This window comes from Salvelinus namaycush, chromosome 12 (assembly GCF_016432855.1).
Source record: "Salvelinus namaycush isolate Seneca chromosome 12, SaNama_1.0, whole genome shotgun sequence".
In the NCBI taxonomy this organism is placed as follows: Eukaryota; Metazoa; Chordata; class Actinopteri; order Salmoniformes; family Salmonidae; genus Salvelinus; species Salvelinus namaycush.
The window spans coordinates 30,775,675-30,892,028 of NC_052318.1; the positions used below are offsets into that span (position 1 = coordinate 30,775,675).

Below are 116,354 nucleotides of genomic sequence, written 5' to 3' on the forward strand. Positions count from 1 at the left end.
TCGTGGCAAGGAAACAAAACACAAAGTGGATTTAACTTCATTAGGAAAACAGCCCTAATGTTGGACAAAAACATAATTATGTTGTCATCCAGTCACATTTATGTATTTATTTTCCAAGCTACAGTACACAATACTTTATATACAGCAGGTTTGCTAAAGGACCAAAGAGTTTGGTCTTCTTCGTGTTTTGTTTTTTTCCACGGAAAAAAATATTGCGATACTGCCAAGTCTCTCTATCTGACGGAGGGTCCTGCTTCATTGCATCAGATGAATTACAACGTGAACGTATTCACTCTGGAAAATAAACAGAAAAACAAGTGGCAGCCAGGAAGCATGCTCCACCCTCCTCCCACACAGTAGGTATTATTATTCAAAAACTCAGCCAGTAATACAAACCAAACATGTAAATGATAACAAAACCCTCAACAACAGGAAGTGTTCCAGGAAGTGTGGTTAATCCCAGACCCCATAAATGCGATACACAATCACTAGCGGCAACAGTGCAAAAATGATCTCTATATAAAACAGAGTAATAATAATGTCAATGTTTAACCACACACATAAAAGCACAACTGAATTGAGATCAAAGTAATTAAACAAAAAATGATTGTTTTTCACTGAAATTAATTATCACTAAATTCACAAAAGTAAAAATGTTTAACCAGCCATTTAGGCTGTTCAGAGAGCAGATAAAATCCCTTTCTGAGGTGGTTACTCACATACGCTCCTAGTGTAGACAAGTCAATCACAAGATAATTCTAAGGGTAACGTGAGTGCTTGGATGGGAGTAGCCTATAGATCCAATAAATATTCTGAGTATCAAGACAAGAATGTGTGTGATGCACGCTGAAATAAGATTAATGATGATTACATCATTATGTCCCTCAACAAATATTAATGGCCTTGTGAATGCACGCACGCACACACACAAAAACCCCTGGTAGGTTATTGTTTGAGGGCAGAGGGTAAAAGAACAGACCGACAGCTTGCATCTCCACCTCATATCAGTATTGGGTCTTATGACAACGGTCGCTGCAAGTCAGAGCCAGAGCAGTAGCTCATTGATTCTGAGACAGATGCCATCCACATCGGCTAGGGGATGGAACAGCGTGTCAGGTGTCACAGGACGTCTAGACGATCAGAACAATAGAATCATTGCCATGGAAACAGCTCTCTTATCAGCAGAGTGTGGCGGTAAACAATGGGAGAGAAGTCATTTAACAGATACATTCTGTCTGGCCCTTTGAAACCCAGACCAATTTTAAAGAAAGCGCCCAGAAGGGATTAAAAGGCAATAATTCACTGAATGGCGTGATGGATGCTTCCGTTAACCTAATAGAGTTTAAGCAAGGTTACCCTTTCAGGATTATTTATGTTTTAAGTTTAATTTGAGAAAAACAAAATGTGACTTTGTAAGCTTGACCCTACCTCATGGAGTTGTCATTACAGTAGCCTAGACCTCATTGTTGCCAAAATGTGCTTTTTGGTGTTCATTTAAGGTTAGGCATAAGGTTAGCAGTGTGGTTAATGTTAGGTTTAAAATCACATTTTAAGAAGAGACATTGTAGAAATAGGTGGACTTCACGACTTCGTAGCTGTGGCAACCCTAATTGTAAAACCTTAACATGGTTCAATAAATGTTTTACCTAATATAGATTAGCTTGAAAGGTAGGAAATCACATATTTTGTCCTTCCAAACTTCAAATATCAAAGCACTTCTACAAAAAAAGACATGACTTGAGAGATATGGCAGTGTAGCTTGCCCAGTGGCCACAATTACTAGGCCTAGCTAGCCAGGATATTGGTTACCTTGGTTAGCCTGGGCTTGGTTTCCTAAAAGCATCATAGCACTACGATCATCTTTAGTCCATTTAGTTAACGGAATTAAGATGATTTTAGTGCTACAATGCCTTTGAGAATCCCAGCCCTGGTATGTATCAGAGGTCTGTTTAGAAACACTTGAGATATGTAGCCTATTTCTTCCTCGAAATGTTGTTATGAGTCTAAACATTTTGCCACCAATTCAAACCAAGTCTCGAGTAAACTGCCCATAAAAAAAAGTATGTTGTGTGCAGCCACCGCTGTTTACCTTTCTCACGACTGTGCTCATGGTTTCAGCTCGTGCCATCTCATCTTCTCCACGTGTTACCTACCACACCTGCACACCAACAACTATTTTTCATACACGGGCCTTTTTTTAAATAGAAAATATTTTGAGTAGTCTCATAATTATTGTTTAAACTATTGTAGCGACCCGTACAGACAGCGGTGTGTTAATGTGGTAGGCTATTAGTGGGTTGTGTTGTACTTACCAGTGTTCGCGGGGTCCGACATGCCAATCAACCTGCTATCTGCCAATCACGGAGATGCCTGGAATGTTCTGATGCCGGGCATCCTGGTGGTTGGCGGAGTGGCGTGGAGGGGGATGGAGCATTGGATGATAAGACCAGGTTTAGCCGTTGTTGTCTCTCTTACGTCTGGGCTTCACAAGAGAAGGTCACAGTTGGCTTGTGGGGTATCTTTCGTTTATTTGGCCTGGGCTACGGTCAAACAGTAGCCTGTGTAAAGTTGGGTTAATAAACCCTCTGTCTGGACAATTGTTCCTTTATGATCTAGTTAGGTCATTACACTACAGTTAAAGCTGTCGACTTAATGCGAACTTACAGTGACCAATGGTCAGGAGAACATCACTGTTTTAGACTCGGCTGGTTGTAGCCATGAGGTGATCTGAAACCCCCGCCAAAGAAATCAGTATCATATACAGTACCATAGCTCTGGGACACACAATTGGGAGATACAGACTCCCAATGTTGTGTCCCAAAACTAACAGTACCACTGCTGCTAGCTGGACATTTCTAAAGTTTGAGTCACATTACCTCCGAATTCTTTGTCAGACAGGCAGTGCTTGACTTGGACTGAAATAGGTGTCGGTAGGCTACTCATTTTCTGCGGTTTACATTGAGGTGCAGAAGCTACACAATACTTATGAGCTTATATTCTATAAGACGAACAGGAGTTTAAGCAGTAGAACATTTAGGTGCTGGTACTCAGCTCTGGTGAGCTCCGGGCCAAGTCAATCACTGCAGATAGGTAGCTTAAGCAGACGATGTTCTTCATGATTAGCCCACAAACGAAGGATTTCTTTTCCCCATCACCCGGAAACTTGACTCAATTGCATCCTTTAAAAAAAGTTTTTTTTATCTAAAGCTCAACAAAGAGTGCGTTCGTAAAAAGAGAGCGGAATAACTGACGAATTGATGAACGCTCAACACCAGTTGAATATGGCCGGTGTCAGTAAACGTAGGCAAAAAAAGCGTAATTAAATTGTTGCCATCAGGACAGTCACCAACGCTCTAACATGGAAACAGCCTAACCAGCTCTGCTAGGTGGAGTAACATCGTCAGAGTGAGGTGTTATCTTATTTGTATCTGGAAGTAGCAAGCTAGGCAACATTAGCCACTTAGCTTGGGTGCTTGACTGCTATTGTGAGGTCAGAACACTCGAATCAACCCTACTCCTCGGCCAGAGCGTCGAGTGTGCGCTCTGAACGCTCCGAGAGCGAAACGAGTGTGCTCTGATATCGGAGTTACTAGCCAGAGCGAATTTACGAACGCACCCTTTATTACAACAAATTATGGAAACATTGAGGCACGTGATGTCACCGCAAAACTATAAAGCTCCACTTCACATTTAATTCTAAATGTCTGCTGCTTACAAAATATGTTTTAATCTATAATAATAATACTTTTTCTTTGTCGGACAAGGATTGTCCACACTTTCAAGAATGCCTGAATTGCTTCACCATGCTTTCTTTTCTGGCAAGTTTCACCATCCAATTATTTCAGATCTACAGGAGTGCAAGTTTCAACATGACATGAACCATGGCGATATATTGGCACATGAGAACGATTAGAATATGGCAAATAGGAGTAATTTTACCATGACATTGTTCAATGCTCGTTACTGACTGGCTTGACGGGCATTTTAGAGTGTGCATTATTTAAGCAATAAGGCCAAGGGGGTGTTGTATATGGTCAATATACCACGGCTAGGGGCTGTTCTTAGCACGATGGAACGCCCTTAGCAGTGGTATATTGGCTATATATCACAAACCCCTGAGGTGCCTTATTGCTATTATAAACTGGTTATACACGTAATTAGAGCAATACAAATGTTTGTCATACCGTGGTATATGTCTCATCTACCACGGCTTTCAGCCAATCAGCATTCAGAGTTTGAACCACCCAGTTTATAATCCACAAATTACCACCTGCTAAACCTGATGTTGAAATGCCTATTTACTCTGTTCCATTTCACTGCGCAATCCACTGTATCATCAGCCCAGCCAGGCAATTTATAAACTCGATCTCCACTATAAAAAGCATCTAGACATTATTTCCCATTTCTTTGACTAGCATTTGGTTTTCAACAGGGAGATTTGTATAAACCTTGCTGTCTGTCTCTCCAACATTTGCAACATTGAAATTCGATCTCCAGCTGTCCCATAGTAATAAAGCATCAGCAGGACCAGACACAGGCAGGCAGCTGTTCTGAGCCTGTCGAAATCATAATTTGTAAATATATCTACAACGAAATGTCAATAGAAAACAGTTTTCTTTTAAAAAAGTTAACAAAATGCAGATTTGCGGTCTTTCCAGCTTCAGTTTGAAGTGATTGTGTTAGCTGTGTTGTTGGCTAGCTCCTCTGAACAATAGTCAGGACGGACCAGAGAGCACTTTTAGTTTATGGATGTATCCAAATAAATGTCACTAGAAAACAGATTAAACAAACGCAAATGCAGTTACTTTGCTGTTATTCTGTCTGCACTGTTTGACGTGACTAAGTTAGCCATAGCTGGCTACCTAGCAAGCAAGGGATAAGAATGTTGCCAGCCAGTAAGGCAATGGAACATCATTATATCAATCATTATTAGAATTCAATGGCTTTAGTTCATTCTTAAATCTAACTAGCAAGTCTATTTGTTTGGTTACCAAGGCAACTACTGTAGCTATCTAGTCAACTTATTTGCTAGCTACTTCAGTGACTGTTGAACACAATCTAGTGGCAAATGACTTAAAATATAGCCATGGTATAATTAAGGCCTGAGGGGGTGTGGTATATGGCTAATATACCAAGGCTAAGGGCTGTTCTTATGTGCGGCGCCTGGACACAGCCCTTAGCCGTGGCATATTGGCCATATGTCAATAAGTGTTTTGTCATACCCATGGTATACGGTCTGATATACCATGGCTTTCAGCCAATCAGCATTCAGGGTTCGAAGCACCCAGTTTATAATTCCTAGCGCGTCGTGGGACACACCTTCCATGTCTTCATTATTTTCCATAGAACGCATAGCCCCTCGTTGATTATCCCTTACCTATTTATGCTGACTTTCACAGACTACCTGAGATATGAAACAGTTGGTGGGAGGGCATACAGGCTGTCGCTAATTTAATAATGCACAACTTGCCTAAATGGGTAATGTAAAACACTTCAACCAATGGAAACACCCTAGCAGGCAATTTCTCCAACTTTCTAAATGTCGAAAAGGAAAAGAAACCACCGGACAAGTTAATGGAAACATAACTATTGACAAGAAGCTACAATGTGGGGAATCGTAGGTGGCTCGTTTCAGCAAGTTTGAGCTTGTTCTTGATACCAGCTAGCTAACCAACAACTGTACCGATGTATTTGAAAAACAAGTCCTCGTTTTGCAAATGTATTTATGTTTTCAATAAACACTGAGACAAAATATTGTTTACATGTTGTCAACAATTTAAGCCAACCCTGTCTGTTTTGCCCCATTGTTCCCCACGCTTCGGTTTTGTTGCTAAATGAAAGACCCCCGTCTAAAGGCAGTTTCTGATGTGTGCAAGTCATGATCCGAGAAACCAAAACACAATAGCTGACAAAACATGAAGTGCATCCAAAAACAAACTCATAGAGATGCACATGATTGCATTATGGCACTTTAGGAATAATGGAGGACATTGTGGTGTTTAGTGTTAGTGCAGAAATAAAGACATTGGACATCAGACAAAGGAAATACGTATTTGGCCTAAAAGAGCCATAAATAAAATTGTATTCTCTCGATTTATTAACAAGCCACAGTGTGTCCATGGATGTCTACCACAGCACTCAAAACTTCTCATTTTGGTGCAGTCCCCAGACCCACTTGAGATACCTGAAGCCGCAGATAAATCTCATGGTTCTCATTTCGTCGCTTCCTTTAGAAAAAAAACCAATATGATAATACTGTACCAAACTGATGGCAGAGCAGCTGGGAGAAGGGGAAAAGGGATTTTTAAGAAAGGGGAGGGGACAAACCGAATGACAACAAAAAACAGCTACAAAAAAAACTAACTCAACCTCATTTAACAAAGCTTGGAGCAGCATGCGCTGGCTTTCAATCACTGCAGGATCGCCATTTTCACTACTTTTCCAGCTTCACTTTTTCCTTTTCAACTGTCCGTTCATTCATACATTTTTCTGTTGCGTTTTGCTTAAAAAATATAATTGAAATTATTATTGTTAAAACCTTTAGCAGCAAAAGAGAAACAGAGGAATAACAGCTAGCGACCCCTGGTTTATAAGGAAGGCATGGGTTAAAAGAGATCCATGAGTGAGTGCCCGTGGGGCCGTATAGGGCCGTGTGGCTGCTGCCCCCTCAGCTCATCTCCCGTCTGCAGGCACCCGGCTCAGGGAGGCCATGACACGTCCGTAGCGCTCAACCAGCTCTAGGGTGGAGTAGGTGGGCAGCTTGGGAGGGTCGTGGAAGCTTTTGATCTCTGTCGAGCAGTCGAGTAACTTGGGGAGGAAGTCCGTCAGCTTCTCCTGAAGGTTAGCTGCAGCAGGAGGGGGAGAACAATGACGGAGAAATGTCAGAGAAAAAGAAAGAATGATTATTTCAATGTCCTTGCTTGCGTCACTCTCCAGAGTCACATCCAGTTACCAAACAGAAATCATAGGCTAAATATTTTCACTGTGATAGCACAAGCTCTTGGTAAGCATGCTCCTCTAGGAAAACACAGACTGAGTAAATAAGATGAAAGAGGCCCTAGTTGGTTGTTGTTCAAAGAAGATGCTGCTGGGTCAGTTTTATGAATCCAATTAACTTTTTCCTGGAGTAGAGGCTAGGACTCCACTGAACCACTTTATCTCAAATAACAATTTGGGTAAAATTCTGCCAACACAAAGTGGGTATATCCCTGGTTCTTATGGCTTGGCTGGTCTGGCTGCTAATATCAACTCATTTGACCATGTCCCTGACCACGCTTCATGTGCCTTCCAAATTAAACTAGAGCAGAATAACAACCAAACAGTCAGTAGATCTCCAGTACCACAAATCTATACCCCCTGGCCTCTATGCTCTTGTACCCCTTTCACACGATTGTGCCAAACCATACTGTGCTGCCTCGGATATGTAATTTTCACATTGCAGCATGATTCAAGCAATTCCCAAGGCTGCCTAACCTGGACAGCACAGTACAGCTTGGCTCAGTAGTGTGAAAATGCTCTTAGTTCTTAGACTTTTATGGACTTGGAAGATTAGCCCCTTAAGCGTGTAATATGGGCTAAAAGAGATAAACAAACTAGGGCTGTTCCCAACAAAAAAAACCCATCTTGGTCAGTTCTTTTGACCAATCCATGAAATGTTAAAATGTGTGTTTTTCCATATAAACTCAACAAAAAAAGAAACGTCCTCTCACTGTCAACTGCGTTAATTTTCAGCAAACTTAATATGTGTAAATATTTGTATGAACATAAGATTCAACAACTGAGGCATAACCTGAACAAGTTCCACAGACATGTGACTAACAGAAATTGAATAATGTGTCCCTGAACAAAGGGGGGTTCAAAATCAAAAGTAACAGTCAGTATCTGGTGTGGCCACCAGCTGCATTAAGTATTGCAGTGCATCTCCTCCTCATGGACTGCACCAGATTTGCCAGTTCTTGCTGTGAGATGTTACCCCACTCGTCCACCAAGGCACCTGCAAGTTCCCAGACATTTCTGGGGGGAATGGCCCAAGCCCTCACCCTCCGATTCAACAGGTCCCAGACGTGCTCAATGGAATTGAGATCCGGGCTCTTCGCTGGCCATGGCAGAACACTGACATTCCTGTTTGCAAGAAATCACACACAGAACAAGCAGTATGGCTGGTGGCATTGTCATGCTGGAGGGTCATGTCAGGATGAGCCTGCAGGAAGGGTACCATATGAGGGAGGAGGATGTCCTTCTGTACCTGTCCCGCAGGTGTGATGTTCGGACGTACCGATCCTGTGCAGGTGTTGTTACATGTGGTCTTCCACTGCGAGGACGATCAGCTGTCTGTCCTGTCTCCCTGTAGCGCAGTCTTATGCGTCTCACAGTACGAACATTGCAATTTATTGCCCTGGCCACATCTGCAGTCCTCGCGCCTCCTTGCAGCATGCCTAAGGCACGTTCACGCAGATGAGCAGGGACCCTGGGCATCTTTCTTGTTCAGAGTCAGCAGAAAGGCCTATTTGGTGTCCTAAGTTTTCATAACTGTGACCTTAATTGCCAAACCACCTGTAAGTTGTTAGAGTCTTAACGACCATTTCACAGGTGCATGTTCATTAATTGTTTATAGTTCATTGAACAAGCATGGGAAAGTGTTTAAACCCTTTATAATGACCCTGTCTTCACAAATTATCTTTGAAAGACAGGGTCCTGAAAATAGGGACGTTACTTTTTTTGCTGAGATGTGGATGTATGTATGTATGTATGTACGTATGGATGCACGCACACACACACTTGAAGTCGGAAGTTTACATACACTTGGAGTCATTAAAACTCGTTTTTCAACCACTTGTTAACAAACTATTGTTTTGGCAAGTACGTAAGGACATCTACTTTGCATGACAAGTAATTTTTCCAACATTTGTTTACAGACAGATTATTTCACTTATACTTCACTGTATCACAATGCCAGTGGGTCAGAAGTTTACATACACTAAGTTGACTGTGCATTTAAACAGCTTGGAAAATTCCAGAAAATTACGGAATGGCTTTAGAAGCTTCTGATAGGCTAATTGACATCATTTGAATCAATTGGAGGTGTACCTGTGGATGTATTTAAAGGCCTACCTTCAAACTCAGTGCCTCTTTGCTTGACATCATGGGAAAATCAAAAGAAATCAGCCAAGACCTCAGAAAAAAAAATGTGGTTCATCATGGGAGCGATTTCCAAACGCCTGAAGGTACCACGTTATTCTGTACAAACAATAGTATGCAAGTATAAACACCATGGGACCACGCAGCCGTCATACCGCTCAGGAAGGAGACGCGGTCTGTCTCCTAGAGATGAATGTATTTTGGTGCGAAAAGTACAAATCAATCCCAGAACAGGACCTTGTGAAGATGCTGGAGGAAACGGGTCCAAAAGTATCTACAGTAAAATGAGTCCTATATTGACGTAACCTGAAAGGCCGCTCAGCAAGGAAGAAACCACTGCTCCAAACCTGCCATAAAAAAAGCCAGACTACGGTTTGCAACTGCACATGGGGACAAAGATCGTACTTTTTGGAGAAATTTTCTCTGGTCTGATGAAACAAAAATAGAACTGTTTGGCCATAATGACCATTGTTATGTTTGGAGGAAAAAGGGGGAGGCTTGCAAGCCAAAGAACACCATCCCAACTGTGAAGCACAGGGGTGGCAGCATCATGTTGTGGGGGTGCATTGCTGCAGGAGGGACTGGTGCACTTCACAAAATAGATGGCATCATGAGCAAGGACAATTATGTGGATATATTGAAGCAACATCTCAAGACATCAGTCAGGAAGTTAAAGCTTGGTCACAAATGGACAATGACCCAAAGCATACTTCCAAAGTTTCTATGGGAGGGCTTTGACCTCAATCCCATAAAGGCCTAAAAACCTGACTCAGTTACACCAGCTCTGTCAGGAGGAATGGGCCAAAATTCACCCAACTTATTGTGGGAAACTTGTGGAAGGCTACCCGAAACGTTTGACCCAAGTTAAACAATTTAAAGGCAATGCTACCAAATACTAATTGAGTGTATGTAAACTTCTGACCCACTGGGAATGTGATGAAAGAAATAAAAGCTGAAATAAATCATTCTCTCTATTATTCTGACATTTCACATTCTTAAAATAAAGTGGGGATCCAAACTGACCTAATTTTACTAGGATTAAATGTCAGGAATTGTGAAAAACAGAGTTTAAATGTATTTGGCTAAGGTGTACGTAAACTTCTGACTTCAACTGTACATACATACATACCCTATGTGTTTGAATAAAATCAACTATATGTAGGCTACTGAGCTTGTCTGATGCTTTAAGACACACAAATTACTTGAGTGAGCCAGAGATCCAGAAAGCCTAACCAGAAGCAAAAAAATCCTGTTCCTGACCCTCTTCCTCCCGCTAATGCTGGCCTTCGCAGATTCTGCTGTTACGCTCCTAATACTGTAGGTACACCAGGGGTCGGCAACCTTTTCCATTTGGAGTGCCAATTTATCTTAACATTTCTACCAATCTGCATGGCAGTTAAGATTTTTATATGCACATTTTCGTGGAATAGTTTCATAGAATTTATAATGAAGGCTTCGTCTGGATGTATAACAGACTTTATTTATTTGCCGTTTGAGGTGAAGAAAAAATTACTTTCAGAAGTTACCACAGTGGTGGTGAGTTAAGACAATCAGAAATATTATCAGATCCCCAAATGGGCACATTTATAGGCCTACTTCTATGTATAAATCAGGTGCGTATCCTTACTCAACATTGACAGGAACGCCACAAACAAACGACAATGAATAAATTGACTTTTACATTTGAGATTCTTCAAAGTAGCCACCCTTTGCCTTGATGGCAGCTTTGAGTCATTGTCCTGTTGAAAAACAAATGATTGCGTTTCGTGGGACTAACATTTGTTTTTCAACAGGACAATGACCCAACACACCTCCAGGCTGTGTAAGGGCTATTTGACCAAGGAGAGTGATGGAGTGCTGCATCAGATGACCTGGCCTCCACAATCACCCGACCTCAACCCAATTGAGATGTTTTGGGATGAATTGGTCCACAGAGTGAAGGAAAAGCAGCCAACAAGTGCTCAGCATATGTGGCAACTCCTTCAAGACTGTTGGGAAAGCATTCCAGGTGAAGCTGGTTGAGAGAATGACAAGAGTGTGCAAAACTGTCATCAAGGCAACGGGTGGCTACTTTGAAGAATCTTAAATATAAAATAGATTTAGATTTGTTTAACACTTTTTGGGTTACTACATGATTCCATGTGTTATTTCATAGTTTGTCTTTACTATTATTCTACAATGTAGAAAATAGTCAAATGAAAGAAAAACCCTTGAATGAGTAGGTGTGTCCAAACTTTTGACTGGTACTGCATATATTTTAGACTGCTCGACTAAAAAAATCTTGGTTGACCAACAGTCTATCAACCAGACAATCGACTAAATTGGGGGGGGGGGGGGGGGGTCAGCCCTAAAACAAACAAACTCACGCTCCATCTCTTGTCCCAGGTAGGAGCACCAGCGGTTCCTCATGTCCTCCACAGACAGCAGGTCCTTCTCTATGTCGTGGACCAGCAATAGGGGGATGCATGGCACCACCAGCTCATTCATGATGCTCAAGCCGTTGCTCACCTCCGGCTCCTCACCAGACTCAAACATCCCCGCTGCATTCTCGTTCAGTTTCTAATGGGCAAAGCACATAGTGGCAAGAAAAAGTATGTGAACCCTTTGGAATTGCCTGGATTTCTGCATAAATTGGTCATCAAATTTGATCTGATCTTCATCTAAGTCACAACAACAGACAAACAGTGTTCTTAAACTAATAACACACCAATTATTGTACTTTTCTTATCTATATTGAATACATAATTTAAACATTCACAGTGTAGGTTGGAAAAAGTATGTGAATCCCTAGGCTAATGACTTCTCCAAAAGCTAATTGGAGTCAGGAATCAGCTAACCTGGAGTCCAATCAATGAGACGAGATTGGAGATATTGGTTCGAGCTGTCCTATAAAAAACACTTCCAAAATTAAATTTGAGTTTGCTATTCATGTGAACCATGCCTCGAACAAAATATCTCAAAAGACATAAGAATTCTTGACTTGCATAAAGCTGGAAATGGTTTCAAAAGTATCTCTAAAAGCCTTGATGTTCATCAGTCCACAGTTAGACAAATTGTCTATAAATGGAGAAAGTTCAGCACTGTTGCTACTCTCCCTAGAAGTGGCCGTCCTGCAAAGATGACTGCAAGAGCATAGCGCAGAATGCTCAATGAGGTTAAGAAGAATCCTAGAGTGTCAGCTAATGACTTACAGACATCTCTGGAACATGCTAACATCTCTGTTGACGAGTCTACGATACGTAAAACACTAAACAAGAATGGGGTTCATGGGAGGACACCGCGGAATAAGTCACTGCTGTCCAAAAAAAACATTGCTGCACGTCTGAAGTTCACAAAAGAGCAACTGGATGTTCCACAGCACTACTGGCAAAATATTCAGTGGGCAGATTAAACTAAAGTTGAGTTGTTTGGAATGAACACACAACACTATGTCTTGAGATGAAAAGGCACAGCACACCAACATCAAAATCTCATCCCCACTATAAAGTATGGTGGAGGGAGCATCATGGTTTGGGGCTGCTTTGCTGCCTCAGAGCCTGGACAGCTTGCTATCATCGATGGAAAAATTAAGTTTATCAAGACATTTTGCAGGAGAATGTAAGGCTATCTGTCCGCCAATTGAAGCTCAACAGAAGTTGGGTGATGCAACAGGACAATGACCCAAAACACAGATGTAAATCAACAACAGAATGGCTTCAACAGAAGAAAATACGCCTTCTGGAGTGGCCCAGTCAGAGTCCTGACCTCAACCTGATTAAGATGCTGTGGCATGACCTCAAGAGAGCAGTTCACACCAGACATCCCAAGAATATTACTGAACTGAAACAGTTTTATAAAGAGGAATGGTCCAAAATTCCTGACCGTTGTGCAGGTCTGATCCGCAACTACAGAAAACGTTTGGTTGAGGTTATTGCTGTCAAAAGAAGGGTCAACCAGTTATTAAATCCAAGGGTTCACATACTTTTTCCATCCTGCAATGTGAATGTTTACACGGTGTGTTCAATAAAGACAAGAAAACGTATAATTCTTTGTGTGTTATTAGTTTAAGCAGACTGTGTTTGTCTATTGTTGTGACTTAGATTAAACTCAGATTTGATTACTAATTTATGTAGAACTCCAGGTAATTCCAAAGGGTTCACATACTTTTTCTTGCCACTGTACATATACATTGACGACTTCGGGATTAGTTTGAAGTGGTATGCTAACAAATTTACCAGTATTAGCTACTCTGTCAAAACAGACTTAAGAGGACAGGCAGGTATTGCTAATGTATATGTATTTACATTCGAGACCACCTCTGTATGAAAGGCTGCAGCCCAGGTAAGTCACAGACCATTTGCATTACCCCTATCTGGTAGTCATCTATCCACACTGTCAATATCAGAGGATGTCAAGGCCTGTGGTACTGACGTGGGCAGTGACGTACTAGATGATGCAGACACTTCGCTCTGTTCTCCTTAGCCAAGTCCTGCTCTGCTGCAGACACAAACTCCCTGACCTTATCTGTGGAAAAGACCTTACACAGAGGCAGGCGGTCACTCAGGAATTAGAGGGACTAGGTGGGGACTCACAAAAGATCCCAGTACATTAACTGTGTCAATGTTAGCAGTGTTTTCAATTAAAACAGGGCAGAAAGTAAACAGCAGGGCTTGAGAGAGCGGGCCCGAGCAGGGAGCCAGGGGATCGTTCTGGCCAGAGATCTGAGATGGCGGCTATAACTCTAACTGTAACAGAGCCCTGACGGAGAGAGCAGAGGTTCGCTCAGGACACAGCCGTGTCTCACGGTAATGTGTTTACACTCGCTGGGCCTCCTGCTTCCTATTCCCACTTGGATGATTACATTAAGAGCACAATGCCGGTGTAAGGTTACTGAGTGCAGGAGTAGCAACAGGGCCGACGAGGAGGAACAGGGTCTCTCCCTCTCTCGGTTCAGACAAGACCAGTCACAGCCTGATCCGACCGACCGGGGAATCAATCCATCTAAGCCCTAACAGATAGAACCAGAACACAGCTTGGAGATGGGACAGTAAATAAAATGAAACTGTAGTCTGATCAGAATATTGAACTGATTTTTCCTCCAAACAAATACAGGGCCTTCAGAAAGTATTCATACCACTTGACTTATTCCACATTCTGTTACAGCCTGAATTCAAAATGGATTAAATAGACATATTTTCTCACACAATACCCCATAATGACAAAGTGAAAAGATGTTTAGACATTTTTGCAAATTTATTGAAAATGAAATATCGAATTTACTTAAGTATTCACACATGTTAGAATCACCTTTGGCAGCGATTACAGCTGTGAGTCTTTCTGGGTAAGTATAAGAGCTTTGCACACCTGGAACGTACAATATTTGTACATTATCCTTTTAAAAACTTGTTAAAACTCTGATCATCGCTAGACAGACATTTTGAAATCTTGCAGAAACTGTAACTAAGCCACTGAGGAACATTCAATGTTGTTTTGGGAAGCAACACCAGTGTATATTTGGCCTTGTGTTTTAGGTTATTATTCTGAAAGGTGAATTTGTCTCCCAGTGTCTGTTGGAAAGCAGACAGAATCAGGTTTTCCTCTAGGATTTTGCCTGTTCTTAGCTCTATTCTGTTTCTTTATACCCTAAAAAGACCTCCCTAGTCCTTGCCAATGACAAGCATACCCATAACCACCATGCTTAAAAATATTAAGAGTGGTACTCATGACATGTGTGGGATTTCCCCCAAACATAACACTTTGTATTCAGGACATTAAGATAATTTCTTTGCCACATTTTTTGCAGTTTTACTTTAGTTGCAAAGAGGATGCATGTTTTGGAATATTTGAATTATGTACAGGCTTCCTTCTTTTCACTCTGTAGAACTAGTAACTTCACAACACTAACTTAAATTACAATGTTGATCCATCCTCCGTTTTCTCTTATCACAGCCATGTAACTATTTTAAAGTCACCAATGGCCTCATGGTGAAATCCCTGAGCAGTTTCCTTCCTCTCCGGCAACTGAGTTAGGAAGGACGCCTGTATCTTTATAGTGACTGGATGTATTGATACACCAGCCAAAGTGTAATTAATAACTTTACTTTACTATGCCCAAAGGGATATTCAATGTCTGCTTTTTTCTACCAATACTGTAGGTTCCCTTTGTGAGGAATTAGAAAAGGTGCCCTTTGTGGTTGAATCTGTGTTTGAAATTCTCTGCTCGACCTTACAGATAATTGTATGTGTGGGGTACAGAGAGTAGTAAGTAGTCATTCAAAAATCATGTTGAACACTATTATTGCACACAGAGTCTATGCAAATGATGTGACTTGTTAAGCACATTTTTACTCCTGAACGTATTTAGGTTTGCCATAACAAAGGGGTTGAATACTTTTTGACTCAAGACATTTCAGCTTTTAACCTGATGAGGACAGAGGGCTCTGTTTTCACTTTGGGGGAAAAACGTGCCCAATTTAAACGGCCTCGTACTCAATTCTTGCTCGTACAATATGCATATTATTATTACTATTGGATAGAAAGCTCTCTAGTTTCTAAAACCGTTTGAATTATATCTGTGAGTAAAACAGAACTCATTTGGCACAAACTTCCTGACCAGGAAGTGGAAAATCTGAAATCGATGCTCTCTTCTGGGTCCTGCCTATAAATGGGCATGATACCTATTAGTATACATGCACGTCATACACCTTCCCCTGGATGTCAAGATGCAGTGAGAGAAGAAATGGAGTGTTTATCTTGGTCTGAGATGGAATACGTCCTCTTGGAATGACGTGTCACCCATTTCCTGTTTTCAGGAAGGCGCGAGGTTGGACCTGGATTTGACTTCTGAATAGCTTTCGTTATAGGCGACTATTATCTCCGGCTTTGATTTTATTTGATACATGTGACAATATCATCGTAAAGTATGTTTTTTCAATATAGTTTTATTAGATTTTTGAAATTTATTCGGGACGTTAGGCGTGTTGCGTTGTGTGCCTTTGTTCAGAAAGGAGAGCTTCGCGCCACTTGGCTAGTGCGCTTGCTAATTCAAGAGGGAAAATGGACGTTCTAAATCCAAACAACGATTGTTCTTGACAAAGGACACCTTGTACAACATTCTGATGGAAGATCAGCAAAAGTAGGACCCATTTTATGATGTTATTTCATATATCTGTCGAACTGTGTACTATTAGTTTTGCGCCCAGGTTTTGGGCACTCGGTCGACATAACGTAAGCCTTATGTGGTAATGAAGTTATTTTTAGAATTCTAACACGGCGATTGCATTAAGAACTAGTGTATCTATCATTTCCTATACAACATGTATTTTTTAGTTATGTTTATGAATAGCTATTTGGTCAGAATATGTGTGTCAGAAAAAAATCCGGACGTTGTGGGAAAAAGTAGCTACGCTAGCACAATGTATAACCACTGATTTCAGCTCTAAATATGCACATTTTCAAACAAAACATAAGTGTATGTATAACCTGATGTTATAGGACTGTCATCTGATGAACCTTATCAAGGTTAGTCAAAAATTATATATCTTTTGCTGGTGTGTCACGATCGCTAACTTTTACTGCTGGGAAATGGCTTGTGTTTCTGGCTATTGTGGTAAGCTAATATAACGCTATATTGTGTTTTCGCTGTAAAACACTTAAGAAATCTGAAATATTTGCTGGATTCACAAGATGCTTGTCTTTCATTTGCTGTACACTATGTATTTTTCAGAAATGTTTTATGATGAGTATTTAGGTATTTGACGTTGGTGTCTGTAATTATTCTGGCTGCTTTCGGTGCAATTTCTGATTGTAGCTGCAATATAAACTATGATTTATACCTGAAATATGCACATTTTTCGAACAAAACATAGATTTATTGAATAACATGTTATAAGACTGTCATCTGATGAAGTTGTTTGTTGGTTAGTTTGGTTGGTTCTTGGTTAGTTAGGTTGGCTTTGTGCATGCTACCTGTGCTGTGAAAAATGTCTGTCCTTTTTTGTATTTGGTGGTGAGCTAACATAAATATACGTGCTGTTTTCGCTGTAAAACATTTTAAAAATCGGACATGTTGGCTGGATTCACAAGATGTGTACCTTTCATTTGCTGTATTGGACTTGTTAATGTGTGAAAGTTAAATATTTCTAAAAAATATATTTTGAATTTCACGCTCTGCCTTTTCAGTGGAATGTGGGAGGAGTTCCGCTGGCGGAACGCCTGAGCAGTAAAGGTTAATTTTTAAATAATTTGTTAACATTTCTAAAAAACATAATTCCATGTTGACATTATGTGTAGGCCAGTGACAAAATCTCAATTTTATCCATTTTAAATTCAGACTAAGACAACAACATTTTGAAAAAGTCAAGGGGAGTAAATACTTTCTGAAGGCACTGTAGCATCTGCTGAGAAAAGTTCTGTGGGAATCTTTATGGGAAATAAAAAAAGCCAATGTAATATCTCAGCTAGAACAGGAACAAGCCTGCATCAATTCTAGAGATTATGGGGTGGAGGGATAGTCTTGTTCGACATTAGTCACTGTGACCAGCGGGATGGCACAAATGAGTTAGGTGCTCAGAGACAGAGACTTGCTGATGATGAGACAGAGGATAGTGGTGTTCATTTTTCAAAGGGAATGACTTGAACTACTTCCACTGTGACCTATTGATTTGATTGGAAACGTGATGATCTTTAAAATACAATGGACTAATAACTTTGACCACTTTCCTCACATTTAGGGTGAAACTTTGACTCTTTAAAAATTGTATGTACCAAATGCTAAATCTACTGAAGCATAAGAAAATCATACCGCATCTTACGTGAACTAACTAAATAAGATCAACTGACAGACTTCCAATAGAACAGTGTCAGGGCGAGGGTTGTCTCACCAGCAGGCACTCTCTGCGGTAGAGCCCTATGAGCTCATCGTCGTGACCTCGGTACAACCCTTTGACCAACAGCTCTCTGTTGTACTGGTATGAGTAGATCAGGTACATCAATGCCTCCACAAAGCTACAGAGAAACAGACACAGTCAGATACATTATAGTAGAATCAGGGTGGAACAAATTTAACCACAAGGGCTGCTTTCACACAGGCGGCCCAATTCTGTTTTTCCACTAATTGGTCTTTTGACCGATCTTTTCACATCTTTTTCAGAGCTGATCTGATTGGTCAAAAAAGTTTAAAAAAAGGTCAGAATTGGGCTGGCTACCTGTGTAAATGCTGCAATAGAGGGGCAGAGGACATATAAAATCAGTTTTAGCTGTGTCTACAAGGGATAGTAGAGCTGGAACAGTCAGGCCTTTTTCATTAAGAAGATTTAAAACAGATGTATTGGAGGGAGAATTAACAGAAGAAACAGAGGAAATAACCAAGTACATGAACAACCATCTTGATCTATGCCAGACTGACTGAGCTCCAGATGTAAGGATGGGGGGTGTTAAGGAACCTGCTGCCCTCTACAGGTGACTTTAGGAAGTTCCCATGCTTAACAAAGCTGCACTATCAGGTGCTTCTACTAATAATGCAATAATCTAGAGAGCATTTTAATCTACATTTTAAATGTTTTCTATACTGAAATGGTTGGGCTATGTGAGTTCCCATTTGTTTGCAGTAAGATATGGAGGCTGGAAATAAAAGCTCTGGGTCGTGAAGAGAAGAACGTGACAACAGTCCAGCCAATTGGCAGTCTCACCTTTTCTTCTGGAACAGCTCCAAGCCAATCATCAGGAAGATTGTTGTCTCGCGGAAATTTCTGTAGTCCTGATGCCACATCTGTGAACATTGTAGGGAACAGAGTTGATGAGAAAGAGCTTGAAAGGATTTTAAGGATAGATCTATAACATTTGGATCTGTACATAAAAGCTTAACAATTGTTTTTTTTTCATTGGATTATCCATAGCAGAGTTTATATTGGGTCAGTTACAATTTAAAGACTGTAATGATTTAAACCTTATACTCAAATGTAAATGACTCTGATACTAGTTTATTCTGTTTCATTTCAACTGTCAAAACATCCTAATAAGATGTTCCAGACAAAACATTGTAAATCAGTCAAAACCAGAGTGTTTCAGAATGCTGACCTCATACTCCTCCATGTTGATCTCCTCTGGCTTAATGAGGTCTAGTTTGGCACGGGCCACCTTCATAATGCTCTTACACCTGAGAGGGGGGGAATGAGGAGAAAGGGAAAGCAAAAGAGAAAGTAAAAGGAAAGAGAAGAGAAAGGGAGAGAGAGTGCTGTTGGTATGATGAATCATACTGGTGAGGAACTAGCTACTCCAGGAGATGAAACAGTACACAGTGGTCCTGAGGCCACGACACACAGGCCCCATGAATGACTGCTTACTGCAGAGAAACACTACTACTGAACCACACACTCCTCTCCAGAGCTTCTGATTGAGGCCACATGCAACAAAGAAATCTTAATATAAACCGGGTAGTTTATATCCTGGATGCTGATTGGCTGAAAGTCGTGGTATATCAGACTGTATATCACGGGTATGACAAAACATTTATTTTTACTGTTACGATTACGTTGGTAACCAGTTTATAATAGCAATGAGGCACCTCAGGTTTGTGGTATATGGCCAATATACCACGGCTAAGTGATGTATCGTACATAAGAACAGCCCTAAGCATTGGTATATTGGACATATGCCACACCCCCCCTGGCTTTATTGCTTAATTATACCTGCTCAGAAGAGGAACATCTATTCACCGATGAAAGTGGATCATGGCTACCCTCTGCTGGTGAATTTGTGAAGTTCAGAGGTAATAAACTGGTGTTTTCTTTTTTGTTTTACCAAAGAAAGATAGGACAGACTCATAATTCAAAAATTAACCAAATAGGAGTTACAGGAAACAAGTTTTGGTGGTTTAACCCATAAATACCGTTCGTTAAAGCCCAGGTTTCGGTCAGCAAACTGCATGAGGAGGGTTCTCTCCAGGATCTTCTTGGGGGCCTGGTTCTGGATGAAGTAGACGATGACGTGCTGCAATCGATAGTCATTCCCCGGGGCTGTGTCCTCCTGGGCAAACCTCAGCAGACGGGTGTACTCCACCTTAATGGCCTGACACACATAGATCGAGCATGGGGTGAATGGACTTTGATAGGCCAAACTAACATTAGAACTTCAGAGTAGGCCTAGATTAGAACATAAATAAACATCTGCAGCAGCAGAAGACAAAACCATCGTCTCCATGTAAGAGTTGTCAAGATCATCATCATCCTCCTCATCCTTGTAAACAAAACTCAGAGTTGATTCAAGTTCTCTTTGTTCAAATGAACCTCATTGTCCAGGTGACACCAAGTCCAATTTCTGTAGGATGCTTTTGATGAGAACAACTGACTCAAAAAGACAGAACTAGTGAAATGCTAGGTAAAACGGGATGGGAGGATGGTTGTTGAGAGGCAGTAGAAGTACAGCATCACAGAAGGAGTGAATAAAGGTGTGAAAGAGAAATGAGATCGGAATGTACCTTGAAGAAGGCCGCTTCAGGCCCAAGCTTTTCAAACACAGTCCTTGCTTTGCCAATGGACATTATAATACCCTGCATGTTTGGAGTCATCATGGCCTGCAGTACCCAAGGAGTGGAAGCATGTTACAATAGTAGAAAGTAGATCCCCTTAGAATTGAACGAGCCCAGCAAACCCCCAAAATAATACACTTTTCTGGTACAGCACTATGTGAGCACTACCATACATCAGTCAGCAGACAATGCATACAGTCAAAAGTTTGGACACACCTACTCATTCTAGGGTTTTTCTAAAAATGTTACTGTTTTCTACATTGTAGAATAATAGTGAAGACACCAAAACAGTGAAATAACACATATGGAATCATGTAGTAACCAAAAAAAAAGTGTTATTTTATATTTGAGATTCCTCAAAGTAGCCACCCTTTGCCTTGATGACAGCTTTGCACACTCTGCATTCTCTCAACCAGCTTCATGAGGTAGTCACCTAAAATGCATTTCAAATCAGCAGGTGTGCCTTGTTAAAAGTTAATTTGTGGAATTTCTATCCTTCTTATATGGCCTCGACAACATTCCGCTGAAAAGGCAGAGCGCGAAATTCCAAAATATTTTTTAGAAATATGTAACTTTCATACATTTACAAGTGCAATACACCAAATTAAAGCTTAACTTCTTGTAAGGGAAGTCCCCCCTCAATTGTACAAAATAACATGGCAACTTATTGGCACCGAGCGGACCATATACACGATGGGATTGTGTGGGATTTCACATTACATCCGGCGCTGTTTCGTCCAAAGTTGATGGCAAATGCCATATTGTAAATGAGCTGTGTAACACCCCAAAAATCCTATAGTGGGCGAGTGTGTTCCATCTTAATTTTTCATAGGCTTACTGTAACGCAAGTCAAGACCCAAGAGTCAAATTTTGAAATTTTGAAAGTTTTGGCAAAAACTTATCACCCCCTTAAAAAAGTGCTTTCTGGACCGTTTTTTGAAATTCTTTCGATTTTTATGTCAATTACACATGTGTAAGAACTGTATGAAAATACTTTTGTCAAATTTTATTAACATAATTTTTTTTACATTTTTATTTGGACTTAAGGAATATGTTTTGTGCATTTGGAATGTGATTTCTTAGGAAGTCAAAAGTCAAAAATGTCAAATTTGGAAAAAACGTATCACCCCCTTTAAAAAAGTGCTTTCTGGACCGTTTTTCGAAATTCTTTCCATTTTTATGTCAATTACACATGTGTAAGAACTGTATGAAAATACTTTTGTCAAATTTTATTAACATAATTTTTGGGACATTTTTATTTGGACTTAAGGAATATGTTTTGTCCATTTGGAATGTGATTTCATAGGAAGTCAAAAGTTAAAAGTCAAAAATGTTAAAAATGTGGAAAAAACATATATTCCATTTAAAAAAGTGCTTTCTGGACCGTTTTTTGAAATTCTTTCGATTTTTACGTCAATTACACATGTAATAAGAACTGTATGAAAATACTTTAGTCACATTTTACTATCATCATTTTTTATAAATGTTTACTTGTACTTAAGGAATATGTTTTGTGCATTTGCAATCTGATTTAATACGAAGTCAAAAATGTGAATAAATTAGAAAAAACGTATCACCCCCCAAACCTCCATAAATCACTCAGGCCAGCACCCATTGATTTGGGGCCGTAGTATAGTGCTCCCATGGACGTCTGGATGACACCTAAAAGCATTTAAAACCGTTTTGAAAAATGACGCCTGGTAACCCAAAACATGAAACATAGAATATTTTTTGACTTTGTTTGGAAACCTCCATAAATCACTCAGGCCGTACCCCATTGACTCGAGAAGAAAAAACAAAATATTTTCCAGAAAAAAAACAGAATATTTTCTGAGTTTTTGTGAAAACCTCCATAAATCACTCAGGCCAGCCCCCACTGATTTTTGGCCGTAGAATAGTGCTCCCAGAGCGGGTATGGAGGTCTGGATGCCCCCTAAACGCAATTTCAACCATCTTGAAACATGGCACCTGGTAACCCCAAAAAAATACCAGGTGCACGAACAGTTTGGACTTGTGTGTGTGTGTGTGTGTGTGAGCTTTTCTTTGACATCTGTTTAGAGAAATGACTGATTTACAGTTCATGAAGGTTGCCTAATCACACACTTAAAGTTTTGGAAAGATCTGACTTTTTTAACCCTTTGAAACAGCACCTATGACCCCATTTTAAGGCACTTCCGGTTGGCACAGGAAGCTATAAGTAAATACCTATCCTGATCGGGGTATGCTTTTACAGAATCCTGAGTTTTAAGTCTATACGTTAAGAACTGACTGATTTACAAAGGGTTGAATGCACTATATATCACAAACTGCTGGTTGGGTATGGCAAAACACTTTTAGGGTGATTTTATCACTTCCGGTTGCTCCAGGAAGCTTAGAATCAACACAGGTAGACCTCATAGTGGCTTGATGGATTGTCATTGAAGACAGGTTCATAAGACATTCATAACCCACATAGGGTTTATTTAAAGAATGCACGTTACATTTGCATATGATTCAACAGTGAAAAACATCACATCATATTGCAAACATAACACACTGTTGAATCATATTGCAAACACACACTGTTACATTTGCAATATGATGTGTTGAATCATATTGCAAACATAACACACACTGTTACGTTTGCAATATGATGTGTTGGATCATATTGCAAACATAACACACACTGTTACATTTGCAATATGATGTGTTGAATCATATTGCAAATCTAACGTGCATTTGCAATATGATGTGATGTTGAATCATATTGCAAATGTAACGTACATTCTCTTAAATACTTTAGAAATGCAAAAGTCAACGTCCTGATGACCTCAGGATGGCCGGGCAGTGATAGTGGTTCCTCTCCATCGCTCGTTGTGTTAAATTTCATCATGTCGCTTTTTGTGATGGTACCCCCCCGTTGAAACATATTGCAAATGTACAAAAGTCAAGTAGCAAGTCGGTGTCCATCAGTCAATTAGATATATTCAGACACCAAACTGATACCATCTGACACCAAACTCACTTTTACCAACTCCTTTAGAAGCCAACTATCACATATTTCAGAGCAGGCCCAAAATTCACAGCGCCTTCTATTTAAACCATAATAAAACAAATAATACGTAGTTATGTTCTAGCTGCGGGTCCAATATTCACATTATGTTTAGCCCTATGTGAGGCGACCTGGAATCCCAAGTTTCGGCTCGATAGGTCATTCGGTGCCCGAGCAAAACCCTAATTGGTGGATTTTCAGCACTTTTTTCCATGCCTTGCTACGGGGTGCTTGAATGAGCAATCGGACAGAATCGTTGAGGTCCATCTCTATGGGCCGAGCCGGTTTCAATGCACCTAGTCTTGAGACTCTGGGACTTTTCTAAATGTCGTCAGTTTCGTTGAGCTGAAAATGAATTGAAAACATAGCAAATACACGAGGCTGTTTATCGGTCTGAGAACCTTCTAGAGCCACATAACTCACCGTGCACAATCGACCTGAGGTCTAGAACAGGTTTGTAAAGTTTCAGAACTCTAAGTCTGACGGTTCTTTAAAAGTTGGAACAAAAGTAACTACTACAGGCACTGTCTGCCTCTTAGCCCCTCAGTGTGTCCCTCCATTTCTGTTTGGGTGTGTAAATTTTTCTTTGAAATCTGATGGGACTAATGACTGATTTACAGTTCAGGAGGGTTGCCTAATCACAATTATGAAGTTTTGGAAATATTTGACATTTTTAACCCTTCAAAACAGCCCATTTGACACCAATTATGGCACTTCCGGTTGGCACAGGAAGCTGAAAGTAAAGACATATACTCACTGGAGTATGCTGTTACAGAATCCTGAGTTTTAAGTCTATATGTTAAAAATTGACTGATTTACATAGGGCTGAATGCACTATTTCTCTCAAATTGCAGGGTGCTTATTGCAAACACTTTTAGGTTGATTTTAACCACTTCCGGTTGCTCCAGGAAGCTTAGAATCGACACAGGTAGACCTCATGGTGGCCTAATGGACTGTCATCAAAGACAGGTTCATAAGACATTCATAACCCACATAGGCTTCAGGTTGAATTTAGAGGAGCAGTCAATGTATTCCTATGGGGCGAAATGTCATTGTAAAATGTTTGATGTAAACGCCTTCTTTTAACTGTGAAGGGTTAATGCCACAAGGTCAAGGTTAGGCTTGCACAGATCGGGAGGACCGTAGGATTGTTCCTGAGGTGAAATTGTGCTTCTAACCTTAACGGTTCTCTCTGTCTCCCAAAAGCAAATAAAATTGACATTGAGGTCAAAAGGTCATTTGTGTCCGTTCTCTTGTAACGGTCGCTGCGCTCAGACCGAGCGAGCTACGGTCAAGCGGGGCATCCCGTTGAACTCGGCACGGCCTGGAGAATATGGCGATGTCATTTTAGTGGTGATTTCAGAATGCTATTTTGGTGCATTCATGGAAGGCGCTGTGAATTTTGGGCCTGCTCTGAAATATGTGATAGTTGGCTTCTAAAGGAGTTGTAAAAAGTGAGTTTGGAGTCAGATGGTATCAGTTTGGTGTCTGAAAATATCCAATTGACTGATGGACACTTGCTAGTTGACTTTTGTTGACACTTGCTAGTTGACTTGCTAGTCGACTTTTGTACATTTGCAATATGTTTCAACGCGGGGGTACCATCACCAAAATCGACATGATGAAATTTCACGCAACGAGCGTTGGAGAGGAACCACTATCACTGCCCGGCCATCCTGAGGTCATCAGGACGTTGACTTTTGTATTTCTAAAGTATTTAAAGAATGCACGTTACATTTGCAATATGATTCAGCATCACATCATATTGCAAATGCACGTTAGATTTGCAATATGATGTGATGTTGATACATATTGCAAATGTAACGTACATTCTCTTAAATACTTTAGAAATGCAAAAGTCAACGGTCTGATGACCTCAGGATGGCCGGGCAGTGATAGTGGTTCCTCTCCATCGCTCGTTTCGTGAAATTTCATCATGTCGCTTTTTCCTCATGGTACCTCCCCGTTGAAACATATTGCAAATGTACAAAAGTCAACGAGCAAGTCAGTGTCCATCAGTCAAATAGATATTTTCAGACACCAAACTGATACCATCTGACTCCAAACTCACTTTTTCCAACTCCTTTAGATGCCAACTATAACATATTTCAGAGCAGGCCCAAAATTCACAGCGCCTTCTATTTAAACCATAATAAAACAAATAATACGTAGTTATGTTCTAGCTGCGGGTCCAGTTCACACATTATGTTTAGCCCTATGTGAAGCGACCTCGAATCCCAAGTTTCGCCTCGATAGGTCATTCGGTGCCCGAGCAAAACCCTAATTGGTGCTGAAATTCCACTTTTTTCATTGCCTTGCTACGGGGTCCTTGAATGAGCAATCAAACAGGCTCGTTGGGGTCTGTCTCTATGGGCCGAGCCGGTTTCAACGCACCTAGTCTTGAGACTCTGGGACTTTTCTAAAGGTCGTCCGTTTCGTTGAGGTCAAAATTAATTGAAAACATGGCAAATACACAAGGCTTTTTATCGATCCGAGAACCTTCTAGAGTCATATAATTCACCGTGCACAATCGACCTGAGGTCTAGAACAGGTTTGTAGATTTTCAGAACTCTAGGTCTGACGGTTCTTTAAAAGTTGGAACAAAAGTAACTACTGCAGGCACTGTCTGCCTCTTAGCCCCTCAGTGTGTCCCTCCATCATTTCTGTGTCGGTGTGTATTATTATTTTTTTTTTTAAATCTGATGGGATGAAGGACTGATTTACAGTTCATGAGGGTTGTCTATTCACATATATGAAGTTTTGGAAAGATTTGACATTTTTAACCCTTCGAAACAGCCCATTTGACACCAGTTATGGCACTTCCGGTTGTCACAGGAAGCTATAAATAAACACATATCATCACTGGAGTAGGCTGTTACAGAATCCTGAGTTTTAAGCCTGTATGTTAAAAATTGACTGATTTACATAGGGCTGAATGCACTATTTCTCTCAAACTGCAGGTTGGCTATGGCAAACACTTTGTGTGATTTAACCACTTCCGGTTGCTCCAGGAAGCTTAGAATCGACACAGGTAGACCTCATGGTGGCCTGATGGACTGACATCAAAGACAGGTTCATAAGACATTCATAACCCACATAGGCTTCAGGTTGAATTGAGAGGTGCAGTCAATGTATTCCTATGGGGCAACATGTCATTGTACATTGTTTGATGTAAACACCTTCTTTTAACTGGTAAGGGTTAATGCCACAAGGTCAAGGTTAGGCTTGCACAGATCGGGAGGACCTTAAGAACATTCCTGAGGTGAAATTGTGCTTCTAACCTTAACGGTTCTCTCTCTGTCTCCCAAAAGCAAATAAAATTGACATGAGGTCAAAAGGTCATTTGGGTCCATTTTCTTGTAACGGTCGCTGCGCTCAGACCGAGCGAGCTACGGTCAAGCGGGGCATCTCGTTGAACTCGGCACGGCCTGGAGATAATATTCATGCCATTGCAGGCTTTGTGTGTCTTTAAGCACCGTACTTTTTCACTCCATCCTTCCTTTTTGTGTGTGTGTGTGTTTGTGTGAGAGAGCTTTTCTTTGACATCTGTTGGGAAAAATGACTGATTACACTTCATGAGGGTTGTCTAATCACACAAGTGAAGTTTTGAAAAGATCTGACCTTTATTACCCTTCAAACCTGACCCTATGCACCATTTTAAGGTACTTCCAGTTGACATAGGAAGCTGAACGTGAACACATACCCTCCTTGGGGTAGGCTCTTATTTAATATTGAGTTTTAAGTCTTTATGTTAAGAACTGACTTATTAACAGAGGGTTAAATGAGTGTGTGTTACTTCATAAAATCACATAAAATCACAGAATTCTCGCAGAGCTTCGAGACCCACTTTAAAAATGTTCGTGTGAACAAACTGCAACTGGATCTGTGAATTTTTTGAAAAAAAAATTCCTCTTCGTGAACATCACCAAATGGACAATGTACGATTTCTCTTAAATTACGATAGATAAACGGCTGGTTCTTTTTTTCCTGAAACCGTATGCTTATGTACTTTGACGTGAAGCGGTCAAATTGCACCCTACTTTGCGTTTTTGACCTTTAATCCCAGAAAAATGGCCATAACTCAAAAAGCGCAGAGGCCTCGACGCCATCTTGTTCGGGGCCAACTTCCCTTTACTCCAAACCTACGCTCGCCGAGTTTCGGCTTCGAAATATTTTCCGTTTAGGAGAAAAGGCCGCGCTCGTTTGCCCCGTGTTCGTGCGCCTGCAATATGATTTATTTGCCCCCTGGTGGGAATTTTCGAGAATGCAGAGTCCAAGTCAAAAATTTGTTATTTTTATAAAACGGTGACCGAACGTCCGAGACGATTTCTTCGATGACTTCCTGAAAGAGCTCCCCCCCGCCCTCGGCCCGACGCCGTCCGCGATTTTCCGAGACGAAGTCGGACGTCTAGTAAGGGACCGTACATTCGCAATGGGAGAATCTTCACCGATCATATGGCTCCCGTCTCACACTTCCCTTAAGGTATGTTAATCTACCCATCATGTCCGATTTCAAAAAGGCTTTACAGCGAAATCACACCATATGATTATGTTAGGTCAGAGCCTAGTCACAAAAACACATACAGCCATTTTCCAGCCAAAGAGAGGAGTCACAAAAAGCAGAAATAGAGATAAAATGAATCACTAACCTTTGATGAACTTCATCAGATGGCACTCATAGGACTTCATGTTACACAATAAATGTATGTTTTGTTCGATAAAGTTCATATTATATCCAAAAATCTCAGTTTACATTGGCGCGTTATGGTCAGTAATGTTGTGCCTCGAAAACATCCGGCAAATTTTCATAAAGATATACTTCTCCTTAATGCAACCGATGTGTCAGATTACGGAAAAAACACACCATGCAATAATCTGAGTACGGCGCTCAGACACAAAAACAAGCCATACAGGTACCTGCCATGTTGTGGAGTCAATAGAAGTCAGAAATATCATTATAAATATTCACTTACCTTTGATGATCTTCATCAGAATGCACTCCCAGGAATCCCAGTTCCGCAATAAATGTTTGTTTTGTTCGATAAAGTCCATCATTTATGTCCAAATACCTCCATTTTGTTAGCGCGTTCAGTTCACAATCCAAACTCACGACATGTCAAACGATGTATAGAATCAATATTTAGGATGTTAACATAAATCTTCAATAATGTTTCAACCGGAGAATTCCTTTGTCTTTAGAAATGCAATGGAACGCAGGTCGCTCTCACGGCCATGCGCGTGACCAGCTCATGGCGTTCTGCCAGACACCTGGTTGAAACCGCTCTCATTCCCTCCTCCTTCACAGTAGAAGCCTGAAACAAGGTTATAAAGAATGTTGACATTAGTGGAAGCCGTAGGAAGTGCAATATGACCCCATAGACACTGTATATTAGAAAGGCAATGAGTTGAAAAACTACAAACCTCAGATCTCCCACTTCCTGGTTGAATTTTTCTCAGGTTTTCACCTGCCATATGAGTTCTGTTATACTCACAGACATCATTCAAACAGTTTTAGAAACTTCAGAGTGTTTTCTATCCAAATCTACTAATACTAATATGCATATATTAGCTTCTGGGCCTGAGTAGCAGGAAGTTTACTCTGGGCACACTTTTCATCTGAACGTGAAAATGCTGCCGACTATCCCAAACAGGTTAATTCATTTGAGCCAATTAGTTGTCTTGTGACAAGGTAGGACTGATATACAGAAGATAGCACTATTTGGTAAAAGACCAAGTCCATATTATGGCAAGAACAGCTCAAATATCAAATACAATTTTACTTGTCACATGCGCCGAATACAACAGGTGTAGAGTTTACGGGGGGGGGGGGGGGGGGGGGGCAATGTGAATAGTCTGGGGAACCATTTGATTATATGTTCAGAAGTCTTATGGCTTGGGGGTAGAAGCTGTTTAGAAGCCTCTTGGACCTAGACTTGGCGCTCTGGTACCGCACAGTAGAAGAGACAACAGTATATGACTACGATGTCTGGAGTCTGACAATTTTTAGGGCCTTCCTCTGACACAACCTGATATAGAGGTCCTGGATGGCAGGAAGCTTGGCCCTGGTGATGTACTGGGCCGTAAGCACTACCCTCTGTAGTGCCTTGTGGTCGGAGGCCGAGCAGTTGCCATACCAGACAGGGATGCAATCATTCAGGATGCTCTCGATGGTGCAGCTGTAAAATCTTTTGAGGATCTGAGGACCCATGCCAAATCTTTACAGTCTCCTGAGGGGGAATAGGTTTTGTCGTGCCCTCTTCACAACTGTCTTGGTGTGCTTGGACCATGTTATTTTGTTGATGATGTAGACACCAAGGAACTTGAATCTCTCAACCTGCTCCACTGCAGCCCTGTCGATGAGAATGGGGGCGTGCTCGGTCCTCCTTTTCCTGTAGTCCACAATCTTCTCCGTTGTCTTGATCACGTTGAGGGAGAAGTTGTTGTCCTTGCGCCACATGGTCAGTTCTCTGACCTCCTCCTTATCGGCTGTCTCATCATTGTCGGTGATCAAGCTTACCACTTGTGTCATCGGCAAACTAAATGGTGTTAGAGTCGTGCAAACAACGTTTCTCTTTGCCAAAGAAGCAAAGAGAAACTGTCCATCATTACTTTAAAACATGAAGGTCAGTCAATACGGAAAATTTCAAGAACTTTGAAAGTTTCAAGTGCAGTTACAAAAACCATTAAGTGTTATGAAACGATCTCATAAGGACCGCCACAGGAATGGAAGACCCAGAGTTACCTCTGCTGCAGAGGATAAGTTCAATAGAGTTAACTGCACCTCAGATTGCAGCCCAAATAAACGCTTCAGAGTTCAAGTAACAGACACATCAACATCAACTCTTCAGAGGAGACTGCTTGAATCAGGCCTTCATGGTCAAATTGCTGCAAAGAAACCACTACTAAAGGACACCAATAAGAAGAAGAGACTTGCTTGGGCCAAGAAATATGAGCAATGGACATTAGACCGGTGGAAATCTGTCCTTTGGTCTGATGAGTCCAAATTTGAGATTTTTGGTTCCAACCGCTGTGTCTTTGTGAGATGCAGAGTAGGTGAAGGGATGATCTCCGCATGTGTGGTTCCCACAGTGAAGCATGGAGGAGGAGATGTGATGGTTTGGGGGTGCTTTGCTGGTGACATTGTCTGTGATTTATTTTGAATTCAAGGCACACTTAACCCGCATGGCTACCACAGCATTCTGTAGCGATAAGCCATCTGATCTGGTTTGCACTTAGTGATACATTTGTTTTTCAACAGGACAATGACCCAACACACCTCAAGACTGTATAAGGGCTATTTGACCAAGGAGAGTGATGGAGTGCTGCATCAGATGACCTGGCCTCCACAATCACCCGACCTCAACCCAATTGAGATGTTTTGGGATGAGTTGGTCCGCAGAGTGAAGGAAAAGCAGCAAACAAGTACTCAGCATATGTGGGAACTCCTTCAAGATGGTTGGGAAAAGCATTCCAGGTGAAGCTGGTTGAGAGAATGCCAAGATTGTTCAAAGCCGTCATCAAGGCAAAGGGTGGCTACTTAGAAGAATCTAAAATATATTTTGATTTGTTTAACACTTTTTAGTTTACTACATGAATCCATGTCTGTTATTTCATAGTTTTGATGTCTCCACTATTATTCTACAATGTAGACCATAGTAAAAATAAAGAAAAACCCTTGAATGAGTAGGTGTGTCCAAACTTTTGACTGGTACTGTATGTTAGATTCACTCTACTAATGTGAGGTACACACACAGCTCGTCATGTGAAGGACACAATGGATGCTTTAAAATAAATTGCCATGTGAACGACAGTCTCTGTGAAAGGCAGCCCTGTGAAGGTCGAGGTCCTTATGGTAAAGACAGTCTCTACAGACAGCCCTATACAGTCCTAGTGTGGTACAGCAAGCAGACAGTCTTTGGTCTATTTAAGGGCATAGAAATTAAACATTGATTCTACTACAGCACTTTGACAACATTTTTCACCAGACTCTCTTGTAAATGACAAACCAAGCAAAACCAACTAATTTATTGATAGGAGCAGTGAGACGATGCAGTTACATTAAGCTTGTATTTTTCCATCCCAAAGGGTTTATATATGATACAAATACAGTATGTATGAATCAAAAAGGATGTTAGAAACAGTAAATCACATTTACATTTGTGATTTACATTACATTTAACATTTGCTCCTGAGATGCGGTTTATTTCTCAGCAGCAAAAATAAACACTAGGCAATTGAGTCGCTGTTTAGGTGAAGTTTCTGTCCAAATATCTCTGTTGTAGAGTAGAGTGCTTCTGTTGCAAGATGCAAGTAGGCTTGACAGGGATAGGCTTTTCTCACAATATATTATTATAGCTAGCCCAAGGCTAGTTTCATCGTCTAGGATAGTGCACTGGCTGTAGTCTAATATAGCACCCTATCTTGGTCTGCCAAGAGGTTTGGTTTGAAAATGTCAACAGTGACTTGCCCTGAGCTAACCATGACTCTGGTTTGAAAACTGCTCTGAATTAAGATTTACTCAGGTGTGAAAAGCCTGTAGGAGAACCAAGAGGAGAACATCTCCTCATCCTAATCACCAACAGGCAAGAGACTTTTTAGCACACCAAATAAGTCAGCTGGGTGAGCTGAGTGTCGAGCGCTACCTCATCACTTGTTACCCCCCCTCCCGACGACAAAGCTTCCCACCTGGGGGATGGCCACCTCTGCCATACGGTGGGCAGAGGGCTTATCCTTCACAGGGGGGTCAGAAGGAGGCGCGAGAGGGGTTTCAGGGTTCACCTTGATTTCAGGCTGGGGGGGAGGGCGTGGGGAGACACTCTCCCCACTGGACTGTGGAGAGAGCTAGAAAGAGAAAAGGGGAACGAAAAGGAAACGAGAAGGGAAAGAGAAGGGAAAGAAAAGGAAAGAAAGAAGCATGGAGGGCGAAGTTAAACAGAAAGAGAAAAAAGGATGAAAATAACTTTACTGGGGTTGAGTGGTAGGCCTACGTGGTTCTTTGAAGTGAGCGTAGAAGGAGCAGTTGTATAGCGTGTGTGTGTAAGAGGTGGAGTATGTGTGTGTGTGTTATCTGCTGTGCTATATGGTCTTACTGCAGTAAGCAGTCCCTCAGGGCTCCTCTCCTCCTGCTGCTCGGCTGCAGCCTTGGAGATGGCCCTCTCTGTGTCCTCCTGCAGGTGCCTGGAGAAGTCTGTGGGGGACGGCTGCTCCATGTACTCTGGGTCCTGCTGTGGAGCTGGAGGAACCACACACAAACCAACAACCAACATGAAATACACTACTACAGGCAAGCAAAATCTAGTCTGTCTAATATAATTTTTACACTGTTGTGTCGATCTGCACCACACCCAAACTATGCTGGTCTGGACATTATATTTTTACTCTTCCAGAAACTATGGTGGATGTGTAACCAGGCCAGCACTGGTGATGTGCAGTTCGCAAATGATAGGTTCTTATTGAACAACTCTTTTTACTGACTGGTCAGTCATGATTTGTATTTTTCAGGACTCGTTGATTTTAGTTGTTCATTTGACCTGCTGGCCCCCATGAATACAGTAGGATTAATATGTGTTCCTCAGGCTGAGCAGCTCCGGAGACATGCTCCGACCAACTGTCTATCATATGCGCGTGGAGGAAAATAGATCATGCTGCAGACAGCAGAGAGAAGAAAAAGACGTTTAGCACTGGCGTAGCACAACCTCCCGCAGCCCACACCACACAAAATGTTCTTCTTTGGGGGGGGTTGGGGTCCCCCTAAAGAAAAACCCTGGAATGAGTAGGTGTCCAAACTTTTGACTGATACTGTATAACTAAGCAATTTAGATAATTGATATATCGGTAGCTAGCTTACTGAAATGTTAAACAGAGAGAACAAAGAATATAGCCATTTAATAATGTCCATGTCCAAATATTAATGATGTCTGGAGTCCGACACGGTTCCCTGGAATTATCATAACGGCAAAAGTCAGACAAAAGTCAATCATCAACATGTCAATAGCTTGTATAGGCACGGTTTATTTATAATTTTTTATTTAAATAGGCAAGTTAGTTAAGAACAAATGCTTATTTACAATGACGGCCTACCAAGAGGCAAAAGGCTTCCTGCGGGGGCTGGGATTAAAAAATATATATATAGAACAAAACACAAATCACGACAAGAGAGACACCACAACACTACATAAAGAGAGGCCTAAGACAACAAAGCATGGTAGCAACACAACATGAGAACAACATGGTAGTAACAACGGCAGCAGCACAAAACATGGTACAAACATTATTGGACACAGACAACAGCACACAGAAGGTAGAGACAACAATACATCACGCGAAGCAGCCACAACTGTCAGTAAGAGTGTCCATGATTGAGTCTTTGAATGAAGAGATTGAGATAACTGTCCAGTTTGAGTGTTTGTTGCAGCTCGTTCCAGTCGCTAGCTGCAGCGAACTGAAAAGACAAGAGACCCAGGGATGTGTGTGCTGTGGGGACCTTTAACAGAATGTGACTGGCAGAGCGGGTGTTGTAAGTGGAGGATGAGGGAGGATGAGGGCTGCAGTAGATATCTCAGATAGGGGGGAGTGAGGCCTAAGAGGGTTTTATAAATAAGCATCAAGCAGTGGGTCTTGCAACGGGTATACAGAGATGACCAGTTTAGAGATGTGTGATGATGTGTCCTATAAGTGACATTGGTGGAAAATCTGACGGCCGAATGGTAAAGAACATCTAGCCGCTCGAGAGCACCCTTACCAGCCGATCTATAAATTACGTCTCCGTAATATAGCATGTGTAGGATGGTCATCTGAATCAGGGTTAGTTTGGCAGCTGGGGTGAAAGAGGAGATTACGATTTTTTATTTTACCTTTATTTAACCAGGTAGGCTAGTTGAGAACAAGTTCTCATTTACAACTGCGACCTGGCCAAGATAAAGCATAGCAGTGTGAACAGACAACAACACAGAGTTACACATGGAGTAAACAATAAACAAGTCAATAACATGGTAGAAAAAAGAGAATCTATATACAATGTGTGCAAAAGGCATGAGGAGGTAGGCAATAAATCAAATAATTACAATTTAGCAGATTAACACTGGAGTGATAAATCATCAGATGATCATGTGCAAGTAGAGATACTGGTGTGCAAAAGAGCAGAAAAGTAAATAAATAAAAGCAGTATGGGTGGTGAGGTAGGTAAATTGGGTGGGCTATATACCGATGGACTATGTACAGCTGCAGCGATCGGTTAGCTGCTCGGATAGCAGATGTTTAAAGTTGTTGAGGGAGATAAAAGTCTCCAACTTCAGAGATTTTTGCAATTCGTTCCAGTCGCAGGCAGCAGAGAACTGGAAGGAAAGGCGTCCAAATGAGGTTTTGGCTTTAGGGATGATCAGTGAGATACACCTGCTGGAGCGCGTGCTACGGGTGGGTGTAGCCATCGTGACCAGTGAACTGAGATAAGGCGGCACTTTACCTAGCATAGCCTTGTAGATGACCTGGAGCCAGTGGGTCTGACGACGAACATGTAGCGAGGGCCAGCCGACTAGGGCATACAGGTCGCAGTGGTGGGTCGTATAAGGTGCTTTAGTAACAAAACGGATGGCACTGTGATAAACTGCATCCAGTTTGCTGAGTAGAGTATTGGAAGCTATTTTGTAGATGACATCGCCGAAGTCGAGGATCGGTAGGATAGTCAGTTTTACTAGGGTAAGTTTGGCGGCGTGAGTGAAGGAGGCTTTGTTGCGAAATAGAAAGCCGACTCTAGATTTGATTTTGGATTGGAGATGTTTGATATGAGTCTGGAAGGAGAGTTTGCAGTCTAGCCAGACACCTAGGTACTTATAGATGTCCACATATTCTAGGTCGGAACCGTCCAGGGTGGTGATGCTAGTCGGGCGTGCGGGTGCAGGCAGCGAACGATTGAAAAGCATGCATTTGGTTTTACTAGCGTTTAAGAGCAGTTGGAGGCCACGGAAGGAGTGTTGTATGGCATTGAAGCTCGTTTGGAGGTTAGATAGCACAGTGTCCAAGGAAGGGCCAGAAGTATACAGAATGGTGTCGTCTGCGTAGAGGTAGATCAGGGAATCGCCCGCAGCAAGAGCAACATCATTGATATATACAGAGAAAAGAGTCGGCCCGAGAATTGAACCCTGAGGTACCCCCATAGAGACTGCCGGAGGACCGGACAACATGCCCTCCGATTTGACACACTGAACTCTATCTGAGAAGTAGTTGGTGAACCAGGCAAGGCAGTCATTAGAAAAACCGAGGCTACTGAGTCTGCCGATAAGAATATGGTGATTGACAGAGTCGAAAGCCTTGGCCAGGTCGATGAAGACGGCTGCACAGTACTGTCTTTTATCGATGGCGGTTATGATATCGTTTAGTACCTTGAGCGTGGCTGAGGTGCACCCGTGACCGGCTCGGAAACCGGATTGCACAGCGGAGAAGGTACGGTGGGATTCGAGATGGTCAGTGATCTGTTTGTTGACTTGGCTTTCGAAGACCTTAGATAGGCAGGGCAGGATGGATATAGGTCTGTAACAGTTTGGGTCCAGGGTGTCTCCCCCTTTGAAGAGGGGGATGACCGCGGCAGCTTTCCAATCCTTGGGGATCTCAGATGATACGAAGGAGAGGTTGAACAGGCTGGTAATAGGGGGTGCGACAATGGCGGCGGACAGTTTCAGAAATAGGGGGTCCAGATTGTCAAGCCCAGCTGATTTGTATGGGTCCAGGTTTTCCAGCTCTTTCAGAACATCTGCTATCTGGATTTGGGTAAAGGAGAAGCTGGGGAGGCTTGGGCGAGTAGCAGCGGGGCGGGGCGGGGCTGTTGGCCAAGGTTGGAGTCGCCAGGAGGAAGGCATGGCCAGCCGTTGAGAAATGCTTGTTGAAGTTTTCGATTATCACGGATTTATCGGTGGTGACCGTGTTACCTAGCCTCAGTGCAGTGGGCAGCTGGGAGGAGGTGCTCTTGTTCTCCATGGACTTTACAGTATCCCAGAACTTTTTGGAGTTAGAGCTACAGGATGCAAATTTCTGCTTGAAAAAGCTGGCCTTTGCTTTCCTGACTGACTGCGTGTATTGGTTCCTGACTTCCCTGAACAGTTGCATATCGCGGGGGCTCTTCGATGCTATTGCAGTTCGCCACAGGATGTTTTTGTGCTGGTCGAGGGCAGTCAGGTCTGGAGTGAACCAAGGGCTATATCTGTTCTTAGTTCTGCATTTTTTGAACGGAGCATGCTTGTCTAATATGGTGAGGAAGTAACTTTTAAAGAATGACCAGGCATCCTCAACTGACGGGATGAGGTCAATATCCTTCCAGGGTACCCGGGCCAGGTCGATTAGAAAGGCCTGCTCGCAGAAGTGTTTTAGGGAGCGTTTGACAGTGATGAGGGGTGGTCGTTTGACCGCGGACCCGTAGCGGATACAGGCAATGAGGCAGTGATCGCTGAGATCTTGATTGAAGACAGCAGAGGTGTATTTGGAGGGCAAGTTGGTCAGGATAATATCTATGAGGGTGCCCATGTTTACGGATTTAGGGTTGTACCTGGTGGTTTCCTTGATAATTTGTGTGAGATTAAGGGCATCTAGCTTAGATTGTAGGACTGCCGGGGTGTTAAGCATATCCCAGTTTAGGTCACCTAACAGAACAAACTCTGAAGCTAGATGGGGAGCGATCAATTCACAGATGGTGTCCAGGGCACAGCTGGGAGCTGAGGGGGGTCGGTAGCAGGCGGCAACAGTGAGAGACTTATTTCTGGAGAGATTCATTTTTAAAATTAGAAGTTCGAACTGTTTGGGCATAGACCTGGAAAGTATGACAGAACTTTGCAGGCTCTCTCTGCAGTAGATTGCAACTCCTCCCCCTTTGGCAGTTCTATCTTGACGGAAAGTGTTATAGTTGGGTATGGCAATCTCAGAATTTTTGGTGGCCTTCCTAAGCCAGGATTCAGACACGGCAAGGACATCAGGGTTGGCAGAGTGTGCTAAAGCGGTGAGTAAGACAAACTTAGGGAGGAGGCTTCTGATGTTGACATGCATGAGGCCAAGGCTTTTTCGATCACAGAAGTCAACAAATGAGGGTGCCTGGGGACATGCAGGGCCTGGGTTTACCTCCACATCACCCGAGGAACAGAGGAGTAGTAGGATGAGGGTGCGGCTAAAGGCTATCAAAACTGGTCGCCTAGAGCGTTGGGGACAAGGAATAAAAGGAGCAGATTTATGGGCGTGGTAGAATAGATTCTGGGCATAATGTGCAGACAGGGGTATGGTGGGGCACGGGTACAGCGGAGGCAAGCCCAGGCACTGGGTGATGATAAGAGAGGTTGTATCTCTGGACATGCTGGTCTCAATGGGTGAGGTCACCGCATGTGTGGGAGGTGGGACAAAGGAGGTATCAGAGGTACGGAGAGTGGAACTATGGGGTCCATTGCAAACCAAAACAATGATAACTAGCCTGAACAACAGTATACAAGGCATATTGATATTTGAGAGAGACATACAGTAAGGCATAAAGTGATTGCAGGTCTTGATTGGGAGAGCTAGCTAAAACAACAGGTGAGATAACAGCAGCTAGTCAGCTAACACAGCAACAGCAGGTAAAAATGGCGACGACTAGGCAGAGAGGGTCGGATTAACTACACACAGAGCCTGAGTTAAAACACAGAGCCGACAGATAAAACACAAATAAACAGAATGGAGTACCGTGAATTAATGGACAGTCCGGCAGGCATCAGCTATGTAGCCAAGTGATCATAGTGTCCAGGGGGCAGCCGTAGATGGAGCAGGGAAGCCGCCACTACGCTAGCACGCGGCGTTTAAAGTTAGTAGCCCGGGGGGTGGTCTGCTCAGACGGAGGGGGTCTGCTCAGACGGAGGCCGGTTGAGGGCACAGCGGATGGGGTATTCGTCTGCAGACCAGACGTGGTCGTGTCGACAGAGAATCCAAGCCGGATGGCGATGGCGAAAGAGGTATTGTAGAATTGTGTTTGCTAACTGGTGCTAGCTTCGTGGCAGCGGCGTTAGCTGCAAGCTAGCTGTGAGGATCAGAAGTAGTGGCTCAGGGATTACGGCAGGAATCCGGCGTTGTTGTGGAGAGACAGTCCGATGCTGGTAAATTGGTGAGTAATATCCAGGCTAACAACAGGGCTGGTGTCTGTGCAGAAGGTAAAAGCTGCTAGCAGTGGCTAAAAATGACTAAATAGCTTGTAGCTGATTAGCTGGTTAGCTACTGGGGGTTCTTGAATGTGTTCCAAAGTTAAAAAATAATAGCGATTCCGTATCACATTGGGTGAGGTAGGTTACCGGAAGGTATAATCGAATTAAAAATCGAAAAGAGATAGATTTTTTTTTTTTTATATATATACAAGAAATACGAAAAATACGAAAAATACAAACGTACACGAGAGGACGAAACAAAACACGTCTACACTGCTACGCCATCTTGGGGAAAAAAACAACAAAAAAAACAGAGAAACCAAGTCTAGATTTAACCTTAGCCTGCAGCTTTGATATGTGCTGAGAGAAGGACAGTGTACTGTCTAGCCATACTCCCAAGAACTTGTATGATGTGACTACCTCAAGCTCTAAACTCTCAGATGTAGTAATCACACCGGTGGGGAGAGGGGCATTCTTACCAAATCACATGATCATTGTTTTAGAGGTGTTCAGAACAAGGTTAAGGGCAGAGAAAGCTTGTTGGACACTAAGAAAGCTTTGTTGTAGAGCGTTTAACACACAATCCGGGGAGGGGCCAGCTGAGTATAAGACTATCATCTGCATATAAATGGATGAGAGAGCTTCCTACTGCCTGAGCTATGCTGTTGATGTAAATTGAGAAGAGCGTGGGGCCTAAGACCGAGCCTTGGGGTACTCCCTTGGTGACAGGCAGTGGCTGAGACAGCAGATGTTCTGACTTTATACACTGCACTCTTTGAGGTAGTTAGCAAACCAGGCCAATGACCCCTCAGAGACACCAACACTCCTTAGCTGGTCCACAAGAATGGAATGTTCTACTGTATCAAAAGCTTTGGCCAAGTCAATAAAAATAGCAGCACAACATTGCTTAGAATCAAGGGCAATTGTGACATAATTTAGGACCTTTAGGGTGGGTTGCACCAACATGGTTTAAATTAATCTAGGTTTTGTAAATCTAGGTTTATAATTAAGCAGAGATGTGCTGCACCACTTAATTTTAAATCATAGATTTACTGATCCAGATGAACGGTTTTAAACTATGATTAGTGACATGTTACACCAATATATGAGGTATTTCGTGAGTTGAAACAAAGTAGCTAGCCTACTTCACAAATGAGGCCAAAATTGCTGTCCCTTAATGAAATAATAACTATGTAGAACTACTGAAACTCCATCGTGAAAGTTGTCACGGTTGGCTGATTTGAAATAAAAATCCGTTATTTGCAAGTACTAAACAGAAAACTAATTAATTAGCTACTGTTAGCTACTGTAGCTAGCTAGTTTATAAACTAAGCTAGCAAGCATAAAATATAAGTTATTATAGACATTACAAAAACATTATTTATTATTTGTCCACTAGCCACCTGATCATGGCACAAAAAAACCTCCTGTCCGAGCTGATGAAGGAATTTAGTAACGTACAGGAGGGGAGGATAAAAAGACAAACACAATTGTCAAAAAGAAGGAAGACACCTGGGCCATATTATGCGACAGATTCAATGGATCGACACGGATTAAAGAGAAGAGGGACCCAAATCGGATGAAGGAGTGCTGGAAAAACTTAAAAGCCAAAGCCAAAAAGGATGTGGCAGAGGAGAGGGGCTATTTCAGACCGGAGGGGGGCCTCCATCCAGGGGAATTGATCCCATCACCCAGAAGATATGCGAGATAATTCCCCAGCAGTTTGCCCCTCTCCTTAACCCCTATGGTGATGACGAACAACTCGACCCACCAATATTTAGTAAGCATAAGTAACAGGTAAATATCAATGACTATAATGCACATTAAAACTAACGTTAACACAACTTCACTACAATGTTACCGTTATCAGCCCCGTCACAGCATGTTGCATAACATCATCATTCGTACCAAGGCTGGGCATATCATAAGCCCAGCCTTGTTGTACAAAATGGCACGTAAATAGCCTACTAATAATGAGTTAATTTTCTTTCTTTCCTTTAGTTGAGCTGACACCCTGTGTCGTAGAGAAACAGCAGTGCCTGGATCTTGCACCAGCAGCAAAAACACCAGACAAGCCAAGCAAACGCCCCAGAACTGACATGAACCAAGCTCATATTGATGTTTTGGAGCTGGAGAGAGAGAAAAATGTACTGCAAATTGACGTCCTGAATTTACCAAAAGAGCTACTGCAAATAGGAATGTGTGTAGTCTATTGTCCCTAGTACACCTGGGAATCTAGCTCTCCAGTAAAATCCAGCTGGTGTTTTCTCTGTAGGGTTGAACCTCATGTACTGATTCTTCAGACCGGCAATAGCACTGGACACTGACTAAAATCCTGCCGACGGTTGACTTGTGGAGTCCAAAGAGACCATCCACCATCTGGAAACATCTAGTTGCATAGAACCGTAGGGCCACCAGAAGCTGAAGTAGTGGGGGTACAGCCTCGTTCCTATCACTCCCAAGCTTAATTAATGGTTGGTCCAATCTTTCTTTCCAGTTGCATTACAGAGTCGTTGGAGAAGCAGTATCTCCTTGAAAACTCATCGTTATCATAAAACTCAACAGGATTCAACCTGTCTCAAATTATTCTCTGAGGAATTATGTTGTTCTGGTCTCTCCACAGTAGATATGCTGCCATTTTAATCAGTTAAACCATCTCAAGAGGCAGTTCAGAATTTCTTTTTAAAAAGGAGGAGCACTGGGGCTAGTTGCATTAGAAGGGGTGAGAGATGAGGAAATGTTGGACGGGCAAGGAGGCATGGCTGAGTCAAATAGGAATCCTGACTTAATGAAGTGGTGATAAAAGAGCTCAGTCATGTGCTCCTTGTCAGTAACAACCACATCATCAACATTAGGGGACATCGGCAGCTGTGGGGAGGAGGGTTATTCTCTAGGTCTTTAACCTTTTTCCAGAACTTCTTAGGGTTAGACCCACAGAGAAAGAACTGCTCTCCTTAAAGAAACTAACTTTGTTTGGCCTTCCGGATTGCCTGAGTGCACTTAATTCTAATTTATCTGAACGAGAGCCAGTCAGCCTGAGCATGCGTGTACCGAGCCTTTCGCCAAATGGAATTCTTGAGGTGGAGTAACTCTGCCAGATCACGGTCGAACCAGGGGCTGAACCTGTTTCTAATTCTAATTTTCTTTATTGGGGCATGTGTTAACAATATAAAAAAAGAAAGCCCAAGCGTATTCGACAGAGGGGATCATGCTGATTCTATACCAACTTAGAAAGGAAAGGTCATGAAGGAGGGCTTGTTCATTAAAGTGCAGTTAGTTTCCCGAAATATGCAGTCTACAAAAAAACAAGACAGTTGGCGCAGATCTATCATTCAGGCCATGTGCTTGCATTCATGATGAGATACGATTGTTAGCTTGATAGTTAGAACGTTTGTGACTAAAACCATTGAGGCAATTGTATTTTCCTGCATGAACATTTTCAGTCCCCAGCGCATGCCATTTGCAGTTGAAATATATAGCCAATACATTTTGTACTGCATAACAGTGTAATTTAGATTATGGGTTCAGTAACAAAACATTTTCATAATAAACAGCTAGCAAGTGCTTGCATAAGCATGCTTGCCATAAAGTGTTTTATGTGACTGTTGTAAAGCACAATATTGAATCTACTCAATACAAGTGCTGTCTTTGCGAACTGCATGCTACTGCATTTCCCTCCAGAGTTTGTGAACTTGTGAAACGTACAGTTTCATATTTACTGTGAGCTAAAGTTTAATTCATTCAGCCCTTCTGGTTTATTAGTGTGCTTGTGGTGTTTCAGCACAGACACTTCTGCATTTTTATCCACTGCCATATATAGACAAATCTTTAAAGCTGCAATATGTCACTTTTTGGGCGAACGACCAAATTCACATAGAAATGTGAGTTATAGATCTGTCACTAATTGAAAGCAACTCTAAGAAGTGGTAGATCTGCACTATTTCTATGCTTCCACTGCTGAAGTATTTTTGCATCTTTTACATTTGGTTTTGTACACCAACTACAAACAGCTGAAAACGCAATATTTTTGGTTATGGAAAATATATATCACAGCGGTTTAGATGGTACAATGATTCTCTACACTATACTTGCTTGGTCACACTGAAATTAGGCGAACTATTAGAATTTTAGCAACCAGGAAATGGCGGAGTAATTTCTGTATAGTGCATCGTTAAGTTGTACCTAAGAAGGTAAACTGAACAAGGGTTTTGTATATACTTTCTTATTTATAGCGGATAAAGTTGCTTTTTGGTGGTTATAATGTAAACTACCAATAAAATGTTAATTCATGTTGTATAAAATAATGATAATTTTAATATTTAGTTAACAGCTCAATTTGGAGCACAACACCTCTAAACAAAAACATATCGGTAATCGGTGACTGTTGCCTCCCTAAAATTGGTATCGGACTCAAAAATCCTATATCAGTCAGTTCCTACATAGAATCATGATTCTTTTGAGTTTTTAGTTAATTGTTTGCTTGTAGGGGGGGGGGGGGGTCCTGCGTGCTCATAGCATTATTGAATCAAATGAACAAAAGGAGTCGAAGGATTCGTTCTTTTGACTGAAAAAGTTGAAAAAATCTGAGTCAGTAAAAAGAGCCGACCTTCCCATCACTAGTCAGCACTGCTCAGCTCAGAAGTGTTTAAATGGAATAGGTGACCATGCCTTGGCCCTCACCTGAGTTGTCTGGTGTACTGGGCTCTGTACTCATAGGCTGAGGGGATGTTGTTGTTGCTGTTTCTGCCACTACAGCTGTTGCGGCGGCGGCCACAGCCAGGGCCATCTTCTCTTGCTGGGCCTTGCGTGCCTGCAGTGTGTTCCACTCCTCCATCTCCTTGTCAAACAGGCCGTTGTCCTCCTTCACGTAGGCCTTCAGGTCCGGGGGGAGCTTATCCAGACCACTCAGCATCTGGCCCGTCTCCTTATCAAACTCCTCTGCACACACAACCAGGCAAACAGATAGTCAATATGGGAATTTATAAACTGGGTGGTTCGAGCACTGAATGCTGATTGGCTGACAGGTATGACTAAATATTTATTTTTACTGCTCTAATTACATTGGTAACCAGTTTATAATAGTGGTTTGTGGTATATGAACATCCTGTCCAAGTTGCAGCACAAACAGAGCCTAACAATAACTAACTACCTTGCACATGGCATGTCCTCATCATATACTCTGAGGACAGTGGTCATAGTTAATGATGATCACAAGAAAGAAGAAAACAAAGCTGAAGTATACCACAAGAAAAGCAAGGTCAAAATAAAGATATGGGATAATGCTGATTGAGGAGCAGAAGAAGCAGTATCTACCTTCTATGAGGAAAGGCTTCTTGTCGTTGATGTACATGAGGCAGTAGGCGCTGGCGTTGCGGTAGCCTCCGAATGAGTCCCTGACCAGCTCCTCCCAGGAGGACTTGGTGACTGAGATGTCGTTGTACTTCATCCAGCACCGCTGGTGGGGGTCATAGATGTAGGCCCAGTAGTGTCCGGCATTGGCCTGGCCCTCATGCACCAACACCGCATGCAGCCGGTACGGAACCTGGGAGAGGGCAGGAGACAATGAGTGACCATCCGGAGTGAACACTGGTCATGGAAAAATGTGAGCGTTCTCAAATCAAGATAATAGTGCATCATTCATTAGGTATTTTTGTATTACAGCCAATGACAATGTATGGTATTTGTGTGAAGGTGTATTGTCAGGTTTAGGAAGGGAATCTTTTACCTGCATCATGGACTTGTCAGAGTACATAAGCTCAATGGTCCTGTGGATTCTGGATATACTGCCCTGAAGATCTGGAGAAGAAAAATCCACCCATCACTAGAATTCATACATTTTTGTGCATGAGATCATAAGAGACAGAGGTATAATACAGCATATTGGGTTTACAAGGCTGGATGAGGTCAGAGGTGATAAACAGTACCAGTCAAAAGTTTGGACACACCCCATTCAAAGGGTTTTCTTTATTTCTTTACTATTTTCAACATTGTAGAATAATAGTGAAGACATCAAAATTATGAAATAACACATATGGAATCATGTAGTATCTCAAAAGTTTTACATCAAAATATATTTTATATTTGAAATTCTTCAAAGTAGCCACCATTTGCCTTGATGACAGCTTTGCACACTTGGCATTCTCTGTTTTGGGTTATTTTCCTGTTGTAAAACAAATGATAGTCCCACGAGCGCAAACCAGATGGGATGGCGTATCGCTTATTTCATAGTTTTGATGTCTTCACTATTATTCTACAATGTAGAAAATAGTAAAAATAAAGAAAATCCTTGAATGAGTAGGTGTGTTTGACGTTTGACTGGTACTGTACGTACCGCGGGTGTCGTTCTCCACCTCACTCCTCCAGCGGTGCAGGCAGCCCTCCAGCACCCTGAGCTCTTCCTCAGTGATGTGGCGTGGCGCCGGGTGCATGGGCAGGTCAGGGGGCAGTCGGGACTGGGTGAAGGGCTTGTGGATAGGCACTCTCTGCTGGGTGGAGGGGGCTGGGGTGGGAGCCAGGGCGGGGGCCAAACCCTCTGGAGGGGTAGAGGGACCCTGTTCGGCTGTGCTGTAATGTCGGGCGAGTGTGAATAAGTCAAAACCACAACTCAATACTTCTGAACCACACTAATTCAACAGCTTAATCAGACTGATTTGCTGACAAAAGCAAAGTCAGAAACATGCACATGAACACTTAAATCCTGACACAGGGAGACATGACTTGCCTTGAAGCGAGCAGCAGCTGCCCTGTTGTGCCACCAGGGGGTGCTGATGTATCAAAGTCCCCCACAGGAGAGGTGCAGACTGGCTTACTGGATGTAAACTCCATGGCGTACTGCAGGACATCTGCCAGAGGAAACCTCTTGGGGCCGGAGCCATAGCTCAGATACCTTGGGGACACAGAGAGAGAGAGCAGAACAGAGAGAGGATGACAAACCGTACTGAGAATGAGGACGCATCTTTCAGTGAAAGAGTAAAAGCAAAGCAAGATACTTGGTTAGAAGCATAACAGATATGGTATCTATGAACACCATCCCTTTGATAGTTGATCAACCTACGATAGTAAATAGAGGTGTGTGTGTGTGTAGCAGACCAGCCCACCTTTCCAGACGCTGTTGGAGTAGAGTCAGGTGCTCTTTCAGTCTCCTGATCTCCTCCCGTTTAATCCTGGTGATCTCTCGGTTCCTGTCCATATACCTGACAAAACAACAGAAATCATATAAGTTCCTTGGAAAACTATGGGTCTGAATCCCAGATTAAAGTACCACAACCCATGCTCAATGTAAAATCTCAATAATGTTTATTTTCTTTTTTCAAGCCCTTTAATTTAGAAGGGGCCTAGGAAATCCCAAATAATATGTTATTTAGGCTATGTGATATGAATAACAGTTAATCTTAGCTGCTTACACCTGTTGAATTGAAACATTTTCCCTTAGGTACAGCTGGACTGGTAGGTGTGTTGGAGGTTTCCTTACCTGTCCATGTACAGCATGGAGGGGAACTCCAACTTGCTGTGGATCTTCTCAGGTCGACCCAAAGCTTGGTTGAACTCAAATCTTGACAGTTCAAAGGTCAAGACAGGAGGTAGTTCGGTAAACCAGTGCTGAAAGGAATTCCAAAATGTTTCTAATGGGTCATATGAGTCATGCGGTATCCATAAACACATTTTTAATTGGGCACTAAGGAATCAGTAGTCTTGAGCAGCGTGTTTTGAAAGCATGCCTACATGACTCATGCCTGTTCCACTAATATTGTTGTGCCTTTAGTAGTGCCGAGTGACAAACCGAAATGTTATTTTTTGTATTTTAAACAACTAATTGACCAATGTCGGTTCAATTATTTGAATTTCATTTCGTTCCGTTTCTTTCTGTGAGCTCAATGCACAAATTGCGCAATTTCCCTAGAGATAAATCAGATCAAGATCAGGGTTGGGTTATAAAAAAATATCAGAAACTTTGAACATCCCATGGAGCACCATTACAAAATTTAAAGAATATGGCACCACAACAAACCTGCCAAGAGAGGGCTGTCCACCAAAACTCACGGACCAGGAAAGGAGGGCATTAATCAGAGAGGCAACAAAGAGACCAAAGAAAACCCTGAAGGAGCTGCAAAGTTCCATAGCGGAGATTAGAGTATCTGTCCATAGGACCACCTCAGGCCGAACACTCCACAGAACTGGGCTTTATGGAAGAGTGGCCAGAAAAGGCCATTGCTTAAAGAAACAAATTGGTGTTCACCAAAAGGCATGTGTGAGACTATCCAAACATATGGAAGAAGGTACTCTGGTCAGAGGAGACTAAAATTGAGCTTTTTGGCCATCAAGGAAAAGGCTATGTCTGGCGCAAACCCAACACCTCCCATCACCCCGAGAATACCATCCCCACAGTGAAGCATGGTGGTGGCAGCATCATGCTGTGGGGATGTTTTTCCATCGCAGGGACTGGGAAACTGGTCAGAATTGAAGGAATGATGATGGCGCTAAATACAGGGAAATTCTTGAGGGAAACCTGTTTCAGCCTTCCAGAGATTTGAGACTGGGATGGAGGTTCACCTTCCAGCAGGACAATGACCCTAAGCATACTGCTAAAGCAACACTCGAGTGGTTTAAGGGAAACATTTAAATGTCGTGGAATGGCCTAGTCAAAGCCCTGACCTCAATCCAATTGAGAATCTGTGCTATGACTTAAAGATTTCTGTACACCAGCGGAACCCATCCAACTTGAAGAAGCTGGAGCAGTTTTGCCTTGAAGAATGGGCAAAAATCCCAGTGGCTAGATGTGCCAAGCTTATAGAGAAATACCCCAAGAGACTTGCAGCTGTAATTGCTGCAAAAGGTGGCTCTACAAAGTATTGACTTTGGGAGGGTGAATAGTTATGCACACTCAAGTTTTCTGTTTTTTTGTCTTATTTCTTATTTGTTTCACAATAAAAAACATTTTGCATCTTCAAAGTGGTAGTCATGTTGTGTAAATCAAATGATACAAACCCCCCCAAAAATCTATTTTAATTCCAGGTTGTAAGGCAACAAAATAGAAAAAATGCCAAAGGGGTGAATACTTTTGCAAGCCACTGTAGTAAGGAGCTGTACTTTCCAACAGGCCAACATTCAACATGTTTTCTGCGCTAAACTATGCTCATTAAGTATAATGACCATAATCCATTGCGAGCCTACTTGTCCGTTCTGTGTTTCTTTTACGCCTGCTATGTTAGGCTCCTGTGGGACAGACACCGAGAGGGAGAAAAGAAAACGCGATGGAGAGGGATAGAGAGCAGATGCTTCATGAAGTATCTCTACCTGAAAATACATGATCTGAGTGACAATAGTTGGTATTCAGCAGTCATAAATGTATGTGTTATTTACTTTGAAGTACTAGGCATGCTAAAATAGTGATTTTGTCACAGCAAAGGCAACAGCTCTATAGAGATGAGATGACTTGCAATGAAATAAAGTAATCAAATAAAACAATATCCGGCAGGGATATCCTTGTCTCATCGCGAACTAGCGACTCCTGTGTTTCCTCCGACATATTGGTGCGGCTGGGTTGGATGGGCATTGTGTCAAGAAGCAGTGAGGCTTGGTTGGGTTGTCTTTCGGAGGACGCATGGCTCTCGACCTTCACCTCTCCTGAGTCCGTACAGGAGTTGCAGCGATGAGACAAGACTAACTACTACCAATTGGATACCACAAAATTGGGGAGAAAAAAAGGTAAAAAAATTATAATTTAATTTTTTTTAAAGCACTAAATAGCTCAGCTGTAGCCTCTATTCTATATTATTTTTGTCATTATTCCAAGCAGGCATTGATGGTGTTTGTTAGACAGATAGGTTGGATGGGGAGATCTAACAGAGCTTGAGAGGATCTGCAGAGAATGGGAGAAACTCCCCAAATAAAGGTGTGCCAAGCTTATAGCGTCATACCCAAAAAGACTTGAAGCTGTAATCGCTGCCAAAATGCCTCAACAAAGTACTGAGTAAAGTGTCTGAATACTTATGTAAATGTGATATTTCAGTATTATTTTTCTTAAATTTGAAAAAAAATCTAAAAAGCAGTTTGTCATTATGGAGTACTGTGTGTAGACTGATGAGGGAAAAAACGATTTAATCAATTTTAGAATAAGTCTGTAACGTAACAAAAAGTGAAAAAAGTCAACTGGTCTGAATACTTTCTGAACGCACGCACACACAAAGAAGTATGTTTCCCTCTTCAAATTAGTGGATTTGGCCATTTCAGCCACACCAATTGCTGACAGGTGTATAAAATCCAGCACACAGCCATGCAATCTCCATAGACAAACATTGGCAGTAGAATGGCCTTACTGAAGAGCTCAGTGGCTTTCAATGTGGCGCAGTCATAGGATGCCACCTTTCCAACAAGTCAGTTCATCAAACTTCTGTCCAGCAATTTACAGTCAACTGTAAGTGCTGTTATTGTGCAGTGGAAACGTCTAGGAGCAACAACGGCTCAGCCACGAAGAGGTAGGCCACACAAGCTCACAGAATGGGACCATCGAGTACTTAAGAGCGTAAAAAAATTGTCTGCCCTTGTTTGCAACACTCACTACTGAGTTCCAAACTGCCTCTGGAAGCAACGTCAGCACAAAAACTGTTGGTTGGGAACTTCCATGGCCGAGCAGCCACACACAAGCCTAAGATCACCATGAGCAATGCCAAGCATCGGCTGGAGTAGTGTAAAGCCTGCCGGCATGGGACTCTGGAGCAGCGGAAATGCGAACTCCGGAGTGATGAATCACGCTTCTCAATCTGGCAGTCCGACAGACGAATCTGTGTTTGGCGGATTCCAGGAGAACACCATCTGCTCCAACGCATAGTGCCAACTGTAAAGTTTGGTGGAGGGGGAATAATGGTCTTGGGCTGGTTTTCATGGACACTGTTTTGACTTAGGCGACCCGAAAAAACACTTAAGGATTTCAATGGCTGAAAAATCCTTGAATACATTTTTTTTACCGATTCTTGAACCGACTCTTAAAATTGCTCACAAAATAAGTTAAGGATTATTTAGTAGCTAATGGCAGCCTGCAGCACCCTAGTCGGCCTTCATTTTGAAATACTCAGTGAGAGGGGACAGCAATGAGCTAGCCTTCAACGTCACTTCCTGGATTAGTTTAAACTGCGAATGTTGCTTCCATGAGATGCCATCTTAACCCAACTTCCTTGGCTTCAAATGCGCTTTTGCGTCTAAGCATACGAATGAATGGTGTCACGTTATCGATGCATTAATGAGGTCGGGCACTGATGAAGGGGGATTAGGCCTGGCTCACAGTCTGCGTTCCAATTCATCCCAAAGGTGTTCGATGGGGTTGAGGTCAGGGCTCTGTGCACGCCAGTCAAGTTCTTCCACACCGATCTCGACAAACCATTTTTGTATGGACCTCACTTTGTGCACGGGGGCAGTGTCATACTGACACAGGAAAGGGCCTTCCCCAAACTATTGTCACAAAGTTGGAAGCACATAATCATCTAGAATGTCATTGTAAGCTGTAGAGTTAAGATTTCCCTTCACTGGAACGAAGGGGCCTAGCCCGAAACATGAAAACCAGCCAAAGACCATTATTCCATGTCCACCAAACTTTACAGTTGGCACTATGCGTTGGGGCAGGTAGTCAGTCAGTCCCCCACATCTCCTGAATTATTCAAGCACCGTCTATTTTTAAATAGGCCTAGATGGGCTGTTTTAGTGGGTTACTGGTAACATTTGGTTGTCGAACAGAAATGTAATGGTACTTCCAGTATAATTTTGTTGCCTGTACATTTTGTGTGTGTCTAACTATAGGTTTGGAACATGTTTTGGAGTTTCATTATCCCTATTACACATGAATTACAGTTAAAACTCCAAACTCCAGTGTTAGTTGGTTTTTAATGAGCAGCAGCACTGACCTCTTGTCCAGACTTGGCAGAGTTCTCTGCTGATGAGTGCAGGGACTCGATCTCCCCCTCAATCATGGCCGCCTCCAGACACTCATGCAGGTCCTTAAAGCCGTTCACCTGCAGGGGGTACTGCCCAAACATCTCGGTGTTCTCAAACTTCTTTCCTGTGGGGAAAGGGAGCAGCAGCACAGAAACGTAAACAACATTTATGCACCAACACAAGCATTCCTCACACACCCACACATAACCACAGTTGGGGCCGCATTACCAACAACAACTAATTGAAGAAGCACTGGGATTTGGTAGAGGCAGTTGTGCCCTATTATGCAGTATAATTCCTCAGAGGTGCGGACCTAGCCTGTGTGTAACATATGGCGAGGAAGTGGGTCAAGTGTGTGTGAGAGAAGACCCATTTCACACTAATTTACAGCCAGATTGAGTTCAGCATCAGTCATCATAGCCAGGCCTGAGTTCAAATAGGATTTGTTTGATTGAGCCTATTCGGTATGCCAGATGGGCAGGGTTTATACTTTCTGGGACTTCACCATTGGTTCCATTGCACCAAGCAAGCTCAATTAAACTCAGAAAACAAATACTTGAACCCAGGGGAAGATCACATCCACTAACTGACTGTAAATACAGCACAGCTTGCTCCCCTGCAGAGCCTTAAGACTGCTGCATGCTTCAGTTTGGCTGGCGCCTAGCCAAACTCGGCTAGGCGAACCGAACGAGTGTGCTCGCATACCTTTGACCATACCTGCGGCAATAGTACTATTCGGCCATCTTGAGACATCTTAGCCAGTATACACCTTCTCAAAATAGTCAGAATTAATCTAAGATAACTCAAGAATTACATTTTTACGTTTTGGCCGAGGATATCTTAGTTTTACATCTAAGAGCATTTCTCAAGTAAAAAAATAAGCAAAAAAATTTGTCGTCTCATAGCTGAATGACGAATACTACATTGAAGATGTCCTACTGCTGACCAATCACCAATGAAGGGGCTTAGACTTCAGCTTCCGAACTTCAGCTAGCCTCGAGAAAAAAATGTTGTGTGCAAGAACAGCCGAAATGAACAAAAACGTCTCAAAATGTCATCATAATATACGCACAAACTGTTCCGGATGGGAAGCATGCGGATGCCTTTAGCCAACCCACTGCACTGACTACAGCAGCTGAGTACTGACTGACAACAACAAAAAACAGAACCCAGAGAGGGGAAGATAGCGGTCATGCAAATGTGTCATTAAGGTCATTTAAGGATGAGAGGAGCAAAAGCTGCCTTGCTGGCCCAGCTTTGTGTCTGGCGGGCCTGGACCAGTATTGTCATGCATAATAAGCAAAATTCCAATCAGACGTCAAGGTCCTCAAGGATCAATGCTCTGCAGCCCTGTGCTTTTACATGCGCCACATCTCATTAAAACAAGGTCACCTTTCATTATCGGGGGCAAGGACTCTCGCTCTCCTTGCTGCTGCTTCGAAGCAGGAAACTGACGGCTGAGCCTTAACTCTCACGTTACCTCTCCTCCTACCCAGGGACGTTCTAACATGCTTGCTTCCCTCTCTTACCTTCGAGAACACCAACAGCCAGGAACCGGCCATAGAACAGCTCCACCATCGGGTTTTTTGGCTTCTCACCCTCTCTGGGAACGGAGAGAGATCAGAGCCAAAACACACACACTCATTGGGGTGAGTCACAGTGTGCGACATACACAATGGGTGGAAGAGTACGCTTTGTCCTCTAAGCCATGTGAATAATGCTCCTAGCTTCTTTTTTACATGGACTTTCATAAAATGCTTACTAAATTCACTACGATGCATATTCTGTATGAAAACACAGAAGGCATGATGTGTCCAGTCTCCTAAGGGGATGAATTACACAGTATGTGTGTGTGTGTGTGTGTGTGTGTGTGTGTGTGTGTGTGTGTGTGTGTGTGTGTGTGTGTGTGTGTGTGTTGACGTTAGCAAGGTGTGTTGTCGTACCGGTCCTCCTCTGCCTTCATCTGGAAGGCATCCTCCAGCCAGTCCAGCAGCTTGTGTGTGAACTCACTCACATCCTGCTGTTCAGGCAACACACAGCGAAACAGACCAATTACAACAATACTTACAGGCAACACACAGAGACAGAGCAATTAGAACATTGCCTTCACTGTAGAACAGAAAGCCTAGATCTCAGATGTACAGAACATAACCTCCTTTCTATGTTTTAAACCTTGGTTAAGTGGGCTTATACTGAGGGACTTGGTAATTGTTGAGGTAGATTTGTATACACCAGAGTCAAGTCAAATGTAATTGTTATGCTTCAAAAGCAACCATCAGGACCAGAGGGTGCCTTACAGACGTCAGTTGTGCCCTCTAATTGGGGTCAACGCTTCTCTAACCTCAGACACACAAAGTGACCAGAGTAGAGTAGACTACGGACATGACTGATGAGTACAGTGGTCAGACGGCCAAACTCGCAGGACCTTAACAGAAATATAAGCTCAGCATTATAGGGTTTTTGGGGGGCGGACACCGAATGTTTTACAGCTTATTAGCGTACACCTAATATGTTCTCCCTGTTGATAATGTTCATTATATATTAAGCTTGAACCAAAAGATTACATGTAACAAAAATGAAATATGAAATTATTTGAAATAATAATGTATGTTGATGCTAATATGATGCACAATATTCCATTATGTTTCTATATGATAACAATAGAGTAATATATTTAATATGCCATATACAATGTTCTTAAGTTTCACATTAATTTTAATTAACTTACTCATTATGACACACCCCTCACTACTGTCATTGGTTACACTAATTGCACTGTTTGTCTACATAACCTGGTTCAAGTATTCATGACATTACCCCGAGGAAGGCAGTGATGCCGAAACGTTGGTAAATACCCATTACATTTCTTGAAGATTATACATGGTGTGTGCGACATTCTTTATTTTGATAGTTAATAGTTTATTTCGCCGTTAGTCAGCACCTCCACACAAACTATTATTCTGGGTGTGCGCCAGCTCATGTTTTTTTTATTTTTTTTATCTACTATTCGTCATATTAACATTACAGCATATTAGCATACAGGAACTGATCCCCATCCGACATCTACAGTGGCTTGCAAAACTATTCACCCCCCTTGGCATTTTTCCTATTTTGTTGCCTTACAACCTGGAATGAAAATAGATTTTTGGGGGGTTGGTATCATTTGATTTACACAATATGCCTACCACTTTGAAGATGCAAAATATTTTTTGAGGTGAAACAAACAAGAAATAAGACAAAAAAACAGAACTTGAGCATGCATAACTATTCACCCCCCAAAAGTCAATAATTTGTGGAGCCACCTTTTGCAGCAATTACAGCTGCAAGTCTCTTAGGGTATGTCTCTATAAGCTTGGCACATCTAGCCACTGGGATTTTTGCACATTCTTCAAGGCAAAACTGCTCCAGCTCCTTCAAGTTGGATGGGTTCCGCTGGTGTACAGAAATCTTTAAGTCATAGCACAGATTCTCAATTGGATTGAGGACGGCTTTGACCAGAGTACCTTCTTCCATATGTTTGGGGAGTCTCCCACATGCCTTCTGGCGAACACCAAACGTGTTTGCTTATTTTTTTCTTTAAGCAATGGCTTTTTTCTGGCCACTCTTCCGTAAAGCCCAGCTCTGTGGAGCGTACAGCTTAAAGTGGTGCTGTGGACAGATACTCCAATCTCCACTGTGGAGCTTTGCAGCTCCTTCAGGGTTATCTTTGGTATCTTTGTTGCCTCTCTGATTAATGCCCTCCTTGCCTGGTCCGTGAGTTTTGGTGGGCGGCCCTCTCTTGGCAGGTTTGTGGTGGTGCCATACTCTTTCCATTTTTTAAATAATGGATTTAAATGGTACTCCGTGGGATGTTCAAAGTTTGATATTTTTTATAACCAAACATTGATCTGTACTTCACAACTTTGTCCCTGACCTGTTTGGAGAGTTCCTTGGTCTTCATGGTGCCACTTGCTTGGTGGTGCCCCTTGCTTAGTGGTGTTGCAGACTCTGGGGCCTTTCAGAACAGATATATATATATATATATATATATATATATCACACACACACACACACACACACACACACATACATACACACACTAGGATCATGTGACATATCATGTAAAAAAAAAAAAGTAAAGTCCACCTGTGTGCCATCTAATTAATTATGTGACTTCTGAAGGTAATTGGTTGCACCAGATCTTATGTAGGGGCTTCATAGCAAAGGGGGTGAATACATATGCACGCACCACTTTTCCGTTTAAAAAAAAAGTTATTTTTTTCATTTCACTTCACCAATTTGGACTATTTTGTGCATGTCTATTACATGAAATCCAAATAAAAATCTATTTAAATTACAGGTTGTAATGCAACAAAATAGGAAAAACGCCAAGGGGGATGAATACTTTTGCAAGGCATTGTATATTTGTAGCAGAGTTCAGCGCAATAGCGCAAGAGGCGGAAGGGGGGGGGGGGGGGGGGGGCATGGCTGTTGCACAAGAGGGAGGAGCAGTGGACCAGCCACCTGGCTCAGGTTGGGACTGATCAACCCTTCAGAAGGTGTCATGAGAAGCACCAAAACACCTGATGAAGGGACTAAAATCCATCAGATGTAGGTAAATAAAACACTGAAGGACCCCTAATTACACTTCACATTTAGCAGATGCTGTTATTCAGAACAACTTAGATGCATTCATCTTCAGATATCTAGGTGGATCAACCACATACACAGATGTAGTCCAATTTCTCCTCAAAGAAATGATGAGCAAAGTCAGTGCTAGTAGGAAAAGTCACTGCTAAGTTTTGGGGGATAAGAAACTCTTCAGAGGTAGGGTGTCATATATTCAGTAGAAGGGCAGGAACTCTGCTGTCCTAGAATCAGGGGAAGCTGGTTCCACCATTGGGGTGCCAGGACAGAGAACAGCTTTGACTGACTTCCTGTATGGGTGGGACAGCCAAGAGACCAGAGGTGGCAGAACGGAGTGCTCTGGTTAGGATGTAGGGTTTGAGCATAGCCTGAAGGTAGGGAGGGACAGTTCCCCTTGCTGCTCCGTAGGCAAGCACCATGGTATTGTAGTGCAGGGTTTCCCAAACTTTAGAATTCATTTAGAATTTCTATTTCCACTTTACTGTTGGTTGCATTTTTTGGGGTCTAGGCCAGACTACTGTAAAGCCCTTTGTGACATCTGTTGATGTAAAAAGGGCTTTACAAATACATTTGAAGGAAAGGTTGATTGGTTTATCATAGCAGATTTTACAGAGTGATAGCTAGGATGTTTACCTGCTGAGACTCGCTGGACTTGAAGGCGTCCTTGAGGATCTCCACGGCACACGACGGGTCCACGTACTTCCTCTTAGAACCCACCATGAGGGAGAACAAGTTCCTAAGCTCCTGCATGAAGGGTAGGTTTCTGTGCTCCTACGGAACAACAACCGGGAACCACACCCAGACACAAACACACACAGGGACGTTAGTTAACATGATAACCTGCCTTCTAGAGGAAGGGAATACGGGTTCCCAAATCGCAGTCATATTTCAGGGTTTTAATGTCAACCATCTTTCAGACCATGGAGACCGAATTCAAATTCGGGGCTTTATGATGGTGATGGTGTGCCCATCAAAATATGAGAGAGTATTTCCCCAGTTTATGCAAGGGAATGTGCTTTTCTATTGGAGCCTAGTGATGCTGAGCTGACCCAGTAAATCTGTGAGCTGGAGCGAGATGTGACAACCAAAGGGAGTTCTCCACTGCTCTACATACAGCAGGACACTGACTGGCTGCACCACAACTACTACCACTGAATGAACGAGTTCTAATTACACTATGGTGCAGGTTGAGAGCACAGAGGACTCATTGCTCAAGCCCATATGTGTGACAAAAAAAGGGACACTTATGTGACACTGGCAAAGGAAAAGCCTTGCTTTGAAGACGAGCCTCGTTGACAAACAGAGCAATTAAAATAAACTCTTGGATTAGTGCTCTCACTTCGAGCGTAAGGGTCACGGCTATTGACGACAGATTAGAGCCTAAGCCCTAGAAGAGTCCCTCCTCCGTTGGTTCTGGATATTAGACAGTGGGACTAGAGACTAAAACCCCAAAATGACTGGCGCTATATGGCAACAGCAGCAGAGGCATAGCCCAGATTAGCGGATGTGCGCTAACCATTGACCCTTAGGAGGGCTCCATGGGAAGCGGTTGGGAGAAATGTGCTGTGCAGACAGCAAGATTTCAGTTGCAGCAACGGACGAGGAAGAGACTGCAGCTGCTGCAGAAAGACAGGGAGGAGAGGCTAAGCTGAGCTGGTGTGAGTCACGGGTCATGGTCACTGTCGGGTGTGTCAGAGAGGGAACCACTAGGGCTACAGTGTGCTTCATCACATCCTCTTCATCCACCCTCCTTGTGGCTAGGTGTAGAGGTAGTGAATCAACTGGGCAGTCAGGGGGCAGTGTGAACCAATGGAACCCGAGGCAAGAGCAGATCACACTGCAACCAAATAGAGCTGTTGCTTGGTGAGGGCACTGATTTACAACCCAGAATGTTGAGTCTCTCATCAGAGGGCCAGGACCTCAGGGCCAGGACCTCAGGGCCCAGCTCAGAGGCTAACAGGAAGGACAGCTGTCCAGCTGAGGAGCCATGGGCCTCAAAGGACACAAGTCAAATACTCAGGGGAGAGAGCTAATCGGACCTTTCCCTGGCTGTCGCCTATAAAAAGGTTTAACCTGTGTTCCAGTGCCACTATCTCTGGAACGTATTGGTCAGGGGGATTTGGGCCTAAGCCTCCTAGCTGAGTGTTGATATGTATTGTTTGGATGGGTGGTGGTGGTTCACCTTCTGGTTGCGAGGCAGGTCCTGGACTCTGGCAGGAGGAGAGTAGTGTAGCACCAGCCTCTGGAACTCCAGCAGGTTGAACAGAGACTGGAAACAAGGAGACAGAAAGAGAAACGAGTCCGTTTTACCGAGTGACATTCATTTAGCTTTCAACCAGCATTAAACATTTTTGCAATATCAAAAGAGATCATGGAAGTTCCTATATAGTGAGGTAGTCAACATCGGTTTTACTATGGCTGTTATCACCCTGTTACTGCTAGCTGTATTGATATGACGAATTACAAAAGAATGTTAGCAGAGTGATGTGACTAAGTTCGAAGTTACAAACCAAACTTCCATTCCTTTTGATAAAAGGATTAAATAATTACAAAAGAAGAAAGATTAGTGGAGTTGTCACTTGATTTCATCATCTGCTTTTAGTAAATCTCTAATTCTGGGATCAGAAGGAGCAGAAACGTGGGACTGTGCTGTCTCCTTAAGGAGGCCCAATACACACAGGGGCAGGGACCATGTGACAATGTATCCAGTGCTCATCCAGCTCACTTAACCCTCTACCAGGGAGTCTTTAGAGTAACAACAACGTAATCCCTACCTTATGACAGGCAGGGCTGGAGTCTCCAAGAGCTGTAGCACACTGTCATTATAAATACAGGGCCTATATATCTAATGAATTACATTGACATAGGATGCTTTGCGTTGTATGAGGGGTGTGTTTGTGTTGAGTCTCCACCTGGATGACGGCGCTGAACCAGCAGGTGTTGCCCACGTTCTTTAGACCCACAGGGCAGTTCTCCATCCTCTTCCTGTCGTGGGGATTGGGCGAGTCACTCCACACTTCCGTGTGTGTCCGCTTTAGGCTTGCCTTGTTCTCTGCAATGCTGGCCTCCAGAACTCTGCAAAGAGCACAACATAACACGTTTAAAAATACACACACTTTAATCAAAGGACATTTATTATGTGCAAAACCCCCAAAAACCATAATGTTGACATTTAGACATTTAAAACAAAGATTAGCAAGTCTGCACAGTGCCTTGTTCAACCTGATTCGAAAGTGCATTATGTTGACATGTCACCACTCAAACCTTCCAGCTCCCAGTATGCTCCTCCTCTCCCCTCAGCCCAGCCAATAACATTGTGGTGTTGAGCCCAGTCTACCTGCTGATGGCCTGCTCCTCATCAGTGATGCCCGTCTCCCTGAAGGCCCGGCTGGACTCCTCCAGGCTGAGAGCGATGGCCCTCTGGAGGTCATCCTTGTCATCGCCAGTCAGGTCAATCACGTCTGAAACAACACACACGTAGTCCTTTAATTCATTCATACATACCCGTTCAAAAGTTTGGGGTCACTTAGAAATGTTGTTGTTTTTGAAAGAAAAGCACATTTGTTGTCCATTAAAATAACATCAAATTGATCAGAAATACAGTGTAGACGTTGTTAATGTTGTAAATGACTATTGTAGCTGGTTACGGTGGGAGGCCCCGGTGCACTGGCAGCTTCATTAAATAGTACCCGCAAAACACCAGTCTCAACGTCAACAGTGAAAGGCGACTCCGGGATGCTGGCCTTCTAGGCAGAGTTGCAAAGAAAAAGCAATATCTGAGACTGGCCAATAAAAAGAAAAGATTAGATGGGCAAAAGAATGCAGACAATGGACAGAGGAACTCTGCCAAGGCCAGCATCCCGGAGTCACCTCTTCACTGTTGACGTTGAGACTGGTGTTTTGCGGATACTATTTAATTAAGCTGTCAGTGAGGTGTCTTTCTCAAACTAGACACTCTAATGTACTTGTCCTCTTGCTCAGTTGTGCACCCGGGCCTCCCACTCTTTCTATTCTAGTTAGAGACAGTTTGTGCTGTTCTGTGAAGGGAGTAGTACACAGCGTTGTACGAGATCTTCAGTCGCTTGGCAATTTCTCACATGGAATAGCCTTCATGTCTCAGAACAAGAATAGACTGATGAGTTTCAGAAGAAAGTCTTTGTTTCTGGCCATTTTGAGCCTGTAATCGAACCCACAAATGCTGATGCTCCAGATACTCAACTAGTCGAAAGAAGGCCAGTTTTATTTCTTCTTTAAATCAGAACAACAGTTTTCAGCTGTGCTAACATAATTGCAAAAGGGTTTTCTTATGATCAATTAGGCTTTTAAAATTATAAACTTGAATCAGCTAACAACGTGCCATTGGAACACAGGAGTGATGGTTGCTGATAATGGGCCTCTGTAGATATTCCATTAAAAAGAATCTGCCATTTCCAGCTACAAGTCATTTACAACATTAACAATGTCTACACTGTATTTCTGATCAATGTGATGTTATTTTAATGGTCAAAAATGTTTGACATTTCTAAGTGACCCCAAACTTTTGAATGTTAATGTACATACATACATACAAGTCCTAATTCTATGCTGAAATTGAGTTAAGTGCACACATTACAAGTTAAGATTCAGGCCTTACTGACTTAATAATCCCTCTCGCATAAGTGTCAGGGGAAAGGGCAAACCGACAATATCCTTTTCATCACCGCTTAAAAAGACACAAAGGGAAGAGGAGAGCCTAAGTGTACAGTAGCCTTTAATGTTAGAAAAGCCTATAAAAAGATGAAGGTTAGTCATCAGAGTAGTAAATGGAGCACCATGGTTTTCCCCTCCTCCCAGACTACTCTATACCCCTTAGACTGGGTTAACTAGGTTGTTTTCCTTATTTGACATGTATCCGAGGAAGCGTGTAAGTTCATTAAATCAGGCCACTCCCGCATTAAAGTCAAAGGGGCGTGTCAGGATATATGACCTTCTCTGGTGGTCCTGAACAGAGAAGGATATGCCTCTGCACGAATTATCGTGCCCATCTCAGAAAATTCCCCTGAAATGACACCATGTAATTTCAACAAAATAACCCCTTGTATTGCATGAGAGCCAGGAGGCATCCTGCTAACAGACATCCCACTCAGATCTTAATACTACGTTAACTGCTCACTTAGAGCTTCAATACCAAAATGAATGGGAACAACTGGAAAAATATGATAGAAATGGAATCAGTGGAGATGTTTTCTTATGCATACACATGAGATGAGGTAGGTAGCGGTACTCACTAGTATCTCCCTGGCTAGGGACTGCCCCGGGCAGCGCTGGGTGAGGTAGGTACTCACTGGTGTCTGCCTGGCTGCCCACGCTGATGTATCTGTCGTTGCCCACCTGGGTGGTCTGGTAGTAGGTGGCCTCATCCTGCTGGGGCACCTTGGCATTCTTCTCCGTCAGAAAGGCCACCGCCTCCGCCAGGTCTCCATGACTGACCTGCAGGGACAGCAGGGTCACAGCTAGACAGTCAGAGACGGGTTGACTGTCAACATACCTCTTCTGGGAGATCAATAAAGCTTATGGGCTGATGAATTGGTTGAATATAAATAAATGTGCAGAACTCCCACTGGAGATTATAGAACATAAACACTAAACAGTAACATTTTAAACCGTGTCAAACCATTTACAAATGCATCCCTGAAAATCAGTATCAGCTAGGGGAAAGATTGACTATTTTAAACAACCTTGTGTCGGACTAAATATCAACACGATCAGACATTGCAAATTGAGAGATTTTAAAAGAGGTGAATTAGACAGGGGAGATGTGTGAGTCACTAACATCACTGTATCCGCACCGCACTGTGTTTGTTACCTGCAGGGCCTGCTGAAGTAGCTGTACGTCTGTGGTGCCTGTGACCTCCCTCAGCTGGTTCAGCAGAGTCTGCTGATGCTGTCAGGAGACACACAGGTCATCAGTGAGACAGGCAGAGAGAGCGAGAGAGGCAGGCAGAGAGAGAGAGAGAGAGAGAGAGAGAGAGCGAGAGAGGCAGGCAGAGAGAGAGAGCGAGAGAGGCAGGCAGAGAGAGAGAGCGAGAGAGGCAGGCAGAGAGAGAGAGCGAGAGAGGCAGGCAGAGAGAGAGAGCGAGAGAGGCAGGCAGAGAGAGAGAGCGAGAGAGGCAGGCAGAGAGCGAGAGAGGCAGGCAGAGAGAGAGAGAGGCAGGCAGAGAGCGAGAGAGGCAGGCAGAGAGCGAGAGAGGCAGGCAGAGAGAGAGAGAGAGAGAGAGAGCGAGAGAGGCAGGCAGAGAGAGAGAGAGAGAGAGAGAGAGCGAGAGAGGCAGGCAGAGAGAGAGAGAGAGAGAGCGAGAGCGAGAGAGGCAGGCAGAGAGAGAGAGAGAGAGAGAGCGAGAGAGGCAGAGAGAGAGAGCGAGAGAGAGAGCGAGAGAGAGCGAGAGAGAGAGCGAGAGAGGCAGGCAGAGAGAGCGAGAGAGGCAGGCAGAGAGAGCGAGAGAGGCAGGCAGAGAGAGCGAGAGAGGCAGGCAGAGAGAGCGAGAGAGGCAGGCAGAGAGAGCGCGAGAGGCAGGCAGAGAGAGCGCGAGAGGCAGGCAGAGAGAGCGCGAGAGGCAGGCAGAGAGAGCGCGAGAGAGAGAGAGCGCGAGAGAGAGAGAGAGCGCGAGAGAGAGAGAGCGCGAGAGAGAGAGAGCGCGAGAGAGAGAGAGCGCGAGAGAGAGAGAGCGCGAGAGAGAGAGAGCGCGAGAGAGAGAGAGCGCGAGAGAGAGAGCGCGAGAGAGAGAGCGCGAGAGAGAGAGCGCGAGAGAGAGAGCGCGAGAGAGCGCGCGCGAGAGAGCGCGCGCGAGAGAGCGCGCGCGAGAGAGAGAGAGCGCGCGCGAGAGAGCGCGAGAGCGCGCGCGAGAGAGAGCGCGAGAGCGCGCGCGAGAGAGAGCGCGAGAGAGAGCGCGAGAGAGAGAGCGCGAGAGAGAGCGCGAGAGAGAGCGCGAGAGAGAGAGCGCGAGAGAGAGCGCGAGAGAGAGCGCGAGAGAGAAAGAGAGAGAGCGCGAGAGAGAGAGCGAGAGAGCGCGAGAGAGAGAGCGAGCGCGAGAGAGAGAGAGCGAGCGCGAGAGAGAGAGAGCGAGAGCGCGAGAGAGAGAGCGAGAGCGCGAGAGAGAGAGCGAGAGCGCGAGAGAGAGAGCGAGCGCGAGAGAGAGAGAGAGAGCGAGCGCGAGAGAGAGAGAGAGAGCGAGCGCGAGAGAGAGAGAGAGCGAGCGCGAGAGAGAGAGAGAGAGCGAGCGCGAGAGAGAGAGAGAGAGCGAGCGCGAGAGAGAGAGAGCGAGCGCGAGAGAGAGAGAGAGAGAGCGAGCGCGAGAGAGAGAGAGCGAGCGCGAGAGAGAGAGAGCGAGCGCGAGAGAGAGAGAGCGAGCGCGAGAGAGAGAGAGCGAGCGCGAGAGAGAGAGAGCGAGCGCGAGAGAGAGAGAGCGAGCGCGAGAGAGAGAGAGCGAGCGCGAGAGAGAGAGAGCGAGCGCGAGAGAGAGAGAGCGAGCGCGAGAGAGAGAGAGCGAGCGCGAGAGAGAGAGAGCGAGCGCGAGAGAGAGAGAGCGAGCGAGAGAGAGAGCGAGAGAGAGAGAGCGAGCGCGAGAGAGAGAGAGCGAGCGCGAGAGAGAGAGAGCGAGAGAGAGAGAGAGAGCGCGAGAGAGAGAGAGCGAGCGCGAGAGAGAGAGAGAGCGCGAGAGAGAGAGAGAGCGAGCGCGAGAGAGAGAGCGAGCGCGAGAGAGAGAGAGCGAGAGAGCGAGCGAGCGCGAGAGAGAGAGAGCGAGAGAGCGAGCGCGAGAGAGAGCGAGAGAGCGAGCGAGCGAGCGAGCGAGCGCGAGAGAGAGAGAGCGCGAGAGAGAGAGAGCGCGAGAGAGAGAGAGCGCGAGAGAGAGAGAGCGCGAGAGAGAGAGAGCGCGAGAGAGAGAGAGCGCGAGAGAGAGAGAGCGCGAGAGAGAGAGAGCGCGAGAGAGAGAGAGCGCGAGAGAGAGCGCGAGAGAGAGCGCGAGAGAGCGCGAGAGAGAGCGCGAGAGAGAGCGCGAGAGAGAGCGCGAGAGAGAGCGCGAGAGAGAGCGCGAGAGAGAGCGCGAGAGAGAGCGCGAGAGAGAGCGCGAGAGAGAGCGCGAGAGGGAGCGCGAGAGGGAGCGCGAGAGGGAGCGCGAGAGGGAGAGCGAGAGGGAGAGAGAGCGAGAGAGAGAGCGAGAGAGAGAGCGAGAGAGAGAGCGAGAGAGCGAGAGAGAGAGAGAGCGAGAGAGAGAGAGAGCGAGAGAGAGAGAGAAAGCGAGAGAGAAAGCGAGAGAGAAAGCGAGAGAGAAAGCGAGAGAGAAAGCGAGAGAGAAAGCGAGAGAGAAAGCGAGAGAGAAAGCGAGAGAGAAAGCGAGAGAGAAAGCGAGAGAGAAAGCGAGAGAGAAAGCGAGAGAGAAAGAGAGAGAAAGAGAGAGAAAGAGAGAGAGAGCACAGTACAACAGCAAGCAGCTGACACTAATTGAGGAGTCCATAAACACAAACTTTTGGCAAAATTGGAAAAAACTGAAAAAATCTAAACAAGAGGAATTTGCGATACAAAATGGTGACATATGGACAACCCATTTTAAAACACTCTACAACACCGTTCAAATTGACACAAACGCAGAACAACGCCAAATTCATGAGAAGTTGAATGGATTAGAAAAAGCTATAAAGGACAATAAAAATCCATTGGACTCCCCAATTACTGACTAGGAGCTCTATAAGAAACTTCAGGCTCTCAAATTTAAAAAGCATGCGGACCTGATGGCATCCTAAATGAGATGCTCAAAATCACTAGTGCAAAATTTCAAATTGGCTATATTAAAACTGTTTAATTTGATCCTGAGTGTAGGTTATTTCAGTGACATCTGGAATCAAGGACTCATAACCCCAATCTTTAAAAACGGAGACAAATTGACCCTAACAATTACAGAGGCATTTGTGTGAACAGTAACCTGGGGAAGGTTTTCTGTAGTATTATAAATGTAAGAGTTCTAAACTTCCTTAACAAGCACAATGTCTTGAGTAAAAGCCACATTGGATTTATACCAAAACATCGCACAACTGATCATATTTACAACCCTACACACCCTGATAGATAAACATGTCCACCAAAATAATACCAAAATATACGCCTGCTTTATCGACTTCCAAAAAGCATTTGATTCTATTTGGCATACAGGACTGTTCTACAAAGTTATTGAAAGTGGTGTAGGGGGTAAAACATATGACATAATTAAATCAATGTATACTGGAAATACGTGCAGCATTAAAATTGTCAAGAAAATAACAGAATTCTTTAACCAGGGGCGGGGCCTTCGTCAGGGTTGTAAACGGAGCACTGCACTCTTCAATATTTACATCAACGAATTGGCCACTATTCTAGAAAAATCCTCAGCCCCTGGTGTTAGTCTCCACAATTCAGAGGCTAAATGCCTACTCTTCGCAGATGACCTATGCCTGCTGTCACCCACAGCACATGGCCTACAGCAGAGCCCTGGCAGTAAATCCCAAAAATACTAAAATAATGATTTTCCAGAGAAGATCCAGATCTCAGGGAATTAGACCAAAGTTCTCAATTGGTACAAAATATATAGAGTACTGCACACACTACAATTACTTAGGTTTAAAAATAAGCTCAACTGGACACCTTAATGAGGCAGTGAATAAACTGAGAGAGAAAGCACGCAGGGCATTCTACGCCATTAAAAAGCTAATTCAAATTGAAATACCTATTAAAATTTGGCTAAAACTAATTGAATATGTCATTGAACCAACTACACTTTATGGCAGCGAGGTGTGGGGTCCACTTGCAAAACAAGATTTCCTCAAATGGGACAAACACCCCATTGAAACCCTGCATGCAGAGTTCTGTAAGATTATCCTACGTGTCCAGAGGAAAACTACAAACAATGCATGCAGGGCACAATTAGGCCAATATCCACTAATAATAAAAACTCAAAAAAGAGCAATTAAGTTTTGGAAACATCTAAAATACACTGACCCCCTCTCATATCACTACCAAGCCCTGCAATGCCAAGAGCTGAGCAAAAAAAAGAGTCCCCTCATCCAGCTGGTCCTGGGGCTGAGTTCACAAACCTGTTCTACTAACACACTGAAGCCTCAGGACCAGAACATCCAATCAATCAGGATAAACCAAATTACAACACAGTCAAAACAAAACTATATTGCTTACTGGGAAACACAAGCACAAACACAAAGCAAAATGCAGTGCTATCTGGCCCTAAATCGACAGTACACTGTGGCTAAATATTTGACCATGGTTACTGATCAAAACCTTAGAAAAACCTTGACAAAGTACAGGCTCAATGAGCACAGCATTGCCATCGAGAAGGGTAGACACAGGAAAACCTGGTTCCCTGTAGAGGAAAGGCTGTGCAACCACTGCACAACAGCAGAACCTGAGACGGAGCTGCATTTCCTGACAAAATGTCAAAAATATAAAACAATTAGAGAGTGTCATTTCCCTAAATTTGAAACCCTTATTCAATGTTTCAAAGACCTCTCTGATGAGAGTAGGCTACCAGTCCTGTTGGGGGAGGCAGAGAGAGCGAGAGAGGCAGGCAGAGAGAGCGAGAGAGGCAGGCAAAAGAGAGAGAGCGAGAGAGGCAGGCAAAAGAGAGAGAGCGAGAGAGGCAGGCAAAAGAGAGAGAGCGAGAGAGGCAGGCAAAAGAGAGAGAGCGAGAGAGGCAGGCAAAAGAGAGAGAGCGAGAGAGGCAGGCAAAAGAGAGAGAGCGAGAGAGGCAGGCAAAAGAGAGAGAGCGAGAGAGGCAGGCAAAAGAGAGAGAGCGAGAGAGGCAGGCAAAAGAGAGAGAGCGAGAGAGGCAGGCAAAAGAGAGAGAGCGAGAGAGGCAGGCAAAAGAGAGAGAGCGAGAGGCAGGCAAAGAGAGAGAGAGAGGCAGGCAAAGAGAGAGAGAGAGTTTTGAGTTTTTATAAAACCTTTATTTTATACTCAAGTGTTAACATAAATAATGACACACTGCCTTTTCAGAAATGAAACAACAAATGTAATTCCAAAAAAAAATTAAAAAAATAAAAATACAAAAGAACATGTACATTCAACTTATTTCATCAACAAAAAATAATTTCCCCTCCTCTACAAAACAAAGCGCTCCTTCGTAGGCCAACTTCTCCTCAAACAATGGGAGATCTTTTACAGCTGAGAAGAACTCAAAATCCACTTTTATTCTTGCTTTCACTAATCCTTTAAAAACACATCTTACATCCTGCCCATATCCCGTTTCTATCTTATGTTTCCTACTCAGAAAAATTGACATCTTAGCTTGTCCCAAAATAAAATTTAACAGTTGACATTTTCTTTTCTGTTGCTTACTATATTGAAACCCCAAAATAAAAAGTGTTATTGAAAATCTCCCCTACAGCTTTAAACAAAGATTCCAGCATTTCCAATAGAGGTTTTATCCTCTCACACTCCATAAAACAGTGAAAAATGGTTTCTCTTATATTACAAAAAGGACATCCATCTCTAACATCTGAGTTAATAACAGATACAAAAGCATTAACTGCAATGATGCCATGTAAAACCCTCCATTGCATATCACCAGTACCCTTTTGTAACGGTGGCTTGTACAGTGCTCTCCATGCTGGCTTTACCTTGTCATCAATGCCCAATTTTACCCTCCATGGAGTGTCTTTTCTATTTTTCAATTTATCTTTATTCAACACCTTGACACACCCCCTATACAAGTCCTTCCCATTCACCTCATCCAAACCCACCTCCTCCAACCCTCTCAAATCCAGCAATAACGCCTTTCTTTCTGACTCTGGGATATTTGGTGTAATCCCTAGTCTTGGAAATGAGACGTCTTCATCTTGTACCTTCTTCTTTTGGCTATTAAGCATGCCCCACTCTTCCGCTGACAGAGCCTTCCTGCAGCTTCCCAGCAGTTGTCCGACAATCCTTTCCGACCTCACCCCCAAATGTTCAGCCACCCGTCTTCCATCCATTAAGGCGGGCCCAGCCATGGCCATTAACTGTTTTAAGGTGATGATTTTGCCCTTCACCAGAATCTTGGAGAAATGTGGAACAGCTGCAGTTGTACAATCCAGTCTTGCCCCATACACCAGAGGTTCCTCCAACAGCCAATGCACTGACTCCGCTGAAGTTCGTCTGGACACCTTCATTATGCTCCACACTCTGATAAGGCCTCTGTAAAACGGAGGTACTCCCTCCCTAGAAATCTGGCTACTATCAACCAGAAATAAAGCCTTCTTTAAACCTAATCCTCCAACCCGCTGTAATACAAGACCTGCCACCCCTCTCCACACCACATTTTCCGGTCCATAAAGCAACCTTTGAATAAACTGAAACCGGAAAGCAGCAGCCCTACTAGCAAGATGTACAAGACCTTGTCCCCCCTCCTCTTTTGACAAATACAAAACACTTTGTGGAACCCAGTGATATTTATCCCAAAAGAAATCCACAATAATTGCCTGTATCTTAGCCAGAAGGCCAGATGGTGGTTCTAAAACTGACAACCGATGCCACAGTGCAGAGGCAATCACATTGTTAACTATAATAGTGCGCCCCCTATATGACATACGAGATAGCAACCAACGCCATCTCCTCATCCTCCCTTCCACCATTTCAACCACCCCAATCCAATTTTTTTTCCATAGTCCCCTCATCTCCTAGGTACACTCCAAGATACTTAAAACCTCCCTTACACCATTCCAGCCCCCCTGGCAAAGCCATGATCCCTCCAGACCATTCTCCAATCTGTAAAGCACAACTCTTTTCCCAATTTACCTTTGCAGAGGATATTCCCCTAAAACGATCAACCATTAGACTCAAACTATCCACCTCCGCTTGATTTTTCACGAAAACAACTACATCATCAGCATAGGCTGAGAGACGAATAGGAGGAATATCCTCTGAAAGGTACACCCCTTCAATGCGACTTCTAATGCTATTTAGTAGTGGCTCTATAGCAATGGCATATAACATTCCTGACAAAGAACATCCCTGCCTAATACCTCTACACACTTTAAAAGGAGCACTCAAACCACCGTTAACTTTCAATACACTTTCAATGTCACCATATATCACCTGTATCATGGCAATAAAACCAGAACTGAACCCAAACGCCTCAAACGTGTGCCATAAATATTGATGTTCAACTCGGTCAAATGCCTTTTCCTGATCAATTGAAATTAGACCAGCATCCAACCCAATAGCCCTAGAGACGTCCAAAAAATCACGAATCAGAGAAATATTATCCCCTATCTGCCTGCCAGGAACACAGTAGGACTGGTCCGTATGTATGATTTGCCCCATCACCTCCCTCAGCCTGTTGGACAAAGCCTTTGACAGGATCTTATAATCAGTGCACAATAAAGCCACCGGCCTCCAGTTCTTCACCTCCCTTGGGTCACCCTTTTTGGGCAGTAGGGTGAGGACAGCCCTTCTGCAGCTTATTGGTAGTAACCCTCCGGTTAAACTATCATTAACTACTGCTAGCCAATCCTCTCCCAACATAGCCCAAAAAGACTTAAAAAAGTCAACGGGAAGCCCATCAATGCCTGGTGCCCTTCCATTTTCCATGCCTTTTAATGCAGTGTATAACTCCTGTAAAGATAATGGTTGCTCAAGCTCAACCTGAGCTTCTGCAGCCACCTGTGGGAGCCCATCAAGGAACTGCTGTGTCACTGTTTTATCCTCTTTGTACTCACACTTGTAGAGCTCAGCATAGAACTCTACTGCCCTCTTTCTAATTTCACTAGGGCTAGTGAGCTCTTGTCCAACAGCTGATTTGAGACAATGAATAATTTTTCTTTGTCCATTCTTTTTCTCTAAACCAAAGAAAAATTTGGATGAGGCATCCATTTCAGAGATTCCCTGAAACTTACTTCTCACCAATGCCCCCTGTGCTCTGATACCCAGCAGGTCTGCCAATGCAGCTTTTTTCCTCTTGAGGGCCTGAGTATGGCCTCGATCTCCTGTAGTCTCAACCAACGTCATGAGTTCCACTATTTCAAACTCTAGGGCTTTCATTGATCTGGTGATATCCTTGGTGACATTCCTCGTGTATTGATTACAGAATTGTTGAATCTGGATTTTCCCTATATCCCACCACTGTTGAAGGGATACAAAACTGGCCTTTTGAGACCTCCACCTCTCCCAGAAAAAACTAAAACATTTCCTGAAGTGAGCATCACTCAATAAAGTTATATTAAAATGCCAGTATGCGCTTTTGGGTTTTACATCGTTAATGAACACCACCTCTGTTATTAAACAATGATCAGAAAATCCCACTGGGGTTATCACACTTGATTTACAGACCTGAGATTGATGCTCAAAACAATAAAACCTATCTAACCTGGCCATAGAGATGGTGTTCTCTCTCACATGCGCCCAGGTGTACTGCCTTGTGCCTCCATGTTGACTCCGCCAAATATCACACAGTTCATGTGTTACAATGAGGCGTTTTAAAAAAGTCCTTGAGGCTATATGAGGTTCTTGGTGATTTCTATCGAAATCGCTGACTGTGCAGTTAAAATCCCCAGCAATAAATAAATAATCTTCATTGTTACATTTCTCAATGGTATTTGATAATGTCTCTAAAAAACATACCCTCTCAACTGCCACCACTGGGGCATATACATTTATCAGACACATAGTGATGTTTTCATACCTTGCTCTAACTTTTAATAACCTCCCCTCAACTACCTCTTCAACCTCATATGACAAAGGCAAAAACCCTTTTGAGAACAAGATAGCCACACCCCCACTTTTTGAGTTTTTATGACTACACACCACTGTCCCCCCCCCCACTCCTGTTGCCACATAACTTCATTTTCCAAATTACTATGCGTTTCTTGTAGAAAATTTATGTCACTTCCCTTTCCCCTAATTAACTCATACACTATGGCTCTTTTTTTACCATCTCTTGCCCCATTTACGTTTAAAGAAGAAATCTTAAAACTGCTCATGGATGAAAAAAATATACAGAGGAAGATACAGACACCACATCTCTTTACAGAGTTAAAGCTGCAACTGAACTCTTTCATTTTCTTTAGAATTTACATCACTTATCACTCTCGTGACCACTTTCTTGAGTCTAGCAATTTCAGGGCTTGTCAAATCTCCCCCTGTAATTTTTGACATCAGAAACTTTGCTGATTCAATAAACAATTCACTTTCAGGGGAAAAATCAGTTACATTGTAATCCTGCATATATTTCTTCCCTTTTGTCAACTTCAGAAATTGACGTACCTTCTCAATCCCATACCTCCCTTCCACCCCATTTATCTCGCTATTTTGTTGTGACGCGTCAGATGACTCACTCTCGCTATCCTCTCCAGAAGAAAACTCCACCATCTCTACAACCTGTTCATCCTCAACTGATTTATCAATCTCTACCTTCCTCTTAGAATTAGACCCTTCACCACCCCTTAAATTCTTCCTCTTACTCCTCGGTACTTTGAAAACAGCTGCTTCCTTTTCCGTTATTTCAATCTCCTCTTGACCTCCAATTTCATTTTCCAGCACCACCTCAGCGACGGCAGTCGCAATCTCACCGACTGTTTCCCCTCCCTCTTTGTTCTGATCTACCACAATTGCCCCCGTATCCACAATGCCTTCCTCTCCTACTTTTCCAACCACATCTGCCCACCTTCTCCCTTCCCCTGCACCCTTAGCATGTTCATCCCTTCGCGGTGGTGCGTTAGCTGCACCAGCACTAGAGCTACTACCGGGCTCTGCGCGCTCATTCTCGGGACAACTACGCACCAAATGCCCCTCTCTTCCACAGCCAAAGCATTTCATTGATTCAGTAGAAGCGTAGAAGACATAATCAAATCCATCAATCTTAAAACTGAACGCTAAATTCAGTTCATCAACGTCCTTTTTTAAGATCATATGCACTTGTCTCCTATGAGACACGACATGTTTCAGCAACGGAGATTTGCATCCAAAAATAACCTTCTTTATTGTAGATACGATTTGACCATGACGAGATAACTCTCGCTCCAACACTTCATCTCTAACAAATGGTGGCACGTTAGAAAATATAACTTTCTTCGCCGGATTCATAAGCGGAAATACCGGCGTCTGTGTCTCCCGCAACACAACACCCCTCTCAACTATCTTATTCACCTTTTCAATGGAATCTAAGAATATCACTACAGCGCTATTCATCCTTGAGGCTGATTTGATGCTATCATACCCAATGATAGCACCCACAGCCAAACTACATTCTTCCACTGAACACCCGGCCGCAGCAGGAATCTTTACTCCATGCCGCCGACTAAGTTTTTCAAACTAAGTAAATTTCATATTTTTTTGTTTTTAGAATGAAACACTCTAATCGAAAAAGAATTCCAGACAAGAAGTGATGAACAACAACTCTATTCATTCAGAATAGGAGAAAAACTTTGCGCAGCAAGTTAAGAAGTTTTGAGTCTAGCTAGCTACACAACAAAGACCTAGCCAGCAGACTAACAAGGTAGCCAGAAGAAACGAGCTAGAACAAACCTAGCAAGTGTGAGGATCTGTGTTTATTGCGCTATAACCCAATACTATATCACATGTGATTGAATATTAGCAACTGTTGGCTTGAGTGCCTGTGTGTGTGCTGGAAGTAACATTTTGCCCCAGATAGTGTGCTGAGAAGCTGTGGTTAACCTTGAGCGGGAACAGTATGCTTTCTATGCAGGTGCAAATAGCTCAAACAGTGTTACAGAACTGTCTGACCTCAGTCTCTAGGGTGTGGGAGCGTAATCTACACAGCAACAGCAACAGCGCCGGACATCTGAAGCGCTGTGAGGCTGGGACCAGTCTGGGCGCCAACGCCAATGATAGGCCAGTAAGTCTAAAACCACACTGAGCCTCTACTGTGATAGGCCAACAGACGGGTTGGAACTACTTCTATCACAGTATAATAACTGTTCTTTGTACACATTTTAGCAGTTCCCTGCTTTACCCTGCGTGGTGATACAGTGAACCCGTATATACGAAAATTGCATTTACCATTTATCGCTTTAGTTTAATAAAAATACTTAAAGTATATTCGGTGACTCTGAATCACATTTTATCCTGATACCAGATTTGAATTGACGCAACCATTGACACAAGGGGAGTTAATACAACTACATCAAACGACCAAACTGAGTGAGTAAACCACAAAGGAGCACGGACTAACTTTAAACATATCTTCTGTTTTTTGTGTAATGATTTGTCACTCTTTTTTCTGGTTTTTGAACTAAATTAGAGCTAGCTAGCAACAGCAGCAGACAAACAAACCGGTTGCTATGGCAATGGGGCAGCAGAACAGAGCAGCAGCAGCAGTAGTAGCAGAGCCCACAGGCACCATGTTCCCACTCCCCCTCAGTGCTGAATCCATTCTCTACCCTCCAGAAGCCAAAAATGACACAACGAGGAAAGCTTTTAAACAGAAACTACTAAAGGGGAGGCCAGAAACCCTTTTCACAGACCTCTACAAAAACGGTGATGTGAGTAATCTCATCTTTCTCACTGACCAGCCAAATGCATGGCACTCAGCAGTCTGCTCTCACTACCCATCCATAAAGAAAGAGGGAATCTGTAATTGGTGGAACTGAAAGTCAAAGAGACAGACGACCCTGACAGCACCATGATAATAATCAACCTCTACAAGACTGGGACTGTCATGGTGCGTAAGGTAATATTAGGCTGTTTGAAACAGACTTTCAGACCATTGAGGAGAGAGCGGAGAGAGAGAAGGACACCACCAGTGACATGTCCTCCCACAAGACAAACTCCACCAGCACCACCCTCACCCCTACTATCCCCACCCAACAAGGCACATCCAGCACCTCTCTTCCCACCATAGTGGAGGACACGCCCCAGGAGGAGAGCGACCCCCTCAGTGCAGAGCAGGCTCAGGCCCTCCTCACCACCATGGCTGCCATGAGGGATGAGTTCACCAAACTGGAGGGGGAGGTGGTCCTGCTGAGGGAGAGCGTGAGCAAACAGCAACCAGACAACCACACCTTAGAGGAGCTCCTAACCAAGGTGAGGACAGAGCAGGACAACAGCCTTGCAAAACAGCTGAAAGAGGTTCAGCAAGAGAGAGACAGACTCAAGAGAGAGCTGGCTGATCTAACAAACAAGGTGAGAGAGCTCCAAAAAGACAGGCAGAGCAGTAATAACGATCTGACCACACTAAGAGAGGAGCTACAGGAGAGAAAGAGAACAGAGGACAGGCTGAAGGAGCAGCTCTATGACCTGCCCTCACACAGCAGAGGAGCCCACCTCAACCAGCCAGGCTTCCCCAGCCCTGCCTGCTGCACACCTCCTCCCCAGCCCACAGAACAGCCTCCCACTGACAGCGGCACCGGCACAGACCAGCACACCCCAGCTCCAACACCCACCAGCCCCCCCTCTGCCCCCTCCAGTCCAGAAGAAACACTGGCTGACATCGTCCTGTTGATGGACTCAAATGGGAAGTTTGTTCAGGCGAATACATTTTTCCCTAGACACAAAACGAGAAAGGTGTGGTGCCCAACAATGCAGAGTGCCATGGAGCTGCTTGATAAGGCCCATCTTGGGTCGCCAAGCCACATAACCATACACACGGGAAGCAACGACCTGCGTGCTCAGCAGGAGAGGGTGGCGACTTCACTACGGGGAGTGATTAAGAAGGCCTCCTAATCTTCCCCAACTCAAGAATCGTGGTATTAACCCTTCTACAGAGGACGTACTTCCACCCTGCCACAATCCAAAGGATAAACGCCAGCCTCTCCCGGGACTGTGCCCTGCGACCCAATGTACACCTGGCCCACCATCCCACCCTTTGATGGACTGTCTTTATGACCATGCTCACCTGTACAGGGAGACAGTCCCCATCCTTGCCAAGACTCTCAAGGACGTCGCTTTAAACCGCAGCCCGACCTCTCCACCCAGGAACAGCAGAGCAATCTCCACCCCGCCGAGATCACCGAGACAACACCCCGGACTAGCACCCTGGACCCCCCAGCCACGACCACAGCACCACCAACCTCAATGCCCACCATAGCCAGCACAGCACAGACCACCCCAGTCCAGCTTCAGACCCACCCAGACGAGGCCTACCACCCCCCTGCCCCCCACCGCAGACCCACACTTGGAGGAGCCACAGCCCAGCAGGCAGAGCTACGCACAGGCTGTGAGAGGAGCAACTGGCCCATCCCCCACCAACGAAATAAGTGACATTAACCTTTTTGGACTAGGGGCAGTATTCAGAATTTCAGATGACTTATGTGCCCAAAGTAAACATCCTGTTACTCAAGCCCAGAAGCTAGGATATGCATATAATTGGAAGCATTGGATAGAAAACACTCTGAAGTTTCTAAAACTGTTAGAATAATGTCTGTGAGTATAACAGAACTGATATGGCAGGCGAAAACCCGAGGAAAATCCATCCAGGAAATGGGATTTTATTTTTTTATGCGAGTGGTTTTCTATTGAAAGCCTATTGACTATATAAGGGTTTTGGGCACAGATTGTAGTTCCTATAGCTTCCACTAGATGTCAACAGTCTCTAAAGACTGTTGACATCGTGGAAACCATAGGCTTGTTTTCTGAAAAACGACGAAGAAAAATACCTTTTGGTAAGTGGTCTATGGAATCATGCAATACTGTTTTGCGCGCGTGACTGTGTGCTCGCTCTTCGTTCTTTTTCCTTTCTATTGAATACGCTATTGTCCGGTTGAAATATTATCGATTATTTAGATAATTGACAACCTGAGGATTAATAATAAACATCGTTTGACATGTTTCGACAAACTTTACCGGTACTATTAGGATGTATTCGTCTGCATGTTTTGACCGCCTTTGAGCCAGTGGATTACTGAACAAAATGCGCCAACAAAACTGAGTTTTTTGGGATATAAAGAGGGACTTTATCGAACAAAACGACCATTTATTGTGTAGCTGGGACACTTTGAAGATCTTCCTCTGTTGGCAATCCAAAGGTAAGTGATTTATTTTATCGCTATTTCTGACTTTCGTGATGCCTCTTCTTGGTTGGAAAATGTTTGTATGCCGTAAAGCCTTTTTGAAATCTGACAAAGCGGCTGGATTAACAAGAAGTTAATCTTTTAACCGATGTATAACACTTGTATTTTCATGAATGTTTATTATTACTATTTTTGTCATTTGAATTTGGCGCTCTGCAATTTCACCGGATGTTGTCGAGGTGGGACGCTAGTGTCCCAATGAGCCCAAAAAAGTTAAACAAATGCTGAGTCTACTATGCTCACATTTGATAGGCCGAGGGTCATGGTAAGATGAGCACAAGACCTCCACCATCCTCACACTACATCCACCCAAGTGGCATGACATAAATGTTATCTTAAATGATAAACAAATTACATTTGCATAATAAGAGTTTACGTTAATTGAAAAATCCTATTTTAATAGTTCTTGTTGGATTGTGAGTGTTTGTCTCATTTTGAAGGTAAAGGAAAGAAAAGTGATGAAATCTTTTTACGTTGCATGTTGGAATTTACAAGGATTGAAGTCCTCTGCTTTTGGGCTAAAGAGCAGAAACCCAGACTTCCTGAAAGAAATTGATGATGTTGATATTGTAGTACTACAGGAAACATGGTGCAGAGGTGATGTTTCCACTGGCTGTCCACTAGGTTATAGGGAGATAATCATACCATCCACTAAATTAAAAGGAATCAAACAGGGCAGAGACTCAGGGGGAATGCTAATATGGTATAAATCTGATCTAATTAATTCAATCGAATTGATCAAAACAGGAGAATTCTTTATCTGGTTAAAAATCAACAAGGAGGCTAACTTTACAGATAAAAACGTCTTCCTCTGTGCCACATACATTCCCCCGTCAGAGTCACCCTACTTCAATGAAGAGAGTTTCTCCATTCTAGTTGGGGAAATTAGTCACTTTCAGGCCCAAGGCAACATACTGGTCTGTGGAGACCTGAATGCTAGAACAGCAGAAGAACAAGACACTATTAACAGTCATGGGGATAAACACCAACCTTTCCCTCCCCACATACCCCCACAGAAATAACAATGACAAAGTGAAAAACAAAAATGGAGTACAGCTCGTGAAGCTCTGTCGAAAACTGGGTCTGTACATAGTCAATGGTAGGCTGAGAGGGGACTCTTTTGGTAGGTACACCTACAGCTCATCCCTTGGCAGCAGCACTGTAGACTACTTCCTCACCGACCTCAACCCAGAGTCTCTCAGAGCCTTCACAGTCAGCCCATTAACACCTCTCTCAGACCACAGTAAAATCACAGTGTATCTGAGAAGAGCAGAACCCAACCATGAAGCATCACAGCCCAACAATTTACATGGTACCAGACAGGCCTAAAGATGGAATGAAAACAGTACAGACATCTACCAAAAAGCAATTAGTAGCTGAAAAATACAATCTCTCCTGGACAACTTTTTAGCCTTAACATTCTCCTACAGCAATGAAGGTGTAATTTGGCCGTTTGGAACATAAACTTTATATTTGACAAATTAGCCTCCTTGGCTAATCTAAAGAAGCATATGAGCAAACTGAAAATAACAGATAGGGAAAAATGGTTTGATAATGATTGCAAAAATCTAAGAAAGTCAATGAGAAACATATCTAATCAAAAACAGAACCAGACAAAAATATACGCCTTCAATATGGGGAAACACTGAAGCAATACAAACACACCCTAAGAACAAAAAAGGAACAGCACATTAGAAATCAGCTGGATGGAATTGAGAAATCCATAGAATCAAACCACTTCTGGGAGAATTGGAATAAATTCAACAAACCTTATCAGGAGGAATTGGCTATCCAAAATGGGGATATGTGGAGAAACCCCTTTGCAAACCTCTACAGCAATATAACAAAGAGCCCAGAACAAAAGGATATAAAAGAAAAATTACAAATCCTTGAATCAGCAGTCAAAGACTATCAGAATCCTGTGGATACCCCAATTACAGAAGAAGAATTATTGGAAAAACTATGCACTCTCCAAACCAAAAAGGCCTGTGGTGCCGATGGTATTTTAAATGAAGTGATCAAATATACAGACCACAAATTCAAATTGGCTATACTCAAACTCTTCAACATTATCATCACTGCAGGTATTTTCCCCGATATTTGGAACCAGGGATTGATCACACCAATCTATAAAAATTGACAAATTTGACCCAAATAATTAGAGGAATTTGCGTTAACAGCAACTTGTGGAAAATTCTCTGCAGTATTATAAATAGCAGACTACATCATTTCCTTGATGAACACAACGTCCTGAGCAGTAGCCAGATTGGATTTCCAAAAAATTATCGTACAACAGACCACATTTACACCCTCCACAGTCTAATTGACAAACAAGTAAACCAAAACAAAGGCAAAACCTACTCGTGTTTTGTAGATTTCAAGAAAGCATTTGATTCAATTTGGCAAGAAGGTATTTTTTATAAACTAATAGAAAGTAGTATTGGAGGGAAAAAATATGATGTTATTAAATCAATGTACACTAAAAACAAATGTGCGGTTAAAATTGGCAACAAGCAAACAGACTTCTCTCAGGGAAGGGGAGTGAAACAGGGCTGCCCAATAAGTCCAACACTATTTAACATCTACATTAATGAATTAGCAAAAACATTAGAAGAATCAGCAGCACCTGGTATCACCCTACACAACACTGAAATCAAGTGTGTCTGCTGTACGCAGATGACCTGGTGCTGCTGTCTCCCACTAAAGAGGAGTTACAGCAGCACCTAGATTGTCTTCACAGGTTCTGTCAGACCTGGGCTCTGACTGTTAACCTAAAAAATATATAATGATATTCCAAAAAAAGCTCCAGAAATCAGGATGACACAAATAAACACAAATATAAATTATATTTGGACACCAAAAACTACACATATCTCGGACTAAATATCAGCAACACATGTAGCTTTCACATGGCTGTGAATGAGCTGAGAGACAAAGCAGGAAGAGCATTCTATGCCATTACAAGGATCAAAATCGAAATTCCAATTAGAATCTGGCTCAATTTTCCAATCAGTTATAGAACCAATTGCTCTATATGGCAGTGAAGTATGGGGTCCAATCTCTAAAAATGAATTTACCAAATGGGACAAAGATCCAATCAAAATACTGCATGCAGAGTTTTGCAAGTGCAAAGAAAAACTCCAAATAACGCATGTAGAGCAGAATTGGGCCAATACCCCCTCATTCGAATAGAAAAAAAGAGCCATCAAATTTTACAATCATCTAAAAACAAGTGACCCCAAAACATTCCATCACACAGCTCTACAATGTCAAGAGATGAAACAAGAGATGAGTCCCCTCAGCCAGCTGGTTCTGAGGCTCAGTTCACTAACCTAAACCAACCCCATAGAGCCTCAGGACAGCAATCAGAAAATCTGTCAACCAAATCATCACAAAACAAAAAGAAAATATATCAACCTATTGGAAAGACACCACAAAAAATCTAAGTAAACTTCAATGCTATTTGGCTCTAAACAGACAGTACATGGTGGCAGACTATCTGACCACTGTGACTGATAGAATGAGGAAAACACTGACTAGGTACAGACTCAGTGAGCACAGTCTGGCTATAGAGACCGGTCGTCAGAGACAAACCTGGCTGCCCAGAGGACAGGCTGTGCTCACTCTGCTCCAGGGGAGAGGTAGAGACAGGGATGCATTTCCTATTACACTGTGACAAATAGTCAGACCTAAGAGAATATTTCTTTCCCAAAATTATAATTCAATACAAAGAATTTGAAACTATAAAAGATGAAGAAAAAATCTAATATTTATTGGGTGAAAAGCCAAAATGTGCAGTTTTGGCAGCCAAATGTGTGTCCTCCTGGCACAACCTGAGGGACAGCCAGTGAAAAGTGCAATGTAATGTCGATAATATTTCCCGTTTTGTTTTGTCTTTCATGTCATGTTGACACTGGTCTACTACCATTTCTTTAATGTATTGTTGTTCTGATTAATATTGTTGTTGTAGTTGTTGTTAATGGTAATCCCATGTCCACTACTACCATTATTATTGCAGTTGGTCCCACCATTTGTTTGTTTATATATACAGTGGGGAGAACAAGTATTTGATACACTGACGATTTTGCAGGTTTTCCTACTTACAAAGCATGTAGAGGTCTAATTTTTATCATAGGTACACTTCAACTGTGAGAGACGGAATCTAAAACAAAAATCCAGAAAATCACATTGTATGATTTTTAAGTAATTAATTTGCATGACATAAATATTTGATCACCTACCAACCAGTAAGAATTCCGTCTCTCATAGACCTGTTAGTTTTTCTTTAAGAAGCCCTCGTGTTCTCCACTCATTACCTGTATTAACTGCACCTGTTTGAACTCGTTACCTGTATAAAAGACACCGGTCCACACACTCAATCAAAGACTCCAACCTCTCCACAATGGCCAAGACCAGAGAGCTGTGTAAGGACATCAGGGATACAATTGTAGACCTGCACACGGCTGGGATGGGCTACAGGACAATAGGCAAGCAGCTTGGTGAGAAGGCAGCAACTGTTGGTGCAATTGTTAGAAAATGGAAGAAGTTCAAGATGACGGTCAATCACCCTCAGTCTGGGGCTCCATGCAAGATCTCACCTCGTGGGGCATCAATGATCATGAGGAAGGTGAGGGATCAACCCAGAACTACACGGCAGGACCTGGTCAATGACCTAAACAGAGCTGGGACCACAGTCTCAAAGAAAGCCATTAGTAACACACTACGCCGTCATGGATTAAAATCTTGCAGCGCACGCAAGGTCCCCTTGCTCAAGCCAGCGCATGTCCAGGCCCGTCTGAAGTTTGCCAATGACCATCTGGATGATCCAGAGGAGGAATGGGAGAAGATCATGTGGTCTGATGAGACAAAAATAGAGCTTTTTGGTCTAAACTCCACTCGCCGTGTTTGGAGGAAGAAGAAGGATGAGTACAACCCCAAGAACACCATCCCAACCGTGAAGCATGGAGGTGGAAACATCATTCTTTGGGGATGCTTTTCTGCAAAGGGGACAGGATGACTGCACCGTATTGAGGGGAGGATGGATGGGGCCATGTATCGCGAGATCTTGGCCAACAACCTCCTTCCCTCAGTAAGAGCATTGAAGATGGGTCGTGGCTGGGTCTTCCAGCATGACAACGACCCGAAACACACAGCCAGGGCAACTAAGGAGTGGCTCCGTAAGAAGCATCTCAAGGTCCTGGAGAGGCCTAGCCAGTCTCCAGACCTGAACCCAATAGAACATCTTTGGAGGGAGCTGAAAGTCCGTATTGCCCAGCGACAGCCCAAACCTGAAGGATCTGGAGAAGGTCTGTATGGAGGAGTGGGCCAAAATCCCTGCTGCAGTGTGTGCAAACCTGGTCAAGAACTACAGGAAACGTATGATCTCTGTAATTGCAAACATAGGTTTCTGTACCAAATATTAAGTTCTGCTTTTCTGATGTATCAAATACTTATGTCATGCAATAAAATGCAAATTAATTACTTAAAAATCATAAAATGTGATTTTCTGGATTTTTGTTTTAGATTCCGTCTCTCACAGTTGAAGTGTACCAATGATAAAAATTAGACCTCTACATGCTTTGTAAGTAGGAAAACCTGCAAAATCGGCAGTGTATCAAATACTTGTTCTCCCCACTGTATATATATATATATATATATATATATATATATATATATATATATATAAAATCCCTATATGTATACTTTGACAATGTAAGTAATAATTAACTTGCCATGTCAATAAAGTCAATTGAATTGAGAGAGAGAGGGAGGCAGGGGGGTAGAGAGAGAGAGAGGGGGGGGGCAGAGAGAGAGAGAGAGGGAGGCAGAGAAAGAGAGAGAGGGAGGCAGAGAAAGAGAGAGAGGGAGGCAGAGAAAGAGAGAGGCAGATGAGGACATGACAGGACACAAGTCACTCTTCATCAATTCACTAGCAGAACACATAATCAGCAAGAGCACAAAATGTCTGACAATCTTAACTGAACCAAGCTAGCTAACCTGCGGAGGGTGATGTATTGCAAGAAGGCTACAATGTTTTACCGAATCCATGCAGGCCACCAGACAGACAGGCATTAGCTGGTGGAGAGGACGAGACTGCACTGTGCACTCATGTCTGCCCTGCTGGCGCATGTCAACCCCAGCTGTGGTGCAAGGGCTTACCACCCCACAATGGCTGTGTCCATTAAACAATGAGCCAGTGCATTACACGCCCTGGTCGAGTGCACTCCAACACTCCAAACAATGACGGAGAGCACTTACTGCCAGGACCTGAGGCTCAGGCCACTATACTAGGCCCTAGGATAGCAGCCATAGAGGCTAGAACATTAAGTACACTGCTACAAGTGGCTGTGTACTGCAAAGATACCATCATGGAAACCCCATGTTTGCCACAAAATAAACATGGGTGAATAAATATGGGTGCAGGGTGCTAACTACTGCTCCACAGCTCCTTGGCGACTACCTCCAGATATTTCACAGGGGGTTAAAAGTGAAAGTGTTTTGGCCCTGGCCCTGACTGGGGCACCTGTGTTTCACAAGGCCATTAGAGAGAGGGAAATCACAGTTCACTTCACACCCGTTATAGTAAGTGAACATAAATAATACACCAACCAAACAAGCTCGCTCTGTCTCTCTCCCTCTCTGTCACGGCTCCCATTCAGGCTAGGCGTAATACTAGGCAGTGCTCTTAGGACAGTGGTCAAACCCAGTGACAGCTGCTATGCCAAGTTCTCCCTGACTGAGCCAAACCAACACACTCCTCCACAGACTGGAATTCAAAACAACCTCACTATTATTGGGCGTCTCTTAATTCCAAACATGAATCTATCATTTATTGCTGTGTTCTATTAGCTAAGGTCATTTCCATCCAAAAGTCTCCATGAGCACCAACATGTGAAGGACCATGTAAAATTGGGTATAAAAATCAAAGCTAAAGAGTCTATATTTTGTTTAATTAAGGCATATATACACATTTTAACAATTTTCCATCCTAAAAGGGTGGAATAAGCCAAAGCTTTCATTTCTGGTCAAACAGGTGAAAAAGGGTCTTGGAAAACATCTACCAGAAAAAGTCTTAAACCGGAATTAGAAATTGTTATGTAATTTAGTAATTAATGTTCATAAATTGCAATTATCTTTTTAGGTCTGAATCCCAGAGGTTGTAAAGTTCTGGATTAAATGAAACAGAATTCCCATCTCACAATTAGTCAGATACAATTTTATTTGCGAGAGCTCTCCCGTGCATATACAAAAACGTTCCTTTTATACTTTTCTCTTAACCTACACACATACGTACACACTACTTTCTTGGATTTTCCCCTGAAGTCTCACCACAGTTTATTACCACTCAGCTGACAGTTTCAGTCCCCCCCAGATACGGGAAACCTGGAGGGGCTCTCCCTGTCTTACCTTATCTCTACAGAGTTATAGTTTGGTCGGTTCAAACATAGGTTAATGATCTACTTTGTTTTCTTTAGGCACACACATACATTCCCTTCTTCCACAATGGTTATCATTTTTAATTACCCCTTGTCCATGCTACATAACCTCTAATCCTAATGGTTAAGTTTCCGTGTAGAATTATTTAATCATTTATCTTAAACCTTTATAAAATATTTTAACAGAAATACATCGGCTTCACATAGAGGTGATCAGGCTGTTGATTGTGGCCTGTGAAATGGTGTCCCACTTCTCTTCAATGGCTGTGCGAAGTTGGATATTGGTGGGAACTGGAACACGTTGATCCAGAGCATCCCAAACAGGCTCGAAGGGTGACATGTCTGGTGAGTATGCAGGCCATGGAAGAACTGGGACATGTTCAGCATCCAGGAATTGTGTATAGACCCTTGTGACATGGGGTCGTGCATTATCATGCTGAAACATGTGATGGTGGCGGATGAATGGCACGACAATGGGTCTCAGGATCTTGTCACGGTATCCCTGTGCATTGAAATTGCCATTGATAAAATGCAATTGTGTTCATTGTTCGTAGCTTATGCCTGCCCATACCATAACCCCACCGCCACCATGGGGCACTCTGTTCACAACGTTGACATCAGCAAACCGCTCACAACATTTGAGAGAAATAAGCTTTTTGTGCATATGGAACATTTCTCTGAGCTTTTCTCAACTCTTGAAACATGGGACCAACAATTTACATATTGCGTTTATATTTTTGTTCAGCATAGCAAGGGCAATGACCACAAGTCAGTCATAACGTGGCTGATAGGCTAGCCTTTCTATTTATGTAGCAAGCTAAAAACACGGAGCCTAACGTTACAAAGTATGTGGACACCTGCTCGTCGAAGATCGTATTCAAAAATCATCGATATTAATATGGAGTTGGTCCCCCCTATGCTGCTATAACAGCCTCCACTTGTCTGGGAAGGATTCCACTAGATTTTTAAATATTGCTGCGGGGACTTGCTTCCATTCAGCCACAAGAGCATTAATGAGGTCGGGCACGGATGTTGGGCAATTAGGCCTTGCTCACAGTCGGCGTTCCAATTCATCCCAAAGGTGTTCCATGGGGTTGAGGTCAGGGCTCTGTGCAGGTCAGTCAAGTTCTTCACACCAATCTTGACAATCCATTTCTTTGTATGGACTTCGCTTTGTGCACGGGGGCATTGTCATGCTGAAACAGGAAAGGGCCTTCCCCAAACTGTTGCCAAAGTTGGAAGCACAGAATCGTCTACAATGTCATTGTATGCTGTAGCATTAAGATTTCTCTTCACTGGAACTAAGGGGCCTAGCCCGAACCATGAAAAACAGCCCCAGACCATTAATCCTCCACCAAACTTTACAGTTGGCACTATGCATTCAGGCAGGTAAAGTAGTCCTAGCATCCGTCAAACCCAGATTCGTCCGTCGGACTGCCAGATGGTGAAGCGTAATTCATCACTCCAGAGAACGCGTTTCCACTGCTCCAGAGTCCAATGGCAGCGAGCTTTACACCACTCCAGCCGACGCTTGGCATTGCGCATGGTGATCTTAGGTTTGTGCGCGGCTGCTTGACCATGGAAACCCATTTCAACAGTTCTTGTGTTGACGTTGCTTCCAGAGGCAGTTTGGTACTCGGTAGTGAGTGTTGCAGCCAAGGACAGACGATTTTTACACGCTTGAAACTCCGATACCAAAAACACAAATATCTTTAAGATATTTTTTTATTTCTCTCCATCATGAGGAAGATAATGAAAGTTCACATTAGTAACAAGGTAGACCTATCAATTAGTTAGTGTTTTTACTGTCTTTACCAAATCGGTAATGAAATTTCAGAAGAAAAACCTGTAACGGAATGTCTTGCAATTGAATTGGCTACAATGGGAAGTCATAGTAGTTACAACCACAGTTGGGTTCACCAGTTTGGACAGTACAGTTCAGTAAAGTACAGTATAGTTCAGTAAAGTACAGTAGAGTTCAGGACACAGTAGCGCACACTAGAGTAGTTGTGTACACTATAATGTACTGTATTGTACTCGTCTGTGCTGTACTATATGCTACTTTACTGTACTGAACTCTACTGTTCTATGATTGGTTGAGATTTGGTCCGGACCAACCAAATGTGTCTTGTTTGGGGCAGAACTGATTAAAATAATAGCCAGTGTGTAGAATAATACCCAAATACAAAAGAGGATATTGCATATTTATATCTTTGTGTACCTATTTAGGATACATTACCATGAAGAGAATGCCATTCATAACCATAATTATGCATTTCTGTGTAGTACAGATCAGGGACCCATGATGAAATTCCTTTACCGGGTGTAAATCCACTTCACTTACTGTAGTTCAATAACCAAAATAGATTTTGTCATGTCATAGATGTCATAGTCAATATGTCATGTCATAGATGACACCCCATTATTTCTGCAGACATCATTGAATCTTTATTCGGAGCGGATATTGAAGAGTTTTTTATTTTATGTGAAAACAAAAAACTGAGGGAAATCGCATACTTTCTTCCAGTTGATGTGTTTTTGTAACATTTTGTGTAAGTTGTTAAAAGTAGTCATTGTGCATAGAGTTGCATGGTTTGTTAAACTTAGAAATCAATGGTTTTTGTTTGGTATACATTTTAAGTGAAAAATCTGTGACTCAGCACAATTCCGGTACTGCGGAATTGCCCCGAATAAAGCTCAACTGATTGTTGTGTTGGGGTTTTCGTGATTCAAAATATTAGCCAACTACTTTAGCAGACTGAAGCACTTCACAGAGATTGTTGAGAAAGAACAACTGTCCTGTAGAAAGTGCATTTTAGTTTAGTCATGTTTATGAACATACTAGCTATATAGGCTAGCTCCAAGCAGGCAGAACCCAACAGAGGGTGAGAGGGGAGAGAGGGGTCAGGCCCCCTCTGCCCGGACAGTTGTTTGGAAGCTGACCCATACACACCTCAACTCATCCTCATGTGGCAAGTCTAGAGTGTCTGCCTGTCGCACAAAGTTTCCCCTTACAAGGAGGTCAGTGCCAGTGAATGACACCAGCACAACGGGCCTGGCTGCCTGCGAGAGTCCACTCTGAGGCTTTACGACATATTAAAGGAATGAGCATTCTGCATTCCAAAGTGTTACAACACAAAGGAGTTTACATATCCTGTATCCTATGTGTGAACTTAGGCCTACATGCAACCAGGCATGATAGCAGTCAAAACATTGGCATATTGTATCCTGTGTATTACTACCTAGGTTTATTGCAATTTCACAGGGCAGCCTTATTCTAAAATGGATATAACAAAAACAAATCTGCATTCTACACACAATAACTCATAATGACAAAGCAAAACAGGTTTTTAGAAATGTTAGCAAATTCATAAAAAATACCAAATGGAAATGTCACATTTACATAAGTATTCAGACCCTTAGTCTCCCAGTCCTTGCAGCTGAAAAACATCTCCACAGCATGATGCTTCACCGTAGGGATGGTGCCAGGTTTCCTCCATACGTGACACTTGGCATTCAGGCCAAACAGTTCAATCTTGGTTTCATCAGACCAGAGAATCTTGTTTCTTATGGTCCGAGAGTCCTTCAGGTTCTTTTGGCTAACTCCAAGCGGGCTGTCATGTACATTTTACTGAAGAGTAGTTTCTGTCTGGCCACTCTACCATAAAGGCCTGATTAGTGGAGTGCTGCAGATGGGAGAACCTTCCAGAAGGACAACCATCTCCACAGAGGAACTCTGGAGCTCTGTCAGAGTGACCATCAGGTTCTTGGTCAACTCCCTGACCAAAGCCATTTCCCCCGATTGCTCAGTTTGGCAGGGTCTTGGTAGTCTTGGTGGTTCCAAACTTCCATTTAAGTATGATGGAGGCAACTGTGTTCTTGGGGACCTTCAATGCTGCAGAAATGTTTTGGTACCCTTCCCCATATCTGTGCAGACACAATCCTGTCTCAGAGCTCTACGGACAATTCCTTCAACCTCATGGCTTGGTTTTTGCTCTGACAGGCGCTGTCATCTGTGGGACCTTATATAGACAGTTGTGTGCCTTTCCAAATCATGTCCAATCAATTGAATTTACCACAGGTGGACTCCAATCAAGTTGTAGAAACATCTCAAGGATGATCAATGGAAACAGGATGCAGCTGAGTTCAATTTCGAGTCTCATAGCAAAGGATCTGAATACTTACGCAAATCAGGTATTTTTTTGTATTTTTTAAATAAAATTTGCAGAGATTTCTAAAAACCTGTTTTTGCGTTGTCATTATGGGGGGGAAATTATTTAATAAATGTTAGAATAAGGCTGTAACGTAACTAAATGTGGAAAAGGGTCTCAATACTTTCAAACTGCACTGTATATGGCCTTATAACCCAATAACATAACTAGGGATGCACAATATATCAGTGAACTAATCGGGATCGGACAATATTAGCTAAAAATGCCAACATCAGTATTGGCCCGATGTCTAGTTTAACGCCAATGTGCAAAACCGGTGTCAAAGCTGACGTGCATACCTATATAACGTAATGACGCCACGTAGAATTTTGCGCTACACGTGCAACACAGCATTCCTAACCTAGCCCACAATGTCTGCTGTGTGGATAGTGCAGTCAACGAGTCGAGCAGTCATTTGAAAGAGTAAGAACATTTCAGCGAGACAACTCACAGGCGAAATCCTTTGAAGCCAAGATAATGGATAATGCCCTTGACAATCAACCAGTCTCTGTCATGGGTGATGTTGGCTTTCGCGACTGGTCGAGCACCGGTACACACTACCAAGTGAGCTATTTTTCAGATGTTTCCCTACCGGAGTTACACAGTAATAGCGTCACTGCTATTAGCTTCACGACATACTATGGAACGCCGTTTGGGTCTTTGCGTGTCAAAAAAGATACACGTCAAATTACACTATTGACAATAACACTATTTGACACGTTAAATAAGCTTTAAATTTGACAAGTCAAATAACAGTTCTACTATAGAGTGTGTTATTATTGTGTGTTCTGAATTTGCAAGTGCAAGCCAAGCGCCACCACTACTATCAGTAGCACTGTCAAAGCAGCAAAAAAAAAAAAGTCTGCAAACAAGCAAACACCGGCCACGAACGATGTGTTCACAATACCGCATTGGTAATAAAGCATTATTTGTTCGACCGCAACTTCTGGGGTAGCTAGCTTGGTACCTAGCTAGCACCAATACAACCAGCCTGAAAACAACGACCAGTAGAAACTGCAGTCATTTTCATTATTCTTAGCAATGATTTAGGAATCCTTGTGAGTAAGTATTAGCTAGGTAGCCACTTGTTGTTCGCCTAATGAAATTGAATTTCAGTTCATGAAAATAAGTAGCGAGTCAGCTACTTACCCCTGTTGCCCAAAGCTAACGTTATCAGCAGCCAGCTAGCTTCATCTGGCTAGTGGGGCTCAACCGGACCCGGTTGTGTTGTGAAGCTAGCCACAATAAGGATTCGGCACAATAGTGGAATTTGCAGTTTGTCTCTAAAATAAAAGTACATCTTTGAAAGTGACGCAGAAGGTTACAATTGGTGGAATCATGCCATATTTAGACTAGATAATGTTAAACAAGGTTGGATTGTGAAGCAATGAAATGGGGTATCAGTCTACTCGGTGACACCCACAGAACACAACTGTGAAGAGTTTACGCAAATATTAGCATTGTAGCTCTTATCGCAGGACTGTGTGAAATCGCCTCCCCAGTCAGCCTATTGTGTGTATTGACATTGATATTGCACTGTACAGCTTTACCTAAGGATTGGGCATCAATGAAATGGGGTATCAGTACTCAATAACCAAGATATATTTTTTTAACGTCCTCCTCAGTGTTATCAGACTCAAACATCCATGCAGTGTTAATCCTCGGGAAGTGTTCAATATACATAGGTTGACAATAAATGTGGTTCAATTCACAGTTGTTTCAGAGTCCCGCAATAAGAGCTACGACACTAATGTTCTCTCGGTGTCACTGAGTAGACTGATACTCAAAGCCATTGATCCACAATCCAAGGTTAAGGCTGTACAGTGAAATAAGTATGCCCCCAATTCAATTCAAAAGTATAATACATCCAGTGTGATTTCAGATTTGTCAAATTAACAAATTATTGTCTTTTGTTGATTTATATAACAACATTCCAACCTCGTTGAGCATGATCTATTCAATTACGGCATAATTCTACTATTTCTATTCATTTGCATCACTGTCAATTACATACTTTTATTTTGAAGGCTAACCACAAAGTCCACCATTGTGGCAAATCCTTATTGTGGCTAGCTTCACAGATGGATCCAACCAACATTAATCAAATAAGAACTGTCTTATAAATGAGGGTTATTTTAGATAATGACACCTAACTATATAGTTAGCTAGCTAGCTATAGTTACTGAAACAGATTGTCGTTTTGCTATGTTTATGTAGGGAGAACATCTATTGCATCCATGAGCTAGCTTGTTTTTTTAATGACCAGCACTGTAGGTGCGTTAGACAACTTTACCAGCATACGTATCGATGAATTGTTGTGACATATGAAATACGAGTGATAGTGTAATAACTACGTAAAAAACTTATGAACGCATTAAATTATGTGACGTGCAGTCATATTCAGGTCCTGATTGGTCAACAAGCTTATTTGACACAAATAGTGTTACTTGACGAGTATCTTTTTTTGACAAGCAAAGACCCAAACGGCGTTCCACAGAAATCCTGGTTGAGACTGAAACGACTGAACAACGAAACAGCACAGCAAGTAAGTGAAAGAAATAGGTTTTGATTATGTTTTACTGGTAATGGGGACATACAGTTGAAGTTGTAAATTTACATACACTTAGGTTGGAGTCATTAAAACTTGTTTTTCAACCACTCCACAAATTTGTTGTTAAGGCAAGTCGGAAAGGACATCTACTTTGTGCATGACAAGTAATTTTTCCAACAATTGTTTACAGACAGATTATTTCACTTATAATTCACAATTCCAGTGGGTCAGAAGTTTACATACACTAAGTTGACTGTGCCTTTAAACAGCTTGGAAAATTCCAGAAAATGCTGTCATGGCTTTAGAAGCTTCTGATAGGCTAATTTACATCATTTGAGTCAATTGGAGGTGTACCTGTGGATGTATTTAAAGGCCTACCTTCAAACTCAGTGCCTCTTTGCTTGACATCATGGGAAAATCAAAAGAAATCAGCCAAGAAAAAAAATTGTCTGGTTCATCCTTGGGAGCAATTTCCAAACACCTGAAGGTACCACGTTCATCTGTACAAACAATAGTACACAAGTATAAACACCATGGGACCACGCAGCCGTCATACCGCTGAGGAAGGAGACGCATTCTGTCTCCTAGAGATTAACATGCAAATCAATCCCAGAACAACAGCAAAGGACCTTGTGAAGATGCTGGAGGAAACAGGTACAAAAGTATCTATATCCACAGTAAAAACGAGTCCTATATCGACATAACCTGAAAGGCCGCTCACTAAGGAAGAAGCCACTGCTCCAAACCGCCATAAAAAAGCCAGACTATGGTTTGCAACTGCACATGGGGACAAAGATCGCACTTTTTGGAGAAATGTCCTCTGGTCTGATGAAACAAAAACTGTTTGGCCATAATGACCATTGTTATGTTTGGAGGAAAAAAGGGGAAGGCCTGCAAGCCTTAGAATACCATCACAACCGTGAAGCACGGGGGTGGCAGCATCATGTTGTGGGGGTGCTTTGCTGCAGGGAAGCTTGCGGAAGCTTGTGGAAGGCTACCCGAAACGTTTGACCCAAGTTAAACAATTTAAAGGCAATGCTGACAAATACTATTTGAGTGCATGTAAACTTTACCCACTGGGAATGTGATGAAAGAAATAAAATCTGAAATAAATCATTCTCTCTACTATTATTCTGACATTTCACATTCTTAAAATAAATTGGTGATCCTAACTGACCTAAGACAGGGAATTTTTCCTCTGATTAAATGTCAGGACTTGTGAAAAACTGAGTTTAAATGTATATTTGGCTAAGATGTATGTAAACTTCCGACTTCAACTGTACGTAAATGCCAACAAAATACATTTTTGGTCAGTGTGGTGTGTACGTGTAACCTATATTTAACTAGGCAAGTCAGTTAAGAACAAATTATTATTTACAATGACGGCCAGCCTGGCCAAACCCGGACGACGCTGGGCCAATTGTGCGCCACCCTATGGGACTCCCAATCACGGCCAGATGTGACACAGCCTGGATTCGAACCAGGGACTGTATTGATGCCTCTTGCACTGAGATGCATGCCTCTTGCACTGAGATGCAGTACCTTAGACCACTGCGTCCATGTGTGTGTGTTAACTATTTAACTGTAAAAGGCCGCTAAAATGTTAAATATCAGAAAGGAAAATGGCAAGGAAAATATTGAATATCGGACAAAAGTGTCATATCGGTGCATCACTAAACATGACCATAACATACCTCCTGCTGTTCTGAACTAAGACAATAGAGAGTACGGTCTCTAATGTTGCCAAATCATATCATCAACACTAATCAAAGGATGTGGTGCTGGATGGTAATCTGAGGGATAGTAACACCCTCAGACAAATCCCATGACTGTAATACAGCAGCTAGGTAGCCATCTTACCTAAAGAATTGAGTTAAGTAAACAGCTGCTATGGTATGAGGACTATACTGTCAGCAGCCAGCTCACTAAATCATTGTATCGTTTGCTTCATATAGCTAATGTTTGTGAACAACCGAACCTATGACTCAATCTGGACCTGTAACAACCTAATTAAAACGTTGAAGTAATGTTGGACTTCTTCCCCCAAATCAGATTGTGGTGTGGCTATGATGTGTATACCATTTTAAAATCACGAGAATGATTCATAGCTATCTGCATAGTTGTACTAGATACGTGTTTGACAAATATATATTAGTCAACGTAACCGGTCAAAATTAGCCAACCCACTGCCTCTCTCAGCAAGCTTACAGTAATGCAGTTGCATTCAGACTCATCGTTGCCACTCCTGCCTGGCAGTCACAGCACGTAAACAAACATATCACAACAGTAATTTTAGTAACATTAGCAAACCACCTCAGGCACACAGACAGATCATGTGCTGGGTCAAGTGTGGCTGACTTGTATGACGAAACCAACAGTGACTTGCTATCTTATAACCCATCAACAGTCAACTAACCCAATGATTTCTAACGTTCGCTAGCTACCCCACAAAACGAGAAGATCACATTGGCCTAAAACTGTCTGAACTTGACCTAGCTAACATTTAGGCACCCAGTAACGACATTGGTTATGTTAAATTGACGACATTAGCTAGCTACCCAGCAAGCTAACTGTTCCCCTCAAATAGGCGTGTCACTGTTTGTAAACTTACGTTAGTGGGGCTACCTGTAACTTTAGCACGCTAGCTAACTTGTTGGCAATGTACCAAGCTAGACAACGTTAGATACGTTAGCAATCTTCCCTCATGACTTGTTTGACAAGGGGAATATTTAACGATGCATGTTTGTAAATACTAAGAGATCGTGCACTCGATTGGGAAAAGATCCAACAATCTGACACCACACTTGGAAAACAACAATTCACTTTAATAATGTTTACATACTATTTTACCCACTTCATAAGTTATATACTATTCTAGTCGAGGCCTATCCTAGCAATATAACTATTGCTATACACACCTTTTCTATTAATATAACTACTGCCCCTAACGTGTCTACACACCAGCATGCACATAGTATATATTGTTGTTATATCCTTATATCCTAGACTTTGACATCGCTCGTTCTAATACTTGTATATTTCTTCATTCCTTTCGTTTTACTTTTGGGATTTGTTGGTATTGTTAGGTTGGCGCTAGGAACATAACATAACCATTTCGCTACACCCGCGATAACATCTCCAAAATATGTGTACGCGACCAATTACATTTGATTTGATAAGCTAGCTAGCCATCTTTCCCTGCCAGATTTGCTAGCAATCAGACGGAGAACGAAAACATTGCCACTATGTAGACATACCTTCTGAGAATGCTGTTGGAGGACATTCTGCTCCACGGTCATGGCCGGTTGAGAATGCAACGAAAATAAATTAAAACCTAAGCTAAAAAAACGAGTTATAGCCAAGTAAAATAACAGTTAAGATGTCCCCCAGTTATTCAGCGCGATAGCGGGCGCCATGGGAAATGCAGGCATGGAGGAAAACGTGACAAAACCTATGGAGTTGCTACCACACGATCGCTTTTCTGTTTTCGATTTGTACTGCCTTGTTGGACTGCATTTACGTCACGGATCTAGCTTTAGAATGACGCAATGAACAACTTTCAGTTCTGCAATGTTGAATACTTTCCATTTCCATTTCTTCCAATTCGAAAACAATCATTTTAAAACAGCTATTCTGATTTAGGCAACATGTCAGCTTCACTATTAAAGGTTTTAACATATTTGTGTCTTGTGTGATTACAAATTACTATAAATAGGGGTAATATTATGTGTGTTATTAATGAATAGAGCAGAATATAATAATTGTATTTTTCCCAGAGAGAGAAAGACAGCCTTGATAAGATTGATGTATTTGTTAGAATACATGTTAAATGCCCTAAATGTGTGGCTTAAGGTTAGGGACCAAACTCATAATCCGTTTCTATTATAATTTTTTTTAACAACTTAACAGAGCCCACATGTGATATATTTGCAGATCACAACAAATACAAGGACAAAATGTTGGTAACGAATTCACTGGTATGTAAATTATATAAATTTTCATGAAAAAAACAGTATCACTGTTCAATTGGTTGTGTCATACTTTTCTGGCTTTGAAGTAGGGAGGGGCTTTAAGGTGGCAGCTCCGAAAAGCACTTAGAGAGACCCACAATGGAATATATTATTTTTGTTTTGTTTCAATAGGTACAGTAGGTGGCGGCAATACACCAATAGGTGTCGTCTGCCATAAAACGTTAAAGAAGAAGAAGAAGAAGAGCCAGAGGAGCCACTGTGAGAGGTTTTCATTGGGCTGGAAATGGTGGCGAGTAGTGCGGACGAAATGGAGGAAATTGAGATAAAGTTGGTGAAGCAACAATTGTGCTGGAATTCGAACAATATGAGTGTCAGTTCTGATGGTATGAAGCGGGAGGACAAGGGTCAAGGACCGGAATGGCCGGTAGTGGAAAGACATAGGAAGTAGAGAGATCATGATACAGAAAGCAGTGGAGTGTCTAGTAAAGAAGCATAAAGAGGGCCAAGGTAGGAAGCAAGAGTAATATGTGTTGGAGTGGAAAGTGGTGATAGTGTTTGATGAGACCACAGGGCCTCACTTACACCCTATCTGACGATATAATGCAGTAAAGAAAGAGGTAAGGGAAGTGAAATTAGCTTGGTTCATTGGAAATGGTAAATTGTTAATATTTTGTGGTTGCCAGGCTCAGCAAGAGAAGATTCCGAAAATGGAAAAGCTTAATGGGAAGAAGATTAAAAGCCATGCCCCTGGTGCTTATGCTAGATTGAGGGGAGTCATCACTCGGGGTCCCAATATCTATGTCCACAGATGATATTAAAGAAAATGTGATCGGAGGAAGAGTGATTGAGGCCAAAAGGTCGATCAGTAGGAAAGAGGGTCAAAGAAGTGAAAGCCTATCAGTGCTGCTGAGGGTTGACAAGGTTATGCCTGGGAAAGTACAGATAGGATTCCTTAGTTTCAATGTCAGAGAATTTGCCCCATCCCCATTGCGGTGTTTTAAATGCCAAAGAATGGGATATGTAGCTGTTCTTTATAAAGGAAGGACAAGATGTGCCAAGTGTGGAGGGGAACATGATTACGGTGAATGTGGGAGCAATGTGAAGATTAAGTTTTGTAATTGTTGGGGGGAACATAGTGCAGCATTTGGTGGATGCCAGGTCCAGAGAGAGGCTAGAGAGGCTCAGAGATATAGAATTAGTCATGATGTATCGTATGCAGAGACCGTAAGACAGATTGGTGGAACTACAGTGTGGAATGATGGAGCTTCCATGGCAGCTCCTGTAGTAAGTGGACCTAATGTCGGGGCTGGTGTTTCTGCTGGTCCTGGCATTGTTTGGAAGCCTGTTCAGAAATCTTGCACTCATGAATGTGCAGTGTCAAAGGACACTTTGATAATTAATAAAGTTGACTTCATAGCTTTTATTGGTAAGGTGGCAAAAGAGGTATTGGGGTAACAGATGTTACTGTTGAAATGTTTGTTGAGATGCTGGAGTGGGTGGAGGGTGGAGTGTTTTAGCATGATATAGATCAAGTTTAATGGGGTAGGATGGTTGGGGAGGTTTTTTGGGGGGAGGGTGTGGTAGAAATTAGTAGGGATTATTATTATTATTTAAAAATTGGGCAGATCATGATTGATCGTACATTCCAGCACAGTAGGTGGCGGGCATGCACTTAAACGATTGGTTGTGGACCGCCATGATATCAAAGAAGAAGAAGAAACCCAGCGAGAGAAAGAGAGAGAGAGAGATTTAGCTACAGATGATTGCAGATGAATGCATATATCTATCTATTCGACAGTAGGGCTTTTTAGACACTGAGTGGGCTGAGCTGTGTGGATAGCCTCCTGCTCAAAATGATGCTGTGACCTTCTGAGTTGTGTAAAGGTGCCGAACAGTACTGTACTATGCTACTTCATAACAGAGAAGTCCTTCCAGATACAAGACCATAGGATAAACGTATGAGGATTTATTAATTACACTGATAAGAATTTCTGACTGGAATTGCTTTGTCTTTCTCTATATGTAATGTATCACATAATGGTATGGTCTATATGTAGCGTGGTGGAAAAATATACAAATGCATGATAGTTTTTGGATAGCCCCTCAGGTGAGATACTAGAGTGTTTACCTAGGGGCCACATTTAGGTCTTGGTGCAGTTTTGCCTGAGCTTTGGATGGAGAATCGGGAATGCCGAAGCATGGCTGCCATTTCTGCATCCACTTTGACCTCTATGTCTGTCTGTAGGAATCAAGCAGAAACACAAAACACAGCCCTTCAGAGGCAAAACTGTGACCAGGTATGGAGTACTGAAGCCCACCTCGGGTACTAGAAAGATCAGGTCTCGCCAGTAGAGGGCACCACTTAAACCTTCTGTTACAACACACAGAAAACATGACATTAGATAAACAATTCCAAACCAATTCCAACCCCCCTCCACTGCTATGTTGTTGATAATTTAATGTATCTAGGACAGTGTGTTATTGGGTCTCGCATTGGCTCAACATCATAGAGTGTGGCATTGGTGGATTAAAGGCTCTTTAACATGTGCTATAGTCCCACTTCTGTCATAATTGTTCCTGTCAGATAGAATAAATTATACTTTCAGCTCAGTCAATTGTTCCTCATAAATCAAGGCTTCTTACCTCAGAGAACTGGATCATATTTCAAATGTTCCAGAACAGACTTGCTGGAATAGTCAAGTTCAGACTTGCTGAATGTACAAAATATTATGAACACCTGCTCTTTCCGTGACAGACTGACCAGGTGAATCCAGGTGAAAGCTATGATCCCTTATATTATCAGGAAGGTGTTCTTAATGTTTTGTACACTCAGTGTAAAGTTTCCCACCCTCCTGTAAGTCCATACGATTTGACATGAATTATCAGAGTCCTGACAAGATGGCTCAAGAGACAAAATACTATATTATCGTAGGAAGATCACATGATCAGGGAATATACAGGATTATATTATTTTTGTGATCTGCATGGAAAACTCTTTTACAATTGAATTAGAAATCATAGAACAAATATTGTTTTATTTGGGTCATTTATTTTGGTCCTAATCTTCACAAAAATATATGTTTTATAATGTTGTAAGTGAAGGCAAATCAAACCATACCCCCATAAACAAAAGTTTAAAAAGGTTGTCCAGCAGATGGCGATAGAGTATCTGATTTCACACTGCGGGTTGCGTAACGATATTTTGACATACCACCAAAGATAAATGAGGAAAAGGAAATGGTTAATGAAAATGATGCCACTTTGTAAATCAAGTAGCATTATAAAACACGTAGTCTTGTTTCCAATTTTGAGCACCACTACTTAATCAATATTTGATATTTTTCAATATTGGCTGACCACCAGAGTGTGAAGGTTACTTAGAGCACTCTGAAGGCCTCCCTGAGAACAGCCTTTTTGTCAGGATACAGACACATGGCACAGTTTGACCTACAGACATACATACAAACAGGCATGCAGGAAGGAGGCAGAGACATCAGTCAGTCAGGGTATCTGGGAACTGATTAGGTCACCAATCAGTGATTAATTAATCTGTGAGTCAATCAGTGAATAAATGGTAAATAGATAAGGCCTTTCCCTTAACATACTATTAGCTGAAAGGAGATGGAGAGGAGGGAGTGTCACTGGATATGTGTTGTGTGTGATCTGCTTCAGTAAGACACTCAAATAGATCCCCAGCAGAAAGCAAGCCTGAGGGTGCAGAACGAAGGAACAGCTTTACACCAGGACATCCAGGGGACCATTCTGTATGCCCGTCTCATCCAGTTTCGGCATCTAGCCCTGCAAAATGTACACGACTGTCAGAGTTGCTTTTGTAATAACATATTAGATAGGAAATTGTGGGGGAACATTGTAAATGTCTTGTGTGACTGTAGGCCTACCAGTTCTGCTGTCCTGTCAGTACCGAGGGTATGGCCAGTCTGGCTCACTAGCTAAATGAGGATGAAGCGGTATCTGTCAGAGCCACTGTCCAGATCCAGCACATTACAGCCTTGTAGCTTCTCAGGAACCACCAGCCCACAACCAGAGTACCTACAGAACAGCATAGTAGCACCCATGATGGTAGACACTGATGCATTGATGGAAATAATCAACCAATAGATCAATCCTGACTTCTACTGACACTGAGTGCAGTTTGGAATTGAATGGTAATGCATTTACAAAAAGTGTATTAGGAGCTCAGGTATTTTGATTGTTATTGTTATCATTACTGTTCAATTACTCAGTTACAACATCAGTTATGAAAATTAATTGCCAAATAGGATCAGGCATTAGGAACTGACAGTATTGAGTTGCAGTGTATAGACAATAGAGAGATACATTTTGGTGGTGAACTTGTCGAAGTGCATCAAAAGTGCTCTGGGGTATTGGGGTGGATGGTGACATGCATAATGCACTGGTCTTTAGACCACCACAGATCTCGGGTCAAGAGCCGTAGTATCACTACAGTGAGGAGGATATTACCATAGTATTACAAATTAATCTTAATAATGTCTAACTCAGTCACTGATTTAACAGCAGATACAGTGCCTTGCAAAAGTTTTCATCCCCCTTAGTGTTTTTCCTATTTTGTTGCATTACAACCTGTAATTTAAATAGATTTTTATTTTTGTATTTCATGTAATGGACATACACAAAATAGTCCAAATTGGTGAAGTGAAATGAAAAAAATTACTTGTTTCAAAAAATTAATATTAAAAAACAACGAAAAAGTGATATGTGCATGTGTACTCACCCCCTTTACTATGAAACCCCTAAATAAAATCTGGTGCAACCAATTACCTTCAGAAGTCACATAATTAGTTAAATAAAGTCCACCTGTGTGCAATATGTGTCACATGATCTGTCACATGATCTCAGTATATATACACCTGTTCTGAAAGGCCCCAGAGTCTGCAACACCACTAAGCAAGGGGCACCACCAAGCAAGCGGCACCATGAAGACCAAGGAGCTCTCCAAACAGGACAGGGACAAAGTTGTGGAGAAGTACAGATCAGGGATGAGTTATAAAAAAATATCAGAAACTTTGAACATCCCACAGAGCACCATTAAATCCATTATTAAAAAATGGAAAGAATATGGCACCACAACAAACCTGCCAAGAGAGGGCCGCCCACCAAAACTCACGGACCAGGCAAGGAAGGCATTAATCAGAGAGGCAACAAAGAGACCAAAGAAAAAGCTCCACAGTGGAGATTGGAGTATCTGTCCATAGCACCAATTTAAGTCGTACGCTCCACAGAGCTGGGCTTTACGGAAGAGTGGCCAGAAAAAAGCCATTGCTTAAAGAAAAAAATAAGCAAACACGTTTGGTGTTCGCCAAAAGGCATGTGGGAGACTCCCCAAACATATGGAAGAAGGTGCTCTGGTCAGATGAGACTAAAATTGAGCTTTTTGGCCATCAAGGAAAACGCTATGTCTGGCGCAAACCCAACATCACCCCAAGAACATTTAAAATCGGCAGGGACTGGGAAACTGGTCAGAATTGAAGGAATGATGGATGGCGCTAAATACAGGGAAATTCTTGAGGGAAACCTGTTTCAGTCTTCCAGAGATTTGAGCCTGGGACGAAGGTTCACCTTCCAGCAGGACAATGACCCTAAGCATACTGCTAAAGCAACACTCGAGTGGTTTAAGGGGAAACATTTAAATGTCGTGGAATGGCCTAGTCAAAGCCCAGACCTCAATCCAATTGAGAATCTGTGGTATGACTTAAAGATTGCTGTACACCAGCGGAACCCATCCAACTTGAAGGAGCTGGAGCAGTTTTGCCTTGAAGAATGGGCACAAATCCCAGTGGCTGGATGTGCCAAGCTTATAGAGACATACTCCAAGAGACTTGCAGCTGTAATAGCTGCAAAAGGTGGCTCCACACAGTATTGACTTAGGGGGGTGAGTAGTTATGCACGCTCAAGTTTTTTGTTTTGTTGTCTTATTTCTTGTTTGTTTCACAAAAAAAAATATTTTGCATCGTAAAAGTAGTAGGCATGTTGTGTAAATCAAATGATAACCCCCCCCCCCCCCCCCCCAAAAAAAAAAATCATTCCAGGTTGTAAGGCAACAAAATAGGAAAAATGCCTAGGGGGTGAATATTTTTCCAAGCCAGTACTGTGGCAAATATCAATTAAATTACTGTATTATAAAACAAATGGTATACCTGACCAAGTTCATGGTATTCCAAAGATTCCATGTTGTAGGCTATGGCTAGCTGGTTTACTTCAACTGTCGCAAAAACATCTTGCAAGTCAGCCTCAGTCTGACAGTCTGCTACTACTGTGTAACAGAGATACTAAACTGCACACCTCCTTTCATTTATGTTATTCCCTGCACATTTTTATTGACATAACAGTGAATTTTTCATCAAAATTAAGGCTCCCGAGTGGCGCTGCGGTCTATGGCACTGCATCTCAGTGGTAGAGGCTTCACTACAGACCCTGGTTTGATCCCAGGCTGTATCACAACCGGCCATGATCGGGTGTCCCAAAGGGCGGCACACAATTGGCCCAGCGTCGTCTGGGTTAGGGGAGGGTTTGGCCGGGGTAGGATGTCATTGTACAATAAGGAATTGGTCTTACCTGACTTGCCTAGTTAAATAAAGGTTAAATAAAAATATAACGGGGAGTAGGACTGACAAAAATGACAGAGCTTAGCTGGCAAGAAAGATCTCTTCAGAGTTGACATTCCCCTTACCCTCTCCACATTTATTGAGATCTGAGAGCAAGGTGGGTATTGATTTTATGACAACAGAATGAATTAACTAGTTAAAGCTATCTGGGTTTGGATAAAGGACACAGCTGAGGTTTATGTCCTGTAAAATCCTACAAAACTTGCAACTACCAGATTTAGACTGTTTGTTGAAACCTTCACTTACTCCCACTCAAGGCAACAAACTACAGTTTATGTTTTTCATGAATGATATCCTATGTTGGTATTTTTCTGTGTTATTTATATTTTACTTTCAGGCACTTTTCTATGAAATGAACAGAACATTGTTTTCTGAATATTATGTTAGTCTTGAAGTATTGCTCGCCTGAGGTAGAGTACCTCCTGATAAGCTTTCGACCACACTATCTACCAAGAGAGTTTTCATCTATATTTCTCGTAGCCGTCTATTTACCACCACAAACCGAAACATGGCACTAAGACCGCACTCAACGAGCTGTATAAGGGCATGAGCAAACAAGAAAATGCTCATCTAGAAGCGGCGCTCTTAGTGGCCGGGGACTTTAATAAAGTCAAACTCAAATCTGTTTTACCAGAGGAAAACAAGCTCTAGACCACCTTTACCGCATACAAAGCTCTCCCTCGCCCTCCATTTTGAAAATCTGACCATAATTCCATCCTCCTGATTCCTGCTTACAAGCAAAATCTAAAGCAGGAAGTACCAGTGACTCGCTCAAATACGGAAGTGGTCAGATGACGCGGATGCTACGCTACAGGACTGTTTTGTTCATCAGACTGGAATATGTTCCAGGATTCATCCAATGGCATTGAGGAGTACACCACCTCAGTCAAAGGCTTCATCAATAAGTGCATTGACGACGTTGTCCCCACAGTGACCGTACATACACATCCCAACCAGAAGCCATGGATTACAGCAACCGAGCTAAAGGCTAGAGCTGCCGCCTTCAAGGAGTGGGACACTCATCCAGACGCTTATTAGAAATCTCGCTATGCCCTCAGACGATTCATCAAACAGGCAAAGCGTCAATACAGGACTAAGATTGAATCCTACTACACCGGCTCTGATGCTCATCGGATGTGGCAGGGCTTGAAAACTATTAGGGACTACAAAGGGAAACCCAGCCGCGAGCTGCCCAGTGATGCAAGTCTACCAGTTGAGCTAAATGCCTTTTACCTTCGTTCGAGGCAAGCAACACTGAAGCATGCATGAGAGCGCCAGCTGTTCCGGATGACTGTGTGATCACGCTCTCTGTAGCCAATGTGAGCTAGACCTTTAATTTAACAGGTCAACATTCACAAGGCCACCTGGACAAAAGGAACACCAATGTGAGAATGCTGTTCATTGACTATGTCACGATCGTCTTCTTGATAGACAGTAGACCAAGGCGCAGCGTGTGGAAAATACATCTTCTTTTATTGAGAAGAGAGAGAAAACACAAAACGAACACTATACACAAACTAACAAAACAACAAACGACCGTGAAGCTAAATAACGTAAGTGCACAGACAAGCAACAAACGTTCAACATAGACAATTACCCACAACCAGCTAAAGCCCATGGCTGCCTTAAATATGGCTCCCAATCAGAGACAACAATAACCAGCTGTCTCTGATTGAGAACCAATTCAGGCAACCATAGACTCTCCTAGACACCTACACTGAACACTAAACCATCTACTCTACTTAACCCCCTAAACCATACAACACCCTAGACAATACAAAAAACACACAAAGACAACCCACCCCAACTCACGCCCTGACCAACTAAATAAATAAAAGAAAAAGGAACAATAGGTCAGGAACGTGACATAACCCCCCCTTAAGGTGCGAACTCCGGGCGCACCAGCATAAAGTCTAGGGGAGGGTCTGGGTGGGCGTCTGTCCACGGTGGCGGCTCTGGCACTGGTCGTGGTCCCCACCCCACCATAGTCACTACCCGCTTTCGTAGCCTCCTCCAAATGGCCACCCTCCACATTAACCCCACTGGATTAAGGGGCAGCACCGGACTAAGGGGCAGCACCGGACTAAGGGGCAGCACCGGACTAAGGGGCAGCACCGGACTGAGGGGCAGCACCAGGATAAGGGGCAGCACCAGGATAAGGGGCAGCACCAGGATAAGGGGCAGCACCAGGATAAGGGGCAGCACCAGGATAAGGGGCAGCTCCGGACTGAGGGACGGCAGCTCCGGACTGAGGGACGGATCCTGGCTGGATGGCGGATCCTGGCTGGCTGGCTCTGGTGGATCCTGGCTGGCTGGCGGATCCTGGCTGGCTGGCTCTGGCGGATCCTGGCTGGATGACGGCTCTGGCGGATCCTGGCTGGATGACGGCTCTGGCGGATCCTGGCTGGACGGCTCATGGCTGGCTGACGGATCTGGCTGCTCATGGCTGGCTGACGGATCTGGCTGCTCATGGCTGGCTGACGGATCTGGCTGCTCATGGCTGGCTGACGGATCTGGCTGCTCATGGCTGGCTGACGGATCTGGCTGCTCATGGCTGGCTGACGGATCTGGCTGCTCATGGCTGGCTGAAGGCTCTGGCTGCTCATGGCTGGCTGACGACTCTGGCTGGTCATGGCTGGCGGAAGGCTCTGGCTGATCCTGTCTGGCGGAAGGCTCTGGCTGATCCTGTCTGGCGGAAGGCTCTGGCTGATCCTGTCTGGCGGAAGGCTCTGGCTGATCCTGTCTGGCGGAAGGCTCTGGCTGATCCTGTCTGGCGGAAGGCTCTGGCTGATCCTGTCTGGCGGAATGCTTTGGCTGCTCCTGTCTGGCGGAAGGCTCTAGCGGCTCCTGTCTGGCGGAAGGCTCTAGCGGCTCCTGTCTGGCGGACGGCTCTGAAGGCTCATGGCAGACGGGCGGCTTTGCAGGCTCATAGCAGACGGGCGGCTTTGAAGGCTCAGTACAGACGGGCAGTTCATGCGGCGCTTGGCAGACGGACAGTTCAGACGGCGTTGGGCAGACGGGCAGTTCAGGTGCCGTTGGGCAGACGGGCAGTTCAGGCGCCTTTGGGCAGACGGGCAGTTCAGGCGCCGTTGGGCAGACGGGCAGTTCAGGCGCCGTTGGGCAGACGGCAGCCTCTGGCCGGCTGAGACGCACTGTAGGCCTGGTGCGTGGTACCGGAACTGGAGGTACCGGGCTAAAGACACACACCTTCAGGCTAGTGCGGGGAGAAGGAACAGGGCATGCTGGACCCTGGGAGCGCACATTAGGCCTAGTGCGTGGTGCCGGAACTGGTGGTACCGGACTGGGGACACGCATCTCAGGGCTAGTGCGGGGAGCAGCAACAGGACGCACAGGACTCTGGGGACACACAGGAGGCTTGGTGCGTGGTGTAGGCACTGGTGGTAAAAGGCTGGAGACACGCACCATAGGGCTAGTGCGTGGAGGAGGCACTGGTGGTACTGGGTTGGGGCGGGGAGGTGGCACCGGAAATACCGGACCGTGCAGGCGTACTGGCTCCCTTGAGCACTGAGCCTGCCCAACCTTACCTGGTTGTATGCTCCCCGTCGCCCGACCAGTGCGGGGAGGTGGAATAACCCGCACCGGGCTATGTAGGCGAACCGGGGACACCATGCGTAAGGCTGGTGCCATGTAAGCCGGCCCGAGGAGACGCACTGGTGACCAGATGCGTTGGGCCGGCTTCATGACATCCGGCTCAACGCTCAATCTAGCCCGGCCGATACGTGGAGCTGGAATGTACCGAACCGGGCTATGCACGCGTACAGGAGACACCATGCGCTCTACTGCGTAACACGGTGTCTGCCCGTACTCTCGCTCTCCACGGTAAGTACAGGGAGTAGGCGCAGGTCTCCTACCTGACTTCGCCACACTCCCTTTAAGGCCCCCCCCAAGAAATTTTTGGGTTGTACTCACGGGCTTCCAGCCTTGCTTCCGTGCTGCCTCCTCATATCGCCTCCTCTCGGCTTTAGCTGCCTCCAGCTCTTCACGAGGGAGGCGATATTCTCCCGGTTGTGCCCAAGGTCCCTTTCCATCCAATATCTCCTCCCATGTCCATGAATCCTGTGTAGGTGGGTCCTGTTGCCGCTTGACACGCCGCTTGGTCCTAGATTGGTGGGTAATTCTGTCACGATCGTCTTCTTGATAGACAGTAGACCAAGGCGCAGCGTGTGGAAAATACATCTTCTTTTATTGAGAAGAGAGAGAAAACACAAAACGAACACTATACACAAACTAACAAAACAACAAACGACCGTGAAGCTAAATAACGTAAGTGCACAGACAAGCAACAAACGTTCAACATAGACAATTACCCACAACCAGCTAAAGCCCATGGCTGCCTTAAATATGGCTCCCAATCAGAGACAACAATAACCAGCTGTCTCTGATTGAGAACCAATTCAGGCAACCATAGACTCTCCTAGACACCTACACTGAACACTAAACCATCTACTCTACTTAACCCCCCTAAACCATACAACACCCTAGACAATACAAAAAACACACAAAGACAACCCACCCCAACTCACGCCCTGACCAACTAAATAAATAAAAGAAAAAGGAACAATAGGTCAGGAACGTGACAGACTACAGCTCAGCGTTCAACACCATAGTGCCCACAAAGCTCATCACTAAGCTAAGGACCCTGGGACTAAACGCTTCCCTCTGCAACTGGATCCTGGACTTCCTGATGGGCCGCCCAGGTGGTAAGGGTAGGCAACAATACATCTGCCATGCTGATTCTCAATACGAGGGCCCCTCAGGGTTGCGTGCTTAGTCCTCTCATGTACTCCCTGTTCACCCACGACTCCGTGGCCAAGCAACACCATCATTAAGTTTGCTAACTACACAACAGTGGTAGGCCTGATCACCGACAACGATGAGACAGCCTATAGGGAGGAGGTCAGAGACCTGGCATTGTGGTGCCAGGACAACAACTTCTCCCTCAACGTGAACAAGACAAAGGAGATGATCATGGACTACAGGAAAGGAGGTCCGAACACGCCCACATTCACATCGATGAGGCTGTAGTGGAGCGGGTCGAGAGTTTCAAGTTCCTTGGTGTCCACATCACCAACAAACTATCATGGTCTAAGCACACCAAGAAAGTCGTGAAGAGGGCACGACAATGACTTTTCCCCATCGGGAGACTGAAATTATTTGGCATGGGTCCCCAGATCTTCAAAACGTTCTACAGCTGCACCATCAAGAGCATCCTGACCGGTTGCATCACCGCCTGGTATGGCAACTGCTTGGGATCTGACCGTAAGGCGCTACAGAGGATAGTGCCTACAGCCCAGTACATCACTGGTGCCAAGCTTCCTGCCATCCAGGACCTACAGTGGCAAGAAAAATAATGTGAACCCTTTGGAATTACTAGGATTTCTGCATAAATTGGTCATAAAATGTGATCTGATCTTCATCTTAGTCACAACAGTAGACAAACACAGTGTGCTTAAACTAATAACACACCAATTATTGTTTTTTTGAATACATAATTTAAACATTCACAGTGTAGGTTGGAAAAAATATGTGAACCCCTAGGCTCATGACTTTTCCCAAATCTAATTGGAGTCAGGAGGCAGCTAACCTGGAGTCCAATCAATGAGATGAGATTGGAGATGTTGGTTAGAGCTGACCTGCCCTATAAAAAACACTCACAAAATTTGAGTTTGCTATTCACAAGAAGCATTGCCTGATGTGAACCACGCCTCGAACAAAAGAGATCTCAGAAGATCAACATAAAGCTGGAAATTGTTTCAAAAGTATCTCTAAAAGCCTTGATGTTCATCAGTCCACAGTAAGACAAATTGTCTATAAATGGAGAAAGTTCAGCACTGTTGCTACTCTCCCTAGGAGTGGCTACTCTCCCTAGGAGTGGCAAAGATGACTGCAAGAGCACAGTGCAGAATGTTCAATGAGGTTAAGTAGAATCCTAGAGTGTCAGCTAAAGACTTACAGAAATCTCTGGAACATGCTAACATCTCTGTTTGTCACGTTCCTGACCTTATTTCCTTTGTTTAGTCTTTGTTTAGTTGGTCAGGACGTGAGCTGGGTGGGTGTAGTCTATGTTATGTGTCTCATTGGTTTAGGTGTGTCTGATTTGCCTGATATGGTTCTCAATCAGAGGCAGGTGTTTTACGTTGTCTCTGATTGGGAACCATATTTAGGTAGGCTGTGTTCACTGTTTGTTTGTGGGTGATTGTTCCTGTTCGTGCGTTCATGTTTTATATGTTCTCAAGTTCAGGACTGTAGCGTCGTTGGTTTCGTTCTGTTTATTGTTTTTGTTCGTGTTTAAAAGTATTCAAATAAATATGGATACATACCACGCTGCGTTTTGGTCCGATCCTTGCTCCTCCTCAGACGAGGAGGATTACGACGTTCGTTACAGAATCACCCACCAAACCAGGACCAAGCAGCGTGGTAAAAAGCAGCAGCAGCGATGTCAAGACTCCTGGACGTGGGAGGAAATCATAGACGGGAGAGGACCCTGGGCACAGCCAGGGGAATATCGCCGCCCCAAGGCAGAGCTGGAGGCAGCGAAAGCAGAGAGGCGGCGTTTTGAGGAGCTAGCTCGGCAGCAGAATGAGGATCTGGGTTACATTACCTGGGAGGAAATAGACAGGTGGTCGGTCGACCCAGGGAGAGTGCCGGAGCCCGCCTGGGATTCTATGGAGCAATGTGCGGAGGGATACCGGCGAATGGAGGCAGCACGGCGACACGGTAGGAAGCCCGAGAGACAGCCCAAAAAATTTCTTGGGGGGGGGGGGGGGGGCACTTGGAACAGTCGGCGAAGTTGAGGGGTGAGTCTGAGATGGTCGAGGAGTTATTGGACAGATTGGAGGAGAGTGAACGAAGGGGAGATTATGAGACATTCGAGGAGTTGTTGACGAAATTGGAGGAGAGTGAAGAGAGAGAGCTGTTGGTTTGGCAGAGTATGCATGGCATTCGCCCTGAGGAGCGTCTTAGCTGTCCGATGCCACCTGTGTCAGTTCCTCGTACTCAGCCTGAAACTTGTGTTAAAGTTCCGGAAGATTTGATGCCAGCTATACACACCAGGTCTCCAGTACACCTTCACAACCCGGTGTGTCCTGTTCCTGCTTCTTGCACTCATCCTGAGGTGCGTGTTCTCGGCCCAGTACCACCAGTGCCAACACCACGCACCAAGCTTCCTGTGCGTCTCCAGAGTCCAGTACGCCCTGTTCCTCCTCCCCGCACTAGCCCTGAGGTGCGTGTCCTCGCCCCAGTACCACCAGTGCCAACACCACGCACCAAGCTTCCTGTGCGTCTCCAGAGTCCAGTACGTCCTGTTCCTCCTCCCCGCACTAGCCTTGAGGTGCGTGTCCATAGCCCGGTACCACCAGTTCCGGCACCACGCACCAAGCCTCCTGTGTGTCTCCAGAGCCCTGTGCGCCCTGTTGCTGCTCCCCGCACTAGCCCTGTGGTGCGTGTCTCCAGTCCGGTACCACCAGTTCCGGCACCACGCACCAGGCCTACTGTGCGCCTCAGCAGGTCAGAGTCGGCCGTCTGCCCAGCGCCGCCTGCGCTGCCCGTCTGCCCAACGCTGCCCGTCTGCCCAGCGCCGCCTGCGCTGCCCGTCTGCCCAGCGCCGCCTGCGCTGCCCGTCTGCCCAGCGCCGCCTGAGCTGCCCGCCTGTCCAGCGCCATCTGAGCTGCCTGCCTGCCCAGCGCCATCTGAGCTGCCTGCCTGCCCAGCGCCATCTGAGCCGCCCGTCTGTCCCGAGCCGTCAGAGCCGCCCGTCTGTCCCGAGCCATTAGAGCCGTCCGTCAGTCAGGAGCCGCTAGAGCCGTCCGTCAGTCAGGAGCCGCCAGAGCCGCCCGCCAGTCAGGAGCTGCCAGAGCCGCCCGCCAGTCAGGAGCTGCTAGAGCCGCTCGCCAGTCAGGAGCTGCCAGAGCCGCCCGCCAGTCAGGAGCCGCCCGCCAGTCAGGAGCTGCCAGAGCCGCCCGCCAGTCAGGAGCTGCCGGAGCCGCCCGCCAGTCAGGAGCTGCCGGAGCCGCCCGCCAGTCAGGAGCTGCCGGAGCCGCCCGCCAGCCAGGAGCTGCCGGAGTCGTCAGTCAGCCAGGACCTGCCGGAGTCGTCAGTCAGCCAGGACCTGCCGGAGTCGTCAGTCAGCCAGGACCTGCCGGAGTCGTCAGTCAGCCAGGACCTGCCGGAGCCGCGCGCCAGTCAGGAGCTGCCGGAGCCGCTCGCCAGTCATGAGCTGCCTTCCAGTCATGAGCTGCCCTCCAGTCATGAGCTGCCCTCCAGTCATGAGCTGCCCTCCAGTCATGAGCTGCCCTCCAGTCATGAGCTGCCATTCAGTCCGGAGCTGCCCCTCAGTCCGGAGCTGCCCCTCAGTCCGGAGCTGCCCCTCAGTCCGGAGCTGCCCCTCTGTCCAGAGGCGCCCATCAGTACAGTGGGGTTATTTTGGTGGGTCGTCATTAGGAGGAAGCCACGGAAGTGGGGATTAACGATGGTGGAGTGGGGGCCACGTCCAGCGCCAGAGCCGCCACCATGGAGAGACGCCCACCCAGACCCTCCCCTATAGGTTCAGGTTTTGCGGCCGGAGTCCGCACCTTGGGAGGGGGGGGGGGGGGGGGTACTGTCACGTTCCTGTCCTTATTTCCTTTGTTTAGTCTTTGTTTAGTTGGTCAGGACGTGAGCTGGGTGGGTGTAGTCTATGTTATGTGTCTCATTGGTTTAGGTGTGTCTGATTTGCCTGATATGGTTCTCAATCAGAGGAAGGTGTTTTACGTTGTCTCTGATTGGGAACCATATTTAGGTAGGCTGTGTTCACTGTTTGTTTGTGGGTGATTGTTCCTGTTCGTGCGTTCATGTTTTATATGTTCTCAAGTTCAGGACTGTAGCGTCGTTGGTTTCGTTCTGTTTATTGTTTTTGTTCGTGTTTAAAAGTATTCAAATAAATATGGATACATACCACGCTGCGTTTTGGTCCGATCCTTGCTCCTCCTCAGACGAGGAGGATTACGACGTTCGTTACACTGTTGACGAGTCTACGATGCGTAAAACACTAAACAAGAATGGGGTTCATGGGAGGACACCGCGGAAGAAGCCACTGCTGTCTAAAAAAACCATTGCTGCACGTCTGAAGTTCACAAAAGAGCACCTGGATGTGCACCAGCGCTTCTGGCAAAATATTCTGCGGACAGATTAAACTAAAGTTGAGTTGTTTGGAAGGAACACACAACACTATGTGTGGAGAGAAAAAAGGCACAGCACCCCAACATCAAAACCTCATCCCAACTATAAAGTATGGTGGAGGGAGCATCATGGTTTGGGGCTGCTTTGCTGCCTCAGAGCCTGGACAGCTTGCTATGGAAAAATGAAGTTTATCAAGACATTTTGCAGGAGAATGTAAGGCTATCTGTCCGCCAATTGAAGCTTAACAGACGTTGGGTGATGCACCAGGACAGCGACCCAAAACACAGAGGTAAATCAACAACAGAATGGCCTCAACAGAAGAAAATACCCCTTCTGGAGTGGCCCAGTCAGAATTCTGACCTTAACCCAATTTAAAATGCTGTGGCATGACCTCGAGAGCGGTTCACACCAGACACCCCAAGAATATTGTTGAACTGAAACAGCTTTGTAAAGATGAATGGTCCAAAATATCATCCTGACCGTTGTGCAGGTCTGATCCGCAACTACAGAAAACGTTTGGTTGAGTTTATCGCTGTCAAAGGGTGGTCAACCAGTTATTAAATACAAGGGCTCACATACTTTTTCCACCCTACACTGTGCATGTTTACACGGTGTGTTCAATAAAGACATGAAAACGTATAATTGTTTGCGTGTTATTAGTTTAAGCAGACTATGTTTGTCTATTGTTGTGACTTAGATGAAGATCAGATCAAATTGTAAGACCAATTTATGCAGAAATCCAGGCAATTCCAAAGGGTTCACATACTTTTTCTTGCCACTGTATATACTAGGCAGTGTCAGAGTAAGCCCCCCAAAATTGTCAAAGACACCAGTCACCCAAGTCATAGAATTTTCTCTCTGCTACCGCATGGCAAGCGATACCGGAGTGCCAAGGCTGGGTCCAAAAGGCTCCTTAACAGCTTTTACCCCCAAGCCATAAGACAGCTGAATAATTAATCAAATGGCCACCTGGACTACCTGCATTGACCCCCCCCCGTCTGCATTGACCCCCCCACCGTCTCCTTGAAAATGCTTAGAGAATGCTTTAAGAATTGAAAGGGGAGGTTACATAGGTCAAATCAATGTAATCTTACTTTTTTATAAGTGTTTCATTAGAATAATGGGGACACATAGCCACAATCAAGCACTGTGCAGTTTCCATTCTGGACAATTTTGAACTTAACAATTTGGTTAAGATAATTGTGGATTACCTAGCATAAACAATCTTTAGATGTTATTGAGTGCTTTTTCTAGGAATATACTCACCCCGGAGAGCATAAATAGCAGTAAAGGGTTTGGTTGAGGAAATAATTTGATTTGAGTACTTTCCTGTGAGGAAGACATTAACAGACAGTAGAGTGACACCACTAGCTCTCCCCATCCAGTTTGTAAAACATTTACCCTTGTGCTTGTCTGACACTGCAGATGTCAGACATACTATTTCAATGTCAGCCAAGATCCCTCAAACGGACAGGCAGGCAGGCTGCTACACTGTGGTCCCGTGTGGCTCAGTTGGTAGAGCATGGCGCTTGCAACGCCAGGGTTGTGGGTTCATTCCCCACGGGGGGACCAGGATGAATATGTATGAACTTTCCAATTTGTAAGTCGCTCTGGATAAGAGCGTCTGCTAAATGACTTAAATGTAAAATGTAAATGTCTGAGGCTTTGACTGCTCTTAGGGATCATTCATATTTCACTCCCTCAGTTTACATGTATTCATTTGACCATCAATATGCAGGCTATACAAAATGTGTTATTTTTAACCTCATCAATAATGAACCAAATGTTAACTCTGTGTGTCTTTGAGACTGGTTTCATTGACACAGTAAACAGACTGTCTTAGTAAACAGAGTATTTATCCAGTAGTACTAATAGACCATTAGATGTTCAGTCGGCTCCACTATCACAATAATCACGGAACTCATCTTAAAACTCCACTCCACACATCAGGATAATTACTCATTTATGACATTAAGTAATTACCCAAACGTTTATGCGCCCCCACAGAGAGGCCTGGGGAGCAGAGAAGGTCAAAGGGTCAAAAGGCTATCAGGTGTGATTAAAAGAAAGAACTGAAATCATGCTGCCAGTTGTCATATTTACAGAGGCCCTTTGAAAAACGGGGTCATAAAGCCGATGGGGGGCCGGCTCACAGCTGCAGGGCAACACATGATCCTCGGCTGCCGAGAAACAGAGGGCTGTCAGGCCGAGGGGAGGTTCAGAGGTCATGACCTTTAGCGTTTAAGGCTCCAGACTTCACAAGAGGTACATCTTCAAAAGCCAAGGCCCCATTGGGGAAACTGGTTAGCGATGGAAAATGAACAGGATTTTCCTCGCTCAGTTGTTTGATTCTACTTTTTGTATTATTATTTATGTTGGTTCACTTCAAGTTTTACTTTCCAATTACATCCATTCATTGAAGTATTAAAACCATATAATTTAAAAGAGATGATCTATTATATCAAATTAAATACTTTTTATTTATTATACAAGAGACAAAATTCACAAATGGCAGAGTAATGTCTTAAGCGTAAAACTAATAATTACTCAATAATACATGCTTTCTGGGAATGCTATAAACTCCGGAAGTTTGCTGTCAGAAGTATTACATTGTAAATGTACTTTTAATCCGCCTGTCTGCATATTTCAAGACATGACATATGGGGGTGTAGTGAGATACCCGATGGGTTGGATAATTCTCTTATCACTCATCTTGAAAAAAAAGTATACTAAAAACATGGAAACCAATCAATCAGCCATCATTAACACAATGGAAAAATCAAAAGATTTATTATTTAAATATTGAAAGTGTGTGGGCTACGGAGAGAAACAAAATGGTGCAGTTTCAGGCCATGTGGCGGAAAGTGATGCGGACGCTGGAGATGGGGGTTGTGTGCTAATGGGTCTGGGCAGCTGTGATGTAGTTGATGTTCGTATGATGTTGTTGTTTGTATGTGTATTTTTTGTATTGTTTATTAAAGAGAAAACGTAAAAATATATATATATTTTAAGGTATCTTGTTATGTTTACTCTTTTTTTACTTATTTACTTCTAATTGTAAACTTCTCATCAGGAGGAGCACCTGACACCCTTGGTCTAAATGATGTCACATGACACATACAATGTTAATTGCTGTGTGTGTTTACATAACATGGGAGGTCAAACCATGTGCTCAAAGTTCAAACACTAGTAGAGCTGCAAAGCTAACAGTAATTTACCAAAGTTACAGGAATCTTCTGTAATTTTGGTAATAAAACAAGTAATCTATGGCCGGGGTTCCCAAACCTTTTGGCTTCGTGACCCACCAATTGAGGTGTCTTTTATGTCGCAACCCACCATAAGGGTTGAGCGGTGAAAAAACAGAGCTCTGTTACCCGACCCGAGCCCAACGGGCCAGACACTATACATCGGGTTAGGGCCGGGTAAAATAAAGAATAACGAGTGTACGGCAGGGCTCGGGTATCACTAAATTGATCAATAACATTTTGAAGCTGAGCCAGTTGCTTGTGCTCTTCTGCACAGTACAGTCATATCTGACTAAGATCACAACATGGTGTCAGAAGTGCTTCATCCTCATCAAATATAAAACGAGAGATTATCTCACAGAAAATAATGTTCCTTGAGTTTTATCGGAGATGAGTGAAGAAAAGTAGCTGACAGCTAACTGCTCTCTCCATGTCTCTTCATTGAGCAGAGCAGCTCAAGCGGAGCTGTTTCTATGGATACTCACAGAATCAGAGATGCCATGAGCAGAGCACATGCACAGCGAGCTGCACCCAGGGAGCGAGTGACAGACAGAGAGCAGCTAATGGATTTACTAACGGAGGAAATTATTTCGGGCAATGCCGGACCTTAAATTTGGCAGACGCAATCGGGCCTGGGTAGGGTAGGGCCTGAACGTTGCCGGCATGGGTGGGGCCCAGACTTAAAATGAATGCCTGTGTAGGGCTCTAAAAAAACATACACAGACCAAATCATATTTATTTTTTTATCTTTGCAGCGTAGCGAAAATGTTGCCGTTTCAAAGCTAATCTCCTGCAATTCCACACGTCCTGCCATGAAGCTGAAAGAACATTTTGCAGTTTTAAAGCCAATTTCCTGAAATTCTATAAATGTCACCATGGAGCTGAGCGAAGTTTTTTAAACTAATTTCCCATAATTCTATGCATTTTTGCATGGCTAATGCTGTGTTCTTATGCTAAAACATGATAACAAAATCAATGGGGGCCTGATTGTCTAGCTTTTACTTTGTTGCTTGTAAATTCCCAAAGATTATATGCTATTATTGAAAAATACAGTCCATTGGAAAGTATTCAAACCTCCTGACTTTTTCCACATTTTGTTTATGTTGCAGCCTTATTCTAAAATGCATTAAATCGTTTTCCCCCTCATCAATCTACACACAATATCTCATAATGACAAAGCAAAAACGGGGTTTTATCAATTTTAGCAAATTTATAAAAAACAAAAAATGGAAATATCACATTTACATAAGTATTCAGACCCTTTACCCAGTACTTTGAGTCTTCTTGGGTTTGACGCTTCAAGCTTGGCACACATGTATTTGGGGAGTTTCTCCCATTCTTCTCTGCAGATCCTCTCAAGGTCTGTCAGGTTGGATGGGGAGCATGGCTGCACAGGTATTTTCAGGTCTCTCCAGAGATTGGGTTCAGGTCTGGGCTCTGGCTGGGCCACTCAAGGACATTCAGAGACTTGTCCCGAAGCCACTCCTGCGTTGTCTGTGTGCTTAGGGTCATTGTCCTGTTGGAAGGTGAACCTTCGCCCCAGTGTGAGGTCCTGAGCGCTCTGGAGCAGGTTTTCATCAAGGATCTCTCTGTACTTTGCTCCATTCATCTTTGCCTCGATCCTGACTAGTCTCCCAGTCCCTGCTGGTGAAAAACATCCCCACAGCATGATGCTGCCACCACCATGCTTCACCGTAGGGATGGTGCCAGGCTTCCTCCAGACGTGACACTTGGCATTCAGGCCAAAGAGTTCAATCTTGGTTTCATCAGACCAGAGAATCTTGTTTCTCTTGGTCTGAGAGTCTTCAGGTGCCTTTTGACAAACTCCAAGCAGGCTGTCATGTGCTTTTTACTGAGGAATGGCTTCCGTCTGGCCACTCTACCATAAAGGCCTGATTGGTAGAGTGCTGCAGAGATGGTTGTCCTTCTGGAAGGTTCTCCCATCTCCACAGAGGAACTCTAGAGCTCTGTCAGAGAGACCATCGGGTTCTTGGTCAACTCCCTGACCAAAGCCATTTCCCCCGATTGCTCAGTTTGGCTGGGCGGCCAGCCAGCCGCCCAGTGGTTCCAAACTTCCTCCATTTAAGAATGATGGAGGCCACTGAGTTCTTGGGGACCTCCAATGCATCAGACATTTTTTGGTACCCTTCCCCAGATCTGTGCCTCGACACAATCCTGTCTCAGAGCTCTACGGACAATTCCTTCAACATCATGGCTTGATTTTTGCTCTGACATGCACTGTCAACTGTAGGACCTTATGTAGACAGGTGTGTGCTTTTCCAAATCATGTCCAATCAAATGAATTTACCACAGGTGGACTAATTAATGAAAAAAGCATCTAATCAACAATTGCATTATTTTCAGTTAACTCTGCAACTCTTCAACAATTGACATTTTTTTTGTCCCCAAAACATTTACAGCATAGACATAGTAAAATAAATAAAAGTAAAACAGCATATTTCATGCTGAAACCCTTCAATTAAAGACAAGTGGTATTCACTAAGTTGATGGTTTATGTTTAGGATAATGTTTTACAGCTTCGTCATTCAAATTTTTGTTTTAATCATCTTATTTGATTATTTTATATATTTCACGTGTAAGAACACACTGAGGGCGAGAGATAAAAACAGACACCTGTGATAATTTGAAGTACCCAAAGGGGACACTAGACGTCTTGTGAAAGATTAACATAAAATCCTTGAAAGTTACAAAAATTCTCGTAGTTTACTGGTAGACTTCGAAAGTTTCCAGTAATATACCCTCCCTTTGCAACCCTAAACACTAGCATGAGCGGGGTGACTGAACATCTGTGGGGAGATTCATCAGAACAATCACCATGACAACTAAAGACACATGTTGGTCCTGCATGGTCCCCATGTGAGTAAACAAAACCATTTGATAAATCAAAATAATACAGAAAATAAAAACAACAGTTTTAATGAGCATCATCCCAATAAAAGCATCATCTCAACAAAAAACATTTGTGAACTTTTGTACAGATGAAGTACCCTCTTGTAGTGGGAAGCTGTGCAGATCCTTGACAAAGTTTAGAATTTCATGTGAACAATGCTCTGGACCGAGTTTTGACCAAATATACACTACTGAAACAACCAATGCCTGGAACTTGTTTTTGAGGCTTCTGACTAGCCTATGAGAAATGCCAAGTTGTTTGACTCAATTTGAATCACTGGTGACCTGCTGTGCTGCATGCATCCTTCTGGCCCCATGTCGAGGTCAGGGAATCAAAGGGTGAAGCACAGACAAACAGCTGATTGTCAAGTTTTACACCTTGACCTCGGTTTAAACTTGTGCCTCCTTTATGCTCACTGCTGTTTTGGCAGTGGGATGACATTGAGGGGTTATTGGCCATTCAGGGCTTGATAAGGATCTTGGGAAGTAGAAGTTCACCCAGGGGAAAGGCTACTGAAAGTTTAAAGAGAGTGCAGCCAGTCATGGGAGGATTAAATAAAGGGAAAGCTAGTCAGGCTTGGACTGCTGCGGAACCGAGCAGGATTTCAAAAGTGCACTGTCTGCAGACGGACAAAAACCCGACTGTTCACCCACTGGACTTCAACGTTCAGAAAGTTTGGGTTGAACTTCCTTTCACCTTTAAAAAGCCCCTCTCCTCTTTCTCTTCCTCTCTAAGTACAGGCTGTTTTCTGTCCCTGAGCAGAGCTGTTGCTTCATGAAAGGGATCATCAGGATGTCTGAAAACAGGACTTCAGGTG

General features: G+C 43.6%; 1 protein-coding gene across 6 annotated transcripts; it reads right to left on the reverse strand.

The window, feature by feature from the left end:
* Positions 1–6,046: 6,046 nt before the first annotated feature.
* usp25 (ubiquitin specific peptidase 25) lies at positions 6,047–93,052 on the reverse strand. Of its 6 annotated transcripts, XM_039005490.1 has the most exons (25): positions 92,847–93,051; positions 61,215–61,292; positions 60,694–60,838; positions 58,707–58,830; positions 58,282–58,444; positions 57,552–57,638; positions 56,003–56,140; positions 52,687–52,763; positions 52,273–52,346; positions 50,713–50,867; positions 46,290–46,417; positions 45,916–46,011; positions 45,540–45,704; positions 45,150–45,382; positions 44,544–44,614; positions 44,132–44,360; positions 43,499–43,756; positions 32,765–32,907; positions 20,594–20,689; positions 20,006–20,184; positions 19,195–19,273; positions 18,807–18,886; positions 18,000–18,123; positions 11,505–11,697; positions 6,047–6,845 (listed from the first exon to the last, which is right to left on the reverse strand). In XM_039005490.1, exons 1-25 carry the CDS (start codon positions 92,886–92,888, stop codon positions 6,673–6,675), a joined length of 3,330 nt encoding a protein of 1,109 aa, XP_038861418.1. In that variant the 5' UTR covers positions 92,889–93,051; the 3' UTR covers positions 6,047–6,672. The 6 variants fall into 6 exon arrangements, with proteins under 6 accessions (XP_038861418.1, XP_038861415.1, XP_038861414.1 ...); XM_039005487.1 differs by lacking the exon at positions 20,594–20,689 and having other exon boundaries at positions 92,847–93,049; XM_039005486.1 differs by lacking the exon at positions 20,594–20,689 and having other exon boundaries at positions 52,687–52,760; positions 60,637–60,838; positions 92,847–93,049.
* Between the last annotated feature and the right edge of the window lie 23,302 nt (positions 93,053–116,354).

What these genes read in the sequence shown, in the direction of transcription:
- usp25 (XM_039005490.1), bottom strand. Translation starts at nt 92,888, where the DNA reads ATGACCGTGGAGCAGAATGTCCTCCAACAGCATTCTCAGAAG. An exon ending in GGCTGTTGGTGTTCTCGAAG is followed by an intron (nt 50,868 to 52,272) that starts GTAAGAGAGGGA and finishes CTTTCCCCACAG; the next exon opens with GAAAGAAGTTTGAGAACACC. An exon ending in CTCCAACAGCGTCTGGAAAG is followed by an intron (nt 45,705 to 45,915) that starts GTGGGCTGGTCT and finishes TGTGTCCCCAAG; the next exon opens with GTATCTGAGCTATGGCTCCG.